Raw genomic sequence first — 144,179 nt, 5'->3', positions numbered from 1 at the left:
ATGAACAGTATACAGGTACTGCGATGGGAAGTTGCTTTGCTCCATCGTATGCATGTCTATTTATGGGGTGGTGGGAGGCGGAACATCTGTGGAATGACAATAATGTGCAGTATATGGACAATCTCATAATGTGGACCCGATATATAGATGACATTTTTCTAATTTGGGACGGGCCACAAGAGTCTTTAGATCTTTTCATCCAAAGCTTATCGGCAAACAAATTAAATCTACAGTTTACCAGTAAGACTGACCGTACCAAAATTGAATTTCTTGATATTCTTGTGGAGGTCGGGCATGAAACATTGAACACGAGCCTCTTTAGGAAGCCCACATCCAGTAACAGCATTTTGCATGCACATAGCCACCATCCAACAGGACTTAAGAATAGTATCCCCTACGGGGAACTATTAAGAGCTAAGCGCAATTGTAGTACCAACAATGCATATCAGCGAGAAGCACAACACATGAGGGCTCGTTTTAAGAACAGAGGATACTCAGGAGGGACTATCAGACTCGCAACCAGTAAAGCAGAGAAAGTAAACAGGAACAGCTTATTGTTACCTAAAGAGAAAAATAGCGAGAAGCGTGAGATAAGATTTATCACCACCTTTAATCATGCTTCACAAGAGATTCACAAAATAGTCAAGAAGCACTGGCACATAGTCAGGAATGACATGGTCATAGGGAAAAAGGTGAGCCCCATGCCACATATAACATACAGGAAATGCCAGTCGCTGAAAGACATTTTGGTACATAGCCATCTTACTACTAAATCAAGGCCCAGTGGAACCTGGTTAAAAGAACTTCCATGTTTCCACAAATGTGGCAGATGTAAAGCTTGTAACAGCAGCACAAATGTCAAGACATTTACTCTGGCAAATGGTAAAACAACACAAATCGGCTGTTTTATTAACTGCAATACAGACTTTGTTGTTTATGTCCTAGTGTGTATCTGTGGGCTTCGCTATGTGGGAAGCACAATCTTCCCGGTGAAAAAGCGTGTTTTAGAACATCTGCGCGCAATCAAGAATGGTGATTTGTCTTATGCTATTGCCAAACATTGTGATCAGCTACATCCCAATGTCAAAGATATAAGCACTAAGATCTCATTTTTTGGCATTGACAGAGTTGTGCCATCAACGAGAGGAGGAGACCGGGAACGTCACTTGCGACGCCTGGAGTCAGAATACATAATAAAACTACAGAGCAAGATCCCGGGAGGCCTTAACCATGAGGAAGATCTCCATGTCCATCTGGGTTAAATAAGAAATTTTCTCCCCTCTCTTGAATGTTTGTAAATTGGAGTATGTGCTATCCGGTATTCTATATGACATTAGGTTGCTATTGTCCGTTAACCTTTCACGGCTAAGTACAATATACATGCACTTGCACAGAGAACACTAGGGTCTGACTATGCCTATTATTTAGGCTTATGATTCTCTTTCCTTTGGTGTTATTTTGATTGGCCCGGTTCTCCAGCTTTCAAGCTTTTTCCGTAATTGATCATTTATAAGTTTTTTTCAATTAAAAATGTATCAATGGCATTCTTTGGATGCAGGTCTTTTGATGTTTGGCATTCCTTATGGGCACTGGCCGGATTGTAATTGTTTTATAAGACATATGCCACTTGGCATTTTTTCTTAACACAAATCATGTACGTATATTTGTATATATGATTTATTTTTGGAGATTATCAATGACACAATTATCATTCAACACATTTATGAATTTGAATATATTTTATTAAGTAAATGAATTGTGTTTGCATTCAATATTGTGAACGATAAAGTTTTGTTGTTAGATTTAAATATAGTCTTTCTTTCAACGAATGTTCACGATAGACCTACATGTTTTGAAAACATGTTTTCTATGTTTATGATTTGTAACCCGGAAATGCATCTTTAAAAAGACATGACTGCCATTGTTCCAATGTATGACTTTTTGACAAAGACGGTTGTCGAAACGCGTCAAAGTCAATAAATACCTTTGCTGAATATATATCCTGAGTGCAACTGGTTCTTGCGTTGTGTGCAGCGTAAGCTCTTCACATATATATATATATATATATATATATATATATATATATATATATATATATATATATATATATAATAAAAAATCAGATGCAGCCTTTAGAGCTGAATAATGCTGTAAGGACTCCCCTGTATATAATCAATAATATAACCAATATAAATAATATATCATAAAAAACAGGGAAGAAACAAAAGCAAATCATGTTTCAACACTGTTTTAATGCTTTGCATCAGCACAAACACCTCAGATAGGACTGAAAGCATTGTCAGCTGACAGGCTGCACTGCAGAAAACCACAGCCTAGAAAGGCTAGAAAGCTAACTCTTAGCAACATAGAAAAACTGGCACCGTGCCTTTAAGGCAGCCATGACCCCTAGCTTCCCATCATGCCTCAGGGGTGACAGTTAGGTTAGTTGTTCTTTCCGGCTCCTTCAGTAAGGACCCTGGTTACACAGCTCCACTCTTTTCTGGTTTTATTCAGAAATAATCTACCTTTTTCAGAAAAATGTTATCTTACTTCGACGTCTTTCATCCAGTCAAGTAAGGTGTTTGCTTTTTCTGACTAATTTTGGCATTTTTTACCACTCAAAATGCCACCCCTTTTTGATCCCTGCCCTTCTTGTGGCAAAAAGAAGGCCAGGTCAGACTCTCACTCGGTCTGTATTCTTTGCTTGCCTAAAGATCATGTCCCCAAGACTTGCCCTCATTGCCAATCTCTCTCTAAAAGAACTTTAAAAGACAGAGAGAGAGACATACGTCTTTATGGATTGGCAGAAAGGCTTCCAGAGGCAGGTCTCCGGTAAGAAAAGGCTCCAAGAGGCCCAGATCCTCTTCTAGACCCTCAGCGTCGGGCTCGGCGCTGAGAAAATAGCCACCGGAGGGACATACAACGAAGAAAAGACCGTCGACAGCGGGCTCGCCGTCGAGAGAACGCAGGCATGAAGGTATGTCATCGACGTCGAGAATCCGACAGCCTCTGCCGTCGTCATCCCGGCGACGATCGGCGTCTAGGAGTTTCAGTCCACCGCCCGCATCAAGGCGATGATTGGCTTCGAAGAGCCAAAGCCCTCCGCCGTTGTTAACCCGGCGACGATCGGCGTCGAGAGCCAGCAGACCTCCGTCGATGTCGGTTAGACGTTCGACGTCGAGAGCTGATAACCCTCCGTCGCTGTCACATAGACGACGTTCGACGTCGAGGGGAGAGAATTCTCTGCCGTTGCAGACCAGGCGGCGATCGGCGTAGAGAACGAGAAGTCCTCCGCCGTCATCCCGGCGACGTTCGATGTCAAAGACCAGAAGCCCTCCGCCGACGCCATTCCCACGTTGCTCGGCGTCGAGAGCTAGCAGCCCGCCGCCGTCTTCATCCCACCGACGATCGGCGTCGAGGAGAGGAAGTCCTTCGGCGCCGTCGAGTCCACATAGCTCGATGTTGAGACGAAGAAGTATTCTGCCGTCGTCAAGGCGCCATTCGCCGTCGACACATTCTAAGCCGAAGAAACTACAGTCAACGCCGAGACCGCTCCCAGAACCTGGTCGAGCCTCGACGACTAGAAGAAGATCTCGATTGACGTCGAGGAGGGCTCCGTCGCAGCGGGATATACACTCGACGTCGAGACCACCATCGCATAGATCTGACGAAGGTTCAGTAGTCTTAGTGACGGAATCAGCATCGAGACACTCTTCTTCGCACTCCTCGAGACATCCACATTCTCCATCTGCGTCTCCAGAACTTCAGAGGAGATCGCCACAGAGATCCCTGTTGCACCAAAGGGCCTCTCCTTCTATACATCTGTCTCCAAGATGGCTTTTACCAGTACATCACTGGAGTAAGGCTCCGGCAGGAGCATCGAGAAGGGAGGAGGAATACACAAGCCCTGTCCACAGATCCCCTCTACAAAGATTAGTACAGGAGGTGGATAGATCGCCTTCACCGGTACGCCACCACCGTGCAGGAAGATCTAAGGAACGCAGGCCTTCTACGTCACATCACCACAGAAGGAGGTCTCCCTCATGGTCATACTCCTCCACCCACTCTTCAAAGAGGGACTATTCGCCTACTCTATCGGACAGCCCTCAGTCGAGAGTGTCTCCGATAGATGACATGAACACCTATCATGATGTGCTGCAGAGAGGGGCTCAGAAGCTGAACATTGCAATGTCCCCCCCTCAGGTCACAACGACGGTGATCTTCGAGACGCTGCACCAAAGATCTGCTTCGCGTCCGTTGCTGCCTCTGGTTCCTGGACTTCTGGAACCAGTAATGGACATTTTTCTAACCCCCTCAACGATTAAGGCTACACCGGCCAGAATTCAAAATAAGTACAAGCTTGCTGATGTAGACCCAGTGTTCTTGAAAACGGATCCTCCTGCGGATTCCGTGATAGTCGCAGCGGCACATAAGACTCACGCAGTCTCTGCTCATGCGTTGGTCCCTCCGGACAAGGAGAGTAAGTCCCAGGATTCTTGGGGACGAAAGGTTTGTGGCTCGGCAGCTTCTTCACTCAAAGTCTCCAGTGCAGCAGCCTTATTAGGTCGATACGACAGATCCTTATGGGACTCTTTGGATCGTTTCAAAGAGAAGTTACCAAAGGAGGATCAGAAAGACTTTGAAGAAATCATTACGGAGGGTTCCTTGGTAGCTAATCACGTGATTAGCACTGCAGCGGATGGTACCACACTATTGGCGCATTCGTATGCGCATGGAATTTGCACAAGAAGGTCTGCCTGGCTAAGGCTTACAGCTCTTAAACCGGATGCTCAGCAGAGGATCCTTAACCTACCTTTTTCGGGTTCTTCATTGTTTGGCTCCCACACAGATGAAGAGATGGCTCGAATGAAAGCCGAGTTGGACACTTTGAAGGCGGTGGGGCTAGAAAAGAAAGGAATTCCGACAAAGGTACAGGCCCAGCCAGGGCAAGGGATACCAACAGAGGGTTCAAACCCCTCAGTGGTCCCAAAGCAAGAACCAAGGACCATCGCAATTTCAGGATCGAAAGTCTAGCAGAGGCAGAGGGGGTAACCAACAACAATCTTCCTCCACTTGACCAACAGGAAAACAATGAGCCAGAGCTTCCTCTGATGCCGTTGCCCACTCCAGTGGGAGGATGTGTTTCAAAACATCTGAAAGAGTGGTGCAACATAACAAAGGATCGTTGGGTGCTCAGTTTACTGCGCAATGGATACGCACTACGTTTCCGTGTGTCTCCAAAGGACATTCCTCCGAAAAGATCTCATCCTCACCAGCTAAAATTACTACGTCAAGAAGTGGTGGCGCTTCTACAAAAAAAGGTCATAGAGAAGGTTCCCATCTCTCAGCGAGGAAAGGGAGTGTACTCCAGGTACTTCCTTGTGCCAAAAAGAGATCAGGAGCACAAGTTCAGACCAATCCTGGACCTGCGGTCGCTGAACAAGCTCATCCTAAAAGAAAAATTTTGCATGCTGGCGCTTCATCAAATATGTCCACATCTGCAGGCAGGGGACTGGATGTGTTCAGTGGATCTCAAGGATGCGTATTTCCACATTTCTGTAACTTCCCGTCATCGCAAATTCTTGCGATTCGTGGTCGGCAACAGTCACTACCAGTTCAGAGTGTTGCCCTTTGGACTAAAATCTGCCCCATGAGTCTTTACCAAGTGCATGGCGGTGGTAGCGGCAGCTCTACACAGACGAGGACTGTTCGTATATCCATACTTGGACGATTGGCTCTTGAAAGGGCCATCTCCTCAGCAGGTAAAGATCGACATCCAAGTGTGCCTAACTCTACTCCGCAGGCTAGGCCTGCATATGAATATGGAAAAGTCAGTTCGCCAGCCTACACAGGTGATCCATTACCTAGGCTCCGTCCTAGATACAAACCTAGGAAAAGTGTTTACTTCGGAACAGAGACTTTTATCAATTCGGCAGAAGTGCGAAGTTCTTCTCCAGACCAATCGCCGAACGGTCCGGCAAGTAGCGTCCCAATTGGGATCAATGGCATCTTGCATATTCCTCATTCCCAACGCCAGGCTGAGGATGAGACCTCTGCAGCAGGACCTGGAGGACAAGTGGGACCAGATAACCGGTTTCTGGGAAGACCGGATTGTACTTTCACAAGGAGCAAAAGCGTCTGTTCTGTGGTGGACTCGTCCACGGAACCTCTTACTGGGAGTCCCCTTCCATCAACCTGTTCCTACCCAGTCCTTGGTAACGGATGCATCGCTTCAAGGATGGGGGGCGCACATGGATTGCCTACAAATGCAGGGGCGGTGGTCCGTCAAGGAGCAATTCTACCATATAAACATGTTAGAGCTGCGGGCAGTCCATCTAGCCCTGAAAGCTTTTCAGCCCTCGATCATGTCCAACTCAGTCCTCATCCAAACAGACAACACGGCCACCATGTATTACCTCAACAAACAGGGTGGTACGTGCTCTCGCCCTCTATCCCTGGAGGCTCAAAATATATGGCATTGGCTTCTAGCCCGAGGCCTTTCCATCACAGCGGTGCACCTTCCAGGAGAGCGAAATTGCGAGCGGACGCACTCAGCCGGCACTTCGAAGATCAGCCAGACTGGGTGCTAAACGACGAAGTAGTGGCAGAAATTTTCCGTCAGTGGGGACAGCCTTCCATAGATCTGTTTGCAGACGATCTAAACAAAAAATGCCACGCCTTCACCTCCAGGTTCCACTGTCCAGGGGCGATGGGGAATGCTCATTTGATGGATTGGTCCGGAATATTTGCATACGCCTTTCCTCCCCTGCCTCTGATTCTGAAGGTGGTGTCCAAGCTCATCCGGTCCAACATGTCAATGATTCTGATAGCCCCAGACTGGCCTCGACAATGGTGGTACCCGGACCTATTACAGCTGCCGGTGCACCCCCACAAGAGGCTCCCTTGCAGGTCGAATCTACTGACCAAGATGGACGGGAAGATCCTACATCCCAACCTTCCCTCACTGAACTTGGCAGCATGGCACCTGAGGTCCTGCAATATGGACATTTGAACTTACCGCAGGACTGTATGCATATACTAAAGGAAGCAAAGAGACCTTCCACAAGGGCTTCCTATTCCTTTAAGTGGAAGCGGTTCTACCTGTGGTGCACTCGTAATAACTTTAATCCGACCACAGGGCAGGAGGAGGTTATTCATCCTTACCTCCTATACTTAGCTAAATCAGGGTTGAAGTATTCATCGATCAGAGTGCATTTAGCAGCTATTACAGCCTATAGAAAATCTCCAAGCCAGCCTTCCTTTTTTCAACTACAGGTTGTCAAGGATTTCCTACAGGGGTTGAAGAAAGTGTATCCCCCTGTTCGGCCTCCTTCTCCTCCTTGGGAGTTGAATCTGGTCCTCTCTAAATTGATGGGTCCTCCTTTTGAGCCCATCCATAAAGCCACACTGCAGCATTTGACATGGAAGACCGCTTTTTTAGTCGTGATTACCTCAGCGCGAAGAGTAAGCGAAATCCAAGCGCTTTCTTACAAAGAGCTATATACTATCTTTCACCACAACAGAGTAGTATTAAGGACTCGCCCTACTTTTCTGCCGAAAGTTGTATCTGATTTTCATATTAATCAGGCAATTTCTTTGCCATCCTTTTTTCCCAATCCCCCAACTCCTGCGGAGAGGTCACTCCCTTCCTTAGACCTTAAGAGAGTGCTTAAATTCTGGCTAGAGAGAACTAAGGTCATAAGAAAATCAGACCAATTGTTTTTAAATTATGGTTCCATGAGGACAGGTTTTCCAGCTACCAAGAGATCCATTTCCAGATGGATAGTGTCTTGTATGTTATGTTAAAAGACATTTATTCAGCGCACGTTCACCAACCGGTTTCTTGGCACTAATCAGAGTCAGACAGTTGCATAAAGAGAATAGAGAGGGAAAAGAAGTTGAGCTTGAATGAACAGCCAGGTCTTAAGAGCGGACCTAAACTGAGCATAAGAAGAGGATGAGCGAAGATCAGAAGGAAGGGTGTTCCAAAACTGAGGTGCCAGGAATGAAAAACAAAGACCACCGTGTTTCTTACGCTTAAAGGAACAAGGCATCAGAAGGTTCATGTTTGAAGAGCGTAGTACACGAGAAGGGGTGTAGCGTGACAGTCTAGACCTAATAAAAGTCAGGCCAAGATCCCAGAGGGCTTTAAAAATGGTGCATCCTAGTTTAAAAAGGCAACGTTGAAATACGGGGAGCCAATGAAGATCCTTCAATAGGGGTTTCACATGGTGAAATTTAGGCTGGCCGTATACAAGTCGTGCGGCTTGGTTCTGTACCAGTTGAAGTTGATGAAATTGATAGGCGGGAATGCCGGCGTAGAGAGAATTAGCGTAGTCAATACGCGACATCACCAAGGCCAGGACAGCCTGAGTCCGAGCCTCAAAGGTCAGAAATCTGTTAATTTTGCGGATTCTTCGAAGATGGAAGAAACAGGCGGAGACCTCAGATTTAATCTGTGCTTTCATCAAGAGATCGCTACTGATTACAATTCCCAGACTCTTGACTGATTTCGCTGGAGATGGAGGACGACCCAGGAAGTCAGGCCAAAAGTTGGAGTTCCAGGGGTTCCCTGGGCCCCCCCCGTAAGGATCAGCTCAGTTTTATCTGGGTTTAGCTTAAGCTGGCTGGCACTCATCCAGTTGCTAATAAATAGCATGACAGATTGAAAATTTTCAATAGAGGAGGGAGAGGAGTCAATGTGAAAAACGAATTTGAGATCATCGGCATAGTTAAAAACAGACACCTCTCTTTTTTGGAGGGCCGAGATTAAAGGGAGAATGTACAGATTGAAAAGGAGGGGGGAGAGTGCCGAACCCTGGGGGACACCGCATGTCAATCTCTTTTTCTGAGCCAGAAAACTGGCCAGACGAACCGCTTGAAAGCAGTCACAGAGAAATGAGGAGATCCAATCCAACGGGGGACCCCGAATCCTGGCGCTCTCGACCCGATCGACCAAAAGAGCATGGTCGACCGTGTCGAAAGCAGTCGAAAGATCTAATAGTACCAGGACTTGCGTGGAACTCAAGTCGGCCCCTCTACGAAGTTCATCAAGAACTGCCAGAATAACAGACTCCGTAGAGTGTTTGGGTCTAAACCCCGCTTGATGGGGGTCTAAGTAAGATGATTGTTCAATAAAGGTGCTGAGACAGTCAGCAACATGGGTCTCCAAGACTTTGCCCAAGAAAGGCAACAGTGAAATGGGGCGGAAATTGCTGAGGATGGAGGAATCAGAACCTGTTTTTTTTAAAATAGGAACCACCTCAGCACATTTGACAAGATTGGGAACAATGCCCCGAGAGAGGGAATTGTTAAAGAGAGTCATAGGGGGCGCCGGACAAGAAAGATAAACTTCTCGAAGAATGGAGGAAGGACAACTATCTGAGGGGGATCCTGACTTCACTCTTTTGAGTAAAGAAAAAAAGGCTTCTTGCGTGATAAGAGGAAAACAGTCCAGGCAATAGGGGTTGATGTTAGGAACAGAAAAGGCCATAGAAGCAGGAGGATGGTGAATGCTTAATTTGATGTTAACAATTTTCTCGATTAAAATAATCATTAAGTGAGTCACAAAGAGATTGGGAAGGGGTGGGTTTGACAGCAACACGATCAGGTGTGACAAGTTCATCCACTATTGCAAAGATGTCTTTGGATCTATTGGTGGATGCCAAAATTTTGGATGAGAAATAATCAGATTTAGCATTAATGATAGCGTTTTTATAATCCTTAAGTGCGGCAGTGAATAAGAGCTGCTTGTGGGGACAGTAATCCTGTCTCCACTTATGCTCAGTTTGACGCAGAGCCAGTTTAATGGACTTCAACTTGTCCGAGAACCAGCACTGTGCGTCATGAGCTCTTTTATTTTTGATGGTGCGGAGCGGAGCAATACTATCTCTAGCCGATTCTAACCAGGTGTTGATGTTTTCTGCCTGGGAGTGAAGAGAGGACGCTGTGCTACAAGGTTGGGATGCAATTAACATGGAGCTATAATCTTTGATGTTAGCTTGACTCCAGTTTCTGGCCGAGAATGAAACTGTAGGAGAAGATTTAATAGCGGGAAAGCTGAGAATGGAAAAGGTGATAAACGAATGATCTGACCAAGAACAAGGAAAAATACTTAGTTTGCCCAGTTCCAGATTAGATGTCCAAACCTGATCTAATGTATTACCCTTGACGTGAGTAGGGACTTTAATGTGTTGATAAAGGTTCAGTCCTGTCAGCAAGTCTGTGAACTCGCATGAATGAGGACCTTCCTGTGAGCTATTAGGCCAATAGTTAAAATCGCCAACGATCAATATACTCGCATGATTAATGATTAAGGTGGCAATGACTTCACTCAGTGTTTGCGCAAAGGTGAGCATGGAATCCGGAGGCCGATAGAATACAGCACAAACAAAAGAGGAATAATCAGTTTCAAATTTAAACAGAAGATAATCAACTGAAGGGATACACTGGGTATGAAAGGAGATAAATTTGTGTTTGCGAGAAATTATGGCTGCCACACCCCCTCCATTTCTATTCCCCAGTCTATTAGATTGGAGAATGTAATAGTTGTCTGGAAGAGCGGCTAAAATATCAGGGCTGGAATCTTCCGTCAGCCAGGTTTCGGATAAAAGGAGGATATCCGGTTTATTGGACTCCAAGAAATAAAATATCTCAAGTTGGTGTTTCACCAATAGATCGGGTGTTGAGATAGCAAATAAGCAACTGCTCCTGTCCCGTATGTAAGGTATCAGAAAAGGTGGATTGGAGGTGCATTGGACGTACGAGGGGAATTCGAAACAGAAGAAATAGAGGGTAATGTACAGTCCGTGCAAACAGTGCTAGAGATCTCCAAAATGTCTATCCGTTGTTGGATATAAGGGTCCAAAGCCCAGTTTCCCCACAGGGATCTAAGATTAAAGGAAGAATAAACTGGCGGTAAGCAGGGTCTTGGGCCCTAGGCCCCGGCCGGTGGCGGACGGGCGCAGACGGGCTGGCAAATAAGCCCCTATTGTTGTCATCTAAAGCACACTCCACTAGCCCCTTCAGTGCCCCGCCCTTTCCCCGCCCTGTGCCGGGCGTTGCATTAGCGGGCGGGGTTCATGACGAGATAGTCTCGTCATGGGCACAGCGCAACCGTGCTCCATGACGAGACTATCTCGTCATGGGCACTGAAGAGGTTAGGGGAAAAGCAGCTACAGTAGCTTTCTTGCATGATGTTCCGATGGCAGAAATGTGCAAGGCAGCAACCTGGAGATCTGTGCATACTTTCACAAGGCATTATTGTCTTGAATCCGACTCCAGGGCGGATACTCAAGTAGGCCAGGCCTCCTTGAGGAATCTGTTCAGATAACAGAAGTGTCTGAATTATCAAGTTTAGTTGTCTGAGCTTGATTGTTAATTATTATCTTTCCTTTGCCCGCAGTGGATGAGGTGAGGCTCGCAATTCTATTCTAGTGCTTATGACTATTGATGAGGATCCCCTGGAAGAGAAGGATTAGTTACTTACCTGTAATCCTAGTTCTCTTCCAGGGGTATCCTCATCAAAGTCATAAGCAACTCTTTGTGTTATGGCTTTGTGTCACCGCAAAGAACAACTGACCTAACTGTCACCCCTGAGGCATGATGGGCAGCTAGGGGTCATGGCTGCCTTAAAGGCACGGTGCCAGTTTTTCTATGTTGCTAAGAGTTAGCTTTCTAGCCTTTCTAGGCTGTGGTTTTCTGCAGTGCAGCCTGTGAGCTGACAATGCTTTCAGTCCTATCTGAGGTGTTTGTGCTGATGCAAAGCATTAAAACAGTGTTAAAACATGATTTGCTTTTGTTTCTTCCCTGTTTTTTATGATATATTATCTCTATTGGTTAAATTATTGATTATATACAGGGGAGTCCTTGCAGCATTATTCAGCTCTACTTATGAAAGGCTGCATCTGCTTTTTTATTGTATATATATGGTGTGAATAAATTTACACTTACCTGCAGACTACGGAGTGGCTCGTCTTTCTTCCTAGGATTGGTGGGAGAATCTCATTGCAATATATATATATATATATATATATATATATATCAGGTTCTTAGTCCTTTGATTCAATGAACTAAGAAAGGATTGCACTCACTCGTAGTTGTATTTAAGGAAAGGACTTTATTCTTGCCAAACCCAACGCGTTTCGCCTCTGCAAGAAGGCTTGATCACGTGATCAAGCCTTCTTGCAGATGCGAAACGCGTTGGGTTTGGCAAGAATAAAGTCCTTTCCTTAAATACAACTACGAGTGAGTGCAATCCTTTCTTAGTTCATTGAATCAAAGGACAAAGAACCTGCCATATAATTATCAGCTGGATCCTGCCGAATGGTTTATGCACCGCGCTGTAAACGGAGCGCCTACGTCACAAAGGGATCCATCCTGGATATATATATATATATATATATATATATATAGTCCACAAGTGAATGGGAACACCCGTTGCCTCCAGAACGAAGGGCGCGTCGGTGAAGAGACCTCCCAAACGCGGTCACAAATATTATCCAAAACTTCTCCAAGTTCAAGAAAAGCAATCGACGCCGTGTCTGTGCTGAAAATTATTTATTGCCAGCCGAAAAAGCTAGACGCGTTTCGCCTGTCCTGCAGGCTTGTTCACTAGCAGTTTGGTAAAGTTTTCAAAGGCAATTTAAAACAGTGAGTGACGATCAACGCACGTGATGGACTACAAGCATAGAAATAAACAAAAGACTCGTAGTTCACTTCAACTGCAATAGATACACAATCCTGGCATGTGCCAAAATGTAAGACCAATTCATTATGGTCGGACACGCATAATATGTACTCATTATTTTAGAGTATTTGATAACATTCATCAATTGTGACACAATTATTACCCAAGTGGTCAAGTTATGAAAACATTAAAACCGAATGTTGTTTTAGCCCGCAAAGTTAATACATTGCAAAGGAATTTGGATCAAGTGATCAGTCGCACTGAATATAATTTCAGTCATTGTGTCAAAACATGATTTAGCATATCAAATTAATACTGACAATAAATGCATGGTATCTATAAAGTTACTGCCCAAGTGGGCTGATGCCACATACAGAAAGAGTCAATTATAGTTAATAATAGCTGTTTTAAGTCCAAAACAGTAACGTGATCATACAATAAACAAAATACAGATAAAACCCGATAAAAAAGGACGAGAGGATTCTACAGATGTGTGTGTAAGTCTTCTTCCATATTAAGACCATGTGGAGTTTTAGTATTGAGTCTGATAATGTAGCAAGACTCAAGTTTGCGGAGCTTCTTTTCCCGGTTTCCACCTCGGCTACCAACTGGAACTGCATCAATTACAAAATAAAGAAGACCTTCAGGGTCTTTGTTGTGGCATCTGTCAAAGTGTCGGGCCACGGGATAACTTTTGTCCCCATTTTTAATGGCCCGTAGATGCTGCAACACCCTCTTGTGCACAGGTAAAATCGTAGAGCCCACATATTTGAGGCCACAAGGGCACTGTAATATGTAGACCGCATAGTCAGTCTTGCATGTGTACTGCCCCTTGATGTATTGGATGGGTTTATGGGAAAAGCCTGCTGGGAAACAAGTTGTATTTTTTCCATACATACAGGCCTTACATTTATGGCATTTGATAAAACCATCCTTTCTTTGGAGCCAAGAACCTGCTAATTTAGTTTGTTTACTGGGTAGCACATTGCTGACTAGTGCTTGGTGCAAAGATCTGGCCTTTCTGAATGTAAATTGAGGTCTTCTTTGAACCATTTTACCCAACACTGGATCACTTCTGATAATGTGCCAATGCTTGTTAAAAATTGTTCTCAATTTGTCCTGTTGTTTGTTGTAAGTCGTGATGAACCTACACTGATTAGTGTCTCTTGCTGAATTTTTTGTTGACTTATTGTCTTTATTGAAAAGAATTTGTTCTCTCTTAATTTTTTCAATTTTGGTGACAGCTTGGTTAAGACAATTGTCCGAATAGCCTCTAGCTTGAAAGCGAGATTTCCAACATGCAAGTTCTATATTGAAATCATGTTGACTACTACTTGATGTGCAGTCAAAACTACTGATGTGCAGGCAAGACTCAAACGCTTGGAGAAGTTAAATCGGACTGAACTTTCCAAATGGTGGGAAGCCAAATCTCTACGCTGTTATTTAGATGCCAAAAGAATACCCAGAGGGTTACGGATTCTAGTAGCACCTACCTATGAGGACCCCAATCCCAATATGCTGAGAGAGTGGTCCGACAACAGCCAGGAATCCTCCAGCAGGATTATATATATATATAGAAACGTATTATTGGAAGACCCTTTTCTTGGAACAACATCTTTTTGCTGATACCTCACCACAAAGTTGGGAAACTCTGCAAACTTCAGCGATGCAAATGATGCCAACTGAGCTCAACTAACTTGGAGTGTGCAGAGTTTAATACTTCTCTCCTAGACAGTATTATCCATGTGAAGTCTTTGTAGATTGCCAACCTTTTGCTACGCTGAGTATGCCCTTAGTATGGCAGTGATCTGGTGTGATTCATCCCCTGCCTACATCCGCCATCATTGCCAAGCGTTATATTTGTTAGTAAAACAGTGTAGATGGAACCTTGTGCATCTGACACTTGCCTTTTTTCCTGGGATAATTGCTTGTTTAATTTGAACCTAAAATACCTTTTCTTCCAACAACTCAAGAATGTGTTATGTCTATGTCATGCACTGTGCAGTCTTGTTGCTTGGCTGTGGAGAGGCTCTGAAGACTGGCCCTGCAGGAGGATGGACTTTTGTGATGCACTTGGAGGTGCTGAAGAGACTGAGATCATGGGACTTTTTGTGCGGTCTTGTGCGCATCATTAGTGCAGCAGCATAAAAGAATAGGCCCCTTGTGCTCCCTGGGGAGAGCATCCATACAAGTGATAGACTCAGGAATGGCAGCAAGGACCACTGAGATGGGTAATAATAGCCCCCTTTAAAGTACCACTGTATCTATTTGTGTAGGAGTTTTATAAAGCTCTAATGGTCGTATCTTAACTTCAGGGAGCTACGGGAAGATGCTGCAGTGATGAGGATTATGAGATAGATGTGTTGTTGCCATGGTTTAGGCTCTAAAATGTATTGACAGGGATACAGAAATAATTCAGGTGAAGGTCAGCGACTACAGGCCTGGTTGTTGCCATTGGCGCTTGTGTTGCAGAAGAGTATCTGCTCTTATTAATTGTTTCCACCTCAGTGTCAAGCAGTAAAAGAGATAGGAGCAGCACTGTATAAATATTTAAATTCCTGGAAGTGAATCTCTCATTTGAGACGGATCCAGAATGGGATTTGGCTATGACTTACTGCAAGTTTGTCCCCCCCTCACCTCCCCACTTGATGACTTGAGCTCAACACTTGATGTGCCTTAGAATGAATCAGAAGACAGAAATCCCTGACTTTAAAAATATCGCTTCAAGTACTGTAGTCACAAGAATAGTTCTATAAACATTACAGATGGAGAAATCCAAACAAAGCAATAACTCGCGCAGAGAGGCTTTCGGCAATAACCATCTTCCCGCTATTCTTCGCAAGGCCAGTTATGCAGTGTTGGAACTATGCCCGCCAAGCAATACCTCTGTCTCTGGAATGTGAGTCAAGAGATCCCAAGAGCATCTTTTCTGCAGGTACCATAATCAACGTTTATATCTCTATATGGGTATAAGGTGGACTTTCATGTCATTGTATTTGTTGTTATTTCTCAGTTCTTAATTTTACCAATAAAATATTTGATACACAAAAAAGAGATCCAAAAGGCAACAGCATCAGCCTGGAGTGGCAAAGTGCTCTGTGTTGTTACAGATCAGTGCCAGAGATGCAGTGAGGTTTGAAGCGCCCAATACTCTGTGGTAAAATGATAGAACCCTTTCAAATGTAATTAATTACACAAAACGTACTCTGAACAGACTGAGGTGAATGTAATCATCCTTGATCTTGCGTACGTCATATAACTTCTTAGGAGAGATTTAGCATAGTTGAAATAGAGCCTCCATTTTGGGAAGTGGGGTTCACCGGTCCTACTTACAAAGTTTGTGTTATCCTTTCAGAGTATTTCTCTTCTGGAGTATGTCTCCTGCTGACTGTTTTGCTCCTTATGTAAGTATTAATTCTGATGGTATGTTTCCTGTGGGTGTTTTGTCTTGTAATCGTATCTCTCATTCTGAAGATATTGCTCCAACTGAGGAACTCAAGGTATCTCTCCTTCTAAGGGCATCAATATTTCTAGGCATTTCTCATCTTCTGCACGTATCTTTGCTTCTGATGTATCACACCTTCCGGGGTATCTTTCTTTAAAGGGTATCAAGCCTACTCTATTGCTCCTTCTGTGGATCTTCCTCTTGTTGGAGTATATCTCATTCTTCAATAGTCTCGCCCTTGCTTAGATTTTCTCTTCTGAGGGTATTGCTCCTTCTGCTATCACTCCTTTTGTGGTATTACTCCTCGACAGATAATCTTTCCTTCTGAGGTTCCTGCTTCTTTTGCAGGTATCGCTACTTCTGAGAGTACCAGTCAATGTATAGACTCTGTACTTAATGTATCAGTCCATGGGGGGGGCTCTCCTTCTTAGCTTAGCTTCGTTTATTGCTCTGAAGGCCCTATACCATGCATTTCGGTGCAGGGATACTGAAGGCTGAAAGCCATAATTCCAGGCAAAATGGACAAAACCAAATGAACCCAGAGATATGAGGTTCTTTTCACTGTGATTTCCAGGATACCAGGAAGAAAAACACAGTCATTTTCTGCCTGTTCTCTGAAGACAGAAAGTGTCAGGAAATGGGCAGTGAGGGTTGGGGATGGGGTGGTGACTCTGGGCAGGCTTCCTTCCACTTGACAGGGCTGAGCATTGCCTGATGCCCCCTATTGGTCCAGGGGTTTGAGGAAAATGCTGTGCTGCTGCCCATGAACTCTGTCCCTGCAACCTGGAAAAGTACCTGCTATCTCCGGGCCTGGAATTATTGGGTCCGGAGTCTTGCGGACCAGATAGTCCAGGCCCGGAGACTCTTGGAATGGTGGACAACTATATCTAACACAGAGTTATCACTCAGGGTGAAATTCTGCCATTCCATTTGAAGGCCATTACTCCTTCTGGGGTAGCTTTACTTGGGTATCTCTCTGTCTGAGAGTATCGGATCATCAAAGCTATCTTTCCTGTGGGTATAGTTTCTTTTTGGGGGGGTACCTCTGTCCCTGAGGCTATATTCTCATCTGATGGCATCACTCCCACTGAGGGGATCTCTCTTTCTGAGGTGTTGATCCTTACCCAGGTATTAATCCATCTGGGGTACCTCAAGTTCTGAAAGTATCTTTATTTCTGAAGTTTTTTTTCCTGATGGTATCAATTCTTTTGACGGTTCCTGCTCCTTCTAGGGATGTCTCTCCTTCTGAGGGTTTCTCCTTGTATTGGATGAGTGTATGCAGGCACATGTACTTTTATAGCACAACTCTAGCTTGGAAGCAGTGGTGTGCTTCTCGTTTTGAGAGTATCGCTCTTTTTGAGAGAATCTCTGTCCTCTGGAAGGTATAGTTCTTGGCGATGTCTTAACCTGAGAGTATGTGTTCACCGAATCCTTTGTCTCCTCAGTGAACACATAAGTAAACTGCAGAAAACTTGAATGTTTCAGCTTTCTTCTGACCAACAGTGGTGTAGAAAGGCTCTGTGTATGAAATACTTTTCGGTAAGGGAAGCCTACTGAAATTTAGTACGATTGATTTATTAAAAAACTGCTGCAAACAGAGTCAAATTATCGTAATCATCTTTGACTTTCTGGTGAAATTGTAAAATGACTCGACTCTGAAATGTTCTGATTGCCCTATTTTCTTAGAAAGCAAGCCCATTCTGAACCACGTCAATCTCTCCTGTCTTCTACACATCTAGACTAACTATTTACCAAAATCTGTGTGCGCAGCCTGATTGTTTCTCTTCATCTCGGAATATTTCTTTTTCTGAAGGCTTTTTTCCCCCAGGGGCTATTGCTCGTGAGCGTATACCGCTGCATACCCTTCCTTCTGAAATCTTGCTGCTTCTTGTCGTATTGCCTTATAAGAGGGTAACTTTTTTTCTGAAGGTATCTTTCCCTCTCAGGGTCAGGTCACTGTCCCACTCCATGACCCGATCCTTCTGAAGATAACTGTAACTTCTAAGGGTATCTCTTCAAAAAGTATCTAACCTTCTGGGGACTTGTCTCTCCTTCACAGAATGTCTCTCCTTCTGGGAATATCTCTCCTGAAGATATTATTTTTTCAGTGGCTCTCTTACCATGAGTGTATCTCCATTTGCAGATCTCTTTCCTTCACAGCGTCTCTCTCTCCTTCTGCAGACTTCATTTATTCTGTAGACATCTCTCCTTCTGAATGTATCTCTTCTGAGAATATTTCTCTTTCTCAGGCTATCTTTCCTTTCGAGGAACTCTCTCCATGAATCTCTCCTTCGGGTTCTATTCATTAATACCGGTATCTCTTCTATTTCTCTAAAAAGTATCTTCGCTTCACGATATGTACACTCTCAAGTCACGCGGTAGTAAACTGTCGAGTTGCTGCATGTTTCTGCTTTGCTTTCCTAGAATGATGTAAACGTGCTATCTGCTTGCTAATTTCCAAGCTATCAACACCCAGCCAATGGGTCTATCTCACATGGGAGAGGTAAACACTTTTCTCACTCTGCCTTCCTCAAATCTTAGGTTCGTCTTCTAAAAGATGTACTGGATTCTACAGATTTTCTGATCTCAGTAAGTTGAGTATTTAAACATTTTTCTCTTTCTTCTCTAGTTTAATTTGCTTGCATCAAAAACTATCGTTAACTATACACCTCTGGCACTGTGGTGATTCTCATAGGAAAACTTAAATGTGAATACTTAACATCCGCATCTGCAGGGATCGTTGCCTCAGTGATGAAGTTGATGGAGCTGCTCCACTACCCATTTACGTGCTAAGATTTTCCTTGTCCAAAAGGCTTCTAAGACTACTTTCATAAGATGGAGATAGTAACTCTTAGGAAAACAGTTACCGACTTTAAGTTACAACTAGTTGTAAGGAAAATAATGCTTTAGCTTCTAAGTACTACAGCAGAAATGTTCAATTAGCTCTACGGTCAAGGGTGAGATCTCGGTTGCATATTTTAGAATTATCCTAAATTTGCATAAAAAGTAAGAGCAGAATTTTGAGACTGCGTCTGTGCTAGTCTACTTGTGGAATGCCTCTAGGTTCTTGCCTGAGATATAGGATTTGATATAGAGTAAAATGATGAAGTGTAATCCTCCTAAAAGCAGTATTAATGTGATTTCATCTATCAGAGTGATTTCAATTGGGGCATCGTCTTCCAGAGGAATTACTATCTCCATGATGGAGCATAGCATTGGTAATTCCTCTGGTAGAAACTCCCCATATAGATTTTACACTTCGGTTGAAAATTATGTTACTTCCTTTTGTTTGGGCTTTATTCATTACTTCTCATCGTTCCAAACGTACAGCTTTCTTATTCTGCAGAAAAGTGGATACTAAGTATTTGAAACCGAAAGCGACTAACCGATAAGGTGCCTCTCTCTCGTACAAAAATTCTGGACTTTTCTTTCGTGGATAAACAATATTTACAAATTATTATTCAAGGTTATATGAGTAGCTGTTGCAATTACACGATAAAAACTGCAATATATTTTTAAATTTTATTTAGAAATTATTCAACGTTTGCTCCAAAAGACACATCAATAGAAACATTGTTTTCAAATCTCTAAAACATTTAAAGAATATAAGTAAAAAACGCAACGCACAGAAATATTTGTTTACAGAAATGACTAATGTGAGATCTAATCTGTAAATATCTGCTTTGGTACGACGGGAAAATTATACCAAGGAGAGAAAGCAGATCGAAACAACACTAACTAAAATGTAAATTTTAAGATGAGGCCATTAAATTAATATCTCAACTCACAGCCAAGCACGGAGTCACACGAAGACTAGCAGAACAGCTGACAACATTGCTATTGCCTCCATGCAGGTAAAGGCGAAATGGGAAAACGGGCCAAGAAGGAATTTGTCAACGACACCTAGAAGAAATTGTGCAGATATGCAGGAAATTCATTTTTAAGTAGCTGACGTGATACCTCAGGCAGGTTCTGTCGGCCTGCTAAAGAGACCTGCGTACCAGTCAGCTGAGTAATGATGACTCTTACGTACTTCACTAAGTACCTGCACACTTCATACAGACAAGTGTGCACTTTACTACAATTTGTAAAATGTGTAAGATAGGGTAGCTGCTCCATGCCCGATGGAAGATAGCCTTCTGTTGACCCACAAGACCAAAAAGGCCCATGACTTGTCCAGAGGAACATGCATACCTGTTGGAATGTCTCTCCTAGAGCTTTGAAATGTAAAACTGCTACTGGTAATTTCTTCAGCCAGTCAATGCGAGGCTTCCACCATTATTAGGGGAGTGAAAAAAGTCCTGTGACATGAGGGAAGTTGGGCTGCTATAGAGGAAAACCAGGAACCATGTTGCAATTGGACATTTAGCTGTAGACCGGACAGGGAGTTTTGGGAGCCTTCCCACAACTTGAACCTACAGCCTAGTGCCTAAGAAGACATTATTGGGTGCTCAGAGACTTTGGAAGCACCAGGGATAAAGTTAAAGGTTTGTTTTCTAAAGAATGATACTTAGGATGACCCTTTGAAAATATTATTTCTGGAGTACCAGGACAAGATGCAGAGACTGCTTGTAAAGACACGACACGGCACACTACATTTTGGAAATGTGAACCTTTGATTACAAGTGTTAGTCTGCAGATGAAACATCTGACCTAGAGTATACACCTACCCTTCCCTGCCCTCACTTCATCAAAGGTCATCCAAACATAACACAGCGCTCCAAGCCTGCACCATTTCTCATCATACCAACTTACAATGAGAAATCCATAGGAGGCGCTGCGTTCTCAGTAGAAGGCGCTAAGCTCTGGAACACACGAGCAGCCAGAAGCATATACACTTCCGAAGAAAGCTGAAAATATGGTTATTTCTTAAATAACTCCACCACCCATATTGCCCGATTCCTGGTCCAATAGCACCATCGTACCTATTTTTAAAAAAGGGGACAGACTTGATCCTGGGAGTTATCGCCCGATATCATTAATTGACAATACATTGAAGATTTTGGGCAGGGTCATTTTTAATAAGATTAGCATTTGGGCCGAAGAAAATAAAATTTTACACCCATGTCAGTTAGGTTTTAGAAGCAACGTAGGGACGGTTGAGCAGTGCTTGAACCTAAACTTAGTTTTAGATAAATATACTATAGCTAAAAAATCCCCACTTTACCTAGGTTTTATGGATCTAAGCTCTGCTTTTGATTTTGTCAACCGATCACGCCTATGGACAGCCTTGCTGAGATATGGTTTGGATGAACCTCTGGTCTAATTCCTGGCCCATTTACACAGTGATTTAAAAGCCTGTGTTCTTATTAACAACGATGGAGAAGTTTCGGGTGAGATTTTAATCGGCAGGGGTGTAAGACAAGGTTGTGTCTTGGCTCCCCTGCTTTTTATTTTATATATAAATGAATTAAGCACATCCTTGGATAAATTGAGTACTAATGTCCCGCTCGTCAACGGCAAACCCCTCCCTGTATTGCTTTATGCCGACGATGCAGTACTATTAGGTCGTACACCTAATGCACTCCGCACTTTAATTTCAGGCTTTGTCTCCTATATGGCCGACCTTGACCTATGTACAAATTTTAAAAAATCTTATATAATGTCTTGTGGGCCAAAGAAACATAAAATCCGCCATATTATGTCAGGGAATAATGTTTTAAATAGCACTAGCACTTTCCCTTACTTAGGTCTGTTGTTTTCCGATTTCGGATCCTGGCAACCTCACGTTGCCAGAGGGAGGAACAAACTGGGCAAAGCCATTAACTCTATAATTACTTTACGCCAACCAAAGCACACTGAAGTCATTCTATCACTTTTACAAATCTATAAAACCCAGTGCGTCCCTACAGGAACTTATGGTGCCGAGGTGTGGGGATACTCGAGTTGCACGAACATTCAGACAGAAGAAAATAAATTCTGTAGGAAGGTACTGGGGGGAGTTATTTCAGCACCATCATACGTGTGCCATAGGGAATTGAATCTCCCTTATATAGAGGACTTTATAAAATCTAGACCTGCTTTGTTTTGGTTAAAAATTTGGCGTAACCCAGCCGCCTCTCTGACCCGTGACATAATTTTAGATTGCCTAAAAAGTGAGCGGGCAAAATATATTCCCTGGCTTAACGCAGTACAGATGAGCCTTTTAAGCGTAGAAATGGGGCATCTTTTCTCAGCACCCGAAACAATTGATTCATCACATAAGACTACAGTGAAAAGGGCCTTATTTGATTTGTATCGAGTGAACAGAGAAAAAATTGAATTTACAAAGCCAGCAATTCTTGGATACATACCTCTACAAGTATTTTGTACTAGGCCACTTAACATGCCCCAAGGCTATTTACGCAAGAAACTGGGCAGATGGAATCGGAGTTTGCTGTTTAGATTTAGGGATGGGAGTGTGGTAAACTTACTCTGCTTCCCCTTAGGTTACACCCATAATTTGGGAAACCTATTTTGCCTATGTAACCAGGGTGGAAAGCAAAGTCTGCTGCATTTCACACTGTTCTGTGGCTTCTATGTAAAATATACCAAACACTTGCTAATCCCTTATTTGAGAGCCAATGCCCTGACGGATTTTAATGAGGCTTTTAGAGTTTTACGGATGCTAAGTACTGACGATGTAATTTACAGAGTTAATCACTTTCTTCAAATTGCTGTCCGTTCCCGTGCCTCAATGAACACGACCTGAAGTGTGTTGATTATTCTGCTCACTCAACATATTGTATTTTGCACATTGGTTGTCCATTTACCTCAATGAATTTGGTTTGACAGCCTGTCCATTATTTGCACATTGTATTTTTGTACATTGGGTGTACTATTAGATATGCTGTTTTTAAGATCAGTTTCCATTAATGTATCCGGTTGTTTCATTACTTGCACATTGCATATTTGCACATTGGATGTACTTTTGACATGCTGTTTTCTTAAGATTTGTTTTATTGTTCATTGGGATTACTTTTTATGTATTGTAATGGACGCATCTTCTAGAGCTTTCTGACATGTTAGATCTAGAATTATCTTTGCACTATTTGCACATTGATATTTGCACTTATTTGACTGTGTATAAGAATGTCTGACGTAATTTGTATGTACTTTTATGGATGTTTTTGAATATATCCGAATAAAGATCATTTGAATTGAAGTGAATTGAATATCCCGGAACATGATTTAATCAGATACTCATATTCAAAAACAGTCACTCCCTCAAGCGCAGTCCTCTGCTTACAGCCCATGAATTGGAAACAACTCAACCAGCAAACTGCTTTCGATATTTGGGTAAGCTAAGAAGGTCTGACCTATGGTTTGTTGTGGCATTATATAGTTATGTACATACAAATATAAAAATTATGGCCCACAATAATACTAAAACGTAATACGCATCAGTCAGCAGAAAATTGTAACTTATACTTTTTAAATTGACATAAGACATATCTGCTATGAGGGTGGTCCATTATCAGCGCTGTACAACCCCCAAAAAAACCAAATATCACCAAATGAACAGGCATGGAATAATTGATGACATTTTTAGCACGTTGTTGGACAATTCAGAGGACTTTAATTTAGTCTACCATTGCATGTCCCAAATATCTATACAATCTAACTGCTTCTTTACATCTCACAAAGACATTCAGCTATGGGATGAAAATAAAAATACCCTCTCCACATCTCTCTCCCTCCAACCATACACAAATTCTCAGATTGGACAACCCAGTACAGTAACCATCTAAGCAGAATACATTACAAGAAATATCACAGAGGGACCCGCAGAGCTGTTAAAAGCTACCAGCATACTGAAAACCCTAAAACTGTGTGTCTATCTCCAACACTTCATCAACCATCACTCTGCTATGGCCAGTTTCCCGTAACATGATAACTGCACCTTGGTGCTCATCACTCACAACATGGAAACATTTCCCACATAGTATGAAAACAAATACAACATTCTTCCAACCACATTCCCTCCATAGTAAGTGTGCTACCCATGTAGGCAAGTGCCCCAGCTCCCCATGTTGGGGTAATAAGTGGTAAATAAATGATGCAATACAATACAATATAATGTGTAGTAAAACTGTGGTCGCAATTTGTGTATTGACTTTTTGCAACCGCTAACTCATTTTGCGAACAAACCATTATATTAACAGGTTGTTTCATAAAATGATTCAGAGCTGGTCACAGAACAGTCTGCCAAATGACTATAGACCAAGCCGGTTGACTATGAAGTTGCCACCACAATTTGCAAAAGGGCAAACGAATATATGACGTCACAATGCATGCAATTACAACACATGCTTTTACAACACAGTCTTTACATCGCAGCTACCGTTACATTGCATGATTTTACAACGCATGACATTACAATACATTTTTTAAAACTACCATTACAACAAATTCCATTACAATACATACCATTACAACGCATAATACTATTAGAGCAACAGTAGGGTAAGTGTTGGATAATGTAGGGGTCAAAAGTACTATTCCCACTCCAGTGAGTGCAACAGTAGGGTAAGTGTTGGATAGTGTAGGGGTAAAAATTACTAAGTGTTGGATAGTGTAGGGGTAAAAATTACTATTCCCACTCCAGTGAGTGCAACAGTAGGGAAAATGCTGGATAGTGTAGGGGTAAAAAATACTATTCCCATGTACCCCAAAACCCCTACCCATCCTAATACTAAAATAATCTCCATTACTTACCTTATAATGCATTATAATGGTATGCGTTGCAATGGAATGCCTTGTAGTGACAAGCGTTGTAATGGCATGCGATGTAAAGGCAGTTGTGTTGTAACAGTTGCATTGTGAAGGTAGGTCGTTGTAATGACTGCGTTGTAATGGATGTTTCCCGGGCAAACTGTCCCCAGAGGTCCCATTCCCCTCTGCGAATGAGTTACCACCTTAAGTTGGCAGTCTGTAACTTCTCAAGAGTTTTAGACCCATTGTCACACATGGTACCGATTAGGTATTTGGAAGGGACACCCAAAAGTCACACCTTCCAAATACTGAATTGGTAACCATTTCTAAATCTATTGTGTGCTTCAGAAAAACATTTCTAAATTGTAAAATGAGTGTAGTCGGTATTTACAAGCATTTTTATGTTTGCAAACCCTGATTTTAATGATTGGGTGGTTTGCGAACCCAAAAACCCGTAGTACAGGTGGTCCTATCTTCCTTGTACATACCCAATCAGTGTGGCTCGGGAAACTGTTAGAAAACGTATAAGATGGATTGTAATGCACTCATATTTTATAGTTTTTACACCTCACCGTTTGTTCATCAGATTGCAACATAACCCTTTAACGAAGCAGACACTTACTATCTGCAAACACAGAGTGAGGTGCATACCTTAGCAAGGTCAGTTTCCTGTGATTAAATACAACAAATACATAAAATATGCCTCAGTCATAAATGATTGCAGAACATTTTTAAGAACATTGGAAATAACATAATAGTTAATCATTGATAACCAATGATTCAAATTGTGTCCGCCTATTTTGGTAGCTCCTTTGACTTGGCTTTGTGCTGTATGTTTGCAATGTAGAACAGGATGGGTTTCAGTGTTGCTGAACAACTCGGTTGGATGTTAGCGCCACCTAGTGATTTTGACAAAAAACTTTTCCACTGTAAGTTGCTCAACTCTAAACCTTTAAAAATTCAGTAATGTAAACTGAACGGATATAGTTATGCTCATGCCCTGAAAACTCTGAACATAGAAAGCTATTACCTGTTCCTTCTTAAAAATAGAAGACTGTATTGAAGAACCAACCAGTTCTCTAGATCAGGGGTTCCCAACCCGGGTATCCGCGCGCACAGGAGGGGTGCGAGATGGCATTTCATGGGGGTTGACAAAGAGTTAAAGTATGTACTGTATGCATAATAGGAATACAGTGAGACTTTTGTAAGGATGCGAACGTTAATAAAACATTTCCTAGGCGTCTGGGGCATAGAACAGTTTGGGAACCCCTGCTTAGATCCTTTAGCACTGGAAGACAAGCTGTACAAAAGCAGCGTAATGTTGTATTCTGTTACAATGTTTTGTGTATCGCATTGTCAAAGGTCTTCAGAAGACAGGTGATAAATTGACCCTTACTGGAGGATGCACCCTCTGGGGGCTTGCAAACCTCAGCCTAATCCTCTTGTGTATTTGTACTCTCAGTTTAATTGTGTTGTCGGAGCCTGGGGTCTTTATCCCTAGTGTGTAACATCCTTGCTCCACTTTCATTATGTGGCAGTTTGTTCTCACTCGCGTAATCCGTGTGTTGTCGGTCCACCCGACCGCTAACCTATGATAGTCGGGTCTGGTGGCTTAGTGGACTAATGCGTCCACTGTAGGTGCCAACGTTCGACCTCATGGTCACAGGCTCAAATTCCCGGGGGCCCACTCAGCCTTTCGTCCTTCTTAGGTCAAGAAAATGAGCATCTGATAGCGACTTCTAGCTGCAGAGTCCTTACCTTTTGAATTTCCCAGGCGTCAGGCTGGATCCGGAAAATTCAAAGGTAAGGAATCTGCAGCTAGATAGACTCTCTACCAGCTAATGCGTTACCGAAGGTAAGTAACTTGTTCACCATTTAATTGGGTAACAATAAATATCTGTTATTCAGCACCTAAGATACCCTTGGGTGAATATGCGCTTTACAAATACACGTTAAGTTATGTAGTGGTTATTACCACTACGATCTTGTAACTTTCTGACAACCGGTAAGTGCGTGCACAGGATGGATGCTTCCTGTGCCATTAACTTATATATTTAGCGTAGTGGCTGAGCCATTGTCTTGAGATTGCTAGATAATGCATGCTTATCTTTCGGGGAGGGATCATTTATGGTAGACTGAAATAAGTGGAAAGTGCCTCCCACTAAAAGATGGCCTTGACAATTCATTAAGAAAGTACGTAATTGCTGAAGAGAGCTAGAATCATATGCAATTGGCTTGTAATAACTATCCAAGGTATATAGTTGGTGTGTGGACAGTAACCATGAGCCAACAATGCTCTAGATAAGATTAGGTTTGAGAATTTCAAAGTGAATAGAACGATTAAGAAAGATTGCATCTCTCTGAGCAGAAGTGAGCTGAATTGATGACACTCATTGTGTGGTCCAGATTTAAATAGTTTTAGATTTATTAGAGTGAGTCACCTGAAAAAATATTGTCAGGCTTGTAACCGGGTGGGCGGTTGCAGGGATATGAAGACTTGACTAAACATAAATAAGTGAAATACTTGGTCTTTATTGTTATGTCATAAGGGAGATACAGTCTAGGGACCTCCTATGTCACAAAAAAAAAAGGTTCATTCAGGGGTTAGTCCGAACAAAAGAAAGCAATCCTTTCTTCCAGGTTTGGGCGTAGGGTCCTCTGAGCCCTTGCCTCTCCTCTTGCCTCTCCTCTTTTTCTCCTTTGGGTCTTGTGCTCGGTGGGCATGAAAAGGAAAAAGAAAACAAATAGGGTGGGTCAATCCCCAGTGGCGTAACGAAACCTGAGGGGGCCCCCCTGCAAAGAGCATGGAGGGGCCCCCCTTCCAGACTTACTCAGGAGCTCTCAGGCCAGGGTACTGCCTGGAGGGGTCCCCCTAGAGCTGGGGGGGGCCCTCCGCACTGCTGCCCCCCCCACACTGCAGGGGCTGCTGGGGCCTTTGTTACGCCACTGATTGGCTTACCCCAGAAAAAGTAACTTCTGATGTATTAGGCATAAGCTTTGCTACAAGCTAAAAAGTGCAATACAAACAGTCTTTTTAGTGGACAAAGTTGGCTCAATCAGATGCCGCCCTCAGAGCAACCAGCAGGTGGGTGGAGCCTTAGCACCTCTCTCAGTAGTAGTCTGAAAGCTCTTTTTTGTTGATAGCATAAAGTAAGGTGACAATTACACTATCAAGCAAGACATAAACATCTGTTTAGATTTGTGTCACCCTGGACTTCATATACTGCTCTCATACACAAAACTGCACTCTAAAGTTAATAATGGAAGGGAAGCAGTACATTACTCATGAATGTCCTATTACCATCTGTACTGCTACCAGAGGAAAACAAACACTGTCAATTATTTAGTTATCTAAGACACTTTAACAGTGTTATAATGGGGGGAGGAGCCAAAATGGCGACCGGGACGGCAGCGTAGGCTCCCGGCTCCGTGAACCTCCGCACCCGCACAGATATCCTGCACGAGATCCTTAGCCTGCGCTATCTACTCGTGTTGGTGAACGCGAGCGGCAACCGGCCGTGTGACCCCGAAGTTTCTGGCAGCGGTACCGCTGGAGAAATGTCCGTCTGAAGTTTGCGGCCTGTGCAGCCCCGGAGCCGGGACCTCGAGTGAACGCCGTGGCCGGGCGGCAGTGCAACAACAACGGCCTTTGGTGACTGGGTGGGGTCGGACTGCCGGAGTGGTGCGAATGTCGGACTGCGCTTCGCCGTGGTCGCTCCTACCACTAAGCGTAGCTGAACGAGTGGGTGCCCGAGGTGGCGACTCCAAGACTCTCCGGTGATTGCCTCAGCCTTCGCCGGTGAGCTGCCCGGACGCCGCCCGTAACTTGCCCCGATTCTCGCGGGCTGCTCCCGGATTTTCGCGGGCACTGGTCCGTGGTGGGGACGACTGTGGCCCGTGACCACACACCGGACACATCATTTGCCTGCCCCCGGAACCCTGTTTCCAGTGACATGGAACCCGAGGTGCTTGGGCCTGAGTCCCGGTCCCGATCTGAGTTGGATCTACCCAGCGGCCATTTTGGTCAGACAGTGTCCACTATCCTGTACACTGGGTTGCAGCAGGATTGGGAGGGTGCGCCTCTGAGGAGCGTAGCGGAGCGAGCGCCGGGAGCTGTACTGGGGTACGGTGACCTTCGAGGCCCTCGGTGCCCTTCATTCCACCTTGGTTCACGGCGCCTGGGTGTTGGGGAGCAAGCTCGAAGGAGTGACATCAGCGTTGGAACAGTTGCCGCCTGCCTATCCCCAGGTACACTGGGACTTCTTACACCGCGCACGAGGGGACAGTGTCGTGGCCGCCCCTGAGAATAGTGCACGCCTGGACTCTCCGGACAGTATATTAACATGCGATCAGCTGGCTGTGGATCTGGTCTGTTCCGGAGGTTTCGGACCTGAGCGGGGGGTGGTGGCCTTGTCCCGTGCGCGGCCTCCGACGACTCAGGCAACATCCAAGCAACGGTCGCCTACTCTGCCTGATTCCGCCATCCTGGGCCTGGTGTGCAGTGTCAATCCTGGCTCAGCACTGGGAAAGACGACCCTCCATAGAGCTGACTGTGTCGACCTTCAGAGCCCTCTACCCTACTTGTGTGTGTCGCTTCCTGATCTTTATTGGACGCTTTTCTTCCTGGTAACACTGGACATGGCACTGGGACGAAGGGTATGCATGGGTGGGTTTGCAAAGAGTGGCCAAGGATGATGCTGACCCTTCTGAGGTGGTCACCTACTAGGCGGGCGGGCTCGGGAGTTGTGTGCTCTCACGGCATAACTGTTAGTGTACCAAGTGCGTAATGCTCCTTACTCCTCTTTGACAGGGTCGATTTTGTGTTCTTTATTGTATGCTTTATGGGAAACCGTGTGGTGCGGGAGGGAGAAACCGGGGGCGTGTTTTGCAGGCCCTCCTCCAGTTTATTAATACTCTCTCTACCCCCCCGTCTGGTGGGGGCTCTTTTCCCACTTCTTTTCTCTGTTTCTTCTATATTTCGGGTCTGGTTCCGGGGCGACAGGCACACTGCTGGGGGGGGGGGGGGCGTACTCATCTGCAGAGGTGCAGGGTGGGGGGTTGGGGGGGGGGGATCCTTTAGTCTTTCACCTCCTTTTTCTATGGCCTCCTTTTCTTCTCTTATTCTTCTTTGTCTTTTTCTGGGATCAGCATGGTAGTACTCCTTTGTTGTTAATCACTGCTGTTTCCGGAGTGCCATAATTTCCGTGGAGTTTCCTGGGTCTTGGGGCAGGGGGTTGCAGGCGCAAATGGCCGTGTCATTCCTCCACATCCTGAACTTCCTGTTTCAGCGCCATTGCTTAGATAGACTGCTGTGTATTGTTTACGTTCATCGTTCTTCCTGCCATTTTTCGCTGCTGGGAAACTGTTTGGCACCTGATCCTTCCATCCTTTTCTATTATAAAATGTAAACCTTTATTATCCTGGTCTCCTACTTGGGCTGTTTAGAGACTGAGAGTATGCTAGCGTCGAGATTTTGCTCCCCGAGGTACTGACTGTGATAGACCTGCTTTCTGTTATTCTGATTGTTTAGCGGCCGGCCCCGGGGGTTGTAGGCCCATATGTGTAATTGATTGAAATGTCAATAAAGGTTTTCAAAAAAAAAAAAAACAGTGTTATAATGTCAGGTGTGTGCTCCTGAAAGTTCATGCTCTGGCAGCCATATTGCGGCTGGCTCAGGAGCTGGATAAATAAAATAATCACAGTTGTATGGAGAGGAAGCCCTTTCTTCTGTGGAATCACACAACTTTTGCTCAATCATAACAAGTACTCCTGCCTAACATGTATCCGGAGCCAAAGCCATCCTCTCTGTAGTGCCGCTAAAGGTCTTTTTAATATTTTTCACATTACATCTGGCGACAGATGTGCTGTCAATCCTGATCTAAAAAGTAGGTATCTAAAAGTAAGCGGTTAAAGAACGCAAGTCAGCCAACCAAAAGGATCGTGAAGAGGCTATGCTCCAGGGCAGGGACAAAGACCAGATGGACCAAGACTGACAAGAAAAAACACTAATTAAAAAGCAGGGAAATGACGGTGTCAATAAAGTCAACCAATGGTAATAAATGGGGGGATTTAAGCCTACTGTACGTTCTTGGTAAGCTCACAATAGGTATTTTGCAACCAGACAGATTCTGCTGTCTGATAGGGCAGACCCAAAAATTAAAACTTCTGCTTCCCCATTAGAGTGCCCCTCTCTTTTATTGGTGTGGCTATGTTCAACATTTAGGCGCGGCCAGACCCAGATCAGACACCAGAGATGTGTCCTTTTCCATTCAATTCATTTTCAACAGATGAACATTGCAGTGGCACATTGGGAACACTGCATTGACAAAGCACGAACAGAGCAATTACAGAACATGAACGCTGCAATGAAAAGCACTAATACTGCAAAAACAAACCAAAAGCACTACCCTGGCAGATCACGAACACTGCAAAGGACTATCATGAACACTGGACAGCCTGATCATTAACATTGCAATGGTACAGAACAAAGACACAATATGAACAGTGAAATAACTCGACCAACACCACTGCAGTGATAAACCAAAAACATTCTAAAATCACAACACAATGCTTGATCATTAACATTCCAAAGACAAATCACAAACACTGCAGTGTCAAGTAAAAAAACACCTGCAAAGCCAGATAAAGAAATCTGCAAAGTCACATTGCAACTGCTGCAATCATCGAACACAGATACTGCAGGTACAGTACAAGAACACTGCAAAAGCAGACAAAAAAACAAGACAGCAGATCATGAATACATAGATTTTAGATCACAAACTTTGCAATGCAGCATCAAGAACTGTGCAATACCAGATAATTACCACAGTATCAGAAACACTGCAAGTGCAGATCACAGGCACTGTATTAACATATTGCAAACATTGCTAGAGCAGAACCTAAAACCGCATCAGACACATCACCGACACTTCAAACACTGAATGCAAAAACTGCAATGGCAGAACCAAAGCAATGCATAAAACAAAGCAAATAAACTGGAATGGCAGAAAACAAATAGTTTGGTGGTGGATCACCAACGCAGCAAAGACAGCCAAACAACTCTGAAAATATAGACCCAAAAGCCTTCAATGACAGACTGATTACTACAACAGCCATCACATGCAGTGGGCTTGCAATTCCAACAGCAGACGTTGAAGGCTGCTCTGACCCATCACTGACACTGAAACAACATACAACACAGGCAGCAAGTGAAATAACAGATCACAGCACAGCAAGGAAAGAACGCTGCATTGTGCTGGCACTTAGCACTTTTCAACCTCTTGTGAGGATTCAGATGTAGAATTTGATGCTATACTTGATATATTTTTCTATACTTTCTCAAATGTTGTGTAATTGTGTTAAGGTGTGATGATGTCCAGTGATGCGATGCACAGTCTCTTCCAGGACTAGTTTGATGATGTTCCACCCTATCTATTAAAATTATCGCTGAAGTTTTACATAGTGTGAACTCTCCCTAAGCATCGTAGCGCTTTACATGAGCACCAGTTACATTACACAAGGACACATTTATTTTATAGTCACTGAGAGATTAAAGTGATTTGCCCAGAATCACAGGATGTTGAGCCGGCGCCGAGACTAGAACTTAGCTCCCCAGTTCCAAAGTTGACTGCTCCCTAAAAATAGAAAGAGGGGGGGGTAACATTCTCTCTCTCTCGAAGGTGTACGGATCAGCCACTTTCTATTGCAATCGAGTTATTTGTACTGCACCCAACAGCCTTTCTGCTGTGGGCAGACTGGTAAAAGCATGGATTAGAGGCAGGCGGCGTGACTGATCCGTCTGTAGAGAGTGTCCAGATGGGAGGAGGCTGCTTTAGTCTCTCCAACACTTCACCATGACTCTCAACTCTCCCCCATGCCCCGATTCCTCATTGTCAGCCTCCCACCCAGTTTCTACCCCTTACCTCTTGGTTCCCAATACCTCTCTTTTCTCTTCCCATTTCCTTCCAGCCACAGGCCCAGGCCCAGATGCTCGTAATGCTCTTCAGTGAGATATCAAGGTTTTGGGGACAGCCATGCCACCCACAACACTTTCCCTCTATTCCTACTAGTCACAGATTTTGGAATTTCCTGTGGATTGGGGACATCTTGTAAATTTCCTGCAGATTTTTCGAAATGGTCTAATTTTTTGTATTTAAAGAAGGCGACAGTCAGCAAAACCATCCTAACGAAGGAGTAATGAACAATGTTAAAGATCCAGGGCCATGGATACATCTGACAGTACTTCATATAAACAGAATTAGGTCTGGTTCTCGTCAAGACCTTTTGATCTTACAGAATCTAGAAATAATATGTGCGATATAATTACTTATAGGGCCTTCAGCAGGCCCTCTTTATACATTGGTCTGTTGTTGAGTCATTAACATTTGTATACGCCCGCTATAGCATGCAGCTTGGGGTAATGGGTCAGCCCACTTCATCCATTGGCTATTTTACCTCAGGTGACGACATTCTACCCATTCAAAAAAAATAGCATCCACACACAATGTAGTTCCGTTCGGTGACAGGGACTACTTTGGCTATGTGTGCATTTTGAAAACAAACGCTATTTCTGCTTTTAGCCAATGTTTTTTTTTAGACTGAGGTGGGCCTGGCTGATTTCCCAACTATAAAGTTGCACAAAACATGTCAAAACAATCATTGACGAGGCCAAAAGGCTGGCAGTTAACACCAGACCTACTGGCTTTGACAATGCTTGTTTTAAGTACTAGCAACTCAGTTTCTTGACATACTAGGCCAAGCAGCGGGTACCTGCGCAGTAACTCTTCGCACAGTAAGCTACTACTTCAGGTGCTGAGTAACATGGCGTGGGCTCACTTCTATCCCTTTACTGATATGACCTACGTCACCTGCTCTTAGGTACCCATGCGCGCCAAAACGGCTAAGGCAAGAGGTGGGTGGGGAGAGATTCTGGCATCAGTGCACAGAGAGGCTGAAGGGAAATGTCGGTGAGGGGTAGGGAGGCACAGACATCAGGACACACAGATCCATGGCGCTGGGGCAGGAAGCGCCCCCATTAATACATCTTGTAACAGGTTATAATGGGAATGAACAATAAAAGAGTCATTCAAATGTTTTGCTCTGGCAGCATCTGTTGTATTTTCAAACGCACACTGTCACATATCCTCTTTGCCTTTAGTGAGGTGAGACCACTGTCCAGCACCCCACTGTAAACTGCAGAAGCCCTCGTGACTTCCTTGGGCACAGACCCTTCATGCTTCAGTGCGCTCGACAGCCATACATTGAATGTAGACAATACATAAAATACACTGAGTGCAGTTTGATGCAGTTTGGATGATTATGTTTGGCACTGAATTTAGTAAAAAATTATATGACGTCTTACCCAGATTTTTCTAGGGATTTGACTGCTACCTTTTTTTAGGGGGGAGGGGCGCACTCCAGTTATCATCGCCCTGTCTTTTTCTCAAACAAAAATCCTGAACGTGCTTTATAGTTCCGCTCCCAGTAAGACTCCAGATCCAAATCAGTTGCCAGGTGACTTGAATGTCAAATATCTTTTTCACGGGAGGAAACGTGGTCTCTGTTGAAGTTACTGACCAAAGAAGCAGCAAGCAGCGAGTTCCAATCCCGGCTTGCCGACTTATCACGGTGTGATCCGCAAATCACTTTATCTTGATACACTTGTTAATGCTTAGAAAATGACTGCCCAATTGTATTAATAACTACGTAAAACGGACGCAGCTGTAATCAAAGTGCTGCAAACACCGGCTACATACCTCTTCTAGGTCCGGAATGGATGTAATAGTGCGAATTTTGCTTCCCTTCCTTTGTTACCAGGAGAGGTCTGTCTTGTGCAGGATTAGCGTCGAGGCCCGACGCTGCCTCGAGTTTGCCATCCCTGCGCTAAGTAAGGAAGAGGCTCAGGGGCCCGCGCGTGCGCACTGCGCAGCAGTTGCGCGCCATTTAATTCAATGAAGTGCCTCTGAGGCCTGAACGGGGCCCAGGCGTGCGTGCTGTGTGCACCATTTAATTCATGACGAAGTGAGGGGGCCCCTGGAGCGTGGGGGCCCCCCCGCAACGCGGGGGCTGCGGGGGCCTGTGTTACGCCCCTGTCAATCCCTGGCCTTTTGTTTATCTAGCGTTTTGTGCTACCGCCACCAAAGGACATGTGTGCTGTGGGTAGGGTGGGTGCCGGACTATTTAACCCTTTCACCGCGGCGGGAATTCTGCCGCGGTGCTGGGGGGTGCGGGGGGGCAGCGCGGTGGCGCTGTGGTCATGACGGAGCCGCTCCGTCATGAGCCACGGTTGGGCTGTGCTCATGACGGAACGGTTCCGTCATGACTCCGCCCATTTGCGTTGTCCCCCCGCACAGGCGGGGAAACAGCGCCGCGCAGGCGGAGCGGCCGCCAACGGGCGTGTCATGACGGAACCGTTCCGTCATGAGCAGGGAAGGGGTTAACGCAACACACCTCTGTGCCTTACATTCCCAAAACCTCCTCATCACCCCCACCAGAGCATTCCCCCGAGGGTTACTCGCCTGGGACCATGACCCCTTCCCAGGGCCGTGGCGTCGGGGCCCGGGGCTTCTTCTCCCTTCTCTAGCCCATCGGGTATGCTCGCGGTGCAGAACACTCTTCCGGTCTCTTGGCTCGTTGGTTCCTCCGCACCTCCTCCTTCCTTCTCCTCGCTCCGCTCTGGAAGCGCTGGAATCGCCGTCTGTTCTATTCCTTCAGTGTTGTTTCCCGTCTCCTCACTCTGCTCTGGAATCGCCTCCTGTTCTCCTTCTCCGATACCGCCGTCGCGCGCCGGCTTCTCCCCGGGCATTCTATTTAGGCTTCTTCCTTCCGCATACGTCAATGGCCCCTCCTTCATGACTCGCTCCGCCACTAGACTGCTGTTAGTTTCCGGTGGGGAGGAATGTGGCACACTCTTCTCCTCCCACTTCCGGTTCGCCCCGTTCAGGCCCTCCTTACAAGGCTCAAGATCCTTTACCCACCTCAGTAATGCTATGCAATTTATTGACACCATTGGCATTGCAAGATTCTAATTAATTGTAGTCCGTTTAAGTTTCTGTGCTTCAAAAGCTGCCTTTCTAGCCCCCATTTTGCTAAGACACCGCCTTGGTTAACCCCCCACCATACAGTGAGCCTGCCTACTGCTACTCCTTAAGGCCTTGCCTGCCCAAGAGCCAGAGTCGCTGCCTCCTGCTCATAATGATTCCATGAATTAGGACCTGCAGTTTCACATTGTTTGCTTGTCTCTGAGCCACATCCCACCAGGGATATCTAATAACTTAGCAGTGTTACAATTATTTCTGGGAAATTTGTTCGTAAAAAATATCTTTTATATTGGTAAACATAGGATTTTCACTTTTCCACAGTTAGGGTGGGTAGAAAATCATAATTTTATGGCATGGCACGGAGGCCAATATTATGCAGTCCTCTTTAATTGCAAACTTGCAGCAGCAACATCACAATGAACAGAACTTAAAAAAAGAATCCTTTAAAGTTCTAGTCACTTTATAGTTCCCTGTGTGGCAGCCATCTTCCTTCTTTGTTGCTGCTCACAACGCAGATTAGTCCTATGTTAGAGCTCTTATGTTTTTTATCTTTATCGGTGTTCTATGTCTGTGTGGCTTTGGGCTGGTTGGTAAATGATGAATGTATGAGGATTGCTCTATGTGCTGGTTTGGTTTGCTATGGGACACGTTAGATTTATGATTTTATGGAATGAGCCCTTTTTAAGTTAAAGTGCTTTGTTGAATGCACTCGTTGAAAAGCTGAGCCCTTCAGGACTCAAATATGTTGCGCGCGTGTAATAGGCGCTTTGCGACCCCTTCCCTTAAAGCCTTTTTTATGTAAAAATGACAGAGCTCAAGGCAAAGGTCTCCTTCAAACGTGAGGCACGCGCGTCAAATTTTTCACCGCCCCAATCCCAACAACAGGAGTGGTTACATGAGCCTGATAATTTGAAGTTATCCGAAGTATTACTTTACTTTGCTTAACACTCCGCTGGAAGCAGAGTCTTAATTGAGGAATAGTTTCCGGCATGAGGCACGCGCATGTCCAACTCATCGGTCTGAGGAGACAGTTGGTGTTTGTAGTCCATTGCTGGACAGTTATATTTTAGAGCTCTTGTGAGGAGGTTTTCGGGGATATTTGAAGAACTAATTTGGAAAGCTGCTTAACCCCTTCAGTGCCCATGACGAGATGGTCTCGTCATGGGCCGCGGTTGCGCTGTGCCCATGACGAGACCATCTCGTCATGAACTCCGCCCGCTAATAGAAAGCCCGGCACAGGGCGGGGAAAGGGCGGGGCACAGAAGGGGTTAAGGGTCCTTTTTGTGAGGAGGTAGGGTCTTGAATTTAAATTATTCTGTTGAGTAAGGACAGGTTGAAGAATGGAAGATTCAGAGATAATAGAGAGAAATGTAGACAAGATTCATGCCTGTGTCAACAAGGCTGTTCCTGTTTTGGCTTCACAACTGGGCAGGAAGATAGATGACTGGATGGGGAAAATTGAAGGAAGACTCTCGGATAAGAATAGTGAAGAACAATTTTGGTCAGTGGAAGAGGTAGCAGGCGGCAGTGTACCTGGTGGAAGTGGCCCGAAGGTGGCCCAAAAGCAGAAACATGTCCGTAAAGAGAAAATGGTTAAGAATAAAGGGTCCTTTAATCAGAAAGACAAGAGAAGGGCAACTGTGTAAGAGTTGGATGGGAAGACTATAAAGGCCACAAAGGAACACAGATCGATTATCTGTAATGAGTCCTCCAGTAGTGGGGACATCGTGATTTCTTGCTCATCCGATCTGTATGAATCAGAGGAGGAAGGGTCTGAGAGGAAAAGATTTAAAAAAGAGAAAGGACGAAAGGATGAGATGGATCAAGTTAAAGACCCCCTAGGGGATTTCACTTTTGATCCGCATACAATCCAACATCCGCTCTCCCCTCAGTGGGTCCCTGCTAAGCATGTAGCAGAACACATTGAATACTGGAATAGGCAGGAAATGCCTAAGGATGTAAGAACCAGCCTCCATTTTGAATGCCCAAGACCTTCTTTAGCTAACAAGGTGGCTTATACCCCAGAGCTGGATACCAAAATGATAGCCTTTCTGAATAAGTCTGGAAGGGGTCCCAGGTGTGGTCTAGATAAAGGTTTAAAAGGGTGCCAAGATCGACTGCTCGATGTCTTTGGACCATTGACAAAGATTTTTGACTAATGTGAGGAGACATACCTCCAAGAAACAGCGGTAGATTTTCTAGAGTTGAGACAATGAGTCCAAAGGGCAGAGTGCCTGTTAGGTAATGCAGCTTTGCGTGCAGAGTGCAGGAAAAGTCTACTGATGAAAATAGACCCTAAGTTGGCCACGCAAAGAATCGGGCCAAGAGGCTAATGGTCTCCTTTTTGGAGAGGAATTCTTTAAAGAGATGGCCCGTTATGCAGGGGCATGCAACTCCATTCAAAAGGGCCAGTAGGACATTAGAAAGGTTTTTGGAGGGACCAGGAAAATGCGGGGTCGATTCCCTGGCCGTAGATTGGGGATCACGAGAAGCGCCTTCTCTCTTGGCTAACGACCCAGTGGGTACCAGAACTACGGATTTAGTTCCAATACCGGCTTCTTCCCCCAGAGGCAGAGAGGAAGAGGGAGATACAGAGGAGAAAGGAGGACAAGACAACAAGGTTTGTTTGGAAAAAGACCCGTTGTGTATTGTTCAAAAATTGGGTGGCGGACTCACCCATTTTTTTTAGACAGGTGGAAAGGGATAATCTCAGATCCTTGGGTTTTACAAATGGTAAGGGGATGCAGGATAGGTTTTATACAGTGATCAGTACAGGTAAGGCGTCCAAGGGTGTTACATTTTTAAAAAAAGGAGGAAAATATGGTAGAAACAGAGGTACAAGAGTTGGAAAAGAAAGGAACAATGGAGAGAGCGGCGAGTGCCTCAGTGGGATTTGTAAGCAACCTCTTTCTTGTAGAGAAGAAGGACAAGGGTGTGAGACCGGTAATAAACCTGAAAGAGTTGAACGAATGGGTGCAGTTCAATCACTTCAAGTTGGAAGGGAGCCATATGTTGAGAGATCTGTTGAGGAAAGGGGACTGGCTGACACGTTTGGACCTGAAGGATGCTTATCTTACAGTCCCAGTGTTTTCAGATCAGAGGAATTTCCTAAAGTTCTTTTGGAAAGGAGTTCTGTATAGATTCAAGAGTTTCCCCTTTGGTCTCACTTCGGCTTCTTGCTGTATCACAAAGTTGATGAAACCTATAGCCGCTTGGTTACGTTCCAGAGGTGAGCGTCTGATTGTATATCTGGACTATATTTTTATTATGTCTCAGAGTCAAGAATTGGCAGAGGAACATACGATGCTGGCCGTATGTGTGATAGAGGATCTAGGGTTTGCGATAAACCGAAAGAAATCATGTCTGAAGCCCAAACAGGAAACTGTGTTTTGGGGTTTTCAGATCTGGAAGTTGGATTGTACATTGAGGTTGCCAATGGGAAAGGTAAAGAAGATAATGAGAGAGATTTGCAGAATGTTGGCATGCGAGTGGATGAGTTTGAGACAAATAGTGAGGGTCTTTGGACTACTATCAGCCTCCATACAGTCGGTACTCCCAGCTCCACTACATTACTACGCACTACAGAGACTGAAAACAAGGCTCATACACAGGGGGGTGACTTACTGTCAGGAGGTACAGTTAGATCTGGAAACGAGAGAGGAACTAGGTTGGTGGTTGTAAAATTTGGAAGCATGTAATGGAAAGGCGATTTTTGGGCCAGTCCCGGAAGTAATAGTAGAATCAGATGCCAGTCCACAGGGCTGGGGTGCAAGATGTGGCTCGTTGACAACAGGGGGAAAGTGGACAGATCAGGAGAAGAAGATGCACACGAGAGTTGTTGGCAGGTTCCTTTGCGATAAAAAGTTTCATCAGGAATTGAATGACTTGTGTACTCTTAAAGATGGACAACATCTCTGCAGTGCGTTATGTCAACAAGTTAGGCGGCCCTCGATCTAAGACCTTGGCAAATTTAGCAAGGGATTTTTGGCACTTTTGTCAAAGCAGGAATATCATGATTCAGGCTCAGTGCATTCCAGGAATAAACAATACGATAGCAGATTGGAATTCAAGGGAGTTGAAAGATTTCAGCGATTGGAAACTGTACATGGAAGTGTTCAATTTGATAGACATGAAATTGGGTCCGTTCATGGTAAACCTGTTTGCAAACAGAGTGAATGCCCAACTAAGACGGTTTTACAGTTGGAGACCAGACCCGTAAGCAGAGGCAATAGATGCTTTCCTGCAGAATTGGAGCAAAATTCAAGGATATGCCTTTCCTCCATTTGCTTTGATTCAGAGAGTACTATTGAAGGTAAAAAGGGACAAGGCGGAAACGGTGTTAGTTGCCCCCTTTTGGGCATCTCAGGTGTGGTATCCAGATGTGATGGAATTGTTAATAGCAGACCCAGTACTTCTTCAAAGTTTTCCAGATCTATTAGTGAATATAGCAGGGGACAGACACGAGTTAGTCCATCAGGGTCAACTGTGACTGATGGATTAGTTAATTTCGGGAGATCATGGCAGGTGTAAGAATTATCGTTGGAGGCTTCAAAACTTATTAAGGAGTACTTGACACTAGGAACCTCAAAGACATATAGATTGGCTTGGAAAAGATGGGTTTGTTGGTGTGTTTCGAGGAGTCCGGTTCCCATATCAGCACCTGCAGTAGAAGTGGTAAACTTTTTAACTGAGGTTTTTTTGCTTGGAAGGTCAGCAATTTCGGCTGGTCATGAATTGGTAGATAGTATTCCAATAGGACAACTGGAGGTAGTGAAGAGATTAGAGATTATTAAGGAGTATAAGATTAAGGGTCCCACCAGGAGCTAACTATTCGTCTTTGTGGGATGTGGCATCTTGGTCTGAGAATGAGTTCCTAGATTTAAAAAGTCTTTCTCTGAAGCTGGTGATGCTTCTTTCCCTGATCTCATATAGACGGGTCTCGGATGTTTAGGCACTGGAGGTCACGGGATGTAGATATCTACCAGAAGGCGTATGTTTTAACCTTAATAAGAGAACGAAGACTATGTCACACACCATTTTTTACCCGAATTTGGATGAATGTAGGAAGCTGTGTGTGGTAAGATGTTTGAGAGAATATGAAAGAAGGGCAGAGAGTTTAAGAGATGTGACAAACTTACAACTAATAGTTGCTTTCAGGAAACCGTTCAAAGAACTGTCTACACCCACATTAGCTAGATGGGTAAGAGAGATAATGAAGAGGTCAGGAATAGATATCTTTAAGTTTGGGGCCCATTCTGCTAGAGGTGTTATGGCTTTCAAAGCTTATTTGTTAAGAGGAGGCTTGACTGAAAATGTAGCGGCTGCAGATTGGTCATCTGAGTAAATATATAAGAAATATTATTTTAAACCTGTGGAGTGTGCTGTGAGGAATATTATGGCAAGGCTTTAAACATGCATAATATTTGCCTCCGTTCTTTGCCATAAATTTTTTTTAAGTTGGACATTTAAGGTTGTTTGCAGCAATAGAAGGAAGATGGCTGCCACACAGGGAACTATAAAGTTACTAGAACGTTAAAGGATTCTTGTTCTAAGTTCTGTTCATTGTGATGTTGCTGCTGTAAGCTTGCAATTAAAGAGGAATGCATAATATCAGTCTCCATGTCTTTCATAATCATGATTTTCTACCACCCTAGCCGTGGAAAATCTGAAGGCGGTGTCAAAGCAAAAAGGGAGCTAGAAAGCTAATGTTTTTATGAGGCCACTTTTGAAGCACAGAAACTTAAACGGACTACAATTAAGTTTGAATGTTGCAATGCCAATGGTGCCACCAATATCAATGAATTATGAGGTAAAACATATAATTTTACTTGCTTAATGACAGAGGCTTGAGCGCCAACTGATTTTAAAAATAGAAATCACACTCTGCCTAGAGTCATATCAGTGAAAATTGGAACTTCAAACTCACTTTTCACTGGAAAAAAACGGTTTTAGTAATGCTCTTAGAAAAATCTGTTCTTTGATTGTATATTCTGTGAAATTAACTAGAATCATTTTAGGGTACGTTGTGTGATAGTGTGTGTAGGAACTCTATGTGCCCCAATAATTGAAAGATGAAAAGTCGAGTAAGATGGTCTTTGATGAGACTTTCAATGAAAGCCAATACACCAACATTATGTCCTGTTTACTTTCTGGAACTCCATTAAAACACAAATTGGAGTGTTGTAAATGATTTCCAATTCCTCTTGTTTACTTTTCAACTGTATCCTTCTTATACTGCGTAGTGTGTTCCTAGAGCTTCAGATGAACATGTTACACATTTTAGAAACACAGTGTTTTCAAATATTCAGTTCACTTTATTCGATCTAATTTAAACACAGATCATAATAGTATAGTACGGCTTTAGACTTTAGTTTCGTAAAGTGTCAGTGCATAATACAGAGATATTGACAACGTTACAGGAGCCACAAAGAGAGACATCAGGTATAAAAATAAGCCTTGAGCGATAATATTAAAAAAGTCAGTGAATGATGCAAAGTTAATTACATGAATGTTAAAACCTCACTCAGCGGTCCACCAAGCACTCCAGTTAACTTGTTGTAATATAACAGTATAGCTATCATTGTTGATTTATTAAATACTTTCTATAAAAGAATTTCATAATATTGTGCCTGGGCAGAATTAAAAAATATAACCACTGTTGTCTATTGTATTATAGATATACTATGGTAAAATATTTAAAAAGCATGCAAACCGTTTAAAACCTTAAAATTGCCATCAACATGACAAACTTAAAATCAATTAGACCTTTCTACTGGAGGGATCTTCTAGTCACTATTGACAAACATAAATAAGACGCTAAGCAGTAGTACAAAATGTGATCAAGACAACATTTGTAAAAAAAAAAAAGTGCTGGGCAACACTGCCTGAAATTGTGTTTCTGCATGAGGGGGAGGATAAATCTTTTGCTATGCGCCACGTAAAATTTACAAAAGAAGGTAATGTGCAGGTTTGTTTGGGGAGATACTCCATCGCACGGACAAGCCGGCAAAGCTTTCCGGGGGATAATTCCTGTGGGGTGGCCTAGCATGCATGGTATAAGGTTTAAACGAAATCTTGCTAATACATATCGATGTTGAGGATTAATCACAACAACAGGTATGAACTTACATTATGGGGGATAGAGGGTGCCTTTAGATATATTATCACCATGGATTTGTTACGGTTAATTTCCTATCTATCACTATCCCTTTAATTAGGGCTTATGGGGTTGTCAGGCAATTAGCTGGGTTCGTAGATAGAGGCTGCAGACCCAAGGAAGTCAGTGTGTTTTTAACATATTGGATCCAGGTAAACTTATGTATGTGGTCAAGGGTTAAGCAGTCCCTAATAATATTTTGTTTCAAATTAACAGTTTCCCTTCTCCACAGTGAATGCCATAATGGAATCGGAGCGAGGCAAACCACGTCTGATATATAGGGTACGTCCAGCTCAGAGTGGGTGTTGAAGTTGGAACAACTTCTGGGAAAGGCTAAAGGTTTTTTGTGAAGGTATCTTCGATGCTTTGAAGGGCATCTACAGTTGCCAGACCCCACACCCCTTCCCCATATGTGGTTACGGAGATGGCTTTTGCTGTAAAGATCTTTTTGAATGCCTCCAACGGCTTGGACACTGTTTTTTTTATTTAAAAAAATAGCCATAATACTGTTTTTCACAGCAGGAGACATCTATTAGTTACTATACTTGACAACATGGTGGTTCTGTCAAACAAGATCCTCAGATAGAAGGTTTCAGCCGTCCGCTATGTGAAAGGATGGCAATTTCTTATGCTGTTTCCCTCACACCAATATAAAGGTTTTTGATTCACTGACTTGGCGATCTAACATTGTCATAAATAAGACATACTCTTCTATGAGTTTCTGTAGTGCCACTCCAGTCCGGGATATTAGCACTGCATCATCTGCATAGAGTAGAATAGGGGTACGGTTGGTTCACCATGGGGACATCTGATGTAGAGTCTAAGAGGGCTGCTTCCACACCATTCGTGTATATAGAAAATAGGAAGGGGGAGAGGACGCACCCCTATCTGACTCCCCTAGTAATAGAAATCTGCCTTGTACATTTCCCCTGGCTTCCAAACCGAACGCACATCGAAGCGTGGGAGTACCGCTGACGTATAATTAGGATTATTGGCTCATCTATGCCCATCTCCTTCATAATTTTCAATAGATGTGAATGGGAGATGTAGTCAAAGGCTGCTGATAGGTCCATAAATGCCATGTAGATCTTACCCTTTTTGGCTGCAGTCAAACTCAGGTTTTACATTGATCCAATGTCCCTTTCCCGTTCTTAAATCCATAAGGTACTGGAATTAGTATATTTTTTGCTGTGGCCCACTCCTATAATCTGTTCAGTAATAAGCGGCCCATTAATTTGACTGTGCCATCCAGTAAAGAAATGGGCCTGTAATTTGGAGGCAAGGATGTATCTCCTTTTTTGGGAATGGGAAAAATAATTGTCCTTTTCCCAAGATTCTGGCGGCCCCACCACTGCAATAACGTTAAAGACGTTGGTTAACAAAGGTACCCAAAGGTCTGAGTTTTCAAAAAAGAGGTCTATAGGAGCTCCGTCAGGGCCATGGGCCTTAGCAGTGCTGCACTGCAGCAATCCATATCTGACCTCTGGCAAGGTATATGTTATGGAAGGTGAGGGGTCAGCTATGTCATCGTTAGAGGGAATTCCCTATCATCGTGTGGAAGCCCGACAATTTTGAGTGTTCCACCCAGGTGTCTTCATCCACATGGACATCTAGGTTAGGGGCTGTCCCTGTTTCAAGAATAGGGCATTGATTTCAGCCCAGAAGTCCCTTGCGTTTTTGTGGATGCTGCCTGTAGGAGGTTTTCCCATGCCTCCTCTTTCAAGGTTTGCAGTCTAGCCTTCCTGGTTTCTTTGTATAGGTGTCACAAGCACTTGACTAAATCCTTGTTTCTTGGATTTCTTCTAAGGACCATATGGAGGTAAATTCAAGTCGTAGTGCACTCTGCGTTGAACCAACGAGGTTCAGCGAAGTTAAAGGACAACACTGGGCATGTTAAGTTATTTCTTACTTTGCCCAGAATTATTTTAAAGGCTAGCACTACTCTGGTGGGTTCTATATACTGGTCAAGGCAGGCCATTATCTCCTTCTGGCTGTTGGCTACAATCAGGGGACTCAATTCCTCCTTGTTGATCTTGTCCCATTTGAGTTCTATACTATTCTTTCTCGCTAGATGGGGTTTGGAAATTCTCCTTGACGGAGGACCGTGTCTTTCTTTTCATTTTAGTTGGGAGGTTATCACTGCATGATCACTAAAAGATGTGGATTTTGGTATTACTAAAAAAGGGTTTTTTGGGGGACCGGTACAATCAGATAGTCAATGGTAGAACCCTGTGAAATGATGCTGAATGTTTTCTCTAGGCGGAAAGAGATTGTATTAACTGGGTTAATAATTTCGAAATTCCTTATGGTAAGGTGGCGGTGCGTCCATTGGGGGCGTTGGGGTGTTGCCCCCCTGCCCGCACCCGCAGCTCCCTCTGCGTCTCTGAACTTAAGTAAACTTACGTTCAGAGACGCCGAGGGAGAACTGACAATCATGTCAGTCAGTATGACGTCGGATCGCCCACCCCCTTCAGAGTCTGAAGGGGGTGGGCGGTCTGGCGTCATGTTGACTGACAGGCATTGTCTGTGGCAACAGGCAGCAGCCCACAAATGCGCATGAGTGGGGACGGAGGGCGAATTTTTGCGCCGTGCCCAGTCATCGCACTAGTTTTTCCACAGGCTGGCGCATGCCCATTAGAAGAGCGAGGGTTGAGCCAAGGCTCAACCCTCGGTCTCCTAATGGGCAGGAGGGCGGAGCGTAAGCCTGCTCTAAGCCAATCCTGGTGCTGCTCCAGCGCCAGGATTGTCTGAGAGGGGTCTTGCCAGCAGTGATGGGCTGTTCCAGTGTAGGCGCCAGATTCCAGAACGGACCCGTAGCGGCGCGGACCTTTTTTTAATAAAATAGTTGTATTACGTTATTTACCCCCGCGCGACATCCCCCTCCCCCCCACGAGCGGCGACTGATCATGGAGCCAGTTAAACTGCCCATGCTTAATGCAGATCGCTAGGCCCCTGAAACTACACTCTGAAATGTTTGCAGACACTTCTTGCAGCTCTTTGGCATATTTTCCAAGGCATTGAGTATTTATTGTGCTTGACATATAAAAACAAAATCTTCAGTCGTGTGCTGTTGCTCCCTCATGCGGTTTCAGTTGAGGCCGCGCTTGTGTTCAAAGCGAGCGTGAAGTTTCATTACATAGCGGAACGCGCATAAAGGTTTTATATCTCAATTAACCTGTTTAAGATCTTTGTGTAGGCTTGTGCCAATAGATAATTGGTGCCACGGTTTCGTAGGGTGCGAAACACGCATAGCGTCACAGCCATAATGACAGAGAAGAGCTGAACTGCCACTCCAGCACGCGCTGCAATTCAAGTATGCCTTATATATACTAGTCGTTTCTTGCAGTAGATGCCTTAAATGCGATGGGATGCCGCGATTGAGTCCATGCTGATTGTGCTGCACGACCCAAGCTATACCTCATTGTCAAGACCTAAGTAATCCAAATCCGGTGTGGAGTTGTTTGTGTTCCTGCCAGGAGAGGGTCTGGCATATCCGTCTGGGCTATTCCTAGTGGACCAGGCCCAAGACCAATCTGTCTAAAGCGTTATAGTAGGTACAATATGACAGACTGGGACAGAGCCTGAGCAATCGCCAGCGACTGAGATTAATTCAAGAATTCCTCTTGTCACTTCATTGTTTGCTGCAGAAGCCACATGGATGGCATTGTCAGGCCCTGCAGTACATCGAGGAATGGATACCTAAGCCTAATGTCTCGGAGGCCCTTGCCAAATTTATACTAGAGCTGCACAGCTAGTAGCACCCAAACAAGTAATTCACTAACAGTCAACGATTCTACTTACCATGGAAGATTAACGTCTAATTTGTTGGGTGGTAGGACATTATACTTTATGATTTAGCATGAGGTGAAGTTGTACAACCTGGTGTTAGGTGGTGTGAAGTTTTGGGTAGGTAAAGTTTAGAACTGCAGGACGGTGCTGTGTTTACTATGATGCAATCTAGTGTGGTGTTTGAGATTTTATGAGATTAGAAGTTGTATAATATGTTGGAAGTGTTGCATGATACAGCGTAATGTGCCACATGGTGTGGTATGATACTACGTGATGTAGGTGGACAGTGTTGTTTCATGCCCTGGGGGTGTAATGTTGCAGACTACAGTGCTGTGTAGTGTACTGTGCTTTGGTCTTATGCGGCTAGATTTTTACAGTGTGATGTTGTATGGTTTTATATGGTATGGAGTGTTTGGATTTATATTGTGTCATAATGTGCAATGATTTGTGAAGGTGTAACGTTATAGTATGGCGCGGCATGGAGAATCATGTGATATGATATGGTGTGCTGTGGAGATGTAGGAACAGTTTTTCCCCTCCTACAGTAGTGTCCTACAAAAGTGTCCCATATGTGGTAGACTTGCACTGTCTAGGATCGCGTTATGTAGTGTTTGGCATGATGAACTGTTTACGGTGCTGTGTAGAGTGATGTGGTGCAATGTTCACGTGTTATACACAACATTCTTGTCAGAAATAGAGATATTCACTTGAGATGAGGCACCTCTGCCGATTACATAAATACAGTCTGGTTAGGCTAAAACACATTTTAACACAATCTCTGCTCAACCCTTGGTAGGTGTGGCACAACCAACAGAAAATTCACTAAATATATGTGTGTTGAGCTCATGCAGTATGTACAATCTTACTGTCAAGAATACAACACAATACAATTACCAAACCAGTTTAGAACAATGAGAAAACTGTCATTAGCAAAAAATGAGAGCAAAATTCGGAGAAGTGGAACAGGAGAAGAAAAAGGCACCTAGAAAATATAAAGTGCCAACATAAAGTATTATTTTGTGGTTGACTAGGTCTTAGATTCCATTTCAGGCCAACCTGATAGAGCAGATGTCAGCTACACCAGTCAAAACGTACGACATCATTTTAGAGCTCAAAGTTTTCCAATGTGGCAAGTTGGACACTGCGGTCGTGGAGGGCCCACCATAGGCAGATATGTCGTCATCAAGCTCCCACCGAAGCGTTTTATGTTGGTTCTAACAAAGGAACAAAGCTTTAGTTCGTTGCACGGAAGGTTATTTTGCATCAGCGATGCTGTACTAGCCCAGTGGAAGAGCCACAAGGCCTCGAAGGAGAGATCTATTGGCTTTGCCATTGCTCCTTAGTTTACACATGTATGGTCATGGGCGTCCGCAGGGGGGGGGGGGGGCAAAGAGGGGCACTTGCCCCCCCCCCCCTAGAGCGCCCCTCTTTGGGCCCTGTGGGCCGCGGACCCCCAGGGGTCCGTGACACATTCCCAGGGGGTCCGCGAACTGGATCGTATTATATTGAAGCGCCCATGCGCTACTACGGCTACAAGCACTGAATGACAGCGCAGGCCAGGGCGGCAGGACCAAAAAAAAAACGGGCCAATCACCATTTCAGCTTTGGGGTGGAAGTTGAAGGGCGATTGGCTTATTATTTTATAGGCGCGCACGCTCGCGCACGTTCGCACGGCAGTGCGTCTTCCCTCGCGTTTGCGGCCAGCCCAGGAGCATTTTGCCGCCCAACGCCCTGTCTCCGCTTTCGGCTAAGAACACTAGCATTCCCGCATCTCGGAGCACTTGAGTGTTTATTTTTTTATTAAATTTACAGCTAGTGGGCAAGGGCAAGGCCAGGGGAATTCGGATGCCGTGTTTATTGAGGCCGGGTCACGGTGTACTTACTTACCCATTGGTGCTGGGTCAAAACGCTGCTGCAGCTTTTGCTCCAGATCTTTAGCTGTTGACTGCGGGCCCTGTTAATCACATCGGGGATCAGTGAAGATGAGTATTTTCGTCTTAGCTTTTCTCAATTCAATGTTCGGGTGTTTCTTATTGCCTGCATTGGAAAACACAAAGGGCTGTCTTGTGTCAGAAAAAGCTACCAGGAGCACGGAGGAGTGAGCCCTGATAAAAGCATCTAAAAATGGTTTTGATACAGAAAAAAGCATTGGTAAAGTAAGTAGGTCTTGTCCTTTCGACCTAATTGGCTTTGGCAATGCTTTTTTACTAATGCGATGCATCTTTAAAATAAGAAATAAAAACGACTTGCACGCACCCATGTGCACCATGATACTCTGGCAACCTCGCATGATGACAAACGCATCACCACGCATGTGAACACATAGTGCATGATGCAGCCACCATTTTGTTAATTTTTTAGGTTTCGCCTGCCCACTACTTGCGCTGTGCTTGTGAAATTTCTTGAATTTAATATATCTTGAGAGGGGGCCGTTATCTGTTCTCGAGCCGAATTGCTGTCTTCATTCGCTGTTGTGTGTAACTTTTTGTTGTTCTTTACTTGCCCTGGCGTCACACATTGAAACAGCTGTTACAGCTCTGATCTTTTAATTGTGACGCCACAAAGTATTCACTTGATCTCACTCTACATTTTATGTGGGCTTAAGTTCTTGAACTAGATTTTGTGACTTTGTTATGGGCAGTTCTATTTAGTGCGCTTGCACAAGCCCATGTGAAGATCTCCCGTCACTCTCTCCCCATATTGGAAAAACTGGACACCACTGCCATCTACTGGTTATTTTGTTAATTAAATATAAAAATTGCTCTTGCATACATTTTCTAAAATGAAAAAAAAAATGTTTTAATTATTTTTTTAAGGGACTGCAGTAGGAGGGATGGATGGTGAGCAACGAAAGGGTGGGTAGGGGAGGAGTCAAGTGGGGGGGGACAGCAATGGGAATTGGACATGGGAGCAGTGAGGGAGGGAAAAAAGCCTAAAGACAAAGTGGGAGAAGCAATGGACAAGCTGAGTGAGACTTGTGGTAGGAGGGAGCAACAAAGCACGTGAGCGGTATTTAAGTGTGGAAGCAGCACACGCGGAAAAGAGCAAGAAACACGTGATCTCATGGAATGCTGAAAGAACAAGAAAAAAGTATTTCACTGAATGTGAGCAGTGGAAGAACACAAGCCATCCATTCAAAAGGATTGTAAAGCAGCATTACTCCTGGGGAGGGACAAACACAAGAAGAGGAAGATTAGCCTTAAATAAGAACAAGCACAGGAGACTGACAAGAAAGTCAACCAATAGAAGGCATTGGGCAGGTTTTACCCCCACTGTAACCTTTTGATATGATCCGCAAGAGGTCTTTCCACAACAGACAGATAAAAGTGGTCTGTAAACAAGAACTAAAACATGGATTGCTTTACTTTCTGTAGCATAAACGTGTCTGTTTTCTCAATGCTCAAATGCAGTGTTGCTGAGCCACTTGGTGATATAAACCTGGCAGACACCTTGGACAATGGTGGCTCCTCCGCTACGGTGGAGAAGCATCACCCCCACAAGAAAACTAAAATGATAGTAACAGTGTTATTATCATTTTATTTTTCATTATCGGTATGCAAAGCCGGTGTGGACTGGGAACTCTCCTAAGTGTGCATGAGGGGTTTAGCCAGCCATGTCAGGCCAATCAAACCCCTCATGCGCACTTGCCATGTTCTCCACCGGGCTGTATTGTACAGCCCGATGGAGAACATGCCCAGCCTGCCATGCCCTGGCTGAGCACTGAACCACGGTACTCAGGCCAATCACAACGCTGCTGCACTGCAGCATTGTGATTGGTCAGGGGAATTGGGAGCCTGGGTGCTTCCTGGTTCATCAACCTGAAGAGGACGAGAACGGAGGACAGCGGCCACCAGCAAGGCAAGTGTTTTTTGTTTTCCTTGCCTCTTTTCTCGTTAACGCCCAACCCCCCTCCTTCCCCACCACCACTACTGCCCGGTAGCAGCTGCTAGTATTCTGAATTCTAAATTATTATTTTACCATTCCAAGATGCCATCACATTTTATAATCACTTGGCGAGAGGCCTGGCAGGACTGAAGCATGAGCGCTGACAAATGCTTCTGTTTAATGTATGCTATACAAAAGAACACACGTCTTTTTTTAGGTCACGCATACAGAAAGCTTGTAGTTGTATGTTTGTAAGCTACTAGCTGTACGTTTGCAAAAGATCTCTAGTGGCCCATACCAAAAACTTACAATGGGTTTAGTGCCCGCCCATAGTTTAATATTGTTTGCCTTTACTGCTACTTTTATTGCTTACTTCTAATTCAACGGCTTGCCTTCCTCTTTTTATTTGTATCTCTCCCACATCCTTCCCCTGCTCACATTTATGCCACTACCTTTTATTTTGGCACTCCATGAGCGTGCACGTTTTTTCCAGCTGTCTTACTCGTATGCTGCGTCCCAACCCCACAAATACAGGCCCAAACGTTGCTTAGTGTTGCTCCCTCCCACACCCCCAAATGCTCTCTCACTTGTGTGCTGCCGTTCCTTTTCAATACTCACCCCATGCGCTTCATAGTCTTCTCTTCTTCCCATATAAAAACTTTATAAAAAAATGGAATCCCTACCCCTGCCCCATGGCGTATAGCTTGTCTATTGGACTCTATATTGGTTTCGCCCACCTGCTCCTTCTTTGCTTCCCCATGCATTTCAGTACAAAAAATACTTCTTAAAAATATTTTTTGCATTTGCTGCTGGTCACTCGTCCTTCAAAAATGTGCTTTTGTGCAATTAAAAATGCCTTTTTTCAAATTATGGCTCCAAATTGCCATCTTGGATTGGTAAATAAAAATATAAATAAAATGGCATCAGCATCATTCAGTAGGATTGCACATGCGTGGTGACGCATGAACACTCCTACTATAGGACATGGTCACATGACATGACGCGTACATGCTAAAGTAATTATGTCTTTTTTCTTTTCATGTACAGCCTTCGCAGAAATAATTTTGCTTAAAACACTGTGACAAAGTCAATAGGTCACAAAAGCTTTGCTAACGCTGGTTTCTGTGGCATCAATTTTTCAGAAGCGTGTGAGTTCACTCTCCAGTAAAGAAACAAGCAGACGAAGTTCAAAAACATTTGTGCAATATCAGGTGCTTACAAGTGTTAATATTTAACGTCTGTCAAGTACTTGTTTCTGTATTGATAAGACAAATGCTTAAAGTATCTATTTACTAGACATTTCATAAATCCTTGTGTTGATACTAGACAGGTTTCGTTTATTAAAATATAATTCCTGAGCACTGTCAAGTTCTTCGGTGTTATGCCACATCATAACGTGCTTCTGAATTGTACGTCACTCTCATCGCCATATCCAAAAAGCAAAAGGCAGTTGTGATCATATAGTCACCCAAAACAGATTGACAATTGATTTAATGCATTTTCTGCAAAAGGCATTCCTTTAAAATGTTTAGTGACAGGTAGTCATTGCAGTTAGAAATATGATTTGGTATTATCTTGAAGACAACCAATTCTCCAATACAGTTTACATCGCTTCCTTGTAAAGATCATCATGTTTGACTCACAAAACTTTCTTAACTGCTATAAGCTAGCATGTTTACATTACATTTAGCAAAACTCCTTTCAGCAACAAGCTGGATAAATATAGACACTTTCTTCTACGGTTTCGTCTTTTTTGTTATCCGCAGCTCTCCTCGCGATGCAATTTACTTTAATTAAAGAGTTCTGGAAGGGTAGGAACCCGGGCGGAAAAAGCCTCCGATTCCCTGTCGCTCTAGAGAGTCACACAGTGCTGAAGATGTTGGGGATTTTTTAAATCAATTCTTTGAGAGGCCAGGTCACAGATTTTTAGTCTGTAAAATTAAGATTAATTTATGTCATTTTATCTTCTGTGTCTTAAGGGGCATTTCATCTTGCAGCAAGAAATATTCTGGAAATGCAAAATTAAGAGCACTTTGTGCAGTTTTAGTATTCACGACAGCAGTTGATTTTATTCTCCGATTGCTCCAGAACATTGATCATCTCTTCAATGATGGCTTGCAGAGCCCGGCCCAGCTGCACCGCAGAGTAAGGTTTCCCTAATGGAGGCACATGCACGAATGCCGAACGGCCGTGGCTTTGATATAAGGATGTATAGTATGTAAAATCACACAGGTACCTAGAAAAAGAAGGAGGAGAAAAAGGATAAGTTGGCTATTTCAACATACGTAATCTTTAGCATTTAAGCTCCTTTAAAAATGTTGTTAAATAATGTGGACTAAGTTAGTTAGTTGTCTTGTATCGCTGGCTCTAGCAGCTCTGAAAGTGTCAAATAAGTGTGAATAAGTATAAGGTACTTGAGAGTTACTGTTATTTTCCTAATAAGGCCTTACAAATTCAAACTGAGTTATTTGTCCAAGACATATACAGAAACACTCAGACACAAATTCCACCATGCCTCCAAACCTTTTGCAAAGGCTGCAAAGAGGGGCGCATTTTACGGACTATATGCTCCTAAATTCACTTGGCGGTTAAGTTATTTGCTTAGACACCTTAAGGGCATAACTACATAAGTACATTTCCGATGCTCTATCAATAACCAAAAATGCTCCTACGACAGGCCCGCTGTTAAAACTAATTTCTGATTATTGCTTTTTTTGATCCAAGTGATCAGGTCAGATGGCCACTCTACCTTCAGAAGCTAATACAGTTTATGTAAGGTCTTATAAAGCGTAATTTCCAAACAAGAAATCAGTCTCTAGGATGTCTGGGAGCATATTTCAAATCCACCGCCAGCACAAATAATGACAAAAGTATCCCGCTACCCGGTGGGTTCGTTAACATTTAAGGAGTCTTTCGGTGAAAGAAGCACATAACAAACGGTGTTACTTAATAAGGCAGAAGAGACACCTCCCACCACTCTTCAGATATGCATTTCAATTGTCAATATTGGATTCACAAAGGTTCATGGTAACTGCAATAATATGGGTGTTTACGAGGTGCCTTGAATGATGCAATTTCAAGGGAGAGGATTATCAGAATCTAACCTTGCATATTAACATGACCCAGACCCAACAGGAAAGACCCTCCTGCACTAGCCAACTTGACCTCTTTCAGTCTCAAATAGTGAAAAAACAGTTTTAAATTAAAAAAGCATTAAGAATTCCTTCAATAAAAGCAGAAGAGTATTGTTCCCTTGCTCGACGAATGGAAAACAGCACATTCAAGAATTCTTCAGAGAAGTTGGAACAGTTTTCCACTTTATAAAGATAAAAGATAGGATACTATTTTATGTCTTTTCTTTTAAAAACACATCGTTCCAGTGGAGAATGAATCAAAAGTACTATTGGTTGATTGGATGTCACAAAAGACAGAAAATGTTGCCTCATATGGACAGATTTGCTTGTTTGAGTTCCTTTCAATTTGAAAATATTTTTTTCAAGCTTTCTAGCACGCTGCATATGCAGATTCTACTATTATGAATTAGGAGAGCAGGCCAACGATGGGAAGCTAGGATTGTGAGCAAATCATTTTCCCTCCCTACCAGTCTGAAAACAATTTGACATGATCCTGCCTCATACCTGCCAGCGTCTTTTGATATCGAAACGGCAACCTCTGGTTCAGAAGCTGTGATCCGTTTACAAACTGTTTCCAGGTCAAGGACGGAGTCTATGCATTCTGGTCCACCTTCCACACAACAGCGGGAGCCTGGGCAGAAATGACAGTTGTCCAAACCACTGTAGCCCACATTATGTCCACATTTTTCCAGAGTGACGGTTGTAGCCATGCTGGATACGCCTACATGAACGACCAACTATGAAGAAATAAGACATTGATTATGCAAAGCTAACAATTGCTAAACATGTGATATTATAGGTGGAATTCAGAGCAGTAACTGTGACAAGCATTGCTGTAAATGGACTACTCAATGGAACTCATACCTATAGTGTGTGGCTATCAAGTATGAAAAGAACTGCAGGTTTGACTCAAATTAGCAGTGCCAAGTTGCTTCTCACCTTTATAATAGCTATACTGAACTGCAAACCCACATGATCATCAGCACGGTGGAACATTGTCATGGCATCCCCAATAAGGACCTGTTGATACTTTATTCAAAGCAAGAAGAGGGAAGGCAGGAAAAGCATGCACGACTCACCGATACATCCCAGTCAGAAGTTCCGAGTTCATATACAGGTTCTTACCTTCACTCAGTTTCTTTACAAATTCCAACCAGGACTAACAAAGCTATTAAGCATTATCACGTTACATTTATATTGTTATTGTTGCTCAGTACTTGTATATAACACCATCTGCCTTTAGTATGGCATCGCTGCATCTTATCCAGCGACCACCATTCCGAAAAGATCCTAAGCTTCCCAAGCAAGAAAGCAGTAGGCGTAGGTGACAGCGCAAACCAGACTGAAACTTCGGGGGGAAGAGGTTTACAATAGCCCCTGCTCAAGCTGGGGGTCTGCAGTACTGAGTGTACTTAGCCTAGTGCTTGCATAAGGCCAGCAGTGTAGCGCTTGATGACAGTCAGCTTACGGAAGACTAAGATGGAATAAGCTTGTCTGGAATACAACAAGGAATATTTTATCTAAGGTATTACGAGCAAGGAAGCCTTAAAAAAGAAAAACATTTAAGATGGAAAAGGATTAAAATATTTCTGAAATATAGTTCAATCAGGAAGGCAAGTCTGTCTTCCAGAGATGAAAAAGCAACTAGGCGAATTTATGATACATTTGGTGAATTCAAAGTAGAATTTTGAAGCTCATCAAAGTTCGTATTGTATGGGGATGTGTCAGCAACAGAGCCACGGGCGCTGAGAAAAACGGGCACATAGAGATACACAAGGTGAAAACACAGCCACAGGTATTAACTACACATATGAGAATCTTCTTTCAAGGGGTCTACCTTAAATGAAAGAAGAAAAAGGACAAGCTTCCTCAGTTTATGACAGGCAAGCTCCAACGCATGCACACGTTTCCACAAAAAAGTAAATAAAGGGCCACTGCAACCAACCAGGAAACAGCACACCATAGGAGAGCAAGAAGAAGCAATCACACAAGATCTCCATAGCCTCACCCACTAACTCAAGCCAAAGTCAGATGCCAATTACCCACCCATGATGGGTAAGGGTCGGCATACCGTTATCAGAGTACACACTACAAAAACAGCCTCTTGTATGCACACGCACTATCACAACAAAACATGCTTTACAGACAAAATGCCATGATGGCCAGGGCACTGGAAATTCCAGTCTACATTAGTATGGGGGTTATTCGAGTCCCCACACACCTGCACATAATTACATCAAACAAACACATTTCTGATAGATACTTTTAACCATTGATTCCTCAGGCTATGAATAATTCCCAGGCATGTTGGGATTGTTAGAGTCTAGGGCAATTCACTTTGGTGTTAAAGGCCTTTTTGCCCACCATCAAAGGAAGGCTGGTGTAGGTGCTGACGGACAACACGACGGCCACGTCGCTCTGAAACAAGCCGGCGTGGTGAGGTCCAGACCCTTGTGCCATTTGCGCTTGCGCCTCTGGAAGTGGCTGGACTGCCATGTTAATTCTCTTGTGGCAAACCAAATGGTAGGATCTTTAAACACCAGGGCTGCAGGCAACAAGCAGATTATGAATTGCAGTTGCACTCGGAGGTGGCACAGGTCATCTTCCAACAACAGGGAGAGCCCTGACTGGATCTTTTCACCAGTACAGAGAATGCACAGTATCAGCACTTTTACAAACTACAGTTTCCAAAACAGTAGTCCCTCTGAGAGGCCTTCTGTCTGGAGTGGATCTCGGGACGCCTGTGTGCCTTCCCGCCACTTCCTTTCCTGCCCAAAGTTTTGAAGATGATCAGGAATGACTGGGCCCAAGTCATCATAGTGACAACGGACTGGACCAGGAAAGCGTGGTACCTGGAACTCCAGGGCATGATCAGGTGCCCTCCAATCAAGCTGCTGCTTTGAGAAGATCTTCTGCTGCAGCAGCTAGGCTGTTTCATCCGAGCTTGCACACTTTGAGTCGCCATGATTGGAGATTGAGCGACAACAGCTGACCTCTTTTAACCTGCATTTGAGGTCGTTGATGTTATCTTGGAAGCAAGGCGGCCCGCCACTATATCAGTGTACGCTAGCTGTTAGAACTCATTTGTGGATTGGTCTGCACCCAACAAATTGACCCTTTACAGAAACAGTTGTCTGAAGTTGTATTGTTTGTTCTGTCCCCATCCTGGCAAGGGCTTACCTTGAGCACTGTTAAGGGCTACTTATTGGCTCTTTCAGCCTTCTTGCGGTAGCCAGATCAGCCTTTGGTATTTAAATCATCAGTTGTGATGAGGTTTTTGTAAGGTCTGCAACATATGTTTCCACTGAATCCCTTTGTGATGCCTCTTGAGGACATGAACTTAGTCCTCAAGCTCTTGATATGTACCCCATCTGAGCCATTGCAAAGTTGTGTCTCAAGTCCTCTTACCTTAAAGACCGTCTTTCTCCTTGCCAAAACATCGAGTAGACGTGTGAGCGAACTTCAGGCTTTCTGTGTAAATCAACCTATTACCAGCTTCTTCCTGAGAAGTTGGTTTTGCGGCCCCTAGCTTACTTTCTATCAAAAGTGGTTATTCCCTCTCATGTCGGTCGGGCCATCGCCCTGCTGGAATTTTTTGCTCTGTCTCACCCCTATATGGAGGAAGAGAGACTCCAACAGTTGGACCCTAAAAGAGCATTTAGTTTCTATATCGATTGTACATGGGAATATCACGTGGATGATTGGCTCATTGTAGGGTTTTTTTCCAGAGCAAAGTTCTTTTCAGCGAATGGGGAGAACCTTTGGTCACTCTTTTCACCACCGCCTGAATGGGCAATGTTAGCAATTTCCCATGTTTGAGGTCCGGCCTAGAAACTCAAATGCTCCAACAAATTCCTGGCAGCTTAAACTTTCGTGTTAAAGTATGCAGAAGATTAGGAACCCGTTGACATCCTGAGGGAGCTCAGGGTACTAAAGTGCAATGTGAGGGCGGGTATTACTTTAAAATATCATATGATTACATATTGATTTTTAAATAGTTTTGGGGAATGGGCATGCAATCCCATGTTACGGTTGTCTTTGGAGCCTATCTGCTTCTGGAACAATGTGGCAGGTGACTTCTTAGTAACAAATGCATCATTTACCGGAATTTACTTGTTGGGTTCATGGGGAAGACCACAAACTCTCCCTTTTGTAGTAGTCTTGGAGTCCCATACACTTTTTGTGTCACTATTGTATCCCTTGGTCAAAATTCAGATTGTATTGTTGGGCCTCTGAAGAACCAATCTGTTCAAAGAGAACATTGCTAATTCACTTGTGCATTTGGATTATGCTTGGAGGGAAAAGTGGAGCGGTCTCATTTGTCGTCTACCGTGGATGATTTGATCGGCTGAGTTTCCCAGTAAACTCTAAGCACTCATTGTAGTAGGTCCGGATGAACCTTAGTGAGCAGGGCAGTTAATAAGACATTTCCATTTTGCAGCTTTCCTTATAATGACTATGCTAAAGTTTCTGATAAAGGGGGTAGTTTTAACACCGTGTTACAATTTCTATTCTACCCACAAGGGATTTCTGAAATACTGCTTGCTACACAGACATCATTGTGAATACGGTCTTCATTGTGAAAATTCAAAAGAATAAGCTGTATTTGCATGAACTCAAGTCTAGCACAGCAACATTTGAAAAGTGTTTTGTGATTGGGTTTCTTCAGACTGACCGGAGTTGCGGTTGTGTAGTGAATCAGTGGGATAATCTACGCACCCAGAGTGAAATGAATGAGCAAATCATTGCCCTGCAATGATGGATCCCCACAGACCTCTGGTTTATTCAGGTTACCACAACTGAGTTGGTACCTCCACTACAACTATCCGGAAGATAAAGATCACTTACTTTGGTGGGGACATTAGTTGGAGCAAACACTAGGGGAGAGCAACAGCAGAGGCAAAGGAAAGGACATTTTGCCTACCTGCTACTGTGGTGAATGTGAAAGGTGCCCGCCTTCTCAGACAGGGGATTATAAGTGTTACTCCGTTTTAAAGACTCAAATGTTCAGTAGGAAAGCATTACAAGGGTCACAACAAGATTTTGGAAGAAGGCCTGTGAGGAAAAGCAAACTTATTGCAAGTAAATATGACACATTTGATTGGATAAACAGGGGTACCCTGTAGCACACGGGAGGACCTAAAATACTACAAACAGCAGAGGTATAAATGCAAATGTACACAAAATAAAACTCTGGGATGCTCTCATTGTATTGACAAAATCCCATAATGATATTAATTGGAGGTTTAGATGGGCTGGTTTTTTCACCTCTGCGCCTACTTTACATACTGTTAATGTATGTATGTATGTATACATGTATTTATGTATTTATTGGTATTCAAACCTAGCTAGGAAGACAAAGAGTGCTTTACCTTACTTTTAATTCATCATTTTGGTAAAACGACTAAAACATCCAACCTCGATAATAACAAAAAATGTGATTTGTCTCTGGATTCACAGAGACCGAAACTGTAAATTCTGCTTTTGACTCTCCATTTACACATTTCTCATACAAAAAGCTCAAACAAGAAAAGTCCATAATAAAACCCTCTATTCAAAGACAATAACATTCTCGGATAAACAGCAACAGTTAAAGGAACTTGCTTGGAATCCTGCTACTCACTTGTGGCGTGTGCTTCTTCCACAGAGCTGGAATCATCCTCTGCACAGCTTGGTATTCAACTGGAACCTCATACACATAGAGGTCAACAGAGTCACCCAGACCCAGTTTCTCCAGCTCCTAAAGTGAGGAAATAGTAGTTTTAACTCCGGTAGTTATCAAGTCTTTTTCCATGATGCCTCCATCTTCTTTAAGGGATCACAGCATAATACAAGAATTAAACATCACCAATTCAATCCATTGAGGTGAGGCCAAATAAGCGAAGTGATTTCTGGTTTTGCACGAAAACACAAAACTTAAGGCAGACCCTCATCAAGCAATATAGTATTCCATTGTTACTGCCTTTATGGCTCATAGATCTGACATAAAATACATAGAAATCCTTAGAACACCTAGCAAGCAGTGAATAGGTTAAAGTCTCATTATACTACTTCTCAAAGATTTTAAGAGGATTTCTAGACTTGAAGATTCTAACCAAATGAAAGGATATAAAAGCATTAGCCACTGCCTGGAGAAAGGCAAATATAGTGGAAACAGTTGTGAGCTTTCTACCACATAACAGGGTGGGAAATGTTTACATGTATGTTCATTCAGAGTACAGCCAGGCTGTACAAATTATGTCCACTGACTGCATCTTTTCTCTATAAAATAATAATAACTGGTTCAGAGTGCATCTACCTGTTGAAGGCAAAAGGGAACAACATCCATACAGTCTAGGTCATTGCCAGTTTGTCCAAGTAGTGAACAAAGCCTGTACAACCTTTACCAGTTGCTCTGGCCTACCAGGCAAGACTCTAGGCGTATCTTGGTTCAACAGAAGGCAGGGTTGTCTGTCCAGTCAGAATCTAAAGTAATGTCCCTTGGCACACCAGGTAAGAATCAAAGCTATGACGTGAAAGCAGTACTAATATTTGGGTTATAAAGTTGTAGTTTTCACAACTCTTAACTAAGAAAGACAATTATAAAAATTTCAAAAAAAGCTAGTGTGTAGATTGCTTTAGATCCAGATTACCTGAAGTATCCAATTCACACTTACATTACCATCACCTTATTCAGGCTGAGTGGTAAGAGATCAGCAAGCATACCTGGAGGCAATTCTTAGTTATAGACCCGTGCAATTACTCCAAATGGAAGGATTTAAGTGGACAGCAAAAAGAAAGACAGAAGTTCAAATACCACCCAAAGTCTGAAGCATGCCTTACACACGCATTTTCATATCATACCCTGTTCTTTTCAAAAGTAATAGTAATTAATTTACCTGAACTGCGATCCAGCTGGCATTAACTGCATGTTCCCCGAATGGACCAAATCCTGAAATTACAGAAATGTCAACTATTGTGAACCTTCTTTTTCTCTCCATATCAGTTTACTTCTGTTCCTTGATTTTTTTAATGGTTTTGCAGATAAACAGCAGAAACATGGCAATTCAAGGTATTCATTTTACATAGAATTTCAGTTGCTGGCTGAGATAGTTCTTACTTTGAAACAGCAGTCCAACTGACAGGCAGTAGACACACTGCTTACTCCACTGTTTATCCCAGCAATCTCCCAAATGTCCATATTGGCTGATAGTTCATAGTGAGGATAACCTGCCTGAAAGCGGTGCAAGAGCCGAGACACAGTCCAGCTAGCTAACCCTGCTCACTACACAAATCAGTTTTCCGTTTAGGTTGGGTCACTGATACAGGCGAGGGAGTTTTCACACTTTCTTCTACCTGTGCCCACATAATAGGGAGGCGTGTGGGTTGGTATGTAGCGAAGACACTGTTGGAGTGGCATTGAGTGGAGTCACTTAGAGTAGAGTGAACTGGTGTAGAGTGCAGTGGCGTACAGTGACAGAGTTCAGTAGCATACAATGCAGCATTCCAGAATCCAGAGGCATAGATTAGAATGTTGCATGGGAGAGTGCAGTGCTCATAGTAGAGCTGCATAGAGTGCAGTTGTACAGAGTAGAGTGGAGTGGCGTAGAGTGGTGCAGAGTAGAATATAGTGCTATAGAGTGTAGTGGTGTATAGTGGAGTGCTGTAGAGCGCAGTGGTGTAGAGTGGACTGATGCAGAATACAGTGGCGGAGAGTTCAGTGGGTAGAGTATCGTGGAGTGCAGTGGTGCAAAGTGGTATAGAGTGCAATGGTGTCAAGTAGAGTGCCGTACAGTGGATTGGGGCAGAGTGCAGAGGCGTAGAGTTGAGTGTTACAGATTAAAGTGCATTGGCCTAAAGTGTACTGGCATAGAGTGCAGTGGCATAGTAGAGTGCAGTGTTGAAGAGTGGCATAGAGTGGAGTTGTGCAGAGTACATTCGGAGTAGACTGGAGTGGTGTAGAGTAGCGTAGAGTACACTGGCATAGAGTAGAGAGCCATAAAGTGAAGTGGCATTGAAAGCAGTGGAACAGAGTGGAGTAGAATGCAGTGAGGGAAAGTGGAGTAAACTAGAGTCAATCAATCAATCAATCAATCAAAGGCATTTATAAAGCGCACTACTCACCCGGAGGGTCTCAAGGCGCTGGGGGGGGGGGGGGTCCGCTACTGCTCGAACAGCCAGGTCTTGAGATTCTTCCTGAAGGAGAGGTGGTCTTGGGTCAGGCGTAGTTCGGTGGGGAGGGCGTTCCAAGTCTTGGCGGCCAGGTGGGAGAAGGATCTACCTCCTGTAGTCGCTCTGTGGATGCGGGGGACGGCTGCGAGGGCGAGACTGGTCGAGCGGAGGTGGCGTTTGGGAGCGTAGAAGTTGAGGCGGCTGTTGAGGTAGGTCGGGCCTTGGTTGTGTAGGGCTTTGTGTGCGTGGGTGAGGAGCCGGAAGGTGATTCTTTTGTTGATCGGGAGCCAGTGCAGGTCTCTCAGGTGTCTGGAGATGTGAGTTCGTCTGGGGACGTCGAGGATGAGTCTCGCCGAGGCGTTCTGGATCCGCTGGAGTCTCTTCTGGAGCTTGGCGGTGGTACCGGCGTAGAGGGCGTTGCCGTAGTCCAGTCGACTGGTGACGAGGGCCTGGGTGACTGTTTTCCTGGTCTCGGTGGGGATCCACCGGAAGATCTTACGTAGCATGCGCAGGATGTTGAAACAGGACGAGGAGACGGCGTTGACTTGTCTGGTCATGGAGAGGGAGGAGTCCAGGATGAAGCCCAGGTTGCGTGCGTGGTCTGTCGGTTTGGGTGCGTTGCCCAGGGCAGGGGGCCACCAGGAGTCGTCCCAGGCGGAGGGTGAGGAGCCCAGGATGAGGACTTCCGTCTTGTCTGTGTTCAGTTTCAGGCGGCTGGTCGTCATCCACTCGGCCACGTTTTTCATCCCTTCGTGTAGGTTGGCTCTGGCGGTGGCAGGGTCGTTGGTCAGGGAGAGGATCAGCTGGGTGTCATCGGCGTAGGAGATGATGTTCAGGTTGTGTTGGCGTGCGATGGCCGCAAGGGGGCTCATGTAGACATTGAAGAGGGTGGGGCTGAGCGAGGAGCCCTGAGGGACGCCGCAGGTGACTTCCGTGGCTTCTGATCTGAACGGGGGCAGGCGGACTCTCTGTGTCCTTCCGGTGAGGAAGGAGATGATCCATTCCAGGCCCGGAAGCCTGACTGGGAAGGGTCGAGGGAACCAGTCGTCTCGAGGAAGGCTGCCAGTTGCTTGTTGATGGTCTTCTCGATGACTTTGGCTGGAAACGGGAGGAGCGAGATGGGGCGGTAGTTCTTGAGTTCGGTGGGGTCCGCCGTTGATTTCTTTAGTAGAGCGCTGAGTTCGGCGTGCTTCCAGCTCTCAGGGAAGGTGGCGGTGTTGAGGGAGGAGTAGAGCAGAGTGGCAAAGACTGGAGTATGCATGGTGTGGTAGAATGCAAGGGGAGTTGGTGTGAAAAGGCTTTGCCCTTGAGAGGGACGAACTCACCCTGAACATCCTAAAACAAATAAAGCTGGCTAATAGAATACCACAAAATGAGAGTTACAAACTAAAACGTCAATGATAAGCAATGGTGGAATGCATTCCCAAGGAAGCTTTCTGAATGTTCCCAAGAGGTCTCTCGCAAACCAGACAGCTGTGCTGTCTGGCAGGTTTTGACCAAAAAAGGGGAATTCCAGGCATTTTTATTATGTAAAGTAGAAAATGTAAATCTTTGTGACTCTTACAGACTGCAGGACAAGCTGATAATCTGCACACATGCATAATGAATGTAATCTGTATGACCCCCTGCATGATATTGTCCGCAACCATAGAAGATTTTTTTTTTTTAAATATCGGGCCTCAAAAATGGCCATAAGAAGTATAGCTTTTATTCAAAGAACAGCATATTTTTCAGAACAAACCAAACGCTGGTGCACCACGTTCTGCTCATTGTGCAAATGGTCAATGTCCACTGCACAGATGATCTTTTGTAATGAGTAACCACTGCTATCATACAACGTTAGTCTGATATCTACTGTAACAAAGCCTTCTCGAAGAGAAAGGGGCTTGAAAAGAGGTTTAGTAATTCAAATGTAGCGCTTTCGGACAACAGGGTTTTCAATTTATTGCTAGGTAGAGGCTTACAAACTATAAAGGATTTGAACCAGAATCATTAGCACACATAAAAATGTGCACCTTGTGTAAAAATGTTATAGCCAAATAATTAGGAAAGACAGAAAATGTTCACAGCAGAACGTCAAAAGAAAAGAAAGTATTCATAGGCAATTGGCAAAATATGGCCAAAATAATACATTCTGGATGAAGGTTTTTTCCAGGTTTTACTTGAATGCTTCTCTTTTTTATGGAGCCAGGATTTATAAATACTGCAATTCTGCCAAAATAGGGTGTGTTACATGCAAGCCACAAAAGGGTGCCACAACGTGGTCGAAGGCGGTAGATGCAAGGAGGTGTGCAACATCAAGGGGAGATGGATTTTCTGTCTGCAAGCATCTCCTCACACTTTTGCAGTAGCGTAACTCAACACTACTCACATAAGGAGCTATTTCTTGCAGAGGCATTAGTAAAGCGTTTTGGGGACACCAAAAAACGACAGAAAAGTAATTAACAGGCAGAAATAAACTTTGTGATAGTAAACATACCCTCTCAAATGAGCCTTAAACCATCTTCCATGTAGCTTTTTAAGTTGCAATCCCTCTGTCCACTTTCTTCTTTGGAACTGCTAGAACTTTAGTTTTAACCAAGCAGTCGAAAGATAGGAGAAAACAAAAGAACCGGTTTGTGCAACTCACTTATCTAAAAAATATTTTGGTAATAAAACATTTTAACGTTTTGGGAAGGTTGGCATCCGCCATCATTTCTGACTACAAAATCCTCTCAGAGGCTCAATCAAAGTACCTCACCATTTCATTTCTAAAAGCCTAATTAGTAGATCTTAGACGTTTTATTGGTGGCCCAAAATATATTAAATTTGGTCCTTAAAAATATATTGATTTTTATCCTTGTCTTTTTCTTCAGAGGGCATGTTAACTGAATAAATTCGGACCCCCAAATTGTCTATTATGCAACCAAAATATCTATAAAATTCCATTATTAGTGAGTCAAATTCACTTTATTTGAACAGAAAAAGAACTATTATTAAAAACTTGAAAATGACCTATTATTGCAACAATATGTACTTCATTCGGAACTTAACAGGTAAGTTTTATATTTGTCCCTTTGAATGTGTACTTTTTCAAGCCCTTAAGGGCCCGTTATTTGGACTCCAATAAGATTTATCATCACCCTACAGTTGAAAACATAAATGACCAGTAGTTGGACTTCAATACACCTTTCTTCTGGACCTTAAAATGTACTTTGTCTAGCCCTGCGTGAATGTTATGAAGTCAAAGACCTCTAAAGCATCTTATTTACAGCCCAAAATGTCAATTATTTTGGCCAGAGCTTTCGTTTGACGACCCGGAAGCAAAAGAGACATGTTAGGGACACAAAGTGCACTTCATTTGGAAACTAAGCATGCTAAGCATGTATCCTTTGTAAAGTCCTTTGCACTTGTTTTTGTTTCTAACAAAGGAGTGGTGGAGACACGGACTCGAAGAGAGGACAAAGGGGCTGAGGGGCTGCGATCAGTCTGTTGCACACTCACCAGTCACCACCACGGCTTTCTTTTGGGCCTCCATGGCTACTGCCTCCCAGCCCCAGCCCCCAGCCCCCAGCCTGCCGCGGCAGCTGCTCCTCTTCCTGGCCACTCGCTGCCCCGGCCGCCCAGCTGAGCTCGCACTTCAGACAGTACAGTCCTAGGGAACAGCAACAAGGCAGCCGTCACTGAAGCAGGAAAGAAGGGACTGTTCCCGGAGAGACATCAACGGCGCCATCTTTGAGTGGTGCCAGTACACATAAACCTGGGTAAGAATCTCAATGAAACATCAGAAAGGGCAAAAATCTTTGCTAAACCTCATCATTTTTTAATTTGTAATACGAGACCAAAATATAAGAACTATTTTCCTCTGCGAAATTAAAGAACATTCTAAAAAACAAAAGGTAATTCATCAATGTCTGTACCCTTTCTGAATTTGCCGCAAGCATTTCAACTTACTTAAAAAAAAGAATCATATATAATTGACAAGTTTTCTGTTAAACTATAAAGGCTCAGTCTCGGTGCATTAGGAATGTGGCTGCATATCTTTGACCGCTTACTGCCAGAGTTTCTGAAACATTGAATTCTGTGCGAAATTAATAGCCATTTTGGAACGGGTTTTGGCAAGCCTATTCAGTCTCTCCAACTACTTTTGACCTCATAAACGGAGTCTCTCAGGTTTCACTTAGGTTAGGGACTATGATTTAAGTGATTCGTATGCTTGTTTTTTTTTTTTAACATGATAGAAACAACCTTGTTTGTTAACCATTTGTGTCCCTGTTTTCCATGTAAGTGGCAGGCGATGTTACTTGATAAACAAAATGGAGCAAATCCCACTCTATTCTCGTTTATCATTGGGCGTCTGTCTTCAATACACATTTTAGGTGTAAATTATTTTCATTATGTTTTTTCTGTTTTGATTGTTCATATGAAAGGACTATCCATGCTGGCTTATGGTACTTCTACTTTGATAATCCTCTTAAATGCACAACTTCACTTTCATGTTTTTTATACAGAAGGTTGAAAGGTGTTCATCTGACTCTAGTTGATTTATTTGTTGAGAGGAAGATACACTGTCAATAAATGCGGTCCATGGCAACAATTCTGTACAACAGTATACGTTTTTTAATGGGGTCCCAAATGAAGAAATTCCACTCCGCTTGCAGAGTTTTTCCCAGTGGTGCAACTAGGCCTCATGCCATGCCTGTCGGCGCCTGCATTTGCCACCTGCGGCAGCCAAATTTAAGGGCGGATGGGTTCTGGCGATTCCTGCCCTTGCTGCCCCTCGACGGCCGCATGTAAGAGCGGGCAGGGGGAGGCCACCCCCCTAAAACCCATGCTTCCTGGGGCGGACCGCCCCCACCTCTTCCTTGCTATGCCACTGGTGTTTCCCACCTTGCTCTCCGCGTAGTGTCCGGAGTTCTGCAGAGCAGAGTTTTTTCCTCGCTCGTGCTCGCCAACTTTAAGTTCAAGTTGGCGAGCAAGGAAAATCTTACTCCAGACCAACTCCCAGTGAGATTTCTCAATGCAGCCAGTCGAAGATGCCCGCTATTGCTCTTGTTGGGAAACCTTCCGTTCACGTTGAAGAAGCTGCTGCTTGTGTAGAACATCTACTCGAGCGGCAGTGAGAAGCAACACCCTTGTGCGCTGCGCACGGTGCTGTTCGTGCTGATTTTCCAGCACGGGACAAACATTCGGCACTAAAAATCAGCGCGAACGACGTGACTTAATGGACTCTGCCACTTGTGGACCTCAGTGTAGCGCGGCTGAGTTTTTCAGTCACTTTGTTGAGTTCCACGTAGCAGAACTCTGCGAACCCATCCCAGGCCTAGTGGCTACATCCTTTGAGTTTAAGCCATCTCTACTAATCTATGATGCAACAATGTAATGCCCAGGTAGTGACATCACTGGTAGTTACAATATCGGATGTGACATAAGGTGCTAATCGACTACCAACATCCTTGTGTTTAGTAGGGTTGTAGATGGGTTGTTTTAAGGGTTAAATTGCTCTGACTTATGCTTAATTTGTAAAAAAACAAATGCCAGGGGTCTCACCAGGAGTCCACTGCAGCTTGCACCACACATTTCCCCTGCCATGCTGCCAATGATAGTAACAACACTACTACTAACCATCACACACCTATAAGTATGACAGTTTAGACTATTACAGGCACCCAACGCTAGAGGCATGACTTGGGTGGCAGGTAAAAGTCATTTTAATGTATATTGAATTAATAATTAACTGTTGTTGTGGTAATCTCTATATTAGCCAAACAGTGCCACCTTGTAGCAGACTGCTATAAGCGCCGGTGTTGACAATTAAGTGCTTGTGCCGAGCACCAGAAATCACCAGCTCAAATTGTGCACTCTTCTGAACTTTCTATTTTCCAGATCCCTTTGCTCCATGTTTCACTAATTCTTAAAGGTTGGGGCTTTGGCTGTCCTTAGGCATCCAAATTTTCTGAACCAAAGCGTCAACCTTTTTTTTTTTTCTTTTTTTTTGTTTTTTTTTTTAAATTTTATTGAACAATAATTCGGTTACAAGCACGGGCCTACAACCACCAGGGCCGGCCGCTAGGTACAGAATGAAATATACATTTATCAAGGCTGCAGTCAGTTCCCGGGGCTCAGCCCCGTAGTGGCTCCGGATAGTTCTAAAGGAACAGGAGACTTAAGTCCAACAGACACAAAAACTAAAAGAAAAACAAAAGGCGAGGCATAAGGGCAAACAGTGCGGGTCAGGCTTCCTCCGGGGAACTCCAGGTCAGACCATTAAGCAGCAGGCAAAAGGAAGGAGTACCGGGAGGCTGGGGATGGGGGGGGGGGCCAAGGGAGATGAACGTCAATATGTAGTTATTCCAAAAGGTGCCAGGAACCGTCAAGGGTCAGGGGGACATGGCGATATCGGTGTCCACCAGGGGGGGCGTACAGATACCCCCGCGATACGCATTCCATTGCCCCCAGATTCTACCCCATGCCCCCGGCTTACCACGGGCCACATACACAGTCTTCTCCCTGAACATACACCAGTCCATATTCTCCTTCCATACTGACACGGTGGGCGGCCGCTGGGGGCCCAAAGCTGCGCTATATCTCTCTTGGCAATCATGTTCCCCAGGGCCGCCCACCGAGTCTGAGCCGCGCTGTAATCATTGGGCTCCCACACATTCAGGACACAGCGACGCACCTCCGGCAGCAGCACAACCCCAGTGACCTGTCCCATAACCGTATGGACCCGGCGCCAGTAGTCCGCCACCTCGCGGCACTCCCACAGGATATGGAGAAAGGTGGCGCTGAGCCCACAACCCCGCTTACAGAGCCCGTCGTCGGAAAATCCCATCGAGACCAAGCGAGGACCCGTCACATACACCCGGTGAAGAATCTTAAGCTGTACCAACCGGAGACGGGCTGGAATGGCGACCTCCTTGGGAGACGACAGTGCAGACTGCCAGTCCTCGTCGTCCAATTCCACCCCATCCCCCGTCCAAGCCTCCCGAAGGCGCACAAAGAGGTCAGCCCGATGATTGATCAGTTTTTTATAAATTAAAGAAATAGTACTGTCAGGGACATGTCCGTCAAGTATGCGGTCCTCGAGGGGCGAGGAAACCGGGATCTTGGTCCCCTCCACAAAGACCGAGAGCAGGGCGTGTCGAACCTGGGCATAGCGGAAGAACTCCCTGTCCGTAAGCTCGTACTCGGCCTGAAGCACCGCGAAAGTCTTAACCGCGCCCTTATGCCACAGGTCTCCCACTGTGCTGATACCAATCGTGTCCCACTGGTCAAACCCCTTCGTAGTCCAGAGGCTGCCCAGGCGATCGGAGGCAAACAAAGGAGTAGCACATGTTAGTCGCTCACTCCAGCCCGTGGCCGCAGTGGCAGCCCTCCAGGTCCGCACCGCAATCTTAGTAGGACCCGTAAGGGTCCGGCCAGCCGAGCGGGAGTAAAGTGCCCTGTTATAGTTCCCGCCGGGAAGCAGGAACTTGTCCATCTCATACGCCGGATTCAAGCCAGGCGCATACGTGGCATGGTTAATAGCCGAAAGCTGCGAGGCCCAATAATACCTGCGAATGTCGGGAAGCGCGATGCCCCCGTCGTACCAGGGGAGAGTAAGCTTAGCAAGAGCAATACGCGCCCGCCCGTCCCACACCAATCTCCTCTGCAGGCTCTCCACCTCCCGAAAGTAGGCCACTGGGATGACGTCGAAGGAGTTCTGGAGTGCATAGAGGAACCTGGGAAGGGACATCATTTTGAACAGTGCGGCCCGACCCAGCGGGGACAGGGGCAACCTGCACCACCGGGCCGTGTCCTCCCGCAATCGCCGAAGTGGACGCAGGAGATTCTGCTCATAGCGAGCCACCGGGTCCAGCGAAACGTATATCCCCAGGTACTTAAAGCCGCTCAGAGATACTTGGATCGGAAGCCGAGGCGGCAGGAGAGGAGGCAAAGCGTCAACCTTAACACAAAATATTCACCCCTTCCCCTTCCTGTTTCACCGGCCTTGGGCTGCTAATAAATATTAGTTTTCACTGAGTTTTGTTTCACACTAAATGTTATGGGCCTCTCAGGACAGTACCACCATGTCTCCCTTTCGATGGCAATGTTTTATTCAATCCCTCTGCTTACAGCACGTTGGCAACATTCCATGTGGCTGCTCTTTCCATGAAGATTCTTACACACACTTCAGTTAGTGACTTACCTCCAAACACTGTCTATCCTGTGCGCTCAATTATTATTTTTGAAGTCTCCTCTCACATAGTCGTAGAAGGAGCCTGCTTCTGTGAGTGTTCACACTGTCCTCTCTCACATAGTCATAAAAGGTGTCTTCTGTGAGGGTTCCCACTGTCCTCTGTCACATAGTCATGGAAAGAGTCTGCGTTTGTGAGGGTTCCAACTGTACTTGCCCACTTGATTAGAATAGGTAGTTTATGCTTTGTGAAAGTTATTATAGTTATTATGCCACTGTTTTGATTCTTGGCACCCAGTTTGCCAGTTCTCAAGCTATCCCATTGTATTAACAAAAGTATTCCATTTTAGAAACAGTCAAAACAAAGGTGGGAATATCATCAGTTCAATTAGATAGAATTCAAGAATATTGAAAGATATTACTCCTCTAAATCATAATGAATACATATGAAACAATCAAGGTTTGCATCAATATATTTAAAAGTAATCACCGCATACATATTTAATTGGCAATTAAAAACAAGAGAATATATTGGTTAGTTACGAATAACCTACTAAAGAATATGCCCCCTTCACTTTCTGAATATTATATGTCTTTTTCTTTTCCATCATCGCCTTCAACCATACCCTCATATCTCACATGTCCCATGGGGACATTGTCGTCTTCTCTAAGTTAGCATGAGCACGCTGCAGATTGTCTGCTGCTTTGTGTACGTTACTACACAAGTTTATTTTGCAAATGTCTCTTTTGCCGTTTTCACATTAGAACCTATCGCTGTGTTCACACTCTGCAGTTTCCTGGGATTTAGTCTGAACATTGTGTGCAAGGTCGAACAACAATGACCCTTGTTATTCTGTTCTGGTCAGGCCCTAGCACCTAGACAAAACATACCGATGCAGCTGTAGTTTTGGGAATACGTACTTTGGTCTTATTGGAATACACAAATAGGTAGTGGACACTTGGAGAGGGACCTTTCAAGGGAGAAGAGCAAGACTGCACCTATGATATAGATCTACCATCTATAGACTGAGGTACGGGGTCTGCAGATAACACCCAGCAATCTTCTAATATATAATCACTCTGCGTCTATACAAAGGGAGAGAGGTTAGGCTATATTGTCTTTTCATAATGACAGCTCCTTTCATGATTTATGGACTAATTGCTATGCTGACTATATTTGTGTTATGCATTTTGTTGCATATTGTGGCACGTATACTGCATATTAGAACACGTCAGTTAAAATAAATATTTTAAACTTGTTCATGTCTCTGTCAGATTTTATTGTGGACAAGTACAAGAGTGTGAGCGAAAGGATGTATCTTGCAACCGCGATTCCTGAGAGAGTCGGGAGTGTTGTGTTCTGGGGTGTCTAATCACTTATTTCTCTGGGAATGAATAGTAGTGCAAGTGAGACAATATAGCTAGTTGGTTCTGGGCTCATGGGTACTAAGGTGGTAGGATGACTCACTCGATATGCACTAAGGTGCCATTATCCTACGCATGGTCCTATGTTTTCACAAAATCCCTGCAACATGGCACCCAAAGTTTGGTCTGGTACTTATTCACGAGAACCCTAAGAAGCCCTTGTCCACAATACCCTCTTAATGATTCCCGGAGACGTTCGTGTTGGGCAGGTTTAGGCTCTTCCATTTGTAGGGTACACCTATCTCTGAAGGTTATTCAAGCTTGAAGTTTAAGAGGTTGATTTTAGACTCATTTGCGCTACTGCTATATTGACTCTTTACGCTTTTTCATGGCACAAGCAGTCGCTATTCCGGCGCATAGCCGGGCAGCGGTTATGGCCTACTTGACTCAGCACGGGGTCCCCAATGCGGGTGCTACCTTTATTTTTGTGGTGGAAGCAGATCCTGCATACCGCTTCGAGGTGTTTTATTCTTGGGTTACATTTCCCGCAGTTGATGCTAATGATAATTTTTTCATGCTTACACAGCCGCTGCTCCTCCAGCAGCGTGTCATCCTTATGCGTTGGTTGATGTTCCGATGACATCCTGGGAGCACACTATTTGGTTTAATGGCACCGTTCCTCACCCTGTCTCATTAATTTGAATGGGCCCCTTGTCTATCGATGGGGCTACTTGGCTTGGGAATGCTTCCGCCAGCGGGGGAAACCTGGTTGTTCCTTCATTTGCACCGACGCCGTGAGGGGAACGGCCCAGACGGAACCACATTGCCCAGCGTTCCACGCTCCCGGCGCAGCGGGTGTCGTCACCTCGGCCGGCCGGAACAGCTCAAAAGCCGCCGGGTGCCACCGCAGCGCGGGACGCGCTCCAAAATGCTGGTAACCTGTTACTTAACCCTACCTTGACCCGTTGAGAGGGGAAAGCTTCCGCCAGCGGGAGAATCCCGGTTGTTCCTTCATTTGCACCGACGCCGTGAGGGGAACGGCCCAGACGGAACCACATTGCCCAGCGTTCCACGCTCCCGGCGCAGCGGGTGTCGTCACCTCGGCCGGCCGGAACAGCTCAAAAGCTGCCGGGTGCCACCGCAGCGCGGGACGCGCTCCAAAACGCTGGAAACCTGTTACTTAACCCTACCTTGACCCGTTGAGAGGGGAAAGCTTCCGCCAGCGGGGGAATCCTGGTTGTTCCTTCATTTGCACCGACGCCGTGAGGGGAACGGCCCAGACGGAACCACATTGCCCAGCGTTCCATTCTCCCGGCACAGCGGGTGTCGTCACCTTGGCCGGCCGGAACAGCTCAAAAGCCGCCGGGTGCCACCGCAGCGCGGGACGTGCTCCAAAACGCTGGAAACCTGTTACTTAACCCTACCTTGACCCGTTGAGAGGGGAAAGCTTCCGCCAGCGGGGGAATCCTGGTTGTTCCTTCATTTGCACCGACGCCGTGAGGGGAACGGCCCAGACGGAACCACATTGCCCAGCATTCCACGCTCCCGGCGCAGCGGGTGTCGTCACCTCGGCCGGCCGGAACAGCTCAAAAGCCGCCGGGTGCCACCGCAGTGCGGGACGCGCGCGGGCAGCGCCCGGGAGAAGCCCGGGCCAAGGGCGGGCCCGTCTCGCGCCTGTCATCGCCAGGAAGAGGCAGGGCTGGGCCCCCCCTCTTAGTTGTGGTTTTCATCTACAAAGGTACTGTGACCAATACGGGGCTTGTTATCCCTACTCGTTTTGACTCTAGGACTGTGACTTGCTTGCTTGTGTATAAAATCTGCAGAGGACGCAAGCCTGTTCCTTTCTATTCATGTTAATTCGCACTCACAGAGTTATATTTTGAGAATTTTTGTGGGTTCTACATTTGTATACACGGATGTAATTTTATGCCTATTATCACGGCTATATAATTGTTTTTATATTATATTATATATTTCAGTTTAATTTAGTTTTATGCTTGGGACTTTGTTTCTGCCATTGATACCGAACTATTGCCAGTGCTTGTTTTAGGGCGTGAGGGACTGCGAGGCCTTTCAGTGGCAAAACTAACTAACATTACCTGAGGCCTCTTCCCGGACACTCCCCCTGCTTCTTGCCTTGCTCATAAGACTACTCGCGGGCCCCGCATCGCGGGTGCCGCTAGAGCTTGGGACTTTGTCCCTGCCATTGATACCGGACTATTGTCAGTGCTTGTTTTAGGGCGTGAGGGACTGCGAGGCCTTTCAGTGGCAAAACTAACATCACCTGAGGCCTCTTCCCGGACACTCCCCCTGTTTTTCATTGGCGTGTTTAATTATAATTACCAACTATTATTACGCCCCGTTAAGGTCCGATTAAGACCGGACCGGGCTACCTCCTTAACATTTTTAACTCCGTATTCGTAAATATTGCCCTTTCATCGTATGAGTCCAATTATCGGCCGCTTTGCTACTCATCATAATCATCATAATTATGACAACCACAAGAGGAACCAGGAGCAAAACGGCCACGGACTCAACCAGCATAACTGGCCCTTTGGACAATTTCATTGTTAGAGCTAACTCTGTTATTGACCAAGGGATCGCACTCATGGAACGTAGAGTTTCCCAGGAGTTGGCACTAGCAAAACGTTCATCTATGGGCCATATTGCTTCGGTTAAAACCCCAGCTAAGCAAATTAAAGACCTAGCTCCCATTGGTACTCAGGCGGATCGACATAGTCTCCCAAATACGGTGGACTTGTCAGTATCAGCTTCTGAATTTACATCAGTCTTAGAATTAGATAGGTCTTCGATCTCCTCACATGATCCTTCATTAGAAGCCTCAACTGACTTACAGCGGAGGGGGTCCAGAGAGGGCGCCATACCAAAATCGTTAAAAAATTCTAAGAAAAGAAAAACAAAAAGCGTAAAGAAACCTAAGAAATGCCAGAAACTGATAGTGCCTCTGGAAAAGGTGATCCGTGAGCCTTTGTTAAGTGTCCAAGAGGGGGGCCATAAACAAACAAAGGTTACTTGTAGTAGTACTCGGCCAGACATGAATAATGCTAATTTGGACATAGAACGGATAGACGTCTCCCCCAGTACGCCTCTAATCATCATGGCCACCGAGCCCGAGGACAAACTCTTAGATCATATGAGTAAACTACTTACATTGCATCTCGCTCCACTGGAGACTAGATTGAAATGCATTGAAAAGCAGTTAATTGAATTGACCGCTCTTACTAAAACTTTGAGTAAGTCCGGGGCACAAAGGGGTGGAGATAGGAAGCTAACCCTTAATAATAATCCACCTGGGGGCATGCTGTCAAATAAATGTCCCACCCTGAAAGAGCCTATAATAACAATTGATCCGACCGTATTGGAGACAAAATCACCTATCAATGTCAATAAATCCACTCAAAATACTAGGCAGAGGGCTAGTATATTTAGAAATATTGCTTCAGACCTTAAGGGAAATCACACTGGGGGGTCTTCGTCGCAGAAACTACCAATCGACTTGCCTCCGGAAGTAACTCCTTATCTGGTGATCCTGACCGGGGTACCAGAGTTGAAGGAGGAGGTTGAGGAGCCCACTGGATCTTTGAAGAACAAGGTACAGCATTGGCTTAATTTAAGACGGCCATTGCCCCCCAACAGGACGAGCAAAATCTTAATGGTGCGTAGAGTACCTTGGGTAGGGCAAGGCAAAAAAACCGTTGTGGGGACTGTATATTGGTCAATTTTGATGATCCGGGTATGGTTGATTACATTTGCTCATGGGATAATCAGCACAACTATGAAGGTATTGCAACCAGGCGTCTGTCCTTTTTTTACCCTCCCAGAATCCGCCACGAACCAGCCTTTGATCGAAGCTGGGGACTGGTAGATTCTCAAGAAAGAGTAGCAGACAGGTGGGAAGGGGGTTGGCAAAAAAATAGAGAAGTACCCCCCATTGACATCTGGAGAGGAATACCGATTGATAATAGGTTTAGTTGTTTGGAAACGGTCGATTGACTCTCTCCGACTGCTGCGGTTAAGGGTGTTTCCGCTGGGGATCCCAGTGAGTCAACTAATAGAAAAAACCATTTACCAAATGTAAATGTAGGGGTTATATCTGAGAGCCTGGAATCTGAGACAGAAGTAAGGTTAATTACTCCACGATCCATAGCAGAAGAGTCACTCAGTACAGAACTTCTAGGATTCAAAAATACTGACCCCGAACATGTATTACCCAGTCAACAATCTCCAATTTGTCGAGGAAGGGAGGTTGGAGAAAAATCCCCACAGATAGAATTAGGCATTGGTACTGATAATCTTCTTGTTATGGAGCCGTTAGGAGAAGCCCAACGCAGCAAGTTGGCCCTGTTATCATGGAATATTGCGGGCCTTTCAAATAAGATAATGGATCCTATTTTCCGAGACTTTATTGATAAATATGATGTTATCTGTTTGCAGGAGTCTTGGGAACAAAAAGAGATCCATCTTGAAGGGTATCGCACATACTCTACGTCTGCAGTTCAATCCAGGAGGGGCAGATGTTCGGGTGGTCTTTGTACCTATGTCTCCAACACCGTAAATGCGACCATAAAGCTTCTGACTAACGATGGACATGTTTTTTATCAGATCCTTTCTCTCCTTTTTGGAGGGAAACGACAAATAATTTTTGTAAATTTTTATTATAACATTCCAAAGGAAGACCAAAAACGTGTTTTGGAGGATCTAAACAACTCGTTATATTTTGGGTCAGATGCGGAGCATATAGACACGTGTATCATACTGATAGGCGATTTTAATTGTCACTTATGCCCACATAGCAGTACGGGTATGTGTGGATTATCGAATTTATCAGGAGACTGTTGCACTCATTTTGAGCACTCTACATTGGGCAATTTACTTAACGCCTTAATTCATGACTGGAACTTGGGATTTGCGAATGAGTTATGTAACCCACAGGTTAGTTTCCAACCTACTTTTAATTGGCATGGGTCGCGTTCTACAATAGATTTTATATTAACCACTACCAGCCATTGCTACAATATCCTCATGTTTAATACTGAGGATATTGCCATGAGTGATCACTTTCCCCTTAGCACTATTTTTGACGTTGGAATGAGCAACGGAACAATTCCAAACATAGTAGAAAATTTGTATTGCTATTTCATTCATTTGGCTAAAAAAATGGATATGCAATAAAATGGAATATGGTCGACCCTACTAACTTTTTGCATAGTCTAATTACTGATCAATATAGTAATATTATGACTTGTTTGGAAGATATCCCAGACCCAAGTGCGGTCATTAATGCATTCCATAAGATTGCTATACAAATATGCAATAACCTGACTGGAATGCATAGAGAAGGGGGGGGATCCAAATCAGAGGGCTGGTTTAACTCAGAATGCAGTAAAGCACATGCAAATTTGAAACAATCTCTAAAAAGACGCCTAGAAATCAAGTAGACATTAGAGCAGCCAGATTAGCGTATAAATCTGCATTACGCAATCGAAAATTAGAGATTAAGGAAAATGCCTGGGCTGCTTTAGTAAAGGCGTCTACTTTGAGAGATAACACTGCGTTCTGGAAAGCTGTTAATGCTCCGTTTTTTATGGACAGAAAATCTGATGTGGTAGAGTTGGCAATTGATCAATCTGTCTGGGTAGATCATTTTACTGAACTTTATAAGAAGGATGACTTACCTAGTCCACAAAATACTTGTCAAAACTTGGTGATCAATAGTGGGCCCATTTCAGCTGCTGGCTTCCCTCTGGAGATTTCTTTCTCTGTATCTGAGGTGGAGCTAGCTTTATTTGATAGCTCAAAAAACAAAGCCCCAGGACCAGATGGGATCCCTATAGATCTATTTAAGGAAAATATCCCCCTATGGGCCCCGCTCCTGACAAATCTATTAAATTGTTACAATAAAAAGGGATTTCCTGTGACCTGGCAGGAAGCGATAATTGTTCCTATTTTTAAAAAGGGAGACCGTAACGACCCCAAATGTTATAGGCCTATTAAGCTGCTTGATTCGCTGATGAAAGTAGCAGGCAGACTTATCCTAAACAGATTACAAACGTGGGCCAAAGACAGTAACATTCTTTCCAAATTCCAGTATGGCTTTAAGGAAGGTTTAGGCACAGTCGAACAAGGACTCAATTTAGCTATAATAACTGCAAAATATATGATAGCTAAAAAGGGTAACCTTTTCATGACCTTTGTCGATTTAAGTTCAGCCTTCGACTGTTTAAGCCATGAGGTTTTGTGGGCTACTTTAATTGCATTTGATATCGATTTTAATATTCTTAATTTTATAAAAGAGTTGTATCGAGGAGCAGGAGCAAAGGACCGTTTTGGCAAAAAAGGGGAATGTACAAATAAATTCCCAATTATGAAAGGCGTCCGACAGGGATGTATTCTGGCTCCTTTTCTTTTTAACCTATACATAAACGGAGTGGCGGATTTTTTATTAAAACAGGAAGTAGATTATCCCCAAATTAATGGCGATGCCGTTCCCATTCTATTATACGCAGATGACGCGGTTATCATGGCTAGAACCCAAATAGGCCTCCAAAAGGCGATAACTAGTTTTTCAGCTTTTATGACATCCAGGGGCCTAAAAATTAATGTTGGGAAAACTTTTACCATGAGCTGCACATCAATGAATAAAGTTCCTTGTAATACTTTTTTAAATCAGTCTAAGATAGAATTAACACACACCTTCTCTTACTTAGGGATTCTTTTTAACAAAAGGGGCACATGGGCAACAGCAGTTAGTACTAGGAATTTGGCTTTTGTTCGCTCAATTGGTGCACTGAAACAGTTTGCAAATAAATTGGGAGGTAGACCCGTCCGTATCTTATTAGATATTTATAAATCCAAATGTGTTTCAACAGCTACATATGGGGCTGGAATTTGGGGCATTGCAGACTGCCGGGAAATCCAAGTAAAGGAAAATATTTTCCTTCGGTATTTGTTAGCTGTTCCCAAGTCCACTTCTACATATGTCTGCCATAAGGAATTAGATATAGTATACATATCTGACTTGATTAAAATCAGTCCTTTATTATTATGGCATAAGATATGGACCTCAACAGCTACCACTTTAAATAGAGCTGTTTTATCTGATTGCATTAAACTTGAGAGCGCAAAACATATTCAGTGGCTTGCATACATAAAGGTCTTTTTGACCAACATAGGACTTCCAGGATATTTTAACAATCCTACTTCATTATCCTTGATTACGAGAAAGGAACTTAAGGATTGTTGCCTTGCCTTACTGGAGAATGAACGGTGGTCTAAGGAAAGGAGTAAAAAATCTGTATTACAACATCAATTACTCCTACAGGGCCCCGGTCTACAGCTTTATTTATCGCCTGATCAAACTTGTTACGATAGAATGTTATTGGCTCGTCTGAGAACCGATTGTTATTATAGGTTGATAACATTCCCTGATGTAAATAATTGGTCGACATATTTAATTAAATGTCCATGCGATGACCTTTCTGTGCAATCAACAATACATAGTCTTTTGTTTTGTAAATTTTATGCATGGGGGAGGAAGAGACAATCCCATTATTAAAAATGTGGGGTCTAAGGCAGTGTAGACCAGCCTATGTTAAACTGCTTATGCTGGAAGATGAAATGACTATTTATGCTGTATCTAAATTTTTAAAATATTCAATCAGATGCAGATCTTCTATGGCTTAGTCTTTTCCAACTCTGTGTTTAATAAGTCTGCTCTATTATTATGATGTATTTAACTGGACCCATTTGTCTATTTTTATTAATGCGTGATTGTTTTTATGTATTGTGCTTTTATGGTTTTTACTATGAAATCGAATAAAGCTATCTTTGATTGATTGATTGATTGAAACTTGGCTTGTTTTGGCTGGTTTTACACCACATCCCAATTATCTCAATGTTACTATTATGGAGCTACGTGTACTATATACTAACCCTGGGCGTAGTGGGGCTATGTGGAGCATCATATAGTGTGGCCAAATCTACGCACACTCGCGCGCTCCGCGTAGCCCTACTACGCGCCGCCCGCCCTCATTTTAAAATGATTTTAACTATTTTAAAGTATGAAAATTCCTTACCTGAGGTCGGCGTCCCGGAGCTCCCTCTTCCTGGTGCAACTGCAACTTCTTCCTCGCAAATGCGCATGCACGGATACCCGTGCATGCGCATTTCTCGTGAGAAATGCGCATGCGCGGGCATCTGCGCATGCGCATTTGCGAGGAAGAAGTTGCGGTTGCACCAGGAAGAGGGAGCCCTGGGACGCCGACCTCAGGTAAGGAATTTTCATACTTTAAAATAGTTAAAATTATTTTTAAATGAGGGCGGGCGGGAGGCGGGTGGCGGGCAGCTCTGCTTCACCCCGCCGTGTGGGTAGTGCTGCCTGCTACGCCTACTTCGTGGAGCACGAAGCAGGCAGTACTACGTACACTCCGTGGGCGGAGCAGAGCACTCCACCCACCCTTACTATATATACAATGAGTTCATCTCCATAGACGACTCATACAGTTTATGTCTCGTGCACTTCAAGCAGCTCTGGCTGGAGCTGCTCCTCTGGCACCGGGTCAGGGCGGAGGACTTGGGATTAGTCCCGTCATAATTAACTCAGTGATGGGCAAACATCCTCAGAATCGTGGGGGTCTACAATTTTGGATCGCACAAAAAATGAGCACCTTGTATACACTGTGCTTTGACACCTCCTCCATGAGCATTCTGCCGAGCGTTCTGAAGAAGGTACAGGATGAACACAGGGCTGGTCCAGCCCTGGATTTGGTGATGAAGTTAGTGGGCATGTTCCCTATAGTCTCCTATATGATTCTGGCCATTATTAAAGGTGAAGCAGTTTGCTTGCAAGTGCGCCAACGCCTGGTGGCGGAAGCTGATCGGGAACAACAGTTGCCGATTATTATTGCGGATGTATATACCTCCTTAGGCCGCAATAGTTTGGGGGTCCAACCCTTTGCACAGACAAACAGTAAACCCTCTCCTGAGAAGGAGTGTCATCCAGTCTTTCCTAATAAGGCTTGCAATAAAAATGTGCAGCAGCAACAACAGAAGCCTGGTTCTCCAGTATTGTATCTTTTATAGATTCACATGCTTGAATCTTCCCCGTCTTCATGGTGGGAGTCCCACCATAACAGTAAAATAGCAGTATGAAAATCTAACAATGAAAAGCCCATAGAAACTCATACACTTTTGTTACCTATGACCATTGTTGTAAAACATCCAAACTCCAGCTAATCAGAGCTCAAACCATAGAATCTCCTTCCCCTGCAGGGCCACCATACCCTCAGATTTCTTACCGCACGTCGTCTGCTAGGGAGTCTCCCTGAGCTCTGCTCAGTCACAGTGTTTCTTCTACTGCCCTTTTTGAACTCCAGCTAAAGTTTTATCTAGGCGGTCTTCTCTCATCTGAGGCACCTGTCAGGAGCGTGAGTACTCTATTTTGTTCATCATGTCAGAGTCTAAAAAAGGTTTGTTTAGGTCCTGTAAGACTTGTGGAAAGTCCAGACTTTTTTCCGAGGACCCACATAAAGAATGCCTCTACTGTCTTTACCCAGAGCATAAGCCCAGAGAATGCAAGTACTGTCATACTTTCTCCTCAAAGACCCTTAAAGATCGTGAGGGTAGGCTGCTTCTCTGGCTGCAAAGGAAGAAAGCAGCAAAGGACTCTGATTCAGAGGCTGAGGAGAAGCCCCATACTTCCTCTAAGAAGAGAAAAAAATAATCTTTGTCTTCATCTCTTAAAGATGCCAAAAGAGCCAGATCCCAAAGTAAGAGAGTTGAGGAGAAGGAGGTAAAAAGAGCAATTCAAGCCCCTCCTCATCATGTCAGAGTTCAGAATCAGCTCCTCCGTTGACGCCTCTATCTGCTCGCAAGAATTCTTCTGGTGACAAAAAACACTTGTCGACGGGCCCTTCGATGAAGAAATCACTGTCTATGACTTCTGGCTCTGCTTCTGTGGGCATTCCGTCGATGGCTTCGTCAGCAACATCTACCACGTCGATGGTTAAAATGACGTCAGTGAGTACGTCTACGACCGTGGTGATAGTTTCACCATCAACGACTGCACAGGGTCTATCCCTGTCGACAAGAGTTTCACCAACGACGGCTTGGCAGGTTACCTCACCGTCAACGGCTATCATTTCGACTGTTGTTACATCAACTATCCCGTTGTCGATCCAGGCGACGATCCCGTCGTCGATCCCGGCGAAGATACCGTCGACAACCCCGTCGACGAGGGTGAAGATTGGTCTGCTTCTAAAACTGGCGCCTTCCCAGATGCAGGATTTTTCTAAGGTTCCTCCTCTGCACCCTACCCACCTTCTAGTCTTTCAAGAGTCTGAAGATAAAGTACAGTTTGGTCCTGCCTACAGCCCTTCGCAACTCTGGGTTAAGTGCCAGGACTCAGAAGATGAAGAGATGGTGAAGGATCCAGCCACTTATATGGAAGGAAGTTACTCCTTCTCTGATAGGGAACGTCCCGTTTCTCATCGTATGGACGCTTTCGAGGAACACTATCCATATGAAGAGCAGGAAGAGCAAACTTAGGAACCCTTCATTAATGTTCTGATTTCATTAGTATCTGACCTCCGACTAATGCTCAATGATTATTATGAAAGATTTCCAGAAGCAAGTTCTGCTCCTCCTCCGCCTCCTGCACAGGAAGCCACCACTCCAGCACCGTGGGTGCTACCTCCTCTGCAAAAGAGCAGCGTTATTTCAACTCCTGCTCAGGTTCCGGCGTAAAGTCAAGATGACGATGACCAGCAGTTGGAGAAGGGGAATTGAGTTTGTACCAGGATATGCAGGATGAGTGGGATGATTATGCGATTCCCACTCCACCTTCGCCTACTCCACCCTAATCTGACTCTCCACCCGCAGATATCGTCGGATTCCATGATCTGCTAGAACACGCCTCCAGGTGCTTTGATCTTCCCATGCCGGTTAAACAGACCGAATGTTTTCTTTATGACTTTAAACCTACTACACAACACTCTTCTCGTTACATCCCTATTGTGGATTACTTGTGACAAGAAGACTTTAAATTGATGAAAACAGCAGCTTCTATCCCTGCTGTAGTGCCGAAGCTGGATAAAAAATACAAGGCACCCAAAGATTCTCCCACGTGCCTAATCGGACATCCCAGGCCTGATTTGGTCATTATGCAGGCAGCTCATAGGAGGTCAAAAAACCCTTCCTCTCCTTGCTCAGCTCCCCCTGACAAGGAGGGACTCGTTCAGACAATATTGGCAAAAGGTTCTCTGCTTTGTCAGCCATGGCCATCAGAGCCTCCAACGCTTTAGCTACCCTGGGGAGGTATGACTGCCAGATGTGGTCCGACATTTCTGCTTTCTTGGAATTCCTGGTAGAAGATAAGAAAAAGGAAACACGGGAGGCGCTGTTGAAAGGAGAAAAGACTTCCTCGGAAATGATCGACGTGGCCATGGACATTTCATCAACAGCCTTCCGGAAGATGTCAGGAGCTGTGGTTTTGAGACAGCAAAGGTGGCTGAAGGCCACTGCTTTTCATCCAGAAGTTCAAGCAAAAATTCTGCATATGTCATTTGATGGCGAATTGCTTTTTGGAAAGCATGTGGACGAAGCTTGGCAATCGATAAAAAAGGATACAGACACAGCCAAATCCTTGGGAAATCTTCAGCAAAAGAGATTTTCTTCTTTCCGAGGCAGAGGCTGGGGTCAATATCTCTCTCGCCCCCAGCTTCAACAGCGTTTCCAACCCTATCATCAACAAGGTTTTCACTCTCAGTACTCCTCTCAGCCCTTTCGGCAAACTTCTACATCAACCTATCCTAGACCAGCAGCACGTCGCCGCCAACCTTCAGGAGGTAGAGCTAAAGACTCTAACAGGAAACAATGAGATTCCACAGGCCCCTGCTACCGCAGTCCCACTTCAATTCGGCTCCGATTACTCCAAATTCTTCGATCAATGGAAGCTTATATCTTCAGACAAGTGGGTGTTAGGCGTATTTCTCCACGGTCACACCTTAGAATTTGTTCAACGTCCTCCCAACATGCCGCCACGTAGGACGTCTCATCGCTACCTCCGGGTTCTCATAAAAGAGGTCCAAATGCTCCTATCCAAGCAGGCAATTGAGGAGGTACTGCCCGATCAACACAATCAGGGGTTCTATTACCACTTCTTTTTGATAAAAACAAAGACGGTAAAATGGAGGCAGATAATGGACTTAAGATCACTGAACAAGTTCATCAAATCCCAACCTTTCAGGATGTTATCACTCCAGGAAATTCTGCTTCTAATGGATGCAGGAGACTATATGTCTTCCCTGGATCTGCTAGACGCTTATTTTCATGTTCCTATTCATCCAAAACATCATCAATTTCTGAGATTCGAGGTGACAGGGTGCCATTACCAATTTCGAGTACTTCCTTTCGGTCTGAAGTCTGCCCCAAGAGTCTTCACCAAGTGCCTGGCTCCAGTAGCGGCTTTCCTACGGCGAACCGGTCATCAGGTATTCCCTTATATGGACGACTGGTTGGTCAAGGCCTCATCGCTTCAAGCCTCCAGGTGATCGACGGACTCTTGTGTCCAACTCTTTCACTCCCTGGGGCTCAGGATAAACTGGGGAAAGTCCTCCCTGGTTCCCTCCAGGTCAATAGTGTTTCTAGGAGCAACTCTGGACACTACACTCTCAAAAGCTTTTCCCACAAAAGAAAGAATCCTCCGGCTGCAAAGGACAGTGAGAGGTCTGTCCGCAAAAAGGTTCACTTCAGTACGAACGTACAAATCAGTGCTGGGGATGATGTCATCTTGTATCCCGCTGATTACAAATTGTCGCTAAAGGATGTGACCTCTCCCCGAGGAGCTCGACGCTCAATGGAGGCAATCTCAAGGCTCATTCGAGGATGTAATTTCAATCAACCCGAAGATTGTCTCAACAATGTCTTGGTGGACGGTCAAAGAGAACATTTCACAGGGTCTCTCTTTCCTCATGAAAAAACCAAAGATGGTCATGACGTCTGATGCTTCCATGGACGGATGGGGTGCTCATCTGCAAGGATTGCAGGTCCACGGGAAATGGTCTTTTCAGGATGCTCAGTATCACATAAAGTACCTAGAACTCAAAGTGGTCTTTTTGGGTCTTCACGCATTTCTGCTCAAAATCAGGAAATCATCGATTCTGATCCGTATGTACAACACCACCTCCATGATTTATCTGTTAAAGTAGGGAAGGACAAGATCTCAAACCCTCTCAATCCTGGCTCAACAAATTTGGGAATGGCTGATTGCCAATGAGATATCCATCCAGGTTCAGCATGTGCCTGGAGTCCAAAACTATGTGGCAGACTCACTAAACATAGACACAAAGCAGTGTTATGAGTGAGAGCTAAACAACGAACAGTTACAAAAGTTTTTTCATTGCTGGGGGTTTCCAACCCTAGATCTGTTAGCTACATCTCTCAACAAGAAATGCAGATCCTTTGCCAGCAGGTTCCCTCAACCAGGCTGCTTGGGAAATGCCTTCCACTTCTCATGGGAGGGAGCGTTTGCTTACGCTTTCCCTCCGTTTCCTCGCATACTGAAAGTTCTCCAAAAGATCAAACGAGAACCTTGCCGTATCATTCCAATAGCCCCCCCCATGGTCGCGACAATACTAGTTCACAGTGCTGTTTCGCCTATCAAGGTGTTTGCCGATTCACTTACAACCAAAAGAGGATCTCCTTTTGTCATGATCCTCTAGTCTTGACACTCTATTTATGGCATAATGAGGGTGTCTCCTGCTTCTATTTGTTCTATGATTCACCAAGATTCAGGAACATTATGCAGGAACATTATTATTCATGTATAACAGCCCTCACACACTATAGTTCTGCTGTACTATTTGAGCTTAATTACAAACTATGGACCAGATTGTGATATTATTATATTATTTGCCCATGTGTTCATTTTTTGTATACATATTTGCCTTTATTTCCTGTAAAACAACAGCACCTTGAAACAGCACCTTGCAGAAAACGTATCTTTAATTGTTGGTGAACACGCTCTATTTGTTTAAAGACCTTTGCCTTCTGCACTATTGTTTCCCTCGACGGCCGCCGTCCCTGCCTCCCTTCGCTATTTACAGCGACTGCTTCCAGACACACCCTGCAGATTATTCCAGCATCCTTCCAGGCGGTTCCCTGCTCGCATCTCTGACGAAGCTTGTTTCTTTTGTCGGTAAGCTCTTCCCGATACTTTTGCGAAGGCTGCCATCTTCAGGTAAGGGAACTTCATTTTCCTTTCATTTAAGGCAGCATTTCATTTCAGCTTCGTGTTTAAACTTCAAAGACTACATTTTAGAAGAGCTTTTATGATCAAGGGCAGAACATAAATAACCTTGAAACATTACGGAGCACTTATTCTGTGAACATTGGAACTCATATATTGAGAATTTAAAGAAGTCGGACAATAGAGAATGCATGTTAGAATCATTTAAATCTTGAATATTCAAAAGAATCTTAGTGTACTATATGTGCAACTAAAGGACCTTCATAATAATCCCAGAAAACAAGATTTGCACAACCAATCATTCTGAGTAGAATATTCTACACCAACTATATGCTTGATCCTTTTTCTTTACAGGTAATGGTTGTTTGAAACATCATATATATATATTTAAATATAGTGTTTGTGATTTGAACCAGAGACTGAAGAATCTCACTCAATTACCATCTTACTTACGTTCCAGATCTCCCTCCCTGCAGTACCCTCCCTAATTCCCTTCCCCCCCCCCCCCCCCCCCCAATCTGGCCATCTTGAAACTCCGGTGTTTTCTGAGCGCAGAGTCAAGGCTGCCTGAGGGTGGGCTTCTTGGAGGTACTGCTCCTGAGGAACCAGATTTGACAGAATAATCTGCCCATGAAATTTGTTCCTCCAGAGCAGTGTCGCCAAGATGGCCACTTTAGACGATTTGTGTAAAATGTTAGGCAAGATGCAGAAGGAGTTGACTGCAGCTAGGTTTGAAACAGCCTACAAAATCAGCTCCCGGGGAGTCCTATGACTCCACTCATATCCGGGGGTGTTTCCACAGGGCCTACTCCAACAGTTTCAGTAACTGTTCCTTCTACCGTACCTCTGGCCTCACCTGAAAGATTCTCTGGCAATGCAAGTAATGTACAAACCTTTCTGACTCAAATCCAATTACATTTCATGGCGAAACCAACCTGTTTTCCAAATGCACAATCACGTATTGCCTTCCTTATTTCTTATCTCAGTGGAGATGCGGCTATGTGGGCGATGCCTTTAGTGAATTCTGACGATCCTTTGCTCTATAATTGGTCAAACTTTAAAACAGAGTTCGAAAAAGATTTTGATAGACGCACTATCACTGGATCAGCGGATCTGGAACGTCTTTGAACTTAAAGAAGTTAATAAAGATCTGATTAGTTACTTGACACAGTTTACTCGTTTAATCGCCAAAACTAATTGGCCTGAGGAAAAGAGATCAGCTCTTTTTTTATCAAGGTTTAAAATATGATCTCAAAGACCTAAAAGTCCCAATTGATCCTCAACCTAGAGATTGTGCGGAATTGATTTCACTTTTCTTGACATTGGATCATAGGTTAACTGAAAGAAAAGGAGATAAAAAGAAAACAGAGTTCAAAAGCTCAATACATTTTAGAGAGAGAGTTACTTCACCCATCGTAGACCATAGTGAACCCATGGAAATCGGAGGAGTCAGGAAACCACTTACCCAAGAAGAAAAAGATACACAGCGCAAAGCAGGCTTGTGCCTATATTGTGGAAAAAAAGGCCACTTTGCTAGAGAGTGCCCTAATAAACCTAAAGGTTTTAAGTCAATCAAAGCCATGATGTCCAATCAGGAAGACTAGAAGGCTCGAGGAAGAAACAGAGGATCTCCTCGAGTGGAACTCATGATTCCTCTGGTCAATCATTAGCCAATACCCTCCAAAGTTCTTCCCCACATTTGACTCTTTATTTTATTTTATTTTTTTTTTAAACCGTTTATTACAAAACTCAAAAAATATACAAAGATGGGCCTACAACCTTCCGGCCGGCCGCTAGCAGACAAAAGGAGCATATGATACACATTGTAGAGCGTGTGTTGCGGATGAAGAAGATGCACAGGAGTTAGCAGCGTTGATAGCCACACCATCCAGACCCCACTGTACGGTTTCATTTTAAACTAAAAGAACAACCAGAAAAACAACCCACAAGGCAATCCACAATCAGAAATAGCAGCATGTGCTCCCCTGAGAGGGGGACCCTACCAGTCCATAGGAGTATCAAGAAGGGGAAGAGATCAGGACTAGGGCTGGGCACATTTGACTCTTAACGCGTTATTCATTATTTCAGAGGTTTTGAGACAAGAAGTAACAATTTTGGTGGATTCAGGAGCCACCCGGAATTTCATTGATGTTAACTTCTGTTCTAAGTTACAAATTCCTCCCATCAAAAAGAATAAACCCGAAGCTGTTCTTGCTGTTGATGGTACAATACTTACCTCAGGCATGATTACTCATACCACCGTTACCTTAACCGTGATAATTCACTCAGCAGAGCATAAACATACAGAACATCTTCATCTAGACTTGATTGATGCACCACAGTTTGGGGTAATTCTTGGTATGCCCTGGTTAACCCAACATAATCCCACCATAGACTGAGCTAAAAGAAACATTACATTCAGTTCCGAGTGGTTTCAGCAACAGTGTCTTACTACATTAACACCTCAAACACAAAAGATACAAATCCAAAAAGAAAAAAAGGACAAACTGGAGCACATTTTATAGCCACAGTTGCAGAACAGCACATTGAGTTGCCTACCCAATATGCCTCTTTTTCTGATGTATTTTGTGAAAAAAGTGCGGAAACCTTGTCACCACATTGTGAATACGATTATGAAATCGAGCTAATTCCTGGAGCTAAAATACCTTGTAGCAGGATATATGCCTTTACCCAGATGGAAAATCAACATCTGCGAGATTATCTAGATAAATACTTTAAAAATGGGATTATCAGACCATCTAAATCACCTGCTGCCTCTCCTCTTTTCTTCATGCCCAAAGCAAATAGCGATCACCGCACTTGCATAGACTATAGAGCGCTAAATAACATCACAGTAAAAAATTGTTATCCTTTGCCACTCATTCCAGTGCTACTTCATCAGGTTCAAACAGCTCAAATGTTCACAAAATTGGACTTAAGAGGGGCATACCATCTGGTCAGAGTTCGTCCTGGTGATGAATGGAAGACAGCCTTCCGAACTAGGTATGGTTTCTTTGAAAATTGTGTAATGCCTTTTGGGTTATGCAATGCCCCTGCGGCCTTTCAATTTTTTTAAAATGATGTTTTAAGAGAATTTTTGGACAGATTCGTCATCGTTTATATCAATGACATCCTTATTTATTCTAACTCAAATGCTGAGCATGAGCTTCATGTGAAGACCATTCTAACTACGCTAAGGAAACATGGTCCCTATTGTAAATTGTCTAAATGTGAATTTCACGTTAATAAAGTAGAGCTTCTAGGATTTATTATCTCTCCTCAAGGAATCATAATGGCAGACCGAAAGGTGCAAGCCATTCAAGATTGGCCTGAACCTAAATCCATCAAAGACATACAAAGATTCTTAGGATTCGCCAAATTTTACCGGTGCTTTATCCAAAATATTTCAGCCAGAGCAACTCCATCAACAAGTTTATTACAAAAAAATCGACCTTTTCAAGGGACCTTGGATGCACAAAAGGCTTTTCAGGACTTAAAACAAGCCTTCATAACGTCCCCAGTACTGAAACATCCAGATTTGTCGAAACCCTTTATTGTAGAAGCTGATGCTTCCAATACTGCCATAGTAGCCATTCTTTCACAAAGAGAAGAAGGTACCAATCACCTTCATCCAGTAGCTTTCTTGTCTAAGAAGTATCTTCCATCAGAAAGAAATTACGCCATAGCAGAAAAATAATTGTTGGCTATATGTTTGGCATTCAAAGAATGCCAACATTATTTGTTAGGAGCACACCATCCAATCACCATATACATTGATCATCGTAACTTACAGTTTTTACGTTGTGCAAAAGCTCTTACCCCCCGGCAATTACGATGGACCCTTTTCTTTGTTGAATTCGAATTTACTATTACCTTCAGACCTGGCAGTGCCAATAAAAAAGCAGACTCCCTATCTCGCTATGAAGAAGTAACTCAATCCAATCCCCAACTGGAAGCGAGATCCATAATACCCAACGATCATATCATTGAAGTAACTATGTCGGGACAGTTTTTGAAAGAAATTAGAGACCTCATGCCTATGAATAAACTCACGTCATGGAAAGCCTTAGATAAACAGAGAACTATGATTGATGGGCTGCCTTTTCAAGGTCATTTGCTTTATGTACCAAAGAAAAAATTACAAAGACAAGTTTTATAGTGGTGTCACACACATCCTTTAGCTGGTCACCCTGGATGCACCAAAACTCTGGAATTGGTAAGTCGAAATGTTTGGTGGCCCAGTGGGAAGAAAGATGTCATTACTTACGTAAAAAACTGTGAAAATTGTATAAGAGCAAAAACTAATCATACTCCCAAAAAATGTTACTTACTACCCCTACCAACTCCAACTCATGTATGGGAAGATATTACTTTAGATGTCATTACAAATTTGCCAGAAGACTGTAAAAAAAACTGCTATCCTAGTCATTGTAGATCGTTTGTCTAAAATGGCTCATTTTGTAGCCTGTGAAAAAATACCCTCAAGCAGCAACTCTGGTGGATTTTTTACTATATCACATAGTTCTATTTCATGGTTTGCCACAATCTATTACAACCGATCATGATTCACAATTCACTTCTAAAATATGGGTAGAATGGTGTAAGGCTTTACAAATTCAACGGAACGTATCCACTAGTTTCCACCCTGAATCAATGGAAAAACCGAACGAGTTAACCAAATACTGAAACAATACCTCCGATGCTACTTAGCCCATTCTCAAACTTCTTGGGTAGACCTGTTATGGGAAGCAGAGTTTGCGTATAATAACTTAATGCATTCATCAAGCAAGATGTCACCATTCTTCGCTACACATGGATGGAATCCAAGGTCTTTTCTTTTCTTAGATCAAATCACTACACAAGTTCATCATATAACCACCAAGCTACAACAAATGAAGGATTTAATGCTAACTCTCCCAAAAAATGTAGACAAGGCTAAAGCAACATACAAAAGATTTGCTGATAGAAAAAAGACAACCTGGTTCCAACTATCGTCCAGAAGATAAAGTATAGTTGTCTACTCGGAATTTATAGTTCAAACACAAATATCCTTTTAATCCATGGTTCATAGGACCGTACAAAATCCTCAAACGCATCAATCCAGTATGTTTTAAATTGCAACTTTCGCAATCAATGCGGATTCATCCAGGGTTCCATACATCATTATTAAAACCAGCTACCATGGCTATTCGTCCTAGAGCTCCTCCTATGATTATTGGAGATTAACAAGAGTATGAAATACGACAGATAAAGGACTGCAAACGAAGAAAAGGCACACTTTGGTATTTGATTTCCTGGAAAGGATATGGTCCTGAGGAAGATTCTTGGGAATATAAGGAGGCGATTCATGCCCCACGACTACTTCGTCTTTTTCATCAACAACACCCTAGAGCCCCCTGCTCATGAGAGAGAGTCCATTTTTGATGGGGAGGACTGTAATGATCCTCTAGTCTTGACACTCTATTCATGGCATAATGAGGGTGTCTCTTGCTTCTATTTGTCCTACGATTCACCAAGATTCAGGAACATTATGCAGGAACATTATTATTGATGTGTAACAGCCCTCACACACTATAGTTAAATTACGAACTATGGACCAGGTTGTGATATTATTATATTATTTGCCCATGTGTTCATTTTTTGTATACATATTTGCCTTTATTTCCTGGAAAACAACAGTACCTTGAAACAGCACCTTGCAGAAAACGTATCTTTAATTTTTGGTGAACGTGCTCTATTTGTTTAAAGACCTTTTGCCTTCTGCATTATTATTTCCCTCGACGGCCGCCGTCCCTGCCTCCCTTCGCTATTTACAGCGACTGCTTCCAGACACACCCTGCAGAATATTCTAGCATCCTTCCAGGCGGTTCCCTGCTCGCATCTCTGACGAAGCTTGTTTCTTCTTCCGGTAAGATCTTCCCGATACTTTTGTGAAGGCTGCCATCTTCAGGTAAGGGAACTTCATTTTCCTTTCATTTAAGGCAGCATTTCATTTCCACTTCGTGTTTAAACTTCAAAGACTACGTTTTAGAAGAGCTTTTATGATCAAGGGCAGAACATAAATAACCTTGAAACATTACGGAGCACTTATTCTGTGAAACTAGTATTTGAAATACCTACTTAACCTTTGAACTTTGCGGAATGTTTATTCTGTGGAGCTAGAATTTGAAGCACATAATTAAGCTTTTCAACATTATGGAGCACTTATTCTTTGAAACCATTATCTCAAGAATCTTAACACTAACAATTCATCGAACAGACAGTTAAAGAATGCTATTAGTGTTTGGTGCTTAATTAGTCTATTGGATATTTTACTGTTATTGTGACTTCTTTTAAGACTGCTTGTGAACATTGGAACTCATATATTGAGAATTTAAAGAAGAAATCGGACAATAGAGAATGCACGTTAGTATCATTTAAATCTTGAATATTCAAAAGAATCTTAGTGTGCTATATGCGCAACTAAAGGACCTTCAGAATAATCCCAGAAAACAAGATTTGCACAACCAATCATTCTGAGTAGAATATTCTACAGCAACTATATGCTTGATCCTTTTTCTTTACAGGTAATGGTTGTTTGAAACATAATATATATATATATATATATATATATATATATATATATATATATATATATATATTTATATTTATATGTAGTGTTTGTGATTTGAACCAGAGACTGAAGAATCTCACTCAATTACCATCTTACTTACGTTCCAGATCTCCCTCCCTAATTCCCTTCCCCCCCATCTGGCCACCTTGAAACTCTGGTGTTTTTTGAGCCCAGAGTCAAGGCTGCCTGAGGGTGGGCTTCTTGGAGGTACTGCTCCTGGGGAACCAGATTTGAGACTTTTCCATGAACCAGGGACAGGTGGTTCACCCCCAGGTTCGCACACTCAACCTGACAGCCTGGCTCCTCATCACACAGAATTTGGAGGATTAAATATTTCTGAGGAATGTCAAACAATACTGCAGAATGCTCGTGCTCCCTCCACGATAAAATGCTATTCAGCTAAGTGGAAAATATTTTGTATGTGGTGTGCTACAAATTCTCTTGATCCGCTTTCTTTGTCACCTGAGGATTTTTTGCCTTATCTATTATCTCTTGCTAAGGCTGGTTTGGCACACGCGTTCATCAAGGTACACTTAGCAGCTATCTCCAGGTACCGACAGCGTTCCGGTTCTTTGTCTCTGTGGTCTGATAGACTAATAAAAGAATTCATGAAATGACTTTTCAGGCTCTTTCCCCCTGTAAGGCCTCCTCCAGTTCCATCACAATTACTGTTTTGTCGCAGCTCATGAAATCGCCCTTTGAACCTATTCACAAATGCGACTTGAAGTATCTATCTTGGAAGGTAGCCTTCCTGTTGGCTATCACGTCAGCAAGATGCGTTAATGAGATTCAGGCCTTTACCACAACGGAGCCTTACCTTCAATTTTTTCCAGACAAAGTCATTCTTCGAACAAACCCATCTTTCATACCTAAAGTGCCTTCAGTGTTTCATCTAAATGAGCCAGTGGTTTTGCCCCCCTTCTTTGCAGCTCCTTTGTCAACAGCTGAGAGGGCTCTTCATTCTCTGGACATTAGAAGATGCCTAAAATCCTACTTACAAAGGACTCAGTCTTTCAGAAAGTCTACTCAACTACTAGTTGCCTAGGAAGGGTCAGGCTTCGACACAGGCGTCTATCGCTCGTTGGATCTCATCAGTTATTCTTTTTTGCCATGAGAGGGCTGGCCGTCCTCTGGTTGCCAAAGCCACAATGCATTCAACACGTGAGGTGGCTGCTTCTTCTGTTCTGCTCGCTGGAGTGTCCTTGCCCGATATCTGCAGGGCAGCGGATGAGCGAACGTCCATACCTTCACAAAGTATTACTGCTTGGATGCCTGGCAAAAGGCGGATGTAGCAGTTGGTCAGGCTACACTGAGGAGGTTATTTGCTTAAAGGTATAATGCTTAAACCTGTTTGTTACTGTATATGTTAACCTTCTTGAATGTATATATGAATACATGTTTCTATTATTAAGCATTTATATGCATTATTCTGAGTTCATGTTAAAGGATCAGTTATTCCTTGGGTCGCATGGTGGGATGGTTCACCTTCCCGCCGCCTTTTGGCCAATTTTTCTTGATCAGGTACTGCTTACTATTCTGGTTCAAGCATGTGACAATACTGGAGAGAAAACAAGTTACTTACCTGTACACTGTGGTTCTCCAGTATTGTTATCTTTTATAGATTCACATGCAACCCTCCCTCCTACCCTCTTCGGGTTCACCTTCCATAAATTTTTCATTACCTAGAGCACTCATGCTCGAAATCTGAGGGTATGGTGGCCCTGCAGGGGAAGGAGATTCTATGGTTTGAGCTCTGTTTGGCTGCAGTTTGGATGTTTTATAACAATGCTTATAGTTTACAAAAATGTATGCGTTTTCTATGGGCTTTACATTGTTAGATTTTCATACTGCTATTTTAATGATACCGTGGGACTCCCACCATGACAACAGGGAAGATTCAAGCATGTAAATCTATAAAAGATATCAATACTGGAGAAGCACAGTGTACAGGTAAGTAGCTTGTTTTTTCTCGTGCTGGTTCGCCTCCACCTGACGCTTCTGAGCGTAGATATGATTTGCGTGACTGCTCTAAAATTAAAACACCCGAGAGGTTTCAGGTTCCTGATCCTTGTTTTCCTCGTTCCTTTAGTGAATCATCGGATCAGCAATTTGGTGGAGCAGGGCGACAAGATCGCAGACAAGGCTAGTCTACGCTGGCGAGACGTGACCCGCAGCACCAGTTTGACGTAAAAGTCAAGCAGGAGGAACCACCTCAATATCGAGCCCCGTTTCAGAAGAAAAAAGTTGCTGCTTTGACTGCAAAGTATGCCTCAGATGGTGAGAACCCTCCTCCTCGACAGGAGTTGGATGGTAACCCTCTTCGACAGCGTGGCGGAGGTTACCATAGTGCGACAGATATTCCACCAGCGTCTGGAGGCGAAAGCAACTGACACTTTTATCACTGTGGAGACCACTGACACTTGAGTTGCTCCTCCAAATTGAAGGTGATAATAAGTGCACTGTTAAAGTAGTCTTTTGGGACAATCTAACATCTTGTTATGATATTTTGCTGGCGGAGGTTGATTGCCTCCCCCGTTTGTCCTCGCTTCCTTTAAGGGTGAGGGTGTTATTCTACCATATTTTTTGCAATATGTCCCAGAGGAGATAAAAATGTTTTTGCTTTGTAGTGGGCTCTAGCCTTGGCTCCCACATTATATTGCAATCAGGCGGGTTGGGACAAGGATTCACCAGTACATGTTTCTTTTGCGTTCTACACCATAGCCCCAACCGCAATATCCAATTAAATGAGATGCCAAAGCGTTAGTAGGTACAGAACACACATAGTTCTGCATTAGTGGATAACATTGTTTGAAAGAAATACAAAACTATGTTGGGCATTTCCAAGGGATTTTTCAGTCACTCATTGGCTCCTGAAAGCCGTGACTTGACTGCCTTGAGCACTCTAGGCAATCAAAGACAATATAACTGATTGCCTATGGGATATAAGCATAGCCCAGGAGTGTTTGCGGCAGGCATTGTGTCCCCCTTACATGAAATTGACTCTGATGCCTTTTCATATTTCTATGACATATACTTGACAAACGATGACATGCCTCCGCATCGTATGCACGTAGATCGCATTGTCAAACATTTTGTGACGTTAGGTTACGAATTTAATTTTGCGAAGTCACATATTCCCTTTTTGGCAGTCCTGTTTCTTGGTTATGAACTCAATAGCTAAGGTAGGGGGTTGGCCCCCCACTTTTTGGAGAAATGTGCTTAATTGCCACCATTGCTGTTTTTTTTAAAATCTCGGCAGGACTTACATTCCTGATTATGTCCAGCATATCAGACCGCTATATGCGTTGATACAACCTTCTTTTCCTCTTCCAGTTGGCTTCCAGAACACACCGCGGTACTTAGGTCTTTACAGTCTGATCTGCTTGCGACTCAATTCTTGATAACTAGAGATAATACCACAAATTTGGTCATACCAATTGTACAAGGAGTGTTAGGATTCACCTGCGTGACTTTCAATGAAGGGGACACAGTTCCCATAGCTTATAAATCGCATTTGTACACTAATGTTAATGTTACTGGGTATTTGTAGAGTGCACAGCTACTCCCAGGAGTGTCCCGGCGCTAACAACAGAGGGGACCAGTGACAGAAACACATCTGTGGCGTCTCAGAGCCGTCGATCATGCAAACAGCCAGGTTTTTAGCTTGTGACAGAAGCACAGAAGATCCTCTTCTCGACGCAACTCAAGGGGTAAGTTGTTCCAAAGCCCGGAGGCCACCACCTGGAAGGAGCGGCCGCCCAAACGGGAGCGAGAGAACTTTGGGATCCGTGACAGACATGAGGTGGAGGACCGTAGATTACGAGATGGAACATAGAGCTGACATCTATTTCTCAAATACGGAGCCCCGATATTGTGAAATGCCTTGAAGGCCAATACCAGGGCCTTAAAAAACACCCTCTTGCGTACTGGGAGCCAGTGTAAAGATCTGAGGTGTGGGGTCATATGGGTCCTGCGATCGACCATAAGTATAGCTCTGGCTGCAGCGTTCTGAATCACCTGAAGACGGCTAATCAGGTAGTCTGGTAGGCCAAGATAGAGGACGTTCACATAGTCAAGACGTGACAATATCAAAGCTTGCACAACTATCTTTCTATGAGAAACTGAAAGTAAGGGAAGAAAGTTGCGCATCATCCTCAGGAGGCCAAAACAGGTACCAACCACCGATTGGACCTGGGATTTCATGGACATATCTTTATCCAGTTTGACCCCTAAACTTTTAACCGTGGTGGCCAGGGTGGTGGGAGGAGACATATTAGATGGCCACCATTCTCGCCATTCGTCTCCCGGGTTGCAGCCAAAGAAAATCATTTCAGATTTTTTGGAGTTGCATAGAAGTTGGTTCTGATTAAGCCATCCAAATACTGCGGATAGGCAAAGGTTTATCCTCTTCCCATCAAGAACTTCGCCCTTACCGAAGGTTAACAATAGTTGTGTATCATCGGCATAGGAAACGACCCTAGCGCCGAAAGGTTCAACCAGTAATGCCAAGGGGGCCATAAACACATTGAACAAGGTTGGTCTCAAAATGGATCCCTGAGGGACACCCACATTCATAGATTGAATAGGTGCTGCAAAAGGCGGGGACCAGACTGTTTGCTGACGGATTACTAAGTAAGACCGGAACCACTGCAGAACTGTGCCGCCAATACCGCATCCACAAAGGCGATCGAGAAGAAGGTCATGCGGGACGGTATCGAAGGCCGCAGATAGGTCGAGCAGTATCAGAACTGCCTTCCCACCTTTGTCCAATGTGGACTTAATGGATTCCGATATCTCAAGGAGAGCTGTTTCAGTGCTAAAATTAGTACGGAACCCAGATTGGCTCGGATGTAAGATGCCATTGGATTCGACAAACTCCCCCACGACCTGATTCACACATTTCTCCAAAGCCTTAGAGAAAACCGGGAGCAGTGAGATGGGTCTGTAATTACTTGTTATCAAAGGGTCAGCAGATGGTTTTTTTAAGAGTGGGAGAATTTTCCCATGTTTCCAGCTATCAGGCACCGTCCCTTCAGTTAGTGATAGGTTCAGAACCTTATTAACCGCCGGGTTTATCACCTCGGCAATAGATGCAAGAACCTTCGCCGGACACAGATCCACAGGAGAACCTGATTTAAGAGAACAAAGGATTTTTAAAGAATGATCTAAGGCGATCGTCGGAAAATGCAGTAGACAACTCTCGGCCTTAGGGAGCAGAGAAAGGGACTTATCCGAGTTGACCGAGGGACTTGAAGATACCGCTCCAAAAGAAGCTTGTATAGAGGAAATTTTTGTAAAGAAGTATTGCGCTATACTCTCTGTCCATTCCTCTGTAGGAGTAAAAGGATTCTTTATTGCACAAGGGGCCGTAAAATCTTTAACGATTTAAAAAAGTTATTTACTTTTGTTGCCTGCCTTCTCAACTTTTCCGTTTAGAAAGTTCTTTTTTTCCAGGCGAACTTTAGAGTAATATGCTTTTAATGTCGCCTTATACGTTTGTTTAGCCATAGGATTAAAATCCTTCCTCCAGATTCTCTCTAAGCGTTTACAAAGGCTCCTGCTCTTCCCGAGAGCCTCCGTGAACCAGGGAGCGGATGCTCTGCCTCCATTTGCCACATGTGGTTTAGGGGGGGCAAGCTCATTTACGCAGGATTCCAACCAGCTCTCTAAAGTGAGAGCATCATGCGTAAGGCTGTCCTTAAGGCAAAGCGGATGTGCCTCAAGAAAAGCTCCTAGGGCCGCCAAAGTCATTAGGTTAAAAGATCTGAAACTACTAGTACGCTCCAAATACTGCTTAGGAGCCTGGACAGGGGTTTTCTTTATTTTAAAAGTAAGTAAATAGTGATCAGACCATACCAAAAGACGGGGCGGAGCCATATCAATCTTGTCAGAAGAAAAGACCTGATCAAGAGTGTGGCCCCTTTCATGGGTGGGAAAGGAGACATAAGGAGTAAGGTGTAACATATTCAATGATTCATAAAACTTCAGAGAATCGTGATCACGGCACAAATCCATATGAATATTACAATCTCCTAATACTAAAGACTGTTTATATTTTGCAGTCAGAGGAGCAATGGCCATGTCAAGCCTATCTAGAAAGCTTTTTGCCTGACCAGGAGGTCGATAGACTAATATGGATGCTGGGATGCGTTTTTCTTCTACTGAAAAAAGTTTTACAGCAGTACAGATGGCGATTCTGGAGGAATGCTCTCTGGCTTAGGGGAAATGTGTTTTCATGGTTTCGCCAGTACCAGCCGTAGAGGCTGTCACAAAGGCGAGTGGGCCCAATTCTAAAGCTCTGCGTTCTTGTTGGATACAGTGGGCTAGTTCATTGACGCCGGCTGATGTCAATTTTGCCTTTAATCCTTCATTACAAACACAATAGTTTTTACAGTATGAACAAGTTCTTCCTCCTCCTTTGTCACTACTCCCTCTTTATCAGTACAGATGTATAATTTACACTGATGGATCTGCACAGCCTGCCATTGGTTCAAAACATGCTAATACAGCAGCCTCCGCAATTGTGGCAGGCACGATAGTGGACAGTGATTTTAAATCCTCCTTGGTTCACACACAATCCCTTGGGTATTGTACAGCCCAATTGGCTAAATTACGTGCTTTGGTATTGGCTCTTGAGTTTACTGATCCCGATGTGCCGACGCTTGTAGTGTGGGATTCATTTTACTGTGTACAATCCTTTAATGATAGCTTGTTCTTTTGGCGACAAAATGATTTTTGTGATTCCAAAGGTAGCCCAATAAAGCAAAAGACACTTTGGGTCCAATTGGCTGCTCTTAAGGAACATTTGCCACTCACACATGATATCGATACATTGGGCCATCACCGTGTGTGTAGGAAGGTGGATATCTGACTATGGTTACCCCCAAATTTTTGCCTAGTGTCTAGCTGGTTTTTCGACTTAGTTGGCCTGAGATCCTGCTATTCAGGATCTCAGCCTGGCTGTTCTCTCTTTAAAATGGACTCCATGTACCCTAGGTACATACCCAATTGGTTGGATCACCCTGTGAGCCCCTGTACCAGTGTACACTAGGTACCCAGGGCATTGGTGTGCCCAAGGCCTGCCAGGGGCTGAAGCATGTATTATGCCACCCCAGGCTTGGCCTAACAATTTGACACAACTGGCTGATCACTCAGCTGGGGTAAGTTGGTGTAATCACCTCTTACTTAGGTGTAGTATACCTATACCTAACCTTAAATGGGACACCTGGTAACCTATAAGTCACTCCTATGGCAGGCCTTAACAATCCTGAAGGCAGAGTGCTTGGTTCCATGTGAGATGGTGCTCTGGCATGAGCTGAGCCTGTCTGCAGTGGTCGGAACAACTTCCTTCTACTGTTTCCAGATATCGTCATACCATATACTCTTAAGTGCATTATGAACCTCGCGGTTAAATGCTATCTTTGGTTTGGCTTTATCAAAACATGTCGAGTAAGGTGTCATACGAATTGGAATACTAACCCCTCGCCAATTCTGGCGACGGGGTTAGCATTCCACCCTTCTAGAGGGACACGACATGTACAGTACCTGAAACCCGGGTAAAATCAGACATAGCCTCAGCTCCACAAAATGGATGCTGCCACCACAGACACAAGTCTGCCCTCCTGCTGCTGGGAGTCCTTCCAGCTTGGGAGGTGTGGACAAAGGGTTTCCTGCCAGGGGAGGTGCATGCACCACCCCAGACAGGATTTTGTGTATTGGTCAGGTAGGGCTTGAAAGAAACCAGACATGCCTGTGGCTCACAAGGAGCCTCGGTGCATATGCCAGTTCAAACCGGTCCTGGGGCACACCAGTCCGGGCCTGGGGCGAGCTGGACAAAGGATTGGGGGTGTAACCACCCCCCTTCCTGGTCCCACCCATAGGGAGGGACCTAGCAGGTAGTCCGGCCCCTAGAATCCGCTTAAAGGTAGGAGCTGTGTCCTAAGACTTCAGACATCCTGGAATCAACTTAACACTAAGAAGAAGACGAGAACTTCGACGCTCTGCTGCACAGAGGACTGAAGCCAATCTCCCCTGTGGTCAGGGAGTGACCACCTTGCTAACGCAAGCACCATCCAGCGAATCAACGTCTGCTTTGCCGCCGCCTCCCGCCGGAGCCCGAGCCCAGAGACTGACAAGACCTGGACCTCCAGACCTCTCACCGCCCGATCCACAGTCCCTGAAAAGAGGAGACCCGTGGAGGCACCGAGACACGTGGAGCCAGCCATCTTGAAACGACCACGACAAGCTGACAAGTGCAACAACCGAGGCTCCCTCCAAGTTGTGCTTTGGGATCTGAAAAGCCCAACACCCGAGCAGCATCTGCACCAAAGGTGAGCCCTCCAGCATCTCCACGATCTGCGTGGGGCCCTTCTGCATTTTGCCACTCGACGCACCTAACCGGTTGCTGGCCCGCTGGCTAGTAGCCATCTTGGCGACGAACTTCAAGAAATACACCGCTGGTCTGGTTGCTCCAGACTGGCCCTTGCTCCCCTCCAAAGGAGCAGTCCTTCTGACCTTGCTGATCAGAACCATCAGCTTATTTCATCTCCTACAACAATTGCTTTTGCCAAGGCTTGTTTGCTTCGATCAAGTCGCCGACACCGCCGACAGCGAGAGCCTGCGTGGGACAGCTCGTGAACCGACTCCTGGACGTCGTCGACCTCCAGGGACCACGTGGCTGCAGAGACAAGCTACACCTTTCTTCCTGTTTGCACCCGACATCGCCTGGTACCCACCTGGTGCCACGCTGGTCACTGGCTAGTGACTGTGAACACTGTCCCCTCTGCTTACAGGTCTTCAACATCTCCGATCCACTCTTGGATCCACTCCATCTCTCCCGGACCGACCGCCTGCAGCATCTTTGTCTTCAAGCTCCACGGAACAGATAGAAGAAACCCGACGCACTTCGAGGCCTATGCACCCGCTTCCTGTGGGTGAGGTAAAGCTGGCACACCTGTGCCCAAGTGTAGTATTACATCTCTAGTGCCTGTGTTCCAAATCTTGAGTTCCTAGTCCATCCGGAAGATCCTCTTTGCAGTAACTTTGTACTTTTTACGCACCCATTGAAACCTATGGGAGCACGCGTGTGACTATTTGCTCTGCACACGCCACCCGTGGACCTCCTGGTCACTAACTGAAGTTAGCTCCTTGTAGGCCCAGCGATTCTAGAGGCCCTAGGCCTTTTCCCTTTTCTGTTCGTGGTACTTATACCACTATTTTAGTATATGGTTCGAGCGGCCACCAGGGCCTATCCATATAAAGTGCAACTTCTGTGTATTCTACTGTAATCTTGTTTGACGATTTGTGCTCCTGTGCTCATAAAAAGACTAGGGGTTACTTTGAGAAATAAATACATATATATTTTGAATATATATCTGTGTGGTGTCCTTTCATTGGTATAAAAGGGGGTTACATTTGGTAAAACAGCTGGCTTAACACGCTTCACGAGTTTAGCCTCAAAGACTGCTTAGCCTACGCTACCACTAGGGCAGCTAGTCCGAAAAGGTTGACTTACAACCACACCATAAGGGTTGCTTGGCATGGTACAAGGTGATCACTTTAACTAGTGAGCATCATATACCAGGCCAACTTCTCACATTGGTGAGCAGCGGTTGGATTTGAGCTTGCTGTGTTTTACCATTGTAATCTCTTGGTTACCAATTGAAAGATCACATAGGTACCTGTAGGTACATATAAAACAAGATTAGATATACATAAGTTCTACTGAACTTAGTTGTTGTAGAGCAAAGGGAGTAGCACACCCTGACTACAACTACTAGATAGGTTTAGTAGGTAAACCCAAGTGTAGGTAGATTGCAACACATCCACCCACACTTAAGAGCAATGGCCGGGGCAGAGGGGTCCACTGTACCCATCTCTGTTGAGAGTGACCCCCAGAGGGCACCATCCAGCTTTGCTACCCTTAACCAGAATGAGCTCAGGCATTTGGCAACTCTTAGAGGCCTTAAACAGCCCAAGAACCCTACCTCTGCTGAGCTCAGAGAACTCTTGCAAAATGATGAGAATCAGAGAGAACTCAAGAAAGCTTCCCAGTTAGCCCCCTTAGGGTCAGGAACAGGAGGCCCCCTTTCTGAAGATGCTACAGAGGTACCCAGTTCCAATAGCCATCCCTTAGATGAGAATCATACTACAGGGGAGGAAAGTGGTGAGGATACAGAAAGTAGTGTGGATGAAGGGAGAACTAGCCCAGTGCCAAGTGTTATACTTGGCCCAGCTAAACTAAGGCTATTGGGGATTGACAGTGGGTTTACCCCATTGGATCTCCCCAGTGGACTTAACACAGGGCTTGGGAGGCAAAGGAATCGCTCAGGTGACTCCAATGCTTCCCATGGCTCTAGAGGCTCTCAAGGTCACTCCAGGAAAAGGATGACCACCCCTCAGAGGAGGGAACACGAGGCCAGAATGCAGGAAGCCCAGCTGAGGATCAGGAAGCAGGAGCTAGAAGTAGCCCTGATGGAAGAAAAACTGAGGAAGGCTAGGCAACCTAGAGAGAGTGGGTCTATACCCACTGGTGGCAGCATTGTCCCTAAGGACAAAGATAGGGTCTTTGATAATAGGAACCTGTCTAAGGTTGTGCCCCCCTACAAAAGTGGGGATGACATCCACAAATGGATAACTGCTCTTGAGAGAGCCTGCAAAGTACAGCAGGTTCCTGAAGACCAGTGGGCAGCAATCCTCTGGCTCTCCTTTGAAGGAAGAGGCAGAGACAGACTCCTCACTGTTAGAGAAGAGGATGTCAGAAACTACAGAGTCCTGAAGAGTGTTCTGGTTGATGGGTTAGGCTTAACCACTGAACAGTACAGGTTAATGTTCAGAGACACCCAAAAGACACAGACTCAGGACTGGTCTGAATATGTTGAATGTGCCACTAAGGCTTTGGAGGGTTGGTTGCTGGGAAGTAAGGTATCTGATTATACAGGATTGTACAATTTGATGATGAGAGAACAGATTTTAAGTAACTGTCAAAACCAGCTCCTCCATCAACACCTGGTAGACTCAGATTTGACCTCTCCCCAAGAATTGGGAAAGAGGGCAGATAAATGGGTCAGGACCAGGATCAGGCCTAAGAATCAGGGTGGTGACCAAAAGAAAGATACCACCAAACCTCAAGAGAAGGGAGGGGATAAGGCAAAAGAGAAATCTTCCTCAGGGCCCCAAAACTCCACACAGGGTGGTGGGTCCCAAGCTCCCTCCTCTACCACAGGCAAAAAGCCTTACTGCCATGAGTGTAAAACTCCTGGGCATTGGAAAACGGACAGCAGTTGCCCAAGGGCTACAAACAAAACTGTTCCTCCAATTACTCCTGTCACACCACCTATTACTGTCAGCAGTAATCCCCCAGGTGGTGGGAGTGCCCCCAAAAAATTGGGTGGGTTTACTTGGGGAACACAGGGGGACCCTGGCTTAGCCAATTCCCCTGCAGCAGATACTCTTGTCTGTGATGGTGGCATGGGGTTTGCCAACTTCACTGCCTGTCCCAACACTTTGGGTAGGTACAGACAGGAGCCCTACATCAATGGTACAAAAGCTGAGGCCTACAGAGACACTGGAGCTAGCATCACAATGGTGGCCCATTGGCTAGTTCCCTCTGAGCAGCTTTTGCCTGGTTTCTCCTACCAGGTGACCAACATTGATGGCAAACAGAACAGTCATCCCATGGCAGAGGTATGTCTCAGCTGGGGAGGTGTCACTGGCCCTAAAAGGGTGGCAGTGTCCCCAACCTTGCCTGTAGACTGCTTACTGGGGAATGACTTAGAACTCTCAGCTTGGGCTGGAGTTGAACAAGACACCCATTCTAAAATGGTAGGCCTTTCACAAAAGGGTAGTGGGGTTGTGCCATTCACAACCCCTGTCCAAATAGATTTCCTCCCTGGAAAGGTTGGAAGGGCATTGGTAGCCACAGCCCAGGCACAGACAGACTTCCCTGTAGAGACTGGCAGAGCTGTGACAGTCACAGCTCAAACACAAACTGAGTGCCCCCCTGAAAAGGTTGGCAAGACTGTAATGGTCTCAGCCTATACTCAGACTGACATAGGTGTAGTGAAGCCTGAAACTATGGATCACTCCACACAAACAGAGAGTAGTGGGGAGGAAGAAAAGTCTCCCTCTCCCCAGACATTAGGAAAATGTCAGCCTCCTCAGGGAGCTGACCTCACCCCTTGTGAAGGAACTGCCCCAGAGGTAGCCAGGCCTGGCCTGGCAGAGCCTCTGATGTCAGTGGCCCCTTCCAAGGTGGGACCCAGTCTGGTGCAGGTAGCCTGCCTCTCTCTACCCTGCCTCAGTCAGCCCAGAGCTGCAGAGGTCAGGGAGGCCAGTGGACCCCAAGAGGGCCCCTGTCCACAAGAACCCCCCCATCAAAAGAATGAGGATTGCCTGGCTAGTAGCCCTAGTCAGGTGATGGGTAAAAACATTCCTGAGGGATCTCCTTTACAGGTAGTTAGGGACCTCCCCCAGAGGGATTCTGTTGGGTACAGGCAAACATGGGACCTTAGGGCCCCAGACCTGACCTGTCCCTCCAGTAAGCCCACAAAAGGGACCCAGCCTCCAGCTTTAGGTAGCCAGAGGCTGACCCTGAGAGCACAGTGCAACTCAGTTAAGGAAAGAAAGGCATCCATGGTGGAGGGGGATTGGAGGAAGGTGAGGCCTCACTTTGAGGACACTCACTTCAGTACTCCATCTCAACACCAGCCTTTTACTTTGCCAAGACACACCAAAGGTAGAGATTCCCTATGGTGGAGACCCTCTGATACCCTTAGGGTGAGGGATTGCTTAGTGGACCATGAGACAGGGGGTAACCATGCCAGTGCTGGTTCCTCCTTATATGGCCACTTGGGCAATATAGGCTTACCTGGTCAAGGTCAGCCTTATCTCCCTTCGTTTGGGGGGGGGGTTGTGTAGGAAGGTGGATATCTGACTATGGTTACCCCCAAATTTTTGCCTAGTGTCTAGCTGGTTTTTCGACTTAGTTGGCCTGAGATCCTGCTATTCAGGATCTCAGCCTGGCTGTTCTCTCTTTAAAATGGACTCCATGTACCCTAGGTACATACCCAATTGGTTGGATCACCCTGTGAGCCCCTGTACCAGTGTACACTAGGTACCCAGGGCATTGGTGTGCCCAAGGCCTGCCAGGGGCTGAAGCATGTATTATGCCACCCCAGGCTTGGCCTAACAATTTGACACAACTGGCTGATCACTCAGCTGGGGTAAGTTGGTGTAATCACCTCTTACTTAGGTGTAGTATACCTATACCTAACCTTAAATGGGACACCTGGTAACCTATAAGTCACTCCTATGGCAGGCCTTAACAATCCTGAAGGCAGAGTGCTTGGTTCCATGTGAGATGGTGCTCTGGCATGAGCTGAGCCTGTCTGCAGTGGTCGGAACAACTTCCTTCTACTGTTTCCAGATATCGTCATACCATATACTCTTAAGTGCATTATGAACCTCGCGGTTAAATGCTATCTTTGGTTTGGTTTTATCAAAACATGTCGAGTAAGGTGTCATACGAATTGGAATACTAACCCCTCGCCAATTCTGGCGACGGGGTTAGCATTCCACCCTTCTAGAGGGACACGACATGTACAGTACCTGAAACCCGGGTAAAATCAGACATAGCCTCAGCTCCACAAAATGGATGCTGCCACCACAGACACAAGTCTGCCCTCCTGCTGCTGGGAGTCCTTCCAGCTTGGGAGGTGTGGACAAAGGGTTTCCTGCCAGGGGAGGTGCATGCACCACCCCAGACAGGATTTTGTGTATTGGTCAGGTAGGGCTTGAAAGAAACCAGACATGCCTGTGGCTCACAAGGAGCCTCGGTGCATATGCCAGTTCAAACCGGTCCTGGGGCACACCAGTCCCGGGCCTGGGGCGAGCTGGACAAAGGATTGGGGGTGTAACCACCCCCCTTCCTGGTCCCACCCATAGGGAGGGACCTAGCAGGTAGTCCGGCCCCTAGAATCCGCTTAAAGGTAGGAGCTGTGTCCTAAGACTTCAGACATCCTGGAATCAACTTAACACTAAGAAGAAGACGGGAACTTCGACGCTCTGCTGCACAGAGGACTGAAGCCAATCTCCCCTATGGTCAGGGAGTGACCACCTTGCTAACGCAAGCACCATCCAGCGAATCAACGTCTGCTTTGCCGCCGCCTCCCGCCGGAGCCCGAGCCCAGAGACTGACAAGACCTGGACCTCCAGACCTCTCACCGCCCGATCCACAGTCCCTGAAAAGAGGAGACCCGTGGAGGCACCGAGACACGTGGAGCCAGCCATCTTGAAACGACCACGACAATCTGACAAGTGCAACAACCGAGGCTCCCTCCAAGTTGTGCTTTGGGATCTGAGAAGCCCAACACCCGAGCAGCATCTGCACCAAAGGTGAGCCCTCCAGCATCTCCACGATCTGCGTGGGGCCCTTCTGCATTTTGCCACTCGACGCGCCTAACCGGTTGCTGGCCCGCTGGCTAGTAGCCATCTTGGCGACGAACTTCAAGAAATACACCGCTGGTCTGGTTGCTCCAGACTGGCCCTTGCTCCCCTCCAAAGGAGCAGTCCTTCTGACCTTGCTGGTCAGAACCATCAGCTTATTTCATCTCCTACAACAATTGCTTTTGCCAAGGCTTGTTTGCTTCGATCAAGTCGCCGACACCGCCGACAGCGAGAGCCTGCGTGGGACAGCTCGTGAACCGACTCCTGGACGTCGTCGACCTCCAGGGACCACGTGGCTGCAGAGACAAGCTACACCTTTCTTCCTGTTTGTACCAGACATCGCCTGGTACCCACCTGGTGCCACGCTGGTCACTGGCTAGTGACTGTGAACACTGTCCCCTCTGCTTACAGGTCTTCAACATCTCCGATCCACTCTTGGATCCACTGCATCTCTCCCGGACCGACCGCCTGCAGCATCTTTGTCTTCAAGCTCCACGGAACAGATAGAAGAAACCCGACGCACTTCGAGGCCTATGCACCCGCTTCCTGTGGGTGAGGTAAAGCTGGCACACCTGTGCCCAAGTGTAATATTACATCTCTTGTGCCTGTGTTCCAAATCTTGAGTTCCTAGTCCATCCGGAAGATCCTATTTGCAGTAACTTTGTACTTTTTACGCACCCATTGAAACCTATGGGAGCACGCGTGTGACTATTTGCTCTGCACACGCCACCCGTGGACCTCCTGGTCACTAACTGAAGTTAGCTCCTTGTAGGCCCAGCGATTCTAGAGGCCCTAGGCCTTTTCCCTTTTCTGTTCGTGGTACTTATACCACTATTTTAGTATATGGTTCGAGCGGCCACCAGGGCCTATCCATATAAAGTGCAACTTCTGTGTATTCTACTGTAATCTTGTTTGACGATTTGTGCTCCTGTGCTCATAAAGAGACTAGGGGTTACTTTGAGAAATAAATACATATATATTTTGAATATATATCTGTGTGGTGTCCTTTCATTGGTATAAAAGGGGGTTACATTTGGTAAAACAGCTGGCTTAACACGCTTCACGAGTTTAGCCTCAAAGACTGCTTAGCCTACGCTACCACTAGGGCAGCTAGTCCGAAAAGGTTGACTTACAACCACACCATAAGGGTTGCTTGGCATGGTACAAGGTGATCACTTTAACTAGTGAGCATCATATACCAGGCCAACTTCTCACAGTGTGGGAGCACATGCTATTAGAAATTCAATGGCTGATGAGGCAGCCAAATCTGCAGTAGCCACATGCTCAGTAGCAGCCGTTACTAGGTCTATGACTAAAATTGATGATGACATTTTGGCGGCCATTGCTGCAACGAAGGATGGAGAGCAGTTTTCCCAATGATTTCCTTCGCATTATACTTATCACTTAACGCCTGATCAAATTCATTTGTAACCATTCCATCAATGGTGATCGTTTGTTTCCCAATGAGGACCGCAGTCTTTCTTTGATTGTGGCTGCTCATGAAGGTATGGCATCTGCACATGCTGGAGTGACAGTGACTATTTCGCTTTTACAGCAACAACGTTTTTGGTGGTGTGGCTTATACCAGCAAACGAGTAAATATGTTCTTTCCTGTGACATTTGTCAACAGATTAAACCTTCAACAGTTTCATGGCCACCTCATACTCAGCTTTTCATTTAGAATCATCCATTTTGTTGTATTTATCTTGATCACAACGGTCCTTTGACATCAGACAATGCATTCAAATATATTTTGGTTGTAGTGGATTTGTGCACTAGATTCCTTTGGGTTTGGCCACAACGCAGTACTGATGCTCAACTGTTAAAAATAAATTGTGTGACTTTGTAGGAACATTTGCCTGTGGCACCTTCCATTCTGACCATGGTCCGGCATTTGCCTCTAAGGCTTACCGGGATGGGATGAAGTCTCTGGGGGTGCAGGTGCAATTCTGGTCTCCATATCAGCCTGAGGGCAATTCTGTTGTTGAGCAGATGAACCGTGACTTAAAGCAATCTTTAATGGCAAGGGTATTAGGTGCTGGTTGAGGCTGGATGACTCATCTATATGGAGTCCAACATGCACTAAATAATCTCCCTTGAAGATCTCTGGGTGGGCGGACCTTGTACAAAATGCTCTTTGGCATTAAAATGTTTGTGCCATACCTTGATGGTCTATATGTTGTGGTGACTGCCGCAACGTTTGACGTAGATAACCATTGTGCTATGTTACAGGATCTACAAAAGAACCTGGACCCTCTTGCAACATCTCATTTGCCCTCATCCATGGATCCCGCAGTGCTGATCCCAGTTTCTGGCTGGCTTCCTAAAGTTGGGATCTAGTCTGAGAGAAGTTGGAGAACAAGAAAGAATTTGGTCCATCGTACCGTGCAACAGTTCCAGTCCTTGGTTTAAAAGGCACCCGTACTGTGATTATACCTCTGCTACCTTGTTGCAAGGAGAATTGTTTAGTTTCCATTGAATATGTCAAGTTACACCATACTCAATAGTATGCCTACAAGTATTCCGTGTAGGGACGTTTCCCTTCATCCAGTGCATTTTGCTTCCTCGAATTCTGCCGAAATGCTGCCAGGGGTTATTATATGGACCGAGATGACTTTTCTTCGGATACATCTTCATTGTCTTCGTCTGTAGCAGACATACATTGGGATTGTATTGCTGATGGTGTTCCTCTTCATGTGGATTGACTTTGTGACTGTCTTTTTCCTTTTGATTAATGGCCACTAATGACCTGAATGCTCTGCTGTAGACTTGGTTGGTGCAGTTCTGTCCCCACATACTTCGTCTCATAGAATGAAAAGAGGTCAAGGCCTAGTTAACATTTTAGCCTTCCCAGTCGCTATGGCATAGTTTGGGATAAAGTACCATTTGATGTATATGGTCCTACGGAAATCTTACAAATTCCATACGTCGTCCGAATTTCTTTGGGTGATGTTTTGTTACCTGGAATGCACTCCAACAATTGGGATGTCAATGCTGTTTACTCACTGTTCTCCAAATACAATATTACACTGTATTTGATACTGACGTTTTGTATTTAAATTCCGCAAATTAGGCAGATTTATTTTGCTACCAACATGATGGCGATCATTTTTTGCACACAACCAGTACTCAGAGACCACAATTTAGTTAAACTTAATGGGAGCATTGCCCAACACCTTTTAAGAGGAGTTCAATAACACAGAAAAGGAAGTTTACATATTTTATGGGTTACAATTTATCGGACCTGAAGTCCTATTTTTACAAATTAAATATGACCACCTGCAACAAATACATGCGTACCCACACTAAATTGATTTAATCCTTGTCCTTCATAACTGAGTTGTCCCTGAAAGGTTATGATTATTGGAAAGACACGGTGGATTTAAAGTCTATTGGGGAGCAAAAAATTGGCAGGTTGAGGGTATTGAGTCCTTGCATCGAGCATGTTTAATACCGTCTCAACTAGTATTTTTAAATCAGATGGTTCAGCAAACCACCTGTTTCGGTTTGGCCACTGCTAAAAATGTAAATACTCTATCAATTCCGTCGCTGGCTGACTATGACACATGGCATACACATACCAACTACATGATTGAGGACTTAACTATTGTGTTTCAAAACAGTACTCTTAATTCATCTACTATTGACCCTTGGGGTTGGTTGCTGTGGCCCTCGAACACAAATGCTTGTTATTTACAATTTACAAATGCCACAAAAGGGTTCACTCAAAGTAGACCTGACCCGTTACACCATTCTCATTCAGTTACTACGCATTCTGTTGGTAAATTATGTCAATAGTGGTTGGAACATTACACACTGTTGTCTGTGAAACAACATCTCTCCTTTTGTCGGGTGACATTGATCTTGCTGATTTTCTTCTAGGACCAAAATCCCCTCGCACTAAACGTGTGTATGCAGCATATAATGAGTCTTGGAAACTGTCCCAAATGGAAGCTGCAGTACGCTTACGTCAAATTGATCAGGATAACTTAGAAAAAGTTCTTCCCTGGTTGATAACTGTATGAACACTCTGTCGTCACGTATATATACTTTGGATAATATTGTATCATCTGTTATTGACATTGTTCAGAATGAATTGTCTACATTGTATCATGGTCAGCTGTGTTCTGTTATGCAATTTGGTTGGACACTGCAAACACTTAAAAATGGGAGAGTACCATGGGCTTACCTGAACGTTTCAGCACTGTCTTTACCATTCAATTTGACAGATAAACAAACACTTATGTCAATGAAAGATGCAACATATACTATGTTACAGATTGATAAACTAGAAGTTACCATTTTCAGTTGCAGAAACAGATTCAGCGGTGTGGTTAATACATGGAGTTATTTCCTTGCCCATCTCACTTTTCCAGTTTTCAGCTTGCATGAAACACTATCCTGTGGGTAGATATGAGCTGCTTGGGAGCAGTTATATTCATGAATTATGGTCATTACCAACAAGGATGCTTTCCTTACAGGGGAGGATTGTGATTCTACAGTAAGACACTCCCTTGTCTGGAAACAAGTAAAACTTCACGGCGCCTGCAACGTTTCGGCCTCTAATTTGGCTTGTTTTTTTAAAGGGGACCCCGGTCCCTGCTATTATTCCCACACTCACTCTGCTTTCTTAATGGCAGTTATCTTATCCTAAATAATCAAACCTGCTGCGGCTTGCGGGCCGGCATCCCATATATAGTAACACTTCCCCATTGTGTTACATGTTGCAGCAACGTACTGTTTCCACCGCCAAAACAGGTTTGTAGATAGTTTGCTGTGGCCTTCCAGTCAAACTCTGAAAACAGATTTCAATAAGCTAAGCAGACTCAAAGCGCTATTGTTTCAACAAGAAGTGTCCCTCACATCAGCTCGTGAGACCTTCAATTTGCAGGCGGCGAGAACATCAAGTGAGATCCAGTCACTGCTAAACACGAATCTCCCCCTACATTTTGGAGAATTAATTCACCAAATATTTAATGCGTCTGATACAGTGGGCCTGGCCCACTTTTTTAAGGTCGTTGGCTCCAGCCTTGTCACTTTGTTTCAGACTGTTTTTGGAGTAATCCCAGCTTTTATTCATTCTATTTTTTCCAGTTTATTTGGAGGGTTTCCTCTGCTGCTCCTCTTAGTGTAGTTCTGTTACTTCTGCTGCTGCTCCGTAATGGCTGCTCGACTGGTGGTACTGCCAAGCCGGGACCAGTTACAGCTGTACCGTGATCGGATGTGGCAGTTTTCTGGTTTAATGCCTTTCTGAAGCTCTTTACATCGACTATTGGCTGACCTTCCTTTATGCCTACTTCACCTGCATGCAACCTGTGTTCTTCTCCAATACGTCACACGCTGCACTGGATTGTGAACTGTTGATGGGTCCATTGATGGCCCATGACCAGGGCTTTTCCGTGGGTAGGCACTTTGTGTACGATCCTACAATTGGACCATTGGCAGACTTGAATACCTGTGCTCGTGCACAGCGTCTCTAGGTTCAAAGTATCAATGAAGTTAACACAGGTTGGCCTGGAATGCTCCTGATTACCTCTGGATAGTATTGAAGGTTCTGACAGCTTGTTGGAGCTTATGGTGTTCCAGTTCTCCCGCAAAGTTTTTGGCCCAGATGATACGCTGTGAATGGATGCTCTTTGGCCTTTCAATGAGACGCTTTGCCTCTGCTTATCTCTGATTTCTATTTTATTCCAGGGCTACTGACCTGACCAAGGGGAGGATGTCACATGGCCCATGGGGACATTGTCGTCTTCTTTAAGTTAGCCTGAGCATGCTGCAGATTGTCCGCTGCTTTGCGCACGTTTCTACATGAGTTTATTTAGCAAATGTCTCTTTTGCCGTTTTTACATGAGAACCTATCACTGTGTTCACACTCTGCAGGTTCCTGGGATTTAGTATGAACATTGTGTGCAAGGTCGAACAACAATGCCCCTTGTTGTGTTCTGGTCAGGCCCTAGCACCTAGACAAAACATACTAATGTATCTGTTGTTTGGGAATACATACTTTGGTCTTATTGGAATACACAAATAGGTAGCGGACACTTGGAGAGGGACCTTTCCAGGGAGAAGAGCAAGACAGCACCTATGACGTAGATCTACCTTCTATAGACTGAGGTACAAGGTCTGCAGATAACACCCAGGGATCTTCTAATATATAATCCCTCTGCTTCTATACAAGGGGAGGGAGGTTAGGCTATACTGTCTTTTCATAACAACAGCTCCAGTCAAGATTTTTGGACTAATTGCTATGCTGATTATATTTGTGTTATGCATTTTTTTTGCTTATTGTGGCAGGTATACTGAATATAAGAGCACTTTAGTTAAAGAGAGGCGGTGAGGAACAGCTGTCCTACTGGGGAGCGGGTGTTCACCCAGTGACTGGCTTAACCAGTGAGTGATTGAGGTCGAGGGTGCAGGGGCGAGAGTAGCGGCCCATTGAAGAGCTACCACCTGCCTACTGCTTCCTTCTCCCAGCCCCCCCTCCCTTCCTCATGAAGTAGCTGACTGTGGGGCCTCCTGGCCCATCGTAGACGCTCCAAGTTGGGCCATCAAGACTTTTTAACGTCAAGGCCGCAAGCGTACTAAGGACACCGGACGCTGGCAGACTCCAGTGACAGAAATCCCGGAAAGCGTCTGAAGCTGCCTGACATAAAGATGGCGGCCGGGCGTTTCTGACCAGGGCGATCCTGCGCATAGGATCCACGACTTGAGCATAGAGGCTCGGACTGTTTAAGGCCAGCAGGGGAGCTCTGAAACAGTGGATAGCTCCTTAACTGCGGTGAGGCAATGATTGCAGCGGCATTTGGAATAGCGATTAAATGTACACCGCGGGGGGGGAGGAGCCTAGCGCGCAACCAAGATGGCCGCGTAGGCTTACGGCTCTCGAGGGCCTCCGCAACCTCCCACGTCTATCCTGACTAAATCCTGGTAAACTTGATGGGCTTTTGCTGATGCATCCGCGCTGAGGTGCCACCCGTTTCCCAAATTCAGATCGGACGCCGGGAGCCCGAATGGTCGCCCTCCGAAGATTGCGGCCTGCTGTTGCCTAGGTCCCGATCTCGAGTTGGTGGGGTGCCCGGGTACGAAGTGAACAACAGCGGCATGCTGAGCCTGACTTGCCGCGTACCCCGCACTTTCACTTTCGTTTTCGAGTCTGTCCTTTTGAGATCGGCTGAGAGACCTCGGTGTTTCAGAGGAGAGCGGACGGCGGAGTGTCTGGCCTGACTTTCGGGCTACACATGGACTTCCTGCCCGCGACTGCAGTGTTCGACTGACTTGGCCAACTGGTTCCTGTCCCCGGCTTCGACGAGTGCCAACTTTGGTGGCCTCCGGATGATGGCGACTAGACCAGACGGTGACAAGTCGAAACCCAAGTCAACCCGGAGGGGATCCTATGCACAGGCCAACAATATGGATCGGTATGCGCAGCTGAAGGGGTCCCCCAGTGGCTTGCATAAATCGCCTGAGAGGGCTAAAGAGGTTTCGGGCCCATCGTCAGAATTGACCCTGCAAGACGTTATGGGCGCCATTGAGGAGATGAAGGCTGCGGTGGGTCAGCGGTTTGATACCCTGGCGCATAAATTGGACGCGGTCCTTATTGATGTGAATTTGTTCAGGGCAGACCTGTCCAAAACCAACGATCGGGTCGACTCTTTGTCTTAAGCGGCGTCGAGCCTAACTGTGGATGTGGCAGCCCTGCAGACGGAGGTCCGCCGGCTGCGGCTGGCCAGTGACCAGACGGATCGTCGACTTGAGGACTCTGAAAGCAGGGCTAGACGGAATAACGTTCGTATCATCGGAGTGCCGGAAAGATCGGAGGAATCTGCCGCGGATCTATTTGTGGAGGATCTGGTGATCAATCATCTCGCGACCAAGGGATTGAGCAAGTTCTTTGCGGTGGAGCGGGCCGATAGGATTCCGGGTGGTGCGCCCAAAGTGGGTGCTCCCCCGAGGCCTATAATTGCCCGACTTTTCAACTTTCGAGATAGAGATGCTATCCTTCAGGCGTCGAGGGTGGCAGGGCCGCTGAAGTTTGAGAACTCCAATGTCAGCTTCTATCCGGACTTCACGCAAGCGGTCCAGAAACAGCGGCTGGGATTTTTGGGTGTGAAACGGCGCTTGAGAGACATGGAGTTGAAATACGCGATGTTGTTCCCGGCGAGGTTGCGGGTTGAGTTCCAGGGTCGTTCCCACTTTTTTGACTGGCCGGAGGCAGTTGGAGACTGGTTGGATGCTCTGCCGCGGGGACAGGACCGAGACAGTCGGACGGCGGAAAACGAACGGGATGTGGTGGAGCGGGACTAGAACTTGGTTCCTGGCGATTGACTAGACTGGCGAGGTTTTGTACCTTGGCTCAATTGTACTTTAATCTGGTACATCATGCCCTTCAAGTGCCTGGGGGTTGTGGGGAGCTTATTGGGGTCCTTTCCTCCTTCTGGGGTTCTTTTTGTGGTATAGGTTAGGGCGACAGGCACACTGCAAGTTGGGGGGGGCTGTCTGGGCTCAAGCAGGGGTGCAGGGAGGGGGGAGTTGTTGTTCGGGGATTGTGGGGGAGGGGGGTTGTTGGGGATGGTTGTTTTCTTGTTTTGCAAGGCAATGTGAAGTTTTCTGCTGAACTCTCTGGGTTGTGCTCTCCGGGATGTGGGTATCATGTGCGGGAGTGGGATGGGGGGTAAGGGATTGAGAATCCTTTTGTGGAATGTGAACGGTCTGGGGGACAGGATCAAGCGCGGGGTGGTGTTGCAGTTTTTGAAACGAGCCTCGCCCGACATTGTTTTCCTGCAGGAGACACATTTGATTGGGAACTCCTTCCAGGCCCTAAATAGGAGGGGCTATCGCCTTGCCGCTCACTCTGGTTTTACTTCTGGCTCTAGGGGAGTGGGCATTCTGGTTAGGGCCTCTCTCCCATTGGAAGTGGACGAGGTGCTTTATGATGATAGGGGGCGATATGTGGCGCTGGTGGGGAGATGGGAGGGCAGGACTGTGTCGCTCGTGGCTGTATATGTACCTCCGGGGTTACAAACGGCTACGTTTGCTGATTTGGGGCGTTTGGTCCTGGGACTCCCTGGGGGGGTTTTGGTGTTGGGTGGTGATTTTAATGCCGTTGTCTCCGGATTGGAGGACCGCCACCCTCCCAGGGATCTCCCTAGGGCTCAGGCCTGGTTGGGTGGTTTTTTGGACACTTTGGGACTTGTAGATTGCTGGAGATTGATGCATCCGGGACAGGCGCAATACACCTTTCACTCTGGGGCCCATGGGAGTCTCTCGAGACTTGACTATATGCTTATGCCGGCGACCCAAGCTGGAATGATTGGGGAGGTGCGTCATTTAGCCCGAGGTATCGCTGACCATTCCCCTCTATGGTTGCAGCTGAGGGTAGTCTCTGGGGCAGAGGGGAGAGTGGCACCCATTAACACCTGGTATCTTCGTAACCCTAAGATCCGCGCGGAGTTGGTCAAGTCCACTGATCACTACTTTACTGATAACGTGGGGTCGGTGTCGTCGGCCGTCTCCCTATGGGAGGCTTATAAGGTGGTGGTCAGGGGGCAGGCCTTGTCCCTTATCTCCCATACTAAGAAGTGCGAGAGAGCGGAGGTGGTCCGCCTGGAAGCAGAAATAGCTGTAATGGAGGAGGACTTGGAGAGTGGGGTTACTGAGGAGAAATTGCATGTTCTCAGCCTCAAACAGTCAGATTACAAAGCGTTAGTCACGGAAGCGGCTAAAGAGATGAGTAGAGAGCAGCAAGGGCGGTTGTATGATGTGGGGGATAAGGCCGGAAAACTGATCGCTTGGTTGGATAGGAGGGAGAGAGCTAGCAGGGTGGTGCCCGTTGTGGAGAGGAGTGATGGAGTGCGTGTGACTGACCCGGTTGAGATCGTTGACTGCTTCGCAGCTCATTTCTGCGGCGTATACTCTCCGGTCTCGTCGCGATCGGAGGAGGATTCCCATAGCCTGCTTAGAGACATCACATTGCCAACCCTATCGGAGGCAGACGCGGTGTTGATGGAGGCGACGTTGTCGTCAGATGAGATCGCTTTGGCCACTCGTTCGATCGCTTCGGGTAAAGCGGTGGGTCCCAATGGTCTTCCCATCGAACTCTACAAGTTGCGTCCCGATAAGATAGCACCATATCTTCGAGACATGTTTTTGGCGGCCCGTGCGGCGGGCTTCCTCCCCCCTGACCAACGCCTCGCCAGCATAGTTGTGATCCACAAAGAGGGGAAGCCGCGAGATCGCTGTGCCTCCTATAGGCCCATTTCTCTGTTGAACGCAGAACCCAAAATTCTGGCTAAAGCGTTGGCTAACCGACTGGTTCGGGTCGTGGGCGACTTGATTCATCAGGATCAGTCTGGTTTTATACCCCATCGGAATACCGCTCTAAATCTGAGGCGGTTACACGGCGTGCTTGCTAGAGCGGAATTTATACGTGAGCCGGCCATCTTGGCATCGTTGGATGCTACTATGGCATTCGACACTTTGGAGTGGCCATATATTTGGGCCGTGTTGGCGAAATTTGGGTTCGGCCCGGAGTTTATTGGTTGGGTAAAATTACTATACGCTGACCCACTGGCTCAGGTGGTAGTGAATGGTAGGGTGTCGGCTCCCTTCGCACTGGGGAGAGGTACGCGGCAGGGGTGTCCGCTATCACCCCTTCTCTTTGCACTTTCTTTGGAGCCTCTCGCCGCCTGGTTGCGTTGGGAGCCGTCGTTGCGAAGCATTAGATGGACGCCGGAATTCGAAGACCGTGTCTCCCTTTACGCGGATGATATCCTTCTGTATCTCACGTCTCCCCGGCAGTCGCTAATTGTATTGGTGGAGGTGCTGAATTCTTTTGGCCGCAACTCTGGCCTGGTCATCAACTGGGCTAAGTCGTGCGTCTACGTCCTCTCGGGGGATGCCCCCCTGCTGCCGCGGGGTTGCCCAGCTCAGATTGTTACCCTGGGGTTCAAATATTTGGGAATCTTTATCTCACTGGACCCCGCGGTTCGCTATGAGCGAAACCTTCTACCTCCCCTCCAGCGATTGAAGGCCGACGTAGCGAGATGGCGACGACTTCCGCTCTCGCCGCTCGGACGGGCGGCATTGTTTAAAATGATGTCGCTGCCTCGTTTCTTGTATGCCTTGCAAAATACTCTTGATGTCGTGCCGGCCCGTTATTTCCGGGAGGTGGAGGGTCTTCAGCGCCAACTGTTTTGGGACGGGCGGCCGCGGATTGCTCTCGCCAAGTTGACGCTCCCTTGGTATGATGGGGGGGGTCGCCCTCCCCGATATTAAACGATACTATTGGGCGTCTCAGTTGGCGGCGGTGAACCACGGGATATATGGTCCTGCCTTAAACCCGGCCTTTGAGATGGATAAACTCCTGCTTCCGGGTGGAGACTATAATAGGGCGCTGTACTCGGTGACCCAGGACATGCGGTTGACGGGACCCATGCGGGTGGCAGTGCACGTGTGGCACACGGCGAATGCTGCGATGGGGTGGAGGGATCGCTTGACTCGGGCGACGCCGTTGTATGCTTGTGGGCGGTTGGGCTGTTTGTGGAGATCGAAAGGCTTTGAGAAATGGGATATGATTGGTATATGTAAGGTGGGTGATCTGTGGGCGAAGGGAGCTTTCAAAACGTTCGAAATGCTTAAAATTGAATATAAATTAAACGATAGAGAGTACTTCCGGTATGCTCAAGTCTACCATGCACTTTGTTCGGTCTTTCCGGATGCTACTGCTATCCCCGAGTATTCCCCACTGGAGGATAGAGTGTTGTATGGCTATGTGCCCGACAGCACTATTTCCCTGATTTATAAGAAACTCATTAATGATCGTGCGGACTCGCTGCTCCGTTTTAGGGAGGCGTGGACGGGCGATGGCTTGGAATTGGATGATGAGGACTGGGTATCGGCGGTGGCCTCCCCGAAAGAGGTGGCGATCCCGGCCCGCCTACGGTTTTTACAGCTGAAGATCCTCCATAGAGTGTATGTCACAGGGCCCGGTTTGCTGTGTATGGGTTATTCGATGGATGGATTGTGTAAGCGTGGATGTGGCCTGCCGGGCACGTTTCTTCATATTTTGTGGGAATGTTCGGAGGTTGTGCGATTCTGGAACGGTATCCACACCGTAATGGAGGGGGTCACGCATGTGGCCCTGTTGCCAGAGGCTAGGAGGTGTTTGTTGAATGTCTGGGAACCGAATGATTGTAATGCGGCACAGACGCAGTGGGTGACCTTGGGGTACATGGTGGCTAAGCATAACATTGCACAGCTATGGGGCTCCCCGAGGCCGCCCACGATTGACGTATGGAAGGAGAATATGGACTGGTGTATGTTTAGGGAAAAGACGGCGTATGTGGCGAGAGGCAAGCCAGGGAAATGGACTAGGGTATGGGGTCCGTGGAATCTATATCGGGGACGTATCTGCACCCCGCCTCTGCCATTAGAGGTCGATATTGCTCTGACCCCCTAGCCGCGCGTTCCGCGAGAGGGCTTGAGATGTGCTCCATGCTTTGTTTTCCCATTGCCCCCCTCTACAGCTTCCGGACAGGAACTGCTTTGGACACTATATGTTATTCCCCGTCCCGGGAAGAGCACACTGCTACTTCGGACTCTCATTGCCTTGAGTGTGTTTTATATTTAATACATAATGAAACTGTTGTTTTCAATTGCTCCTGGCCTACGGCCACGGCCTGTTATATGTGCTTACGAACTGCCGGGCGCCTTGCCTATGGTTCGACGGATTGTGTGGCGTTACATTGCGGGCCCCCGGGCTCTATAGCGGCCGGCCCTGGTGGTTGTAGGCCCTTGTTTGTATTTTATTGTGTGCTAACGGTTTCGAATAAAAAAAATTTAAAATAAAAAAACAAACAAACAAAAAAATGTACACCGCGGTTTCCCCTACATCTCACCCCTCTGGAGGCCAATTTGCGGCTATCGGGCCGAGGGCAGGGGTAACAGGGCTGAATGAACAGAGGCCCCTGTGCTGATGATCACAACCTCCTAATTTAAAACAGGCCGTAAAAATTGACTGAAATACCATCCACAAGAGCGAGGGCGCCTTGATGGCCCCCTCTGGAACGCTCTCTTCCCCCCAGACACGAAGGGCCACTAATGAGGCTCCCGAATTTTACCCCTGAGATAACCTACGCGGTTATGTAATCTGCTCTGGACTTAGTGACTCTGTTACCCCTACCTGAGTGATGGTACCGCTTACCCTAACTTTTTGGGCCCTCATGAGGCATTTTTCTCCCACTGCCGGTCTGCCAGAATATATCTGCTGCCTAGCCCACTGTTCTCTTCCAGGGCATCCTCATCAAAGTCATAAGCACTGAATATTCCCGCCCATGTGCGGGGACCCCGGAAATAATAAAAATTATATATGAAAAACACATATATATACAGCTCTGTATATGTATAACCACATATATTATTTTTTCCAAACCAATGCAGCCCCCATAGTAGGCTAGACAATGTAATAATAATGAATGTAAACATTCCTTTTTTTTTTTCTTTTATGAGACAAACCTCATGAGAAAGAAAAGAAAACACTGTGCCAAACACAGATCAAAAACATTGTTAGCCTGCAGGCTGCATTGTAATACAATACCATAGAGACTGAAAAGCCTTGTACAGATAAAAACTGGCACCGTGCCTTTAAGGCAGCTCTGATCCCAAGATTCCATCATGCCTCAGGGGTGACAGTTGGGTCAGTTGTTCTTTCCGGCTCCTTCAGTCAGGACCCTGGAATTCAACTTTTTTCTGTCAGAAATGCCTTCCTTGTTCATGGCTTGTCCATCCTGTGGTAAAAAGGAGGCTACTTCAGATTCGCATGATGTGTTTATCATTTGTCTACCTGACACACACTCTCCTGCTTCCTGTCGTCATTGTAAGAACCTTTCAAAGAGGACTTTGAAGGAAAGGGAGAGGATCAGGCTTTATGGCCTTTCAGAGATGCGGTCGACGTCGAAGCAGTTGATACCTGTTTGTTCTCCATCGGCGTCGGGCTCGGTGTCGAAGACTCCAGCGACGGGATCGTCGTTGAGAGGTGAGGAGACAAGGGAGAGTCACGCTTCCAAAAGAAAGTCAGCGTCGACGCAAGATCCGGCGGCGAAACGCATACGTTCGTCGTCGAAAGCATCGCCGTCGAGAAAGCATCGATCGGCATCTAAGGAGATGCATCACCGTTCGGTGTCAAAGTCGACATCTAGAAGGAAGTCGACGTCGAGGGAAAGGCACGGACGGTCGCCGTCGAAATCATCAGCGACGTCGAGACAAAGATCGACGTCTAGAGTAAGGCGCAGGAGATCGCCGTCGGAAACACCACCGACGTCGAGGCGAAGATCGTCGTCGAGAGAAAGGCGCAGGCGATCGCCGTCGAAAACATTATCTACATCAAGGCGAAGATCGTCGTCGAAGCAAGGATCGACGTCGAGGCAGACGCCTCCGTTGGGATCGACGTCGAGGAAGGCGCGACGTTGAGGCAGGCGCCTCCGTCGTCAAAAGTGTCCATGACGTCGAGGCGAGGTTCCCCATCGGGTTCTAGGTGTCAGGGTTTGAGAGCCAGGGCGCCTACATTGTTTCGAGTATCTTTCCGACGGAACTACAAGTCCCAGCAACCCCAGAGGAGGGGAGGGGCTAATGACTTTATAGACACGAACAACGCCCGGACGCGTTGTTCGTGATTCTGGAACCAGGAGGCAGCAGCGGAGTTGTGAGCTGCTGCGGCTCAACTATTTGCAGCCTCCACTGCCAGGAGGAGACTTTCGTGAAAACCGTTTAGGAACCGCCGTGGGTTATCGGCCGAGGTTCCCAGGACTCTTCAACGGAACAATTCCGGATAACGGCGTGGTTCGCGGCAAGGCGCCGTTGAGGCTCAACTGACGGGGAGTTCCTCCCTCTCTCTCAGCTTCTCCGGAGCAGCTCGCCAGGAAACCCGCACACCGTGTCAGGTAAACCGGGGACGAGCGCACGGCGAACTAAACCATTGCTGGAGTTCTTTGTTATAGCTGTGTTCTTGTTAGGGGCCACCGGGCAGCCATGTGGGTGGAGCCGGCCCAGTGCTTTCTTTTTGTTTGATGAATATCTGGAGCCTGCAGTAAAACCACGGAGTGGGAGCTGGGTTCGACATCGAGGTATTCGAGACCTATTGGTGTGAGAGAGAAGCCAGCGAGAAGCCCTGACAAAAAGGGTTCTCCAAGACACTGTTCTGTTATTTTTTCTTTGGTTCATAAATACCAGGCGTGTGGGGAGGAGTTGTTTGGTACGTATGAGGACGAAGGCGTGTGGAAGGGGTAGAGGAATGAATTGTCAGGGATTCCTGTGTTACAGTGTTTGCCTTTTTGTTTTGCAGTATATATAGTGCCCTGCCATTTCTGAGAGAAGACTGGAGTTCAGGGAGACACAGTGGCAGGTATGAGAATCCACTAGTGAGACCTTATGAGAGTAGGGAGGGGTGAGAGAAGATAGTAATCACATGTTCTTTGTTTTGCAGGTGTCCCTTCCCACGCAGATCCTACCCTTTCCTTTCCCTCACCTGATCGCCTCAACACTCTGTAGCCTTATTCAATCAGAGTGTGGGGATGTCTGGAGGTGGACCCCTTTAAGCATCGCCCAGATCCTGAAGGAGACTCGGGGAGCCGTGACAGAATCACGAACCCAAGATAGTTTCTCCTCCCGGTCTGGGCTCATAGCTTAGATGGCCACATTAGAAACTGTGCTGCAAGCCTTAGCGGCCATGCAACTAGAGTTGGTAACATCCCGAGCAGAGACGGCAGCCTTACGAGACAGGGTGGATAGACAGGCTAGGAACCCTTTTGATGTGGGGGCTGGTCAGCTACCAATTCAGGTCACAGTACCCCCGCCCATTCCTTTAGCTAGTCCCGAGAGGTATGCGGGAGATCCTTTAAAAATACAGGCCTTTCTCACACAAATCACGCTTCACTTCTCGTGTCGTCCTTCGTCGTTCCCAACGAATCATTCAAGGGTAGCGTTTGCGGTATCGTACCTGTCGGGGGACGCCGCCAATTGGGCGGTTCCTTTGGTTAGGAACGATGATCCATTACTGACCGACTGGGACGCCTTCCGTACGGAGTTCGAACGGGTGTTCGACCGAAGGGCTACCACTCTTAGTGCAGACAGAGAGCTGTTGGAATTGCGCCAGGGCAAGAAAGACTTGGTAACGTATATGACGATGTTCAACAGACTAGTGGGGGAGACAGCATGGCCCGAGGAAAAAAGAATGGCCTTGTACTATCAAGGGTTGACGGATGACCTTAAAGACGTACTGGCGCAGATAGATCCCCAACCCAGGACCTGTACGGATTTAATTAACCTAACGCTACGTCTCGATCATAGGCTCACAGAGAGAGGGGGAGATAGGAGAAAAGGTGAGAGGGTCTCAGGAGGATGGGAGCCCGACAGGCGGGCCCCGCAGGCAGTTCGGGAGACCGTACCTGAACCTATGGAAGTGGGAGCACTTCGGCCTCCGTTGTCAAAAACCGAGAGAGAAAGCCGCAGAGCCCTGGGACTCTGCATGTACTGTGGGAAGAAGGGCCACTATGTAAGGGAGTGCCCCCATAAGCCCAAGAAAAGACCTACCGGTTTCATGGGAAAAAGGGTGGCCGTCACTGCCAGGGGAGAAGTCGCTCCGTCAGAAAAAGCCGATAGCGAAGCCGGCGCGACAGAGTGGAGATTGCCTTCACTAGCGGGGGTGAGAACAAGACGACAGAAACCCATATCGTGCTGCCCATGCTCCTGAAGAACAGATCAACCTCACATCCGGTTCTGGCTATGATTGATTCAGGAGCCACGGGCAACTTTATGGATGAAGGGATGGTACGCAAGTTGAGTTTGGGTAGGGTTCCAGTTCTCAAGCCTGAGAAAGTGTTAGCAGTGGATGGGACTCCTCTGACCTCCGGTCCCATCACCGAACAGACGGAGGAGATAGAACTGGTTCTCCACGGTGAGACACAAGATCACGTGGAAGATATCCGGTTGAACATCATTGAGGCCCCTCAATACGAAATAATTTTGGGGATGCCATGGTTATGGCGACATAATCCGACCATGGATTGGAGAAACAAAACCATTTGCTTCAATTCAACAGAGTGCCTAGAGCAGTGTATGAGGGATAGGGGGTCTGTCTCACATACGCTTGCCCTGGCCCCGATTTGGCAGGTGGCCACGGCAGTTGAAAAAGAGACCGAGTTACCGCCGGAATACGCCAGATATCGGAGTGTATTTAGCGAAAAGGAAGCAGAGAGCCTGCCGCCTCATCGCGAGTACGATTGCAGGATAGACCTGGTGGATGGGGCGGCAATGCCCTCTTGTAGGGTGTATGCCTTATTGGAGCCCGAGACCAAACACCTGCGGGAATATATAGACAAATTCTGTGCCCTGGGGTTCATTCGCCCTTCCCGCTCGCCCGCCGCATCCCCCCTTTTCTTTATATCGAAGGCGAACGGCGATCTTCGAACGTGCATAGATTATCGCATGTTGAATAAAAACACCATCAGGAATCGGTACCCGTTGCCACTCATCCCCGTGTTGCTGGACCAGGTGAAAGAGGCCACCATTTACACCCGGCTCGATCTCCGAGGGGCCTATCATTTGGTCCGAGTCCGCCAGGGGGATGAGTGGAAAACAGCGTTCAAAACCAGGTTCGGTCTTTTCGAATATCTTGTGATGCCGTTCGGGCTGTGTAATGCCCCGGCGGCATTTCAATATTTCGTGAATGATGTCTTGAAAGAGTACATAGACAGATTTGTCATCGTTTATATCGATGACATTCTGGTCTTCTCAGTGTCACCTGCACAACACGTGAGTCATGTTCTATTAGTTCTCCAACGCTTACAAGAACAGCGGCTCTATTGCAAGATTAGCAAGTGCGAGTTTGGAGTTAAGGAAGTGGAGTTCCTGGGAGTGAATCTGAGTCCGTGGGGGTTTAGGATGGCTGAGAGGAAGGTGAAAGCGGTTCAGGAGTGGCCTGTGCCTAGCTGTGTGAGAGAAGTACAGTGCTTCCTTGGGTTCTCCAATTATTATCGGAGGTTCCTCTCCCATTTCTCTCAACTAGCTTCTCCCATCACAAGGTTGTTGAGAAAGGGGGCCGTCTTCATTTGGACACCCGAAGCCATGGAAGCCTTTAATCAACTGAAAGTAGCCTTCTGTACAGCCCCCATTTTGCGACACCCCCAAATCGACGTTCCATTCATTGTAGAGGCGGACGCCTCCAACGTTGCTGTGGGGGCAGTGTTGTCTCAACGAGACAAGGAGACAGGACAGTTACATCCGGTGGCGTTCTTGTCAAAAAAGCTAGGTCCTGCGGAAATCAATTACTCAGTCGCCGAAAAAGAACTGTTGGCAATCAAGAGGGCCTTCCAGGAGTGGAGACACTACTTATGGGGGGCTCTTCATCCGGTCACCGTATATACAGATCACAAGAACCTGCAATATATGAAAACGGCAAGGCTTCTATCGCAGAGACAGCTCCGCTGGATGTTGTTTTTTGCTGAATACGAGTTTGTGGTGACTTTTCGTCCCGGCTCGGATAACCGAAAAGCAGACACCCTGTCGAGGATCGGAGAAAGCGAGGCAGTGCCTCAACAACCCTTGGAAGCCATAGTTTCTCCGGAGAAGGTCGTGTGTGTGGTCACAGCGGAGAAGTTCGTGGAGCAAGTCAAAGCCAGTAGATCCCCGACGAGGTGGCAGCGTTGGGTGAAACAAGACCCCTGTCGGGTCCTGAAACACGGCATTCCGCTCCACAAGGACAGGCTGTTTCTGCCCACACAAGAGCTACAGATACAGGCTTTCAATTGGTGTCATAATACGATGCTGGCCGGACACCCTGGGAACCAGAAAACGCTGCACCTGGTACGAAGACATTTTTGGTGGGAGAGTATGGTGGCAGATGTCAAGCGCTGGGTGTCTCACTGTGAGACCTGTGCCCGGGCTAAAGGAGGACACGGCAAGGCTAGCGGGAAACTGTTGCCGTTGCCGACACCGCCCCAACCATGGCACACAATCAGTGTGGATTTTGTTCTAGGCCTGCCCCAGGATCAAGGATTTACCGCCATCTTGGTGGTGGTAGATAGCCTAACTAAGATGGGACATTTTATTCCTTGCAAGAACCTTCCCACGGCAGGGCAAACAGCACAGATGCTCTTGGCACAGGTGGTGCGTTTGCATGGCCTACCGCGTGTGATCATTTCCGACAGGGGCCCCCAGTTCGTGGCAAGATTCTGGCGCATGTGGTGCAAAGCACTTCAGGTGGAGGCCGCTCTGTCCACCAGTTTTCACCCGCAAACTGATGGGCAGACCGAGCGCCTCAATCAAACTCTCAAGAAATACTTGCGCTGTTTTTCAGAGGAAGCGACAGACTTGTGGGTTTCATTGTTGTGGTTGGCTGAGCTGTCGTACAACAACACCTGGCACAGCTCTATTCAAGAAACGCCTTTCCGAGCTAATCATGGTTTTCATGCCTCAACGCTGCCGGTGGTGATCCCTCGCGACGTACGAAATCAGCCCGCGGTAAAGGAACAAGTGGACAGACTCCTCCTGCTCCATACAAAACTCCAGACCACCCTGAGACGAGCCAAGCAACAGTACAAGAAATGGGCCGATCGTCACAGACAAGAGGGGCCGGTTTACCGGGTGGGAGACCGAGTGTGGCTCTCCACGAAGAACATCCGCTTTCGGTGGCGCAGTGTCTTTCATCCCCGGTACATTGGCCCGTATACGGTGGTACGAAGGATTAACCCTGTGGCGTATCAGTTGAAACTGCCTGCCTCCTTACGAATACATCCGGTGTTTCACTGTGGCCTTCTGAAACCAGCGAGGAATGTCAGGAGCCGAACGCCGCCGCCGATGGTACGGGACGGCCAGCTGGAGTATGAAGTACGCCGCATTCTGGACTCGAAATTCAGGCACGGTCGTTTGTGGTACCTGGTCTCTTGGAAGGGGTACCCGTCCGAGGATGATTCATGGGAACCGAGTACAAACGTGCATGCCCCTCAGGCGGTCCGTAGGTTTCATGCCCGCTATCCGGAGAAACCAGGGTCAAGGAGGCGCTGGGGAGGGGGGCGTACTGTCAGGGTTTGAGAGCCAGGGCGCCTACATTGTTTCGAGTATCTTTCCGACGGAACTACAAGTCCCAGCAACCCCAGAGGAGGGGAGGGGCTAATGACTTTATAGACACGAACAACGCCCGGACGCGTTGTTCGTGATTCTGGAACCAGGAGGCAGCAGCGGAGTTGTGAGCTGCTGTAGCTCAACTATTTCAAGCCTCCACTGCCAGGAGGAGACTTTCGTGAAAACCGTTTAGGAACCGCCGTGGGTTATCGGCCGAGGTTCCCAGGACTCTTCAACGGAACAATTCCGGATAACGGCGTGGTTCGCGGCAAGGCGCCGTTGAGGCTCAACTGACGGGGAGTTCCTCCCTCTCTCTCAGCTTCTCCAGAGCAGCTCGCCAGGAAACCCGCACACCGTGTCAGGTAAACCGGGGACGAGCGCACGGCGAACTAAACCGTTGCTGGAGTTCTTTGTTATAGCTGTATTCTTGTTAGGGGCCACCGGGCAGCCATGTGGGTGGAGCCGGCCCAGTGCTTTCTTTTTGTTTGATGAATATCTGGAGCCTGCAGTAAAACCACGGAGTGGGAGCTGGGTTCGACATCGAGGTATTCGAGACCTATTGGTGTGAGAGAGAAGCCAGAGAGAAGCCCTGACAAAAAGGGTTCTCCAAGACACTGTTCTGTTATTTTTTCTTTGGTTCATAAATACCAGGCGTGTGGGGAGGAGTTGTTTGGTACGTATGAGGACGAAGGCGTGTGGAAGGGGTAGAGGAATGAATTGTCAGGGATTCCTGTGTTACAGTGTTTGCCTTTTTGTTTTGCAGTATATATAGTGCCCTGCCATTTCTGAGAGAAGACTGGAGTTCAGGGAGACACAGTGGCAGGTATGAGAATCCACTAGTGAGACCTTATGAGAGTAGGGAGGGGTGAGAGAAGATAGTAATCACATGTTCTTTGTTTTGCAGGTGTCCCTTCCCACGCAGATCCTACCCTTTCCTTTCCCTCACCTGATCGCCTCAACACTCTGTAGCCTTATTCAATCAGAGTGTGGGGATGTCTGGAGGGGGACCCCTTTAAGCATCGCCCAGATCCTGAAGGAGACTCGGGGAGCCGTGACACTAGGCCTCCGTCCAGGATAAGCCCTCCGTTGACGACAAGGCTCTCGACGTCGAGGCACGACTCATCGCCGTTTATCCAGTCGGCGTCGAAGTCCAGATCTACGGCGATAGGCTTATCGCCGTCGAGGCAGTCCTCCGCTGTGGGGCTTCAGGAGACGTCAGGACGTAGATCGATGCCCAGGTCAGCGTTGAGACGGAGGTCTCCGCATAGAGAGTCGTCAGGACAACGATCTCCACCTGATGTGGCATCGAAGCATGGTTCAGCGTCGAGGTCTCCACCTATTTCCATTTCTCCATCGGCCTCCGCAGGATCAGGATCTCCTCTATCTCCTTCAAGATCCAGATCCCCAGAAGTCATAAATTTTTCTCCAGCTCCTTTTTCCCCAGTAGAGCATCCTAGACCAGCAAGTCCTCAATTGAGAGCGTCACCGACACTCCAAAGGCAGGAAGAGGGACATCTACCGGGACAAAGTTCCCCCAGATTTCTGCCTGAGCCCATACCTCCACGCATACCTTCTATGGTGCATGCAGTGAGCATTTCCTTGACTAGATTGAGGAACCTTGTCCAACCAAGGAGACCAGCAAGTTCTCATTCTCGGGAAAGAGATTATGAGCGACGTTCTCGCTCATGTTCGCCCAGGAGAAGATCCAGATCCACCTCCCGCAGAAGGGAGTCGGGGCAACCTGAGAAACGAAGGCAAAGGTCTCCTACATCTTCTTCATCCGGCCGTTCCTCCAAGAGAAGTTACTCTTCTTCTCTTCCTCCACCATTGCCTCTTTCTTCTTTTGGGGACATGCGCTTCTATGCTTGACTATGCAACTGTAACTAATGTAACTATGCAAAACTGCTATTCTTGTTTTTCCTGGCCACGAATGTAGGAGAGTAGGGTCTGCTTTCTATGTTCACCCCCACTTTTTGCTTTTGCTTTACTGGTTTTCGACTTAGATGTGGCTGTGGGCCTGCTAATCAGACCCACAGCCCTGCTGTTCTCTCACTAAATTGATACTATGTACTTTAGGTGCATAACCCATTTGGATAGGATCACCTTTTTGGCCCCTGTACAGTGTACCTTAGGTACCCAGGGCATAGGTGTAACCTAGGCCTACCAGGGGCTGCAGCATGTATTATGCCACCCCTGGCCTGGCCTTCCATTATGACACAACTGGCTGATCACTCAGCTGGGGCAAGGTTGTGTAATCACCCCTTGCTTAGGTGTAGTATTCCTATACCTACCTTATATATAGACACATGTGTACCTATCAGCCACTCCTATGGCAGGCCTTAACAATCCTGGAGGCAGAGTGCTTGGTAACATGTGAGAGGGTGCTCTAGCATGAGCTGAGCCTGTCTACAGCTTTCGGAACCATGTCCTTACAGCTGTTCTATGATATAGCCTACCATATACAGGCAAGAAATACACGATCTTATTATCAACAACAATCTTGATTGTCTCTTTCTCACGGAGACATGGACGGATGGAGCATCCGATCCTGACATGGCAGTTGCGACCCCCCCAGCCTATAACGCCTATCGCCTAGATAGAGTGGGGCAGCGCGGAGGAGGACTAGCCATCATCGCCCGCGACCACATAACGGTCAGAATATCTCACATTCACTCCACCTCCTGCGAAGCCCTTCTTTTCGATCTTAAACTCACCCCATCGTTTCATTTTAAAGGCATCATACTATATCGACCACCAGGCTCTCGCACCAACTTTCTAGCAAATCTGGGTGCAATACTAGAAGCTCCAGCGCTGGAAGACTCATTTACATTATTGGGCGACTTGAACTTCCATCTTGAGAATGCATCTGACAAAGATACCCAGTCCTTGATATCAGACATGTACACCATGAGTCTTCGGCAACTGGTAACCACCCCCACCCATATAGCCGGTCACACGTTAGACGGCATTTTTACTAATATGCAAGGCGTTAATATAATAGATACCTTACCAATGCCATGGACCGACCACTTCGCCATTTTTATAAAAATATCAGTCACATTAAATAGACTCAGACCCCACTCTGTACCGAAACCACAAACCATCAAAGTTTGGAAGGACATCGATCATGCTGAGCTAACAAGCCTACTTGAAAAAACTCGTCCTGACTCAACATTCGATCCAAACTTGGCCACACGACAATTTCAGGAGTGGATAGGTACCGCCACCCACTCCTTAGCCCCAACTAAAAAACTCTCTAGAAACAGAGCAATGCCATCAGCCCCATGGTTTACAGAGGAGCTCCGTATTAAGAGGCATTTCTGTAGAAACAGGGAGAGACATTGGCGCAGATCCTACAGCGCTGAAAGCAAGACCAGCTATAAGGAAGAACTCGGACAATACAAAGCTCTTATTGTCAAGACAATTTTTTTTATTTCACTGAACAAATCAATTCTGCTAAAAACTCAAGTAAAAAACTTTTTGAGATAACTAAGGTCTTAGCGGGAAACGCACCGGACCTGAATCCTCCACAATCCCAAGTCTTTTGTGATTCTCTGGCTGATTTCTTTTTCACAAAGGTAAATGATATATATCAAGCATTCTCCACAAAAACAGTAATGAGCCCCCCCATATCTAACAACGGGACCAACAATATCGAACTTTCTCAGTTCTTAGACCTTGGAGAAACACAAATCAAGGAAACAACGGCCACAATTAAATCAGGCTCAGCATTAGATCCTTGTCCTCTAAAAGTCATTCGTCCGATCATGGACTATCTCTCCCCTGACATTGTATCAATCTGCAACACAATGTTCAGAACTGGGATATACCCAGACTCCCTTAAAAATATCTTGGTTAAACCCCTACTTAAGAAAGTTAATCTGGACAAGGACCAACTAAAAAACTACCGCCCCATAGCCAGTCTCCCCTTTTTAGCAAAGGTAGTGGAAAAGGCTATGAACTCACAACTCTCAGAGTTCATAGAAAAACATCAACTATTGGACAACACCAAATTTGGTTACCGCAAGTTCCACGGAACTGAAACTGCCTTAATAAAAGCTACAGAGGACATAAGAGTGATCCGGGACCAGGGAGGTACAGCAATACTCGTACTACTCGATCTGTCGGCAGCCTTCGACACGGTCGACCACAAGATCCTGGTCGACCGTGCCGAAAAACTGGGCATCCGCCACATGGCTAGAAATCTGCTCTCCTCCTTCTTGGCAGGTAGATCACAGGTAGTCACACTGGGACCCTTCCAATCGCACAAGCTGTCACTACCGTGTGGGGATCCCCAGGGCTCATCCCTTAGTCCGACACTATTCAATATCTACGTGTCGGACCTAGCCTCTGTCATCAAGGCCTATGGGATGAGCCTTACTTCGTACGCGGATGACACCCAGCTTGTGTTGGCCATTAACAGGAATGGAGACAAGGTAGCTGAAAACTTCCAAAAGGGCATGCGGGCGATCGGTGAGTGGATGGCCTCTAACTGTCTAAAGTTAAATGGCGAAAAAACGGAGGTCGTCATATTTGGACATCTCTCCCCAGGATGGTCAAACACCTGGTGGCCCCCCACGCACGGAACACCACCTACACCAGCCATCACCGTCAGAAATCTGGGGGTGATTTTTGACGATAAATTAAATTTTATGGCACACTCAAATAAAATAGCAGCAACAGCCCATCACAAACTTAGGCTGATCAAGAAAATCATGCCGTTTTTACCAACCTCAGCAGGTAAGACGCTGATAAGCGCCCTCGTGCTGTCATCTCTTGACTATTGTAACGGCTTATTCATCAACGCCCAAGCAAGAGTGACCAACAAAATGCAGACCATCCAGAATGCTGCAGCCCGCCTCCTGTCTGAAATCCCTAAGTTCTCACCAATCTCTGAGACTATAAGGGACTTGCATTGGCTCAAGATTCGAAACAGGATCAAGTTTAAAGCGCTGTGCATACTCTATAAAGCATTGCACAACTGTGGTCCACATTTCCTGAAATCCCATCTCAGACACCAGTCCTCCATAAGATCGCTCCGATCTAATAACCTTAAAATCCTTCAAATACCACGAACAAAAACAGTTAACTGGGGCGATAGACGCTTCCTTGTGGCAGCTCCCAGGTTATGGAACTCCCTGCCAGCATCCATCAAAGACAGCCCATCCCTGATGCATTTCCGTAGAAAGATAAAGACCTGGCTGTTTGATCAAGAATAGTTACCGGCTCAACCTCGGGAATACATTCAAAGTTTCTAGCGCCGAGACGCCTACGGGCAATTGTACGCGCTGTATAAATCTCAAAAATAAATAAATAAATAAATAAATATACTCTTAAAGTGCCTTATAATCTTAAACGGTTATGGTAACTATGGTTTGGCTTTATCAAAACATGTCGTGTAAGGTGTCTAACACTTTGGAATAATACCCCCATCCCATTTCTGGGGATGAGGATATTATCCCTCCCTTCTAGAGGGAGAAGACATGTTGAAACCTACTTACCCGGTTAAAGTTAACCAGAGCCCCAGCATCACAAAATGGATGCTGCTGCCACGACACAAGTCTGACCTCCTGCTGCTGGGAATAATCCCGGCACGGGAGGCTTGGACAATAGGTTTCCTGCCTTGGGAGGTGCGAGCACCACCCCAGACAGGCCTTAGTGTATTGGGGCAGGGAGAGATGAAAGAAACGAGACACTGCCTGGGGCACACAAGGTGTCCCATGCATAGTCCAGTTCCAACCGGTGCTGGGGGACACCAGCCCCAGTCCTGGCGCGAAACTGGACAAAGGGAAGGGGGTGTAACCACCCCCCTCCCAGGTCTCACCCATAAGGCGTGACCTAGCAGGCACCCCAGCCCCCCAGATTAGTATAAGAGTGGTAGCTGGGCCCCAGGAGATTAGATTATCCTGAACCTGCAACTTGAACAGAAACTCTGGACCTTCGGCATTCGACGAAAGAAGAAGACTGAAGAATCTCCCTTGTGGCCAAGGAGTGGCTACCCTGTGCAAACAGGCACCATCAAGAGACTTACCCTTTGCTTTGCTGAAGTTCTACGAGGGACCGACTGCAGAGCCCGACCAGAGCCTTGACTTCCAGACTTCTCCGACCCTGATCCACATCCACAGCCGAGCTGAGATCCATGGAGGCGACGAGAGACGTGGTACCGGCTACCTGGGAAAAGTGGCGAGTATATTCCAGCGCAGCTTCTGAGGTACCCTCGAAGTTGTGCACCGGGGATTGAGAAGCCCCAACCCCAAGCACCATCTGCACCGAAGATCAGCCCCCCACACTCCACGAGTCCTGCGTGGGGCCCTTCTGCATTTTCCTGCTTGCCGCGTCTGTCCGGTTGCTTGCCCGTTGGCTAGCGGCCTTTGCGAGGACACACCTTTGAATATTCACTGCTGGTTTGGCTCCTCCAGACTGGCTCCCGCTCCTCTGCAAAAGAGAAGCACCCCAGACCTTCCTGGTCTGCACCGGAAGCAAGTCCTCCATTCTTCGTGGGTTCCGCTTGCCAAGGCTTGGTGAGTCCTAGTTCGACTTCGACGCCGCCGAGAGCAAGAGCCTTCGTGGGACAGCTGGCCTCCTGGTCCTGGTCGTCCTCGACGTCTCCTGGTACCCGTGGCTGCTGCGACAAGCTTCACCTCTTCACCTGCAATCTTCACGACATCGCCTGGTTCCTTCCTGGTTCCACGTGGTCACTGGCTAGTGACCTTGACTCTGTCCCTTCTGCTTGCAGGTACCCTTCCTTCTTGATCCCGGCCTTGGGATCCACCAAGCACTCTGCACTGACTGCCTGTCAGCAACTTTCCTTCAGGCATCCATAGAAGTCCACGACGAAACCCGACGCAATTTCACACCTATGCACCCGCAGCCCGTGGGCTAGGTAACTTGGGTACTTCGGTGCTCACAAGGGTATTGACTATCCTAGGGTCTAGTTTCCGAGTCTCGACTTTCTAGCTACTCCAGAAGTGTCCTAAAACTGCTTATTTCAGAACTGTACTATTTCTATCGATTATACGCATTACGCGTGAGTGTTTCCACTCTGCACCTGAATCCCGTGGGCCTCCCACTTCCTAACTGTTGGTAGTGTAGTGTAGCCCCAGCGATTCCCTAGGCCTAGGCCTATTCTATTTCCGTGACAGTGGTCCTTATACCACTTCTTTAGTATATGGTTTGCGTGGCCCCTAGGGCCTAACTGTATTACTTACCTGTGTGACTTAAGGTATGCTTAAATAAGACTGTGTTGTACTTACCTCGAATCTCATAAAGAGTGCTGAGGGTTTGACTAGAATAAATACACTTTATTTTATATATATATCTGTTGTGGTGTCCTTTCATTTGGTATTCAAGGGATTATATGTGGTATCACAGCTGGCTTCACATGCCATTCAGAGTTTAGCCTAAGACTGCTCTTGTCAATGCTACCACTAGGATAGCTGGTCTATAAGGTTGACTTTACAACCAATCACCATAAGGGTTGTTTGGACTGATATAAGGTGTACACTAGAACTAGTGACATCATACATCAGGCCAACTTCTCACAACGGAGTCCTGAGCAACGTGGCTGATGCCCGGTGGAGCTGCTAGACAGCTATACAGGAGATCGGCCCTGGCTCATCCCCTTAGCTGTCACCTACCCAGCCGGACATTGGGCACAGTTCTCCCTGTTCTCCCCGTCTTCCCACTGTGTCTCCTTCCTCCCCCTCCCTCCCTCCGAAAAAATACTGTAACATTGTTTTTCTTTTTCCTGTGTTTTATTATGCTCTTGTAATGGATGTAATGTGTAACTTGTACCTCAATGATCCTCATGTAAAGCGCTCTGATACCTCCGGGTCTAGCCAGCGCTATATAAAACTCTTCAAATAAAAATAAATAAATAAATAATTAAAATAAATATTTTAAGCTTGTTCATGTCTCTGTCAATTTCTTATTGTGGACAAGTACAAGAGTGTGAGCGAAAGGGTGTGTCTTGCAACCGCGATTCCTGAGAGAGTCGGGAGTGTTGTGTTCTGGGGTATCTACCCACTTGGTTCTCTAAGATTATTACATTTCAAGTCCAGAATGTGAGAAGTTGGCCTGATATATGATGTCACTAATTCCAGTGTACACCTTGTATCAGTCCAAACAACCCTTATGGTGATTGGTTGTAAAGTCAACCTTATAGACCAGCTATCCTAGTGGTAGCATGGACAAGAGCAGTCTTAGGCTAAACCCTGTATGGCATGTGAAGCCAGCTGTTATACCATTTGTAATCCCTTGAATACCAAATGAAAGGACACCACAACAGATATATATATATATAAATAGAATGTATTTATTCTAGTCAAACCCTCAGCACTCTTTATGAGATTCGAGGTAAGTACAACACAGTCTTATTAAGGCATACATTAAATCACACAGGTAAGTAATACAGTTAGGCCCTAGGGGCCACGCAAACCATATACTAAGTAAGTGGTATAAGAACCACTGTCACGAACACAAGATAGGCCTAGGCCTAGGGAATCGCTGGGGCTACACTATGCTACCAAAGGTTAGGAAGTGGGAGGCCCACGGGATTCAGGTGCAGAGTGAAAACACTCACGCGTAATGCGTAAAAGTCAATAGAAATAGTAGTTATTAGAATTTAACAGTTTTAGGACACTTCTGGAATAACTAGGAAGTCGAGACTTGGAAACTAGACCCTAGGATAGTCAATACCCTTGTGAGCACCGGAGTACTCAAGTTACCTAGCCCACGGGCTGCGGGTGCATAGGTGTGAACTTGCGTCGGGTTTCGTCGTTGACTCCTATGGATGCCTGAAGGAAAGTTGCTGACAGGCAGTCAGTGAAGAGTGTCCGGTGGATCCCAAGGATGGAATCAAGAAGGAAGGATACCTGCAAGCAGAAGGGACAGAGTCTAGGTCCCCAGCCAGGAGCCGGGAAGGAACCAGGAAGGAACCAGGCGATGTCGTGCAGATGCAGGTGAAGAGGTGAAGCTTGTTGCAGCAGCCACGGGTACCAGGAGACGTCGAGGATGACCAGGACCAGGAGGCGAGCTGTCCCACGAAGACTCTTGCTGTCGGCGGCGTCGATGTTGAGCTAGGACCCAACAAGCCTTGGCAAGCGGAACCCACGCAGGATGGAGGACTTGCTTCTGGTGCAGACCAGGAAGGTCTGGGGTGCTTCTCTTTCACAGAGGAGCGGGTGCCATTCTGGAGGAGCCGGACCAGCAAGATGAAAACAAAGTTTCGTCGTCGCAGAGGCTACTAGCCAACGGGCCAGCGACCGGACAACATGTCGAGCAACTCAGGTGCAGAAGGGCCCCACGCAGAACACGTGAAGTGTGGGGAGCTGATCTTCTTTGCAGATGGTGCTCGGGATTGGGGCTTCTCAATTCCCCAAGCACAGCCTCGAGGAAGCCTCAGAAGTCGCGCTAGTCAGTTACTAGCCACTTTTCCCAAGTCGCCGGTCCCACGTCCCTCGTCCCTCGTCGCCTCCATGGGTCTCAGCTTCGCTGTAGATGTGGATCTGGTTCAGAGGTGTCTGGAAGTCTTGGCGCTGGTCAGTCTCCGCAGTCGTCCCTCGTAGGATCAGTCGCAAAGCAAGCAGCGGTCGCTGGATGGTGCCTGGTTGCCCAGGGTGGTCACTCCTTGGCCACAAGGGAGATTTCTTCAGTCTTCTTCCTGAGGTCGAATGTCGAAGGTCCAGAGTTTCTGTTCAAGTTGCAGATTCAGGTTAATCTAATCTAGCAGGGCTCAGCTACCTACAGATAAACTGGGCTAGTGGGCTGGGCTACCTGCAAGGTCCCTTCTATGGGTGGGACCAGGAAGGGGAGTGGTTACACCCCCTTTCCTTTGTCCAGTTTCGCGCCAGAGCTGGGGCTGGAGTGCCCCAGCGCCGGTTTGAACTGGACTATGCATGGGACACCTTGTGTGCCCCAGGCAGTGTCTAGTTTCTTTCATCCCTCCCTGCCCCAATACACTAAATCCTGTCTGGGGTGGTGCTCGCACCTCCCAAGGCAGGAAACCTATTGTCCAAGCCTCCCTCGCTGGAAGGACTCCCAGCAGCAGGAGGTCAGACTTGTGTCTGTGGCAGCAGCATCCATTTTGTGATGCTGGGGCTCTGGTTAACTTTAACCGGGTAAGTAGGTTTCAACATGTCTTCTCCCTCTAGAAGGGAGGAATAATATCCTCATTGCCAGAAATGGTATGGGGGTATTATTCCAAAATGTTAGACACCTTACACGACATGTTTTGATAAAGCCAAACCATAGTTACCATAACTGTTTAAGATTATAAGGTACTTTAAGAGTATATGGTAGGCTATATCATAGAACAGCTATAAGGACATGGTTCCGAAAGCTGCAGACAGACTCAGCTCATGCTAGAGCACCATCTCACATGTTACCAAGCACTCTGCCTCCAGGATTGTTAAGGCCTGCCATAGGAGTGGCTCACAGGTACACATGTGTCTATTTTAAGGGTAGATATAGGTATACTATATCTAAGCAAGGGGTGATTACACGACCTTGCCCCAGCTGAGTGATCAGCCAGTTGTGTCTGATTGGAAGGCCAGACCAGGGGTGGCATAATACATGCTACAGCCCCTGGGAGGCCTAGGGTACACCTATGCCCTGGGTACCTAGGGTACACTTTACAGGGTCCAATAAGGTGATCCTTACCAATTGGGCATGTACCTAGGGCACATGGAGTCCATTTTAAAGAGAGAGCATACAGCCTGAGACCCTGAATGGCAGGATCTCAGGACAACTAAGTCGAAAAACCAGCTAGACACTAGGCAAAAAGTTGGGGGTAACCATAGTCAGATATCCACCTTCCTACACAACCCCCCCCCCCCCCCCCCCAAACGAAAGGAGATAAGGCTGTCCTTGACCAGGTAAGCCTATATTGCCTAAGTGGCCATATAAGGAAGAACCAGCACTGGCATGGTGACCCCCTGTCTCATGGTCCACTAAGCAATCCCTCACCCTAAAGGTATCATAGGGTCTCCACCATAGTGAATCTCTACCTTTAGTGTGTCTTTGCAAAGTAAAAGGCTGGTGTTGAGATGGAGTACTGAAGTGAGTGTCCTCAAAGTGAGGCCTCAGCTTCCTCAAATCATCCTCCGCCATGGATGCCTTTCTTTCTTTAACTGAGTTGCACTGTGCTCTCAGGGTCAGCCTCTGGCTACCTAAAGCTGGAGGCTGGGTCCTTTTTGTGGGCTTACTGGTGGGACAGGTCAGGTTTGGGGCCCTAAGGTCCCATGTTTGCCTGTGCCCAACAGAATCCCTCTGGGGGAGGTCCCTAACTACCTGTAAAGGAGATCCCTCAGGAATGTTTTTACCCATCACCTGGCTAGGGCTACTAGCCAGGCAATCCTCATTCTTTTGATGGGGGGGTTCTTGTGGACAGGGGCCCTCTTGGGGTCCACTGGCCTCCCTGACCTCTTCAGCCCTGGGCTGACTGAGGCAGGGCAGAGAGAGGCAGGCTAGCTGCACCAGACTGGGTCCCACCTTGGAAGGGTCCACTGACATCAGAGGCTCTGCCAGGCCAGGCCTGGCTACCTCTGGGGCAGTTCTTTCACAAGGGGTGAGGTCAGATCCCTGAGGAGGCAGACCTTTTCCTAATGTCTGGGGAGAGGGAGACTTTTCTTCCTCCCCACTACTCCCTTTTTGTGTGGAGTGATCCATAGTTTCAGGCTTCACTATACCTATGTCAGTCTGAGTATGGGCTGAGACCATTACAGTCCTGCCAACCTTTTCAGGGAGGCACTCAGTTTGGGTTTGAGCTGTGACTGTCACAGCTCTGCCAATCTCTACAGGGAAGTCTGTCTTTGCCTGGGGTGTGGCTACCACTGACCTTCCAACCTTTTCAGGGAGGAAATCTACTTGGACAGGGGTTGTGGCTGGCACAACCCCACTACCCTTTTGTGAAAGGCCTACCATTTTAGAATGGGTGTCTTGTTCAACTCCAGCCCAAGCTGAGAGTTCTAAGTCATTCCCCAGTAAGCAGTCTTCAAGCAAGGTTGGGGACACTGCCACCCTTTTAGGGCCAGTGACACCTCCCCAGCTGAGACATACCTCTGCCATTGGATGACTGTTCTGTTTGCCATCAATGTTAGTTACCTGGTATGAGAAACCAGGCAAAAGCTGCTCAGAGGGAACTAGCCTATGGGCCACCATAGTGATGCTAGCTCCAGTGTCTCTGTAGGCCTCAGCTTTTCTACCATTGATGTAGGGCTCCTGCCTGTACCTACCCAAAGTGTTGGGACAGGCAGTGAAGTTGGCAAACCACATGCCACCATCACAGACAAGAGTAGCTGCTGTAGGGGACTTGGCTAAGCCAGGGTCCCCCTGTGTTCCCCAAGAAAACCCAACCAAATTTTGGGGGCACTCCCACCACCTGGGGGAATACTGCTGACAGTAATAGGTAGTGTGACAGGAGTAATTGGAGGAACAGTTTTGTTTTTAGCCTTTGGGCAACTTCTGTCAGTTTTCCAATGCCCAGGAATTTTATATTCATAGCAGTAAGGCTTTTTGACTGTGGTAGAGGAGGGAGCTTGGGACCCACCACCCTGTGTGGAGTTTTGGGGCCCTGAGGAAGATTTCTCTTTTGTTTTATCCCCACCCTTCTCTTACGGCTTGGTGGTATCTTTCTTTTGATCACCACCCTGATTTTTAGGCCTAATCCTGGTCCTGACTCATTTATCTGCCCTCTTTCCCAATTCTTGGGGAGAGGTCAAATCTGAGTCTACCAGGTATTGATTGAGAAGCTGGTTCTGACAATTACTAAGGATCTGCTCCCTCATAATCAAGTTGTACAATCCTGTATAGTCCTGCACCTTGCTGCCAGTTAACCAACCTTCCAAAGCCTTAGTGGCACAATCCACAAAATCAGACCAGTCTTGTGTCTGTGTCTTCTGGGTGTCTCTGAACAACAACCTATATTGCTCCGTGGTATAGCCAAACCCATCTATCAGAGCACTCTTCAGGACTTTGTAATTGTTAGCATCCTCATCACTAACTGTGAGGAGCTTGTCTCTACCTTTGTCAGAAAAGGAGAGCCACAAGATAGCTGCCCACTGACTCTGGGGTACCTGCTGTACTTTGCAGGCCCTCTCCAAAGCAGTCATCCACATGTGGATGGCATCCCCATTCTGATATGGGGGGACTATCTTGCTTAGGTTTCTATGGTCATAAGACCTATCCCTATCTCTAGGAATGTTGCTGCCACCAGTGGGATCTAACCCACTTAATATTTGCTCTCTGGCCAGAGCAAGCTTCTCTTTGGCAAGGGCAAGTTCTTCCCTTTCAATCCTCAGTTTGGCTTCCCTCATTCTGGCCTTATGCTCTCTCCTCTGGGGGAAGTCATCCCCCTGTGGGATGAAGCATTGGAGCTTCTTGAGTGATAGGAGTGGAGAGAGTCCCCTGAGGGAGATCTACACCTTCTATCTCTCTTTTTAAGATTACTTGGGGGCCTGTAAGGGAAGCTCCCATGCAAGCTCCCATGTAAGCTTAAGTTAGCCTGACTAAGTCTTCTGACTGGGGTCTTGCTACCTCCCTCTTCTTCTGAAGTCTCTTCTGACTCATCTATATCAGTTAAGTCAGGGAGGGGTCTCTTCTGTGGAGGGGAGGCCCTTATCTACAGCCATGGCACCATACTTGGCAGCTCTTTCAGCATCATAGGCCTCCAGAGGCTCCACTAGCTGTCTAAGGGTAGGGTTGGAACCCTGTTTTAATCTCCTGGAGGTACACAGTTGTCTCATCTCCTGGAAAGTGAATGCATCATATCTAGAGGGAATCTGTCTAGGATTCTCCTCTCCTGAGGGAGTATCAGTGTGATCTCCATTCAGGGACAGGATTCTAGTGAGGGTGTGGTGTGTGCACCTACCTACACTAGTTGTATCTACTAAACCTCTCTAGTAGTTGTAGTCAGGGTGTGCTAGGCCCGTCAACCTACAACAACTAAGTCCAGTAGGACTTAAGTATTTATAATCTATGTTATATGTACCTAACAATATCTGTGTGATCTTTCAATTTAGTATCTCAAGATTACAATGGTATTAACAACAACAAGCTCAGATCCCAACCGCTGCTCACCAATGTGAGAAGTTGGCCGGATATATGATGTCACTAGTTCTAGTGTACACCTTGTATCAGTCCAAACAACCCTTATGGTGATTGGTTGTAAAGTCAACCTTATAGACCAGCTATCCTAGTGGTAGCATGGACAAGAGCAGTCTTAGGCTAAACTCTGTATGGCATGTGAAGCCAGCTGTTATACCATTTGTAATCCCTTGAATACCAAATGAAAGGACACCACAACAGATATATATATACAAATAGAATGTATTTATTCTAGTCAAACCCTCAGCACTCTTTATGAGATTCGAGGTAAGTACAACACAGTCTTATTTAAGCATACATTAAATCACACAGGTAAGTAATACAGTTAGGCCCTAGGGGCCACGCAAACCATATACTAAGTAAGTGGTATAAGAACCACTGTCACGAACACAGGAGAGGCCTAGGCCTAGGGAATCGCTGGGGCTACACTATACTACCAAAGGTTAGGAAGTGGGAGGCCCACGGGATTCAGGTGCAGAGTGGAAACACTCACGCGTAATGCGTAAAAGTCGATAGAAATAGTAGTTATTAGAATTTAACAGTTTTAGGACACTTCTGGAATAACTAGGAAGTCGAGACTTGGAAACTAGACCCTAGAATAGTCAATACCCTTGTGAGCACCGGAGTACTCAAGTTACGTAGCCCACGGGCTGCGGGTGCATAGGTGTGAACTTGCGTCGGGTTTCGTCGTTGACTCCTATGGATGCCTGGAGGAAAGTTGCTGACAGGCAGTCAGTGAAGAGTGTCCGGTGGATCCCAAGGATGGAATCAAGAAGGAAGGATACCTGCAAGCAGAAGGGACAGAGTCTAGGTCACCAGCCAGGAGCCGGGAAGGAACCAGGAAGGAACCAGGCGATGTCGTGCAGATGCAGGTGAAGAGGTGAAGCTTGTCGCAGCAGCCACGGGTACCAGGAGACGTCGAGGACGACCAGGACCAGGAGGCGAGCTGTCCCACGAAGACTCTTGCTGTCGGCGGCGTCTGTCGAGCTAGGACCCAACAAGCCTTGGCAAGCGGAACCCAGGCAGGATGGAGGACTTGCTTCTGGTGCAGACCTGGAAGGTCTGGGGTGCTTCTCTTTCACAGAGGAGCGGGTGCCAGTCTGGAGGAGCCGGACCTTCAAGATGAAAACAAAGGTTCATTGTCGCAGAGGCTACTAGCCAACGGGCCAGCAACCGGACAACACGTCGAGCAACTCAGGTGCAGAAGGGCCCCACGCAGAACACGTGAAGTGTGGGGAGCTGATCTTCTTTGCAGATGGTTCTCGGGATTGGGGCTTCTCAATTCCCCAAGCACAGCCTCGAGGAAGCCTCAGAAGTCGCGCTAGTCAGTTACTAGCCACTTTTCCCAAGTCGCCGGTCCCACGTCCCTCGTCGCATCCACGGGTCTCAGCTTCGCTGTAGATGTGGATCTGGTTCAGAGGTGTCTGGAAGTCTCGGCGCTGGTCAGTCTCTGCAGTCGTCCCTCGTAGGATCAGTCGCAAAGCAAGCAGCGGTCGCTGGATGGTGCCTGGTTGCCCAGGGTGGTCACTCCTTGGCCACAAGGGAGATTTCTTCAGTCTTCTTCCTGAGGTCGAATGTCGAAGGTCCAGAGTTTCTGTTCAAGTTGCAGATTCAGGTTAATCTAATCTAGCAGGGCTCAGCTACCTACAGATATACTGGGCTAGTGGGCTGGGCTACCTGCAAGGTCCCTCCTATGGGCGGGACCAGGAAGGGGAGTGGTTACACCCCCTTTCCTTTGTCCAGTTTCGCGCCAGAGCTGGGGCTGGAGTGCCCCAGCGCCGGTTTGAACTGGACTATGCATGGGACACCTTGTGTGCCCCAGGCAGTGTCTAGTTTCTTTCATCCCTCCCTGCCCCAATACACTAAATCCTGTCTGGGGTGGTGCTCGCACCTCCCAAGGCAGGAAACCTATTGTCCAAGCCTCCCTCGCTGGAAAAACTCCCAGCAGCAGGAGGTCAGACTTGTGTCTGTGGCAGCAGCATCCATTTTGTGATGCTGGGGCTCTGGTTAACTTTAACCGGGTAAGTAGGTTTCAACATGTCTTCTCCCTCTAGAAGGGAGGAATAATATCCTCATTGCCAGAAATGGTATGGGGGTATTATTCTAAAGTGTTAGACACCTTACACGACATGTTTTGATAAAGCTAAACCATAGTTACCATAACCGTTTAAGATTATAAGGTACTTTAAGAGTATATGGTAGGCTATATCATAGAACAGCTATAAGGGCATGGTTCCGAAAGCTGCAGACAGGCTCAGCTCATGCTAGAGCACCATCTCACATGTTACCAAGCACTCTGCCTCCAGGATTGTTAAGGCCTGCCATAGGAGTGGCTCACAGGTACACATGTGTCTATTTTAAGGGTAGATATAGGTATACTATATCTAAGCAAGGGGTGATTACACGACCTTGCCCCAGCACATCTTCCTAGAACATACTACATGCTATAACTCTTAGCTGTGGTGCAATATTAGAACAGATCACAAAATGCACTCTCAACTACACAATGTGGGTATAAAGTCTACTTCATTGCATTTCAGTGATTCTTGGGTAATTCCCACTTGATACTAGAACTAATACTATCAAAAGAGAAAAAAATAGAAATCGAATCGTATAAAGTCAAATATGTCTCACCAAAATAAAGGAAAAAAAATCACAAAAATATATTCACCCTTTTAGGAGTAATTACGACAAAGTTCTAATTTGCGTAATATCAGGCAGCTATGGGCAATTTTTATTGTCTTGTACTGTAGTGCTGTTTATACTTGGGTGGTGTATTGTGGGTGTCAGGTTACTGTGAACAGAGTAACGACTAGCAAAAGTGTAGTACGTTTTCAGGCAGTTGTACGACTGTTGAGATATTAGGGTGGTGACCCTTTGTGGGTGCTCTGTTCGACAGTGGTGGTAGCAATAACGTAGAGTGCAGTAACCAGCTAAGCAGGCCATATCATATGAAATACCACAAAGGGACCTGCAGGCCTGTACAAAGTTAACTGTATACTAAAAACTATAAAAATGAGTGTCTGTCTCTTACACTTTATCATTCACCACACTGCTACGCACTGCGTCCCATAAGATGTCACTGTACCTCAGTGGTCATCACGCATGACATGGAAACACTTCTCACATAGGATCA

The 144,179-nt window shown here is 45.9% G+C and overlaps 1 protein-coding gene and 1 long non-coding RNA gene across 2 annotated transcripts; one reads left to right on the top strand and one right to left on the bottom strand.

Moving 5' to 3' along the window:
- Positions 1–52,007: 52,007 nt before the first annotated feature.
- Positions 52,008–65,617, bottom strand: PGPEP1 (pyroglutamyl-peptidase I). Its single transcript, XM_085636713.1, has 5 exons — positions 65,465–65,617; positions 60,709–60,761; positions 59,454–59,570; positions 54,335–54,567; positions 52,008–52,932 (listed from the first exon to the last, which is right to left on the bottom strand). The coding sequence occupies exons 1-5, from the start codon at positions 65,496–65,498 to the stop codon at positions 52,740–52,742; spliced, it is 630 nt and encodes a 209-aa protein (XP_085492839.1). The 5' UTR covers positions 65,499–65,617; the 3' UTR covers positions 52,008–52,739.
- On the top strand, positions 65,522–110,990 carry LOC146772344 (uncharacterized). Its single transcript, XR_014971902.1, has 4 exons — positions 65,522–65,724; positions 85,628–85,761; positions 94,473–94,827; positions 109,061–110,990. It is a non-coding gene; the product is annotated as an uncharacterized LOC146772344 (long non-coding RNA).
- Positions 110,991–144,179: the final 33,189 nt, after the last annotated feature.

Source organism: Triturus cristatus, chromosome 12 (assembly GCF_964204655.1).
Source record: "Triturus cristatus chromosome 12, aTriCri1.1, whole genome shotgun sequence".
Taxonomy (NCBI): Eukaryota; Metazoa; Chordata; class Amphibia; order Caudata; family Salamandridae; genus Triturus; species Triturus cristatus.
The sequence above is the reverse complement of the archived record's forward strand: the minus strand, read 5'-3'. Positions and strand labels throughout refer to the sequence as shown.

Excerpts from the sequence above, each read along its gene's own strand:
- PGPEP1 (XM_085636713.1), bottom strand. The coding sequence starts at position 65,498 with ATGGAGGCCCAAAAGAAAGCCGTGGTGGTGACTG. Across the intron at positions 54,568-59,453 it reads GGAAGAAGCACACGCCACAA|TTGGTCGTTCATGTAGGCGT; the intron begins GTGAGTAGCAGG and ends ATTTCTTCATAG. Across the intron at positions 52,933-54,334 it reads ATATCAAAAGACGCTGGCAG|GTACCTGTGTGATTTTACAT; the intron begins GTATGAGGCAGG and ends TTCTTTTTCTAG.